Source organism: Numenius arquata, chromosome 24, assembly GCF_964106895.1.
Source record: "Numenius arquata chromosome 24, bNumArq3.hap1.1, whole genome shotgun sequence".
NCBI classification, from domain to species: domain Eukaryota; kingdom Metazoa; phylum Chordata; class Aves; order Charadriiformes; family Scolopacidae; genus Numenius; species Numenius arquata.
In genome coordinates, this window is record NC_133599.1 from 2226040 (window position 1) to 2356276 (window position 130237).

General features: G+C 45.8%; 2 protein-coding genes across 7 annotated transcripts; one reads left to right on the plus strand and one right to left on the minus strand.

Moving 5' to 3' along the window:
- Positions 1–2342: 2342 nt before the first annotated feature.
- On the minus strand, positions 2343–105883 carry SRGAP2 (SLIT-ROBO Rho GTPase activating protein 2). Of its 5 annotated transcripts, none has more exons than XM_074163488.1 (22): positions 105482–105883; positions 71124–71316; positions 61087–61249; positions 48554–48616; positions 45727–45942; positions 44726–44854; positions 39431–39652; positions 37670–37771; positions 36641–36838; positions 31991–32075; positions 29186–29213; positions 27191–27215; positions 25179–25239; positions 23127–23204; positions 21121–21255; positions 19548–19653; positions 18743–18967; positions 15195–15274; positions 10959–11139; positions 10393–10539; positions 7970–8297; positions 2343–5404 (listed from the first exon to the last, which is right to left on the minus strand). In XM_074163488.1, exons 1-22 carry the CDS (start codon positions 105546–105548, stop codon positions 5021–5023), a joined length of 3216 nt encoding a protein of 1071 aa, XP_074019589.1. In that variant the 5' UTR covers positions 105549–105883; the 3' UTR covers positions 2343–5020. The 5 variants fall into 5 exon arrangements, with proteins under 5 accessions (XP_074019589.1, XP_074019587.1, XP_074019588.1 ...); XM_074163486.1 differs by having other exon boundaries at positions 27191–27221; XM_074163487.1 differs by having other exon boundaries at positions 39431–39655.
- A 1733-nt stretch (positions 105884–107616) lies between these two features.
- FAM72A (family with sequence similarity 72 member A) lies at positions 107617–112642 on the plus strand. Of its 2 annotated transcripts, none has more exons than XM_074163379.1 (4): positions 107617–107818; positions 108977–109054; positions 110152–110276; positions 111216–112642. In XM_074163379.1, the coding sequence occupies exons 1-4, from the start codon at positions 107667–107669 to the stop codon at positions 111308–111310; spliced, it is 450 nt and encodes a 149-aa protein (XP_074019480.1). In that variant the 5' UTR covers positions 107617–107666; the 3' UTR covers positions 111311–112642. The 2 variants fall into 2 exon arrangements, with proteins under 2 accessions (XP_074019480.1, XP_074019481.1); XM_074163380.1 differs by having other exon boundaries at positions 107667–107698.
- Positions 112643–130237: the final 17595 nt, after the last annotated feature.

Below are 130237 nucleotides of genomic sequence, written 5' to 3' on the forward strand. Positions count from 1 at the left end.
CTAAATATTTACCCTGTATGAAGCTTGGTTTCTCAAGTATTAGTACAGTAGGGAGCTGCCCTCCCTTTCCGCCTTCACCTCTTTTTGGCCCATCGTTGAAAAACGACGCTCGCGTCTCACACTCCATTCGAGGAAGCCCAAAATAGAACAGGAAAAAAAATAAACAAGCCCAAAACACCTTACGTTTTCCAGGCCTTGAATTGCTGTTTTGGCATCTCTAGATCCACCAAAATAGACTCCTAGAACCAAGTCTGGAAAATAATTCACCTGCCTCTGGTGGGCGGAGGGAGAGGGGTTAAAACCGTCCCCACAGCCCCCGGACCATCCCAGCCCCGTCGGAACCCGGGGGGGGCACAAGGCAGTGGGTCAAGTATATTTTTATTTTTTCAAGTACCAGGTTGTCGGACACACACAGAGCGACAAGGAGAAAGCTGATCCCGAGAAAGGATTATCTCTGGAAGTGATATGTAAGCTCAAACCCCAAAGTTCAGTCCGGAGCACCAGTAAGCGCTCGGTGTTTTCCCAGAGCCGGAGGCTGGGAGCATCCTCAGGGAACGATGTTCATCCAGGAGAGAACATCGCTCCCTTCCACAAAGGCCTCTCGTGCTACCGGTCCCCTAAAGAAACGGCTTTATGTCTGAAACTGCCTTTGCAGGATGTTAGCCAAGGCCAGATAAGCCTACAAAAAGGATATATTTGTGAAAATTAAAAATCTCAAAATAAATAAATCCCGGCCTTGTTAAACTCATTTTCGGTGACGGGAGCGCCCAAATGCTTGTTTTCCTTTCAGTTTGTTGGGTTATTTTTTTTTAAAGTGGTTTCCCTAGTTTGGGGTAACTGTGTTAGTATTTGCAGTGCATCCCTCACCCCAGGGTGACACCGGCTCCGCTCGGAGGGGGACGGGCAGAGGCTGCTCCGGTGCTTCGCCCCCAACAGGGGCCAGAGCTCAGCGTCTCACCCAGTCGATCGAATTGTCTCGATGGATGTTTTTCCATCCTCTCCGTTGCCTCACCAGCCATCTCTGCCCCGCCGAGAGCATCATCTCCTTTAAGAGCTCCCTCCGAGGGCATTTCACCAGGCGACAGCGCGTTCCAGTCCATGGGGTAACACGGGAAGGATCTGAAGTGCTAACTGGAGACATTTATTTCTATTGAAGAACATCTCTCAAAGGCTTAACAAACCCCCAAACCTATACAAGGTTCAACCGAATTTGAGGTTTTGAGACAGAGAAGAGGAGAAATAAGGCAGCAAACTCCATCTGCAACGGCCTCTTTTGTCTTAATATTGCTAGAGCTCTTCCAGGGGCGAGGGAACAGCCGGGCCACGGCTCCCCCCGGACCAAGCGCAAGGTGGGGAACTGCAACAGATGGAATTTCTTGCCAAACTCTGAAGTGTTTTGATTCAGTAAATAAATTTAAAAGAACTCGGTTATCTTAACCTACTTTTGTGCAAGAACAATCTTGCCTTTAAAAAAAAATAAAAACTAAAAAAAAAAAAAAAAAATCAACAAAAAGTCCCAAAAACCCAACACATGAGGTATTCATCACAGGAAACCCAAAGACTCTCTTTGAACAGGTATCAAAATACATACATATATAACAATTATTTTTTTTTTCTGCTGTCACAGTGCACTCTAATTATTTAATCATTTTCATTGCAATAGAATATCCAGTACAGATAAAGTGAGAGAGTTTGCTCGTGTCCCACTGCTTCGACATGAAGAACAAATTTACAATTTATCAAGTGCGAGCCTTTGGATTACCTTAGAGAGGCAGAAATTTCGCGATCGTTAAAGCACACTGCTCAGTTCCCAACTCGGGGAAATAAAACATAAAAGGTTAGAGCTTCGGAAACTATTAAGATTGATCACCTAAAATCGGATTTTATTTTAAAAGTTTTGCTTTGGATTTTTTCAATCCAACACCTGATGAACAAGGATCCTTTGTTCATACAAAGCACTATCAAACAGACAGACGTTATTCCAGTTATCAAACACCTCTTGTCTTTAGATTTGACACAAACATTACATAAAAGTCATGAAAGAGAATTTCCATGGAAGAGCTAATATTTCTTCGGAGTATGAAAATATGAAGTAACACCGATGCCTCCCCAAACCACCGTCGTACTGGTCCGGCTCTGCGTCGCTCTCTCCCACCAGACGCCCACTGGTTTTGCAGGGACCGGTGCCGACGTTTCCAGTTCCTCCTTCCCACCTCCCCTGCAACGACTGGTCCTAAAACCCTTGTGGCAAACGTTCTCTCGGCCTCGTATGTTCACAGAGCGAAGCAGACAAGCTTAACATTTCCTTTTTTTTTGTTTTGTTTTGTTTTTTTATTCTCCCGTGTGTGTGTGCGTGTGAATTCTCTGCCGGCTGGCCAGACCCGGAGCACGCGGAGGAGGAAGGACGACCTTCAGCCTGCCGTATTGCTTGCTGGAAGTGTTAAGTGTCAATCACAGTGCACACCAGAATTCCAGTTGAGTTGCTCCATATACAGGTTAGATCCCGCTCAGATACTCCCTGGGCTGTCCCAGAGCCGGGGATGCTGGAGCTGAGCACAGTAACTCCGATACAGACAGTTGCTGTTACAGTAAACCTGAAAGTCTTTTTTTAGCTCCTAATTTCCATTCATACTTCAGTCCTCGAAGATAGAAAAGAGCATCTCCTCCAAATGTGCTGTGCGTGGCTGGACACTTATTCTTAGAAACGTGAATGCTAGGCATAAAAATATAAAGAAAATAAGGCATTACAAATGAGTCGAAGAAAAGTTACAGAGATCCTGCTCTTGACACAGATTAACTTTGGTCGTTCATGACCAAAAAGAAAACAAAACCAAAAACTCCCTACTTAAAGTAAATGCCAGAAAGTTCTGCCTGAGCAAAAAATTACAAGTTTAATTCTATTTTTCCCCAAAAGAACGAGTGATTCCTTGGTGGTAGGAGTCCATCAGAACCTGAGAGCAAAGGTGGCTGGTCGCACTGCTGGGGATCTCCCCCTGCGAGAGGAGCAGGGGAAGGTCCGGTGACAGTCACACACGTACCGCGGGGCTTCCCGGGGGGAACCGCTGCCTCGGATGGGCTGAGGAACCAGAAATAGCAGTGTTCTCACCGAAATCTTCCCGGCGTTCCCCAGTTTTTGTATGTTCTTAATTTAGGGCACAGAGAAAGTTGGTCTTTTCAAAAAGCATCATGAATACGGATCTAGTCCATCCGTAGGGAGGGGGGTGTGCGTGTGGGGAGGGACGGAGCTGCAGTAAAACCCTCCTCATTTCTCTGAGTAACGTCCTAAACGAAGCAGAAAAGTACATCGAAGAAACTGTTCTTAGAAATGCAAGCTTTGTCTCTTCTTTTTCAATTACTACGAGCCAAGTAAAATGCCACTGCAGTCACAAGGAAGCTAAGTGTGAGAGACCCACGAACTGAAAAGAAACTCAGCTAAACGGGAGAGGAAAATGACTTTTCTTATCTCGTCCTTGCCTGAATTTATTTGATGAAAAAGTAAGATGTGCAGCTTGTTTTTACATCCCAGAAAAGTTTGGGGACGAGGTGAACTGAGGGTCAGCCAGAGCCTCCTCTCCTGCAGGACCATGAGATCTTCTTTACCGTCGTAAGGGGCACATGCCTTCTATTTTTTTTTTTTTAAATTAAATAAATGTGGAAAATTCTCAGTAGAGTACAAAAGAGTTCATGCAGCCTGCGAGCGGCCGAAGCATTCGCTGCCTACCATATAAATACAAATACTAAGAATTTATTCCCGTCTGCGGAGTCCTTCGGAGGCACGCTGGTCTGCCCACGAACAGGGGGGGAAGCCACTCCAGGAGCCACACGCCGTCACGTCCCCGTCCCCAGCAGCGTTTCCCACAGCGCTCTATAAGAGCGGAGATCCCGAAAGCCGCTCACAGCCACCGACCGGAGCGTTCGCAACCAGAAAGAGGGAGAAGATACAAAGCTTGAGAACTTCCAACTGGAGTTTTCTTTTTTTTTTTTTTTTTTTTTTTTTTACAGTGCTTGTAAGGGGGATTTTGGTCAGGATCCATCTTGGCATAGGATGAAAACGTGTGCGTTAGTAAATGGACTCCCATCAGGGTGCGCTTTAGTTTTCAGAAGTTAGCTTGTTTGTACATTCAGTCTCTCGAGACCACACACCACATCGCAGCCCACGGGCTGAAAATTACACTGAAAAACAACAAAGCTGTTTTTAAATATGGGAGAGCAAAGGGGGAAAACAGCTAGATTGTCCATAAGCAACAACTGGGCTCTTTCTTATGCTCCTAAACCTCAGGAACATGTTTGTTTATATTTGCACAGACACATATTACGTATAACTCCACAAAATCTAAGAGCGTTCCAGAGTAAACTATTTTTCATGACAAGTGTCAACTAAAGGACGAGGCTGGACGGCCAAGAGCTTTGGCCCTGGGGGGAAGGACGGGGGGGAGCAAACAAACAAAACCAGAGGATGTGATGGAAGTCGAGACAGACCCTTAACCACCGTGGCACCAGCGGGCGACGTAATAATAATAATAATAATGCACAAGAAACAGGCATGTCCAAGCTCCACGTAACCAGTGGCACCAAAACATGCAATAGACTAAAATCTATCCTATTGTTTCCCTGTGATAAATGAAACACAGAATATATAAGTCACTACACCAGTACTTGAAACAGGACGCCACCGAAGATTTCTTTCGGTGGCCAAACACTTGAAACAAGGCATCGACTAGAAACCGAGATCCAGCTCCTGGCTTGTCGTGTGTGTTCCTCCTCGGCTTCACAGTGACCCGATGCTGGGTTTCCCACGGGCTGTTTTGCCTCACAAACATCCCTGATGCGGGTTCACGGGACGAGGTCGTTACCACTTAGTTTACCGCCAGGAAGTGCTCCAGGCAGCGAGTAGCAGTTCACACCTAACCTTCAGCAGAAGTTCCAAAAAAATGTAGTTAAATAGGGATTTTAACGTCTTTTAACAGAGTCTCTTCATCTGAAACAATACGGTTATAGCCACGGAGCAGCATGGAGTTTATCAGACAGTACAGGACTTGTCAGGAGGCTGCTGAGACGCAGAGGAGGCAACGCCGGGGCTCGTGGCGTTCGTTTTGGGGAAAACTGTGGGCTTGGGCCGAGTTGCCGGAGGTTTGACCTGGGTGGCCATTTTGATGGATTTCACCGGGCGGAAGGTGCAGGGGATGTCGCCGGCTGTGCTGGCGCTGCGCTGGAAAGCGGGCTCAGCGTCCTTGAGGATCTGAGTGTGCAGAGGGCTGGAAGGTTCTGAAGTGGGGGCCACCACTGGAGACGTCTTCAAAGGCTCCAGGGTGTCGAGGACAACATCTGGCGTGTGCTTGACGCTGCTCTGCCTCTCCAGCTCCCGCAGCTCGTTCAGAGCAGAGTTCATAGTAGCTTCGATATCCTGCAAACACAAAAGAGAAACCGAGTGAGTAACAGAACCCAGAACACATAAATAACAGAGATAAAAGTCAGCCTTTGAGAACGACAGATTTGTTTTCAGCCTGTAAACACCAACGCTCAGATCGACCGGCAGGTCAAGGACCTTTAGGTGTCGAAGGGAAACCCACGCCAAACTACATGGCATCACACACTGAAGCCAATGAGTAGTATTTTCCATCCACAGGCAGCAAAATAATCGCCAGCACTTTCTCCATGTTCATCTGGTCCTTTACTGGTCCTGATGCTGCTCGGACTTCAAAGACGAGCACAATCCCAAAATGCAGCAACAAACAAAAACGTGTGATTCGAATTATCAGGATCCATTCTTGTACTTTATTTGGCACCTGAGATCGAGGAGAGTAAATTCCTGAAGAAAAACATTGATGATTTTGACACTGGCTGACGGGGAACACACTGAATGCTGAAATCCTTTCGTTCTTGCTGCCCCACTGGTTTTCCTGCTGTTCCCCCCAGCCCTCCCTTCCCAGGAAGGCATTACACGGGACTCAAAATTGTGATGTTTTAGAAAAACACAGAAGACATCAGAAACATACAGAGAAATTCAAGTTGGCACCTCTCCTTCCACTTATAAGATGTTACACTTATTAGCAAATAAATATAAAGAGAACTTTGAGATAAAAAACGTGGGTTTTTTATCCGCAGCAGGACCTACGTGTTGGCTGCAGCCCGCGCTGCGGAGCCGGGGGGGGGGCACGGAACTCGCCGGGGAGCAGCAGAGCTCAGCCTGTCTGTGACTCACGGCTTGGCTACAGCTTTTGAGCTTCCTCAGAGGTTTTTCGGGGGGTGGGGAAGGTATATCGGTGGAGGAATGGTGGAGAAAACCAGAGACAGAAACCTGACACTTCCCGGGCTATCTCCAGGCCAGGCCGATTTTGCTTGTGAAGTTAGGGAAAATATGTAAAATGCATCCTGATGATTATTAGATGGTGTTTGAAGTGATATTACAGGGCAAAGAAAAATAGTAACTTAACACAGCTTCTCCCCACCCCTTTTTTCTTTTTTTTTTTCTTTCCCCCCCTCCTCTTTTCTTTTTCTCCTGACTCTTCTCCAGTGAAAACAATGGAGTTAACAACACTCTGGCAGGAAGAGGAGACAGAACAACTTCAGTTAGAGCTTAATTGAAAAAGCAAAGAAACTGATTTATGTCAACCAAAGCCTCAGAAGGACAATGAAATATGAAGACAACAAGAACCGTATATTATAATTCCACTGGAATAAATGGGCTAAAGATATTCATAACAGCAAAACACAACTTTCCATGAGACTATGTATCAGATTTTTATTTGGACCTTACTTATTACTTGGTCTTGCTGTTTTAATTTTCACATATCGTCCCCCAGCTCTTTAGAAAACTACAAGCTCCCGGAGTGGGCAGAGAAGTCGGGTCTCCCAGGGCTGGGTTCCCCCAGCCCCAAATGTTCCTGGGCTCTAGACAGACCCACGGCACCAACAGCAGTCGGTGTGGGCACATCCAACAGCTCGGAGTGGAGAAAGGGAAGGTCCTTCATGGAAAGGGGAAATCTGTGACATTTACGTCATTTGCCCCACGAGTAACTGCCACTTGCTCAAATCTAAGCCTGACTTTCTTGTTTTCCGTTCTGCTTGTGGAAGCAGAGATGTGAAGATACAGCTTGGGGTGTTGTTAACGGCAGCGGCTGCTGCGGCAGCTGAGGGTCCCCGACCCCAGGAGGGGACAGAGCCCTGCCCGTAGTGACACAGAGAATGTGCACAAAGACAAACAATCTGTAAAAAACCCATCTGGGGCAAAATTAGTGTAGATGAAGAAAAATCCTAAGAACACCTTTCCCTTTAATCTGCACAGGAGGAATCTGAGCAGCCGGTGTCCTCGTTGCCCAGTGGGTGCGTGGAGCTGGTCCCAAAGTGGAGTCAAAGCAGAGCCACGTCCTCACCCAGAGCCTGCCCCCACTCCCCAGCACTTGTCTAAATAAATAACTAATGAAAACTAGCAGTATTATGTTCAAAGTTGGTTTCTAATCACACACTGCACCCTGTGAGCATATAAAGATGCCACTGTGAGCACTGCACGACCGAGCAGCTTGCTTTTATTTTGACTGTACTACTACATGTGCTTCCAATGCCTAACCACAGGCAAGTCTGCAAAACTGACAGGAGAATGTTAAATTGACACTAAATACTTTACTTTTCTCATGTCTTGAAGTTATGATTGTTTAATTTTTTGCTGACAGCTTCGGAATCTGTGTAACTTTCTGAAATGGACGTTTTTATTGTTGAAACTGAGTTCTGAATAACGAAAGGGGCCAAGTTTTTAGGGAGGAAAGACCTGACTGTTTATCTTTGCTCATGAAAGCAGCCTCAGTGACTTACACAAAGTGGGGCTGAGACTCACTTGGGTTGTGGAGTAAGTTAATATTGCAATGAGAGAAGGGATATGAGATTAAATCAGACTTTGCACTAAAACAACTCATTGTATCCAACCTCCCTTAAGTGTCCAAACCAAATCTTTAAGGCAAACGCTCCAATTTACCTGTGCAATAACTTCAGGGTCCATGGGCCGGTGGTTGTTGAAGCTCTTGGACCTCCCTGCTGTCACAGTTTTCCGGATCTGCGGGCTGTCTATCCTGTTCTTCAGGGACGAGTGTCGGCTGATAGAATTGAGGCTGCCGTGGCCACTGATGGAGCATTTATCTGGAACCTCCTTAGGAAGACTTTGGCTCATAATGGGCTGAGATGAGGGTCTGGAACCGGCTATGGCTCCTGGGGAGGCTGGTTCTGCCATTGAACTACCTAGTCCATGGCTGTCACTTTGACGGAAGGCTCTTCTGATGCTGCCTGACTCTGGTTTCTTTCTTTGCCTTCAGTCACAAAAGCAAAACAAGTCAATACAAGCAGGTACACATAACGGGCTGTAATTTGAAGATATCCCCCCCAAAACAACACAGAGGACAATGGGAAGAGACACAGAGATACCCAGATTACAGGCGTCATCGTGAAACGGTAGAATTATAAATCATTCCAGTTGAACACTTCTAACAAGACTGAGTTCCTGGCAGCTGCACACATTCACAGTGAAAACAGAAAACTTGGATGGAATGTAATTAACTTGGTCAAGAAGAGAAGAATTTATATTTGAACAAAAAAAAAACCCTCCGTGCCATCAACAGGTTTTGATGATGTGTTTTTATTACATTAGAAGAGCAGAGCTACAATTTTTGACTGGAGGACACAGTATAAGTCTACTAAGCTCCTGGCCCAAGGCATCAAGTTGTTATTTTCAGAGATTGGCAAGCAAAGAACCCCACACTTTGGGGTTAACGATCATTTCCAATATTTGCTGGTGGTAATAGATGTTTCTTTTTCATTGCTTTAGCAGGACCATGAGGCGTTATCTGTGTAGGGCTACAGATAAACCAAAAGATGATGTCAAATGGATGAGCTGGTCCAAACTATTTAGTTTCTACCCCAGCACCATGCGGTCTGACAGCACGATTCCACTCAAACCGTATGAATGCAGCAGAATACTTTATGCCATAGGTCTGAAGCTTGGCATCCATTATACAGGGAAGGATCCGTTTATATATAGCACCAGCCCCATGAATAACTGCAAGAAAGTGTTAACTCCAGTAGGATTTTGGCATCCAAATAATAATTCAGTGGGTGGCACAACTGTCATTGCGAAACCATCTGATTTAATTTTGCTCAAGTCTGTTCACACATAGGTCAGAAGATTCATTCCTAAAGAAAAAACAACAAAATGAGTCTTATGCTACTATTGCTAAATATCAGTTTCCCTACTAAAGGGAAAAAAAAGCTGGAGTGGACATTACCCAGGCTTCTCACAAACACTACACACAACAATACCAAAACCGGCAGATGGGGAAGCTCCAACATAGGTCTGTTCATGATACAAATCTCTCCAGAACTGGCAGAATGGCATACTTGAGCGGCTCAGGCAATAAATAGCATAAAAGCAAGCCCAGATCCCAAGCTGCTGCAGGTAACACAGCCCACTGACACCCACGGAGCTCTGCCAGCACCACAAACTAAGGACCAGGCTCTGTGTAGGACATCAGCAGGTCCAAACCTTGAACAAGGATGTATTGCTGTTAATGCCTTTCTAGACTACATTCTGCTAAATTAACTGAAGGTTAAAAATATCCACTCCCATAAAACTGTAATTATCTTATTAATATCTTCACTGCAAAACAGAGAGACCTTGGGCTTTTTATAATATGAAGGAAATAATCAGAAAGATATGGGGGATAAGTCTGCTCCAGAATAATTAAATAACAGATCAAGGAATTTAGTCTGTTACTAGCTTAATTTCCCAGGTTTTTTTATTATGTGGAGTGTTGGCTAAAGTAACCATTTCTGGTTGAGGAGGTAAAGTTAGAGCAACAGGGAGGTGTGTTGTTTCACTGCAAGCATATGGTTAGTAACCTAAGGTGAGAAGTGCTGGAGAAATGAAAGAACGTTACGGGCGATGCCAGATGGTGGGACTTCAGATACGTCATTTAGCACAAGATGTGACACTAGTTTCTGAAGGAACTGTGTCCCCCCCCCCATAAAACAAAACACCTTAAATGTAAACGAGACATAACAAATCACAGAACGTAACAAGGAATGGGAACACACGATTATAAGAACTCACTCCGCTATTCCCCTCCCTTTCTCCGTGTGCTTAGCTTATAAAATAGGACGTATTTGGGAAAACGGGAACAGATGGCACCTTGGGGATAGGGAAGAGAAGCCAGTGCGGTTTTAAATGAGCATCGGCCACACTGGTGACAGAGAGAGGACAGCAAAATGTGAGCAAGTTAGAAGAGGGGGAAGCAGAGAATAATCGTGGCAGTGCTCATTAGTTAACCTTTTTGCAGGGAAGGAAATGTTATACTGGACTCATCACCAAGATCTTTACAGTTAAGTAAAATAATGCAAGGCTGTTCTTACTTGTTGATGTTCGCAAGGTAAATATCTGCGACGTGACCCCCACTTGGGCAACTGGCACCAGCTCTGGCAGTCACTTTTTCTTCCGGTGGCTCAGAATTTATTTCTATTTCAGACTTCGGACTGGATCTTTCAGAGATACCATCCTCACTAGGAAGGAGGAGGGAAGGAAATCACAACCAAACCAGGACCAGCAGCACCGAATTTCCAATACAGCACTGTGTGTGTAAACGTACATACAGGACAACAGCACCGTGCAGCTTTCTCTTAAGAATCATTACGTATCTTTGAAATGAGAGAGCCTGATTTCTGTGAGCAACCTGGAGATCCCAGCTCCGCGTATTTAACAGGCTGGAGCACCAGAACAGTTTTTATATCACACCTCCACACCCATGGACACCTAAGCCTCTGAGGAGCTCTGCTTGTCTCAAGAGGACTCCCTTCTCGCAAGGGAAGGTCCAAGGACGAACTCTCCCCGCCTGGTGTCAACGTCTTGACACAAATGCTCCATTCCACACCTGAGTTTTAAGCAAGCTCATCTCGCAGATGGGCTTAAAAGTGTAACATACGTGTCTTGAACGACGATATACTGATGAGGAATAAGGCCGTCAATTCCATTGTGGCGTCCCTCCCACCAGTCATCTGAGGCCCGCTGATAGAGTAAGAGAGAAGCTCCTTTTTTAAAGGACAGCTCTCGTGCAGTCCTGCCAATGTAGTCGAACTTCGCTATCGCTTCTATGGGCTCACACTCTAGGAGATAGAAGGGAATAAACAATAATTCACTAAACACTTGGGCTCAGGTAAGTATTCAACAGTTTAAACCTACCATAAAACAGCTTATGACGAGAGCGTGGAAGAGGATAAAGTGTTGCTTCTTAATGCAGCAGAGGGTTGAAGCAGTAAAATTCAGGGGGGAACCCCTTTAACATGAGGTTGTTGCAATTTCAGCATTTACCTAATCTCTACGTGGTGGACACCTTCACGTTTTCCAAGTCATAAACCCACCTACAGCAATTCAAGTGTACACAGATGGACGTGGCAATGGCAAAATTAGTAATCTCATGAGAATGAAAAAAAAAATTTCACAGCTGAGTAGCAATCAGACAAAAATCTGCCTACGGTGTGCCTTCCTCAAGGCAGCTAAACCAAACCTCCTGGCCAGGCAGGAGCTGTTATTAGCACTGAGGGAGGGAAACAACCTCTGAGTCCGCGCTGCTTCAGAAATAAAGCATCTATTCAGAAGGAGCTTTCTGCTGCCTGTGAGGTTCACCTGACCCAGGAGACCGGACTCTGGCACGGTGGGAGGCCGTGCCATTCATCGGACTGTCACAGAAGCTAAGGAAAACATTCCGTGCCCCCACCGCTGGGGTTTGGGCAGTGATCGGGAGAGCCAGCGGCTCCCCTGGGCTCTGCAGAGCCGAGAAGAGTGCTCGGAGCTGCACAATGTGCTCCAAATCTGACTGCTCCGACTCAAAACGCTCACACAAGAACTCCAGCCGTGCTGTGTCTGCAACCTGCCACTAATCCCGGTCCCTGTAGGACTCTGATATTATACAGAGGGACAATATGGGCATTTAGACACTCGGGAAAAATCAATATGAAATTAATGTGGATTATTTTTTAAGACTCGGAAAAATCTGCCATTGGTTGAGTCTAAAAATATATTAAGCCAGCTCCCAATTCTAGGCAGACACCAGGGGAATGGAGATGAGCTCAGCCGCATGGCCCCAGCGGACTTCAGCCTCTAATTACTTTAAAGGAGCTTTAACACAGCCAAGCAGTCCACAGAAAATGAGGGTTTTTTCCTGGGGAAAAAGGTTTGCAGTTCCTCTTCCAGGACAAGAAAAGATAAATCATTTCACTCTGAGGTCTCCTCTGCAGCACAGGAAGCTTCTACAGTGCAACAGCCAGCCAAAAAGGACTGGGAGGCCAAACACGAGCCACAGGTTTTTATAATTATTCCTTGTGAGAGCATACACTCAAGAATTAGGTCTCCAAGGCAGGCAAGGGAGTAGTTGGGCTTGAGAAAATCCATAGTGTAGGTCCATCTGAGTGAGCTGATACCGTGGTACCAACCATCGGCTGGTCTGAGAGCAGAAGCATCCCCCAAAGAGCCCCATGAGCAACAGGATCTGCTGGATCGAGTCCCCAACAATTAATTTCTCCATTACTAAACCAGACAGCTCAGAATTCTGTCAAATCACACGTTTTCAGGTAAGCCCACGGTCAGCCTCACACCAGTCCCGTTATCAGCCCGCAGCAAGCAGTGGGATGTTCACAGGGGCCCATGTTTGCAGCCTGGGACGGCCGCTGTGCTCCGGACTCCCCACAGCACAGTTATCTGGGTTTGGCTCCTCCTTTCCCCTTCCTTGTTCTCCTCTGGGGCCAGCTTCTTCATAACACTAAAAACCCGATAATGCTGGGTTTTGGTGCCCCCCCTCCATTTACGAAGGGGATGGGAGTGTGGTTTTGTAAATTCCATCTGTTTCATTAAGAAGTGTTTATTGTTCCAGATGAGTGTGGCACTCAGGTTTCTTATGTTTCCAATTTGCTTTTTAGGACTCTGGCTTTTGTCCAGAGAAGTGATTTTAGACTCTAATTTCCAGTAGCTTTTTCCTACTACGCTTCTGCTCAGAGAAGAAAGCTGTGCGAATAGAAAGAGCAATAAGGCTAAGCCAAACAATCCCCCCTGCCAGTCGGCAGAAGTTTAAAATCTTTCCACTCATACACATAATTTAATGAACACACGAACTGCTTGTCTTTCAGCATTTCTGACCTCTTATGCCTGTCTCAAAGGGGCTGCTCACTCGTACAGCGAGGCTGGCGGTGAAGAGCAGGGATGCTCTGCAAAACACCACCTTTCCTCCCCCCAAAACTGAGTCTGTCCTTCAATGAAGACGAGGGGATGACAACTTCCTAGTGCCAGCCTCCCCGAAGAGCTACTGGAGCAAGTGCTTGGTCACATCTAGAGACTGAAGGAGTGAGAAAAACCTAAGAACATCTGTCCCACTGAGTTGCGGAGCCGTGCGCTGCTCATCTGAGGAGTACCCGAGGTGTGACACTGCTCAACTAGAAGGGTGTGAGACTCCGTAGTGAACCAGACCTTGCTCCTCCCTCAAAGAGATAGAGGCCCAGCTCCCTCCTCTGCTTTGGTGCCAAACGCTCCCTCCCAAAGGCTTCCTATGGAATATTCCGTGTAGGTTGCAGAACTCCATCCAAAACGCCTCCAAATTTTACCTTGCTCAGGGGCCCCACGCAGTCTCGTTCCAGAGGCTGTAAAACAGTGTCCTTCTCTCATCTCTAACTGCTCGTTTTCCCATCATCGTGCCCTCGCAGCTACAATGAGCAATCTAAAAATCCCATACAGAAGCAATGCAAGTACACCCCATGGTGTTTCAGCCTGTAGACTTCAGTCCCAGGCCTTACAGCTGTGGGATGAGTTAGTCTTTCCTTCATTACAGCAATGAAATTGCTCCTTCTTTAGGTACAAACTCAAAAAGAACATGTTTTCAGGCATTTTTAAGAAGCTAACACTTTTCAGAATGAACACCGTTCCGGGCAGACAGAAAACTCATGGCTCGTTCCCAGAAGCGTTGTGTTTCCTCCCAACAACCTTGGTGAGGAGTCGCCGTGACAATGCTTGACCTTGCCGAGGGAGAGCTGATTTTCCAGCGTTTCGAGCAGTGCTCAACGTTGTTTGGTTTGTTATTGGCGTATGAACATCCCGAAGGCAGCAGGAGCACAGCAATGCCATGGGAAAGGTTTGTTAGGGAACTGCTGGGGCAGAGAGAGCAAAAAGTGGCACAGGAGCACATGGCAGGGCCTTTGAGGAAAATACTAAAGACCAGCTCAAAAAGGATGTCATCTCATTTTAAGGGACCGTCACCTTCTCCCCACTTTACAACTGAGGCCACTGCAAGTAAAACCATCACAGAATGAACTCAGACAATTGCAAGGGGCCAGGAATAAAACCATATTCTGCTCTGTTTTGGTCAGTCTGCTTTACGTTCTGGGCAGTATTCTGGGGGTCACTGTTTCACATCAGCCAGGTAATATCTTCCTCCGCTCTGGAGGGCTCACATGAAGCTGTTGCCCGTTGCAGAAAGAGTCTTTGCAAGTATCAACAACAAACACTCCCAGATTGTGGTATCACCTTTTTCTCAGGAAATATTGTGAAATTCTCAGCATTGGCACTCCTTTTTTCACTGATCAGACAAGAAATGTAATAGAGTTTGCCAAAGATGACCCAAAAAAATTAAGAGGCCACCAGGACGGTCTACCCTAAAACATGGCTCGCAGGGGAAGGCAAACAATTTTTGATTTTATTTTGCTTCCTTCCTTAAAGCAGAAGCACTGGGGCTTTAAGGCACTCACAATTCCCTTGCCAAAGGCATGGGAAGGGGAGATGCCTGGCAGAGGCAGAGGGGAGCGGGGGTGCACGCTGAGACATATCCAGCCTTCGGCTCCGTGCTTCCCCCACTACGTCCAACTCTTTAAGATCCTTCTGGGGTACAGATGAGCTCAAACAGTCATGCAAGCGTGGAGTGTGCCCAGGCCTGCTGCTAAGATACGACACCCTTGAAAAAGGGATTTAAAAATAGTCAGGTAACTTCTAAAGATTCCTGTTGATCCCATACGTTTTTACTTTTTGGCATCAAATGCTGTATGTGATGCTTCAAGTGATTATTCTGATTTAAACTCCACTCTGGATCTAACTTTGAACTTCAATCGCAAGGCACTGTGCTCTCTGCGCCCCCCAGAGCGGGTCATACCAGTTAACCAAGGAGTGACCAGACTTTGCCTACCATCATCACTGGTGTGGTGCTCTGCCACAGCATCCTGAACCGAGTCTTCTGTTGAGGCTCTCTCTCCGTGAGGACTTTCGCTACAACAGAAGGAAACAGAGAAGGTGCTTTTACACTGCTAGAAATTGAGTTTCCTCATTTAGAAAAATCAAAGATAACTTAAGTAGGAACATCCATATTGGAAGTCAATACCTAGGTTCTACTGTGACAGACACTTTGCAGATGCATTTGCACATACTGAAGTCAGTGTGACTAAAAATCAAGCTAAGTTCTTATTTGATCAAGCAAACCCAACATCTTCGTTAACCTTCTTGTACGCTATCAGGAAAGTCCAACTTCAGACCTTACAACCCGCACCTCTGGAGATGTTCAGAAGTCAGATAACAGCGGCATGTTGGGTCTAGCTCCTCTCTGCCATGCCAGAATTATTCCCTTAGCTGCATTCTCCATTGCTCTAATTAGCTCATTAGATGACTGATGAGATAGCTGCCACTTCCTGGGGGAAATTATTTCTCAATTCATAATGATGTTTCCAGGTCTGAGTTTGTCATCTCCATCCTTCCCTTTTATCACAATCTTAAATTGTCTCATTCATTTCACCGAATGACTCCCACGGCCAGATCAATCACCTGGAATCTTTATTTACCAAGCACCTGGGCCACCACGAGCGCTGTTTTGAGTGAAGAAAAGCTTTGAAAAGATCAATAGCCAACAAGTGGCAACCAAAGGTTATGTTTTCGTAAGAAGCTACACGAGCGGTTCCCTCGGGCCAGGAGCAGAAAGGAAACTGGCCGAGGACCCGTTGCCTCTCCCAGGCAGCTCCACAGACCTGCTGCCTGCCCCTGCTCCTCATCTTACCAGATGCTGTTCCTAAAGACAAAAGGCGTTTGCTGAACTCACCGTCCTGATTTGAGGATCAGGACAAATCACCTCCCTAAGGGTGATTTTTAATTCTCTGCCCACAGTAATAACTTCATCCCTCATTTTGGCCTTGCAATGGTTAAAGTGATCACGGCCCTAACGTGCTCTCCCTTCAGTAATCTACCTCCTGTGCTCTCTTAAGGGAGAGAAAAAAAGAAAAAGGAGAAGGGGGTTAAAATGTCTGGATAATTCTGGAGTCTCATTATGCTTAATCCACAGGACACAAAGCTTCCCCATCACCTTCTCAGTACCTCAGGAAGCAACCTTTCCCATCCTTTGCAAAGCCTTTATGCTACTTAATAAAGTTTACAGAAGAATTTGAAGCCAAATGGAGGTCCCCAGAGGAACACAGCACTGAGGGCTAAAGTTTTGCGCAGACTGTGAAGTAATGTCACCTACAGCCAAGGCTAAAGATCCAAACACTGCACAGAGACCACGTGCCTTTTCCTGCCCGTGCCTCCAACAGCGCTTTCCACCAAAACCCCTGTCCTTGCTGCAGACTCTGTCTCTGTCACACGAGCCCCGGGATGCCACAGTGGGAAGCGTCAGGCTGCTGGGCTTCACCCTGAGGGCTCCGAAGAGCAGGCAATAGATACCATCAGAGGAATGCAGTGCAAGCTGAGCATCTAGAAGCTATCTTCTTCCCTGCCGTTCCCATGTCTCACTTGCCAGCACGCAGGACTCCTGTCTGTCTCCATGCAGGCTCAGACGGACAGACAGATGCAGCACAGTCCAAGGCTTGACTCGGAGGCGGTATTTCAGAGATCACAGAATCATAGGGTTGGAAGAGACCTTAAAGCCCCCCCAGTGCCACCCCCTGCCCTGGGCAGGGACACCTCCCACCACACCAGGTTGCTCCAAGCCCCCTCCAACCTGGCCTTGAACCCCTCCAGGGATGGGGCAGCCACAGCTTCTCTGGGCAACCTGGGCCAGGCTCTCACCACCCTCACAGCAAAGAATTTCTTCCCCACATCTCATCTCAATCTCCCCTCTTTCAGTTTAATGCCCGCAGCATGGCCCCGAATGTGTCATCAGCTCTGAACCCTGCCTGCCCTGGGCTCCTCGGCAGCCGCTGACTGGGAGGGAGCGTGGGCTGGGAGCCGCAGGGCACACACGAGCCGTGGCACCCAGCCCGGGCAACCTCCACGCCAGAGCCCCGTCTGCCGGTTCCCTGGCACGAAGGCGACTCGGCCCCGCGAAGGGGCACCAGGAGATCACAGACGTTGCAGGCTCCGTTGCCCAGCAGAACGTCGAGGGTTCCCGGCGCCGCCTGCTCGCTTTGCGGCAGGGAGCCCTGTGGGCAATAACTAACAACTACCTAAATACCAGGGCTATGAGAAGGCTTGAATGGGAACCAGATGCTCCTCCTGACGTTCAGCAGTCTGCCCTGCCTGCTTCTGCCCTTCTCTGCTTGACAGGGTCTCAGGTCAGGGTGGTTAGGAAGGGCAATGAAGGAAAAACAAATGCCTTCAGAAAATTGATATCACCTTCCGGGACGTTTTGCCTCCTACACACTCACGGGAAGCATCACCCAAACCAGAGCGTGCTCAACACTTCACAGTTTTATTCCCTTCACCTTAAGGGACAAAACCTCTCCTCTAAGTTAATGGGTTTCTCGAAGGTCATAAAGATTCTTTAATTTTTTTTTTCCTCTACAATTCTTTCACATACATCAGCTAAAAACATCAGAGGGAAGGGTAAAACGAAGAGAGTTTCCAAGAGAGGCTCTGGCAAGTCTCCTGCAGCAGCCGTTCGTAGAGAGGAGCCTCTCCTCGCCGCATGGACACGGAGAGAGCCGAGAGTTAAAGCTACTCTGAAACAAGTTGGGCAAACAAGGCCAGCTCTGTCACCAGAGCGACTTCACTTCTAAAATGTATTTATTTTAGTGTATGAAAATAATCATTTGCATTCCTGGGATACTGGAGGAGGGAAGGAAGGGGGAGAGAGAAGCAGGACACAATTTAACATTCCTTATTTTCAGAGGGAGAGATCAGCTTGGCCAGTAGGAAAGAAAACACCTCCTTTCCTTCCCCCACTCCCCAACCTTCCACCCCAGATGACAGGAGCCGCTCTGGCTGAATTGTTTCCAGATGTGCCTTTCAGACTGAACACGCGGCCGGGCCTCTGGAGCTTTAGGCTGGATGGAAACGGTGATTTCGCATTCCTCCCTCTTCCCTCCCCCACCATCAGCGCTACCCTGAAAATTAAACCATGCCACAGCTCTCTAGGTTCAGTTGCAAGTGACCCCTGCGTCTGAAGCAAAGGCACTCAAGACAAGGAGAAAAAAGGCAAAAGCAGGAAAAAAAAGAAAAAAAAAAAAAAAAAAAGATTGTCTTTGGCAGCTACCACAGCAGAACGTCCACGAAAATCCCCACACAACCTTGGCCTCCAGGAGAAGTGAGCTACATCTGACAACTGAATAGCTACTTTCTACCAGCTTATTTCTTTCGAGCTGATGACTCTCCAGAGACACCAGAACCATCTTCTCTACCATAAAACAGGTTTTTGAAAGGCTGGGCCAGATGCTCAAATCCAGAATTAGACAACGCAGAAGGCATGACTGTCGCACACTAATCCGTAATTAAATATCCACCCATTCATTTTCTCCTCAGCGGTATCCATCATACCAGTAATCCTCCAAGTTTCCACCTCTGCTATAGACGGGACCTTCCAGCTCCCTTGGTCCTGGGAAGATGTTCTCGTGTTGAATGATGATGGTTTTGATCAATTCATTGACATGAGCTTGGCAAGAGACTTGATCATGACCTTCAGGCACAGACATCAGTGTTGGCCCAAAGCAGATGGCTAAATTGTAGGGATCCATCATGTTCTCTTCACTGAACTGAGATAAACTGCAAAAGACAGGAGTGGGGAGGAGGGTTAAGAGCAGGAAACAACATCATCATCATCATAATCTGCTGGAGAACACACAGCTGAGCTAGGAAGGTTTGCTTTGGGCTTTCTGCTGTTCAGAGCTGATGGGCTGGGACACGGATGTTCTGGGTCTGTGTAAAAACATAAGATACTGATGGCATTTATAGAGAAATGAAATAGAAACCCCAAAGGGAGCCTGCAAGCAAGACTACATGTAAAGTCCTGACTTTGCAAGGGTAGGCCTTTACTCTTTAATCTCCATCTTTAATTCTTCTGTATTACTGTTGTTCATAGTCCACTTGCAGCCCAACACTCGATACCAGAGTTATATCAGCGCCCTCTGCCTAAGTGCCTGTGATCAAGCATGCAGAGGGTCCTTTCTCTGAGGCCCAGAAACTTCTCTAGCCCCTTTTTGGGGCCACTTCTTAAGGATTTCCCAGCAAATTGGAACCTTATCATTTCTATACAGTGCCATTTTTCAAAACACAATTTTAGTCTCACTAAATTTCATCCCAAACCTACCACGTAAACCTTTCAGGTGCCCTTGGGGATACTCACTGATTGAGGAAAGCAAAGAGGTATCTCATGACAATCAGAGTGGTCTTCGGCAGGTTCAGAAGCACTTTCCGGATGTGGAGAGCCCTCTCTTGTAAATTATCCATTGCTGAAAGGAAGAAGGAGCCCCAGAGAGTCATCGTCATGGTGTCACCATACCCACACCTCACCACCGAGGCCAAACCCAACCAATATAGTATGATAGTTCCTGTGCAAACTGTCCAAAAGGGCAGCGGGAGGAAGGAATCATAGAATGGTTTGGGTTGGAAAGGATCTTAAAGATCATCAAGTTCCAGCCCCCTGCCCTGGGCAGGGATACCTCCCACCAGACCAGGTTACTCAAAGTCCCATCCAGGAAGGGGCTGCTCATTTCCCGGATCCTCCGGCGCTGCCCGGCACGGGAATGCAAGGGCGGCAGGACCTGCTGGCGAAGCCTTTGACAAAGAAGGTCCTCAAACACGTGAAACTTCACTGCGAGTTCCTTCCTAGCGTGGGAGCACTGGATGTCATCTGTTTCAATAGCTCTGGCACAATAGCTCATTCAAGTTAGCTTTCGAAAGGTGGGTGTTTAAAAAAGAAACTGTATAACACTCAAAGGGAAATTAACATAGCTAAAGGGTGAGGCAAAAAGCTCTGCGTGCAGCAGCCTACTGAGAAATAAGTGGGCAGCATAAATCATCTCAGAAGGGAGAACTTATTTGGAAGCAGATTTTTCTTTTCATATAATGTGAATTCAACTCTGTAAATGCATTTATCAGGAGAAGAAAACCACCAGCCATTTTAGAAGCAGTTATCTTCTGCTTGACTTCAAAGGCTGCCACCGCAAAGGCCATTTCGCTACTTGGACAATAGAATCATTCTTTGATTCTGAGGGACATGGCAATAGCCAGGCCATTTAAAACGAGTTTGCTCATGTCCAAAAAAACACAAACAACCCTCTGCCCACCAGAACCGCTTTGAGAAACCACCAAAAATGTTAACAACTGGACTGTGACCGTCCTTACGGTTGTTATTCTTTAACGGGAGTCAAGAGATGAGCCCTCGTGGTTAAGCTAAAAGGTGGGTGAGCGCCACCTCGGCAGCTAAAGGGATAAAGCAGAAGCACGGCAGGGACACAGAGGCAGTGGGCATCCATCGAGGTGAGGGAAAGCGGGCAGGGCAACAAACCCTGCTGGAGACCCCCCCCTTTCCAGAGGGCATTTCTGACACCTTCTGATGAGAGGTCTGAAAGATTATTTTTCAGAAGTGGAGCTTTCTGGTTTATTCTGTTTTAAAAGAATCCTATTACGAAGCGCTGCCTCAGAAAAATCCATGACACGGCCCTTAAAATCTATTTAATTCTGTCGCCTTGCTCAGTCATTAAAAAATTGCTATCAGAATAAGGATGGCTGTAACCAGGGAAATGTCCAGGCTCTGGCTAATAGAGACTAGGGTACCAGTGCAACCCAAACCCAGCCAAAGTAACCATAAAAGGGCTATTTTGGAGCCAAGATAAAAGGGGGAGGGGAAGAGAGAACAGTGGAAGATGACATTGGAAAAATTAATCCTATTTCTTTTCAGATCCTCATATACTTACTGACACAGGCAATCAGATCATGAAAGATATCCTTGGGGAAGAGAGGATGCTCCAACCCTCGAAAATAGAGCTTCAGAACTCCTGCTATTGAATCCATGTCATGGTCGTTCTGGTCCCCAGCCAATGGATCTTCCCCTTCGTGACAAGCAAAGAAAAACAGGCAAGAAAAAGATCACCATAATGGAGAAAAGAATCAGCCTGGAAGGATGCACCTCAGCTGGAGAAAAGGATTTATCAGCACAAAGTTAATCCCACCCACTGCACTCTAACAGTGTGAGGTGGAGAGAGCTCTCTCCTGCATCGCGGGCGAGAAGGGATGTCTCCGACAGCAACCCCAGGAGATCCGGGACGGCTTTCTGCCCAGCAGCTCCCAGTCTGACACCGGAGCGCCTGGCTCACCCCCAGGGAGGGTGGTGTGGATCCTGGAGTGGTGGTGACACTTCCAGGCTCCCAGCTCCAGATATTTTGGTCGGGTGTGAACTTCGCAGCCCCACCACGGAGGTGAACGTCACACGAGTCCAGGAGCGGGTCTTTATGCGAACTCACAGCTGAGGAGGATTCAGTGGCCACCAAGAGGCCATTGAGCATCGTGCTCCCGGCTCAGCGGGATGCAGGCATCTTACGCTGAACTGGTGGGGAGGCGGGGGGAGAGTATAATCATTTGTCACTGCAGATATGCCACAGTTTGTCTGTATTACAAAAGAAAAGATGCCCACTTAAGGGGTTGTTCCCCAGGGAAAACTCCCTATCAGATATAATTAGATTTAATGATGGGGCAATCCTCAAATTGAAGCTATATATATCCATTATGTGACTGAGATTACCAAAGCTTGCCTATTATCTTAATAACACACAGGATAATAAATGGGCCGCTACAAACCGGAGTATTATCCTTGATATTAACTGCCACCAAGGGTTCTGGATGAAGTAATAAACTGCAGAGACATTATTGTTAACTTCTTAGTTCTGTATATCATATGCTTTACAGAGACAAGTGCGATGAAGGGAAAACCACAACCACTTTTTTATTTCTGCATGGTAGTGCTGGAACAACTGGCTGCTTTCCCAAGATGACTGGTATTTATTTCCTTTATTTAAAAAAGAGGTCTTTCATTCTGGTATCAAGCCCTTACCTACAGCCTAGGACACACATTTCTGTTTCCTCTATTCTTGAGGATTTTAATTCTCAGGTATATGGAGATGAAGACAAGTGAAATTAGACGCCGTGTTTCATACATGTTGTCCATGAAATTCCTCTCTTCCCAAAAGCAAAATAAACTTGCCGTGCCTAAGTGATTCCTGCTCATCTCTTCCAACAGCAAGCGTAGAAACACGCTAACCATGTTCTTTTAGAGTGATGTACTCAGGGAATTAACACGAGCCCTGTTTTCAGTGACCCAAGCACGAGTGGGGCTGCAGGGACTGCCTGAAGAGTCCTCGGAACCTGCTCTGCTGGGGAGACCAGCCCAGCCAGAAGCCAAGGAGTCAGGAGGCTCCCAGCTGTTCTTTGCCTTTGTATGGATTTTTTTTTTCCCCCATAGAAAATCAAATCTATTAAAAGCTACGACAAGTTAGCAGTGTCTCGAAATTTACTCTCTCACTTGCTGATATTTAGAATGAAATATAGCCAAGCTATGCCTCAAGAACATGGAAAACACAGAATTTCATCCACTAACAGCCAATCTATTCACTAAGAGCTGGGGGAAGAGGGTAGGAAAATGCAGTTACACTTGGTAATGAAATTCCCTATATCCTTTAGTGTTAGAAATAATCAATAAACTATCAAGACATGAGAGAAGATTGAATTCAGAATATTTATTGTACAGACACTCTACAAGAAATAAAGCATAAACAACTGCCTATTCAAGGTTAATGAGGACTAGAAAAGTGTTTGGGCAGGACTCGCTTAGGAAACACAAAAACCAAAGGGACAAAATATACCATCCCTTTTCAGAATATTGAAACAAATTAATACATTTGGCAATAATTTCTGAGATCCTCCTTACCTCTCTCAAACGCATTTTTTATGTCATTTACTTCAACTTGTGACCCAGACACTCGGAATATCCCTTCATGCTGCAAACCTGGAAGACAATAAGAAAGACAATAAGATGTTGATAACAGTAAGATAAGATAAGCTGGCACTTTCATCAGCTATCCTATGATAAAGGAAACATAAGCAACACAGGCAAAAGTATGCTGTTTAAAAAGCCATCTTTCCCTTATATGTCCAAACACAGAATATGTAAAAACCAGACCTCGACACCACGGAGAATAAATATTAACCCTTCTCTGCAAACTGATGCAATAACTGGGTTCTAAAAGCCACGCATGTTATCTTTTACCCTGAAGGATCCCCAAAGGATTTTACAACCCAGAGAAAGTCATAAAATAAGGGGATGAGGGAAAATACGGCTAACTACACAATGAAGCAGTTTATTTTGCAAGAGCGATACCGCAAAGGCCCAGAGCAAATCAGCCATTTGAAATGGAAGCATTTAATTACCCCAGCATGACCTGCTGTCGAGGGGGTTTAGGATAGACTTTAAGACATTCTTGCTATAACGTGAGCATTAGCAACGTGATTACATCCAATTATCAAGTAGGCGAGATGTTCCAATACCGTAACAACTTTGTTGGTAGGTGTAAGATGAGCAACAACCGTTACAAAACAACTAATGAACAAAGTATATGCTCCACGTAGGGAAATCCACTCCCGTTCATTCAAGCCTTTTAACTGTAGACTTTCTGAAACAGGGGATGTTGCAAGGTCTTTGCTTTATTTATAATAAGGGCTATAAACTAATAAACCCTCTTGAATGCACCTGGGGCCGCCTCCTCTCCATTTCTCGAGTGTTTTTATCACAAGGCAACGGGAGCTTTGCAGTGCGAGGCTGTAGCTGGTGGCTGCGACACAGCTACCGACAGTGAAAAGAAACAACCCCAAGTGCAGAGAGAAGCAGGAATGAGAATGACATTCATCCCACACCTACGCAGCCCAACGCTTGGAAATGTCAGGCTACCTCCGACAAAACCCGTTCCTGCAGCCTAAGTGCGTCAGGCACAGTTTTATCACTTCTTCTGCCTAAAGTGGATTTGTTGTATAAAAGCACATTCCTCCTAATTACAAACTGTACCTGCAAGGCCACGATTTGACATTCAGAGCACAAATCAGTTGAGTCTGTTGGAAAATCTTTCCGTTGGGGATCTGAGCTAAACCAGGAATATGAGTCTAAAAACCAAAATCTCCTGATGGCCCCGATTTGGTTCTCATTGCAAAGAGGTTTCAATGATTCTTCCAGCAAATGTCCAAGTACGGCCTTAATGAAGGATTATAGCACTCGGTTCTTCCAAGTGATGATGAGAATGGGACTCTAGATTATAGTTTCTAAAATGGTAATTAAACAAGGAAAATTAAATGGGACCTACTATCTGGCTCTGCGTCTTGGTTAATGAAGATAAATTCAACCTCTTTCTACATATGTTAATTAACAGCTGTTTCACATGCTACTAACAAATGATTACTACGATTAAAAATGAAAACAAATGACAATAAACATATAAAATCTTTCACAGCATTCAAGGCTGTGAAGTTACCCTTTGAAACAGGTATAAATCATCTCATTGTGGCAATATGTAAGCAATTAATTCACTACTTGACCACCTACATTCAAATATTTTAAGTATGCCTCCTCCTCCTCTAGGAAGAGCAGGTTATTGTTGGTGAAGGTCACGTCCCAGGGCTCAAAACAAGGTGAGTGGAGGTGAGGCATGAGGGATACCTAAGGATGAGGACCTTATTTTACAAGAAACAAAGGGATACTGTTGGAAGAACATTTGCAAGGGCAGTTATTTGCAATAACAATTTGGAAAAGCAATGACACACACAATACCAACAACAGCCAAAAATTCAGCAATAGTTTCTTGATATTGCACTCTCCGGGACTCCTCTGCGCAAGCACCACATCCTGAGCTACTCTGAACATGTTTCAGAAGGCTTCTATATCGTCCTTCATTTTCTAGAAATATCACAGGATACTTTTTGTCCGTAAACTCACCGTGTCTGCTAATGAACCGTATGCAGCTCTCCACCACCAGGGGAATGGCTTGCGAGGAATCCTGCGCAAAGACATTCAAACAAGGGCAGTCAGAACACGTCATACTCTGCTTCCATGCAGTTCCAGATGTGTTTAGTTTCTGGACCGATTACCAAACATCTCAAATATGAGCAATTTCAGGACTGCATCAAACTCCTCCTATTTTGTCACAAACATTTAAAATAGCTCATTGGTACCCTACGGCCACAAGGCCACCATGCAGGTACCTCTCTGCAAAACACTGTCTTCAGTCCTAACACAGAGAAACCTTCCGGATTGACCAGTTTCCAGTTTAAACAATGTTAATTGAGGCTTTCAGTATGGAAATAAGCCTTTAGACTTCCCGAGGCTCTGCTTCACAGCATCACAGATTACTTTTAAGCCAAGTGAATCTCTGCAGTGTCTGCAGTTATTCCTCCCGTTTTGGGGAACGGCAACCAAGCAAGAGAAGTGCTGCAGGTGGCGTAAGGTCAGATGCTGGTGATTAAAATTACCACATGATTAAAACTTCCAAGTTTCTCTTTATGTACAGCTTCTTCTACAGTAGCTTTGGACAGCGATGCCTCTGATTCGTATCAAAACGCTCACTTGTCAGGATGCTCGAGTATCACACTTCAATCAGTTCAAAAAGATGACAGTCCTCTGCTCAAAAATATATACATATAAAAAAACCCAACAGTTCAACCTTTTTCCTAACTTGTTTAGGTTTAATATTTTTTTGTTTCATTGAAGTGTCATAGAACTCGGTCATACAGTGACAATAATTTCTCTACTAATTAGCCCTAGCCAGTTAGAACTAGTTTCCTTTATGCTGTACAGAACAACACCAAGCAATTAAGAACACTTCAGAGACCATTCTGCCGCTCGGCTGCCCCCAGGACATGCTTTATTAATAATCATCCAAACAGCATTATAACGCCCCGACTTATTTATGAGTTTGACAGTAGGAACTCAGAGAAACACATATTCTGGGTCCCCAGCAGAGATTAAAACTCTCCGAGCAGTTATGTTTTAAACTGCCAGGTCAGAATCAAAAAAACCCTTTAAAACCAGGCACAGGTGATTTCACACAGGTTACTGCCAGCTGGGGATTCAGTGGTTGCAAACACATTCATTTGTCATTTAGGTTTCCAAATCAGAGACTCCATCAGTTCTACTTGAGCCAGAACATGCTTCTGAGACACCTCAAAAAGTACTTGTGAAGATGGCAATCGAGACACATGTATTTAATTTTCAGCAAAGGAAAGGACCATTTTTAGAGCATAAATAAAAGAACAACAATTAAACTCAGAAAATACGAAAGATTTCACTCTGCACACCAAACCAACACCTTGCTCTCTTACTTAATTTCCAATATAAAGAGATTCTAAAAACTACAAAGCAGCCCCCCAAGACAGACTGTATGAAATGAAATTCCAAGCCAAATTTTGTCTTTACAGTATCAACATACAAATATTTTGGTTTTTCCCCCCTATCTCAAAGAAACACATTTTAGCTCATCAGACAGTAAAAAGTAACAGATCATCCTCTGCATCCAGGGAGACGAAGCATCGCTGTTGTAAGTTGTAATTGCAAGGTGGCACCAGCAGTGACCAGTTACTGGTTTAACAGCATCGCACTGGGACACCAGAGAAAATAACAGGAAACGGGAGGAGAAACAACAGCGTGAAACCCATAGACCAGGACTGTCCAGACAGCTCAAGCCTGCTTGGCATTTTTGGTTCCAGATTTGTCAAAACACAGAGTAAAATTACTTTTAAATTTTGCCAAAGAAAAACAGATCAAGGCTGTGGATCCATGTTTTACCGACTGCAGTCGCCAAAGAGCAGGCACCAGTTCCGCTTGAACAAGACTGAAAAGGTCCATGTGAGAGAGAGATGGAGGGGTAAAAGCACTTCCCTGTTTTCCACCTGCCCTCCTCTCCGCAAACACACACCTATCCCTGTTTTGTTACTTAAGGAAATGTTTATTACCTGCTTCCGTATGGTGGAGCTGCGCCTGCCGCTGGGGAGATCAGAACCGCCCATTGGTGCAGGAGGGAAAAACAGAACAGAAAAGTCAAGATAATCCTCTACAATCACCGTCCTCCTTCACTCAATGTTCCAAATCATGCGTATTTTGGAGAAGGGAAGGAGCCAAAAATACAAGTCAATCATAATGACTTAGTCTCATTCAATATACAGGACTGCAGAAAGATTTTAAGTGACTTTAAATCACTAAAAACCTGAACTTGACACGAGGGAGTCCCCTGCTTTGACAAAAGATTACCCTTGACATTTTAATTCCGACCATATGGGGATCTGTCATATCGGGCTCCTGGTTCAAGATGAAGGTTGTTATAAATTCCACATCGCTGTTCTCTGAAAGAGCCACTCCAGAGACAGGAGAAGCGGGTGGGAGCATCCTACTGTGCCGTAACAACGGCCAGCGTGGAGGCTTTAGTATAGTTTTTGATAAGACTTCAAATAAATAACTAACGAAACGCCCTCAAACACCAGCACACGCTGGCCAGGCTAAGCCTCTCCAGTATAAACCCTGATGGTCTCATTTACTTATGCTGGTAGACATTAAATGCAGAAAAATACAAAAAAGCCTGGCTTTGCTGGGATTTTTCCCCCTCAAAATTTATTACTGGGTTTTAAAATTCCTATAGTTTCTTGTAAAAATGAAGCATGATAGATGATAGTAGTGAGGCCCTAATGTATCATTCAAGCCAAGTCCCTGCTAGAGCAGATGGCTGCTGAATTATAAATAAGGTGATTAGAACCGTGATTTTTAAGAAGACTGTACAATGTGGTAATTCAGGGGAAATTCCTTTTATAAAAATCAAAAACACTGAATGAAAAAAAAAAAAATCAGATTCCACAGGCTGTCACAGACAATAAGGTCTATTTTAAACTATTAGCAGTAATGATTCTTTGATATTTAAAATTGTTTCATGATGAATAATATTTTATTATTACAGATGTCAGGCTCTAATTAGGACCTGTCAGCTTTGCTTTGCTGTAAGGAATGTGAAAAGTAGTAATGACTCCGGATCGGCAGTAATCACCTTCCTTTTGTGAACAGGCAGGATGATGCACAGCCCCTGCCCCGGCTCCTCGTGCCCAGCGGAGCCCCCGGAATCCATCAACTTGGAGATGGAGATTTGTTATGTTTTATAAAAACCCCATCAGGAGAAGCTTAGTTATGGTTCTGTGATGGGTCCTAATTATAAATGAAAAGTTTCTTCTCCACGAGCTCCGTACTGCTGCAATCCAGCCCCGCGGCACCGCAGAGCACGTCAATGGGATGAAGAGTTTCCCGATTTACGTCACTCCAGCCCCATATACACCAACCACACGGATAAACCCTGGAGAGCCACGGACCCACCTCCCTCACAGAAATATGAACGGGTTTGTAAAAATCTTAGTTTGAAGAATACTCCTCTGGGTGAGTTTCTCACATCGAAAATCAGCTTCTCGCACCCGCCTGTCCCCTTCCTCATCCAGATTAAATGCCCTGGGGCAAGAAAAAGCGCAAGACCTCCATGTACACTTGTTTGGGTTTTTTTTCTCCTTTGGTTATTTTTAACCCTAATCCATTCCCCAGCCTGTTGGGACAGGCAGCCCTGCCAGCAGGTGTATGGTCACAACTGCAGCAGCAGCGCAGGCAGCAGGAAGGATGGAGAGGAGTTTAAGCAGGGCCAGCATCAAAAGAAATACTCATTCCTCAGCTGGGCAGAGGCTACTAAACATATGTGTAAGCTGCATATGCGTATCTCTATGCATAAGCTATACCTTGCACTGATGGGGGTAACAGAGATGGCGTTTAAAGCCATATTAACTAGCAGGAATTTACTTATATATTAGCTAAATGCGTATCTTTTTCTAACAGATAAGTATCCTGGGCTGGTAACTGGTCTAGAATGGCAGTGACCAATTTGCAACAGATTTGCCTTAAAAAAAGATCCCCTGAGCCGCACCTACCTGGCGAGAGAGCAGTCTGTCCGCTGACCTGTTAAGATGACAAAAAAAATACAGCATTAGGAGAGAGGAACGGCCAAATACTTCTAATGGCTTTGCAAAGCCAGTTTTAGGGGGAGATGGAGCAGAAAAATCCAAGGGAGAGGGAGGGGGCAGCTCTGGGGCACGGGGCAGGGGCTGCACCCCCCCTGGGAGCACCGAAGCCCATCTCCACCGCAGCCGACCAGGAAACCCAGCAAAGAGCTCGGGCTGCCCGAGGACTAGTCCTTCGGAAAGTATTGTTTTTGAAAACGAGTTCCCTGTGCATTCTAATTGTTGATTTCTGCTGCCAAAAAACTGGGCTTGTCAACCCCTCCCTCCCTCCCCCTCCCAGGGGAACTGGTGGGGCCAGAGATTACGCTTTATAAAGCCACTTCGTAAGACTGAAAACATTTCGTGGATTTGTGAGCCCACAGACCGAACGTGCTGGCATTAAGCTATTTTAGGGAGGCAGACGTTTAATGATATTTTCCACAAATGTATTTATAAAAAAAAAAAAAAAAAAAAACATTCCATTAACTTGCACGGAGTTTGCAAGGCAGCGGCCAAGCGAACGACCGCTGCTGGTGCAGGCAGCGCTCTGAAACGGCACAACGAGGAGTAAGAGAGACAAAAAACTACTATGTGCCTCTGGGGATCGTGCAGGCCAAATCCTTTTGCCGGTAGAGATCATCACCAGTGAAACCACACTGATTTCCAACAGCTGAAAATCCACCTTCCCTACAGTTGTCTTCCTGCTCCCGGGGAGAGGGAAGAATGAACGAGGGAACCGTCTAATTGCTGATGGCTGACAATTAGTTGAACACATCTCGATAGCCACTTTCCTCTCCCCACGTAAAGCCAAAACAGTGCGTAATTTACATGAAAATGTTATTCTGAAGCAGAATTTCCAGCCATCTGTCCCATTTTCATCATAGAATATTCATATATATAAATTACACGGCTGTGGCAACATCAAGGGGCTCCTACATTAGGGTGACAAATGTGTACAGTAGGCAGGGACATAATTACTTGTAGATAGGAAGACTCGCTGCTATTTTTATTACTGGAACTTGTCATCTTTAGATTAAGGTAATTTGCAAGAGGACTAATAAATGTCACCTGAGGATGGGGCAAAGAAGAATAAAAATCGTTAACAAAACCATGAATTTCCCAGGGACTGAAGACACGCAGCTGAATGCACATTTTTTCAGTAAAGCTTCTAACCATGCTCCGGGGACTTGTGAAAGGAATTTTATTTGCCCATTTCCCAATTAAGTGACATTTTATGGATAAGTCTAGGCACCGTCCCCAGTTTGTACCATTAACCTGCTAATGTGGTTTTGGAGACGAAATGCACCCCCCCTTTGTCAGCTCCTTTTGATCTCACAGATGACAAAAGTGATTTTTTTTATCCGAAGCTGCTGGAACTCGCCCTGACCCACACTGGGACCCTTCATGGAGAGACTAAGAAAGCTCTGGTTTGCGAAGAAAACAGAAGCAGCCTTTAAATCTACATAGCAATACAGAAATTGCATTTAATTTCCTCTTCTTTCGCCCCTCCCCAGCTGGAGCCGGGCTCAGGGGGCAGGCAGGTTAAGGGGAAATAGGTCTGGGTATGCAGAGGTCAGCGGTGACCCAGGGACGGGATTAGTCACAGGGGCAGCACGGGTGTCACTTGGAGATATTTAGAGGCAGAAGAAAAATACCCTGAGGACACAGATCTTTGCCTCCCCCCAGCCTTTCTGCAGGACAGCTGAAGAGACCAGCAACTTCAAACAATAAAGCACAAAACGACGACGACGACCTTTCCTTACCTTCTAGTGGTTTGGGCCTGATAAACATGAAACTCTTAATTACTGGAGCAATAAGTATTTTATTTTTATAGTGCATTTTTGAACTGAAAGCGAAGCACTTCAAAGACCACACGCTGTTTAAGTTTTCATTCAGAAGATTTGCACACCATAAACTGTGGGGAGCCCAGTTAAGTTACACACCAAACCACGAGCCCTGCTCCAGCGTATAAACCCGGCGACCAGTCGAGCCATTTTTTTTTTTGCCCTGACATTTAGACTGTTAAAACCTTCTCCTCTGCAAATAGGAGGCAGAGAGGTTTCTATGGAAACTTGGATGCATAGTTTAAGCGTATTTGGCCAACAGGATTTGCCCATACCATGAAGGGAAAGAAATCTTCCTTTGTTCTGACACTAATAGCAAATGCATATTCAGCTCTGGCTGCCCCCTGACGAATGCCCTCTGGACAGGCAACATATTTGACATGCTCTGAAATTTGTTTGTTACTCTCCCAATAAAAGCCCGTGCTCACATCTGTGAGCGCTATCCAGACCACAGTGCGGTCTGGATCGGACCCTCGGAGGTGAGAAGAAGCTGAACTACCACATGAAGGAAACTTCTGACCTGCCTAACGAGGCAACACTTCTCAACTCATCAGGAAACCGTAAATCACGAGGTTTGCCCCAATACAGACTATTAAGTGAGAAGCAGAACGTGTGCGTACGGGGAGAGGGCAGGATGAACGCGTGGGCATATGCCTCACTTTAACAAATAAGCAACGCACATTAGTGATTCGTTAAGTATTTTCCGTTCACCATTAATCAAGCAGCCATGTAGGTCGTTTGGCTTCTCCGTCATGCAGATCGGAAAAATAAATTAATAAAACATGAGGGTGTCCACTCTGTATCAGCAATCCCCGACCGTCACACTCAGCTGAGTAATTCAATCAGTGCAACAGCCTGGCTAACAGCAGTGAGGAGCGGGCACCAGACTCACTTTCTCCCAGGGTCTTCTGAAGAAGGTCGTGTTTGGCCTGGAGCTTCGTTATCAGGTTCCTGCCTTCCAGATACTCCTTCATTTTCTGTGAGGGAGGGAAAAACCAAGATCGTGAGCGGACAATTCATTTCTTCGATTGCATCGTTAGGTTACCGGATTCCAAACATAACAGAACAGAACGACACTGAAATTTAGGGTGCAAAGGATGAACCAAGTCCTCCTGGCTTATCTATCCAGGCAAACGCGAAGCTCAGTCCCCACGTATCTGCCGCGCAATTTCCATTGTTTCCCTGTGGAATCAGCTGAATGTTTGGCATCTTTGAAGAGATCTGAGGAGCTGTCATTCCTCTCCTCTCCAGACAGGCTGAGATGGAAATGCACTTCCCTCGCGCGTCACAAGCAAGTGAATGAGCAATCTGTTTTAACAAACTAAAAGGCTGCTTCTGTGCTTATTCTCTCACTTAACCTCTCTCACCCCACTTTACTTGTCAAATAGTGCCTCTGCCTCCACGCTGGATGATGCACAGGCTTGCGGGGGGGCACGGGACAAAACAAATAAAGATATTCTTTCAGTTCAGATTTGTTCTCTCGGTGAAGTATTATACAATCACGCAGTCGGTTTTCCCACTTCTTTCTGATTTTTCACAGCTCCACAAACACTAGTTTTTTACAGCTCTTTCATCTCTTACTTTGCAGTTCAGAGCAGCGTTATTTATCTTCCCCGTGCTGCAGCACAGAGAATACTCTGCTCTAGAGTAGCCAACCACATCATAATTAGGATGTGTTTACACTCAAAAATACATAAATAGCACATAACTCTTTAAATATCTCGTAATTCTAAAGAATGGCCTGTGATATTTTAAAAATTCTGCTAGCAATATGAACACAAAGAAAGTATCCTCATTCAGTAACGAAATATTCCTGTTCTTGTCTCCAGCTTTCCCCAATTCTATCCACTTCTCTCCAGTATTGCCAAACCAGACTGCAACTCCTTAAGGTGAAAAACCAGTATTTTAGCTAAGAGAGTGCCTGGACGCTGCTTGTCCTCTGCAGGTCATGGCAACGGCAGCCTCCGTGCAAGGTGTGAAGAACCAAGCAGCAACATGTACAGCCACGAAGGTAGCACTGGGGGGGAAACCTTCCAGCAGCTGAGGACATTGCCCGGGGGGGGCTCTCCCGCAGTGATGTGCACCCACACACGGCCCAAAATGGCTGAGCTGGGGCTTTAATTAACTGCCAGGGGTCTGGTGTTTTATGTCCCTTTGGTTGACAACATTGGAAGAAAAATTTCACAAGAATTAAGTCCCTTTGGTGAGTCTCAGAACTTCCTGCTTCCTATACAAATACTGCAACTTTTTGTTGTTGTTTCACAAGCCACCGGGAAGCGTGATCACTGCGGCCAAAAAACAAACATATTTTTTAGAATCTCCCTGTAGAGTCTGTTCACCAAGCACCAACTACGTATTTTGCTCAATCAGGTAAATTTTTGCATCAAATTTTGACAGAAGAAAACACGAAGAGTGTAAGATGTGAAAATAAGCAAAGAATTTGAAGTGGGGATTTGAGGATGAATCTGGTTCTGGGAGGTGCTGAGCTCCCGTCTCAAAGTCAGGATGAGGAGAAGAGACAGAAGGACTAGAAGGCTCAAGTGCCTCAAACAGAAGCTTGAAGATCAGTAAATCAACTCGATTTTGAGCGAGTCCAGTTTCCCTTTGAAGCAGATATAAAAACTCCAGCTCAGGTGACCGGTGGCCGTGGCGTGGGACAGGGCACGCTGCTGGCACCCGCACCTCTGCTGGCCTGGAGGTGTTTGCCACCGTCACATCAGGACCACGGTCCCCCCCAGACGGGTACCAGGGACTGTTTTAAAGGGGAAAAAGAGAAGGTTCCCATCCAGCACAGAATGAGGTGCATTCTTTCGATCTCCTCATGCCTAACATTCTGTACCCTGCCTGTTACCAGTATGCTTATGAAAAAATAACTAATTTCAAAATAAAGCTTCAGGCTTCTTTTTTTTTTTTTTTTTTTCCCCCCAATGAATTACAAAGATCCACTAGCATTTGGTTTCTGGCTTAATAAAAACTGTTAAAAAAGAAAAAAAGTCAAACTATGGGAGAACTCCTAAGGACTTCCCTTCTGGCAGAGCACAGCTGGAGTCAGACTCAGCACAATCCCACACAAAGCTTTAGGAACAGCCCCAGGTCACATTATTTCTAGAGCATAAAAATCCAGAGGTGAAGATCCGTTGTCAGCAAGAGAGGGTGAGCATTTTGCACCCAAAACCGTGCAACGTTGACACCTTCACCAAGCCCGTTCCAGTATTTTTCCAGCGAGAACCAGTTTGCAGGTGCCACACACAACAAAGCCCAACGTGAATCAGACCACACCTGCCTGCTTTGTGGGAGAGGAGATTTTATGCTTTTGAGGCTATAAAGAAAAGCACTTTCTGTCGCTGTCCCACATGCCTCCAATCTGCAAAGCTCAGCAGTTTTCCTCCCTCCCTCCCTCCGCCCCCCCAAGAACGACTTCAAACAAGGCACTGGATTGAAGGAGGGGGTGAAGCAGATCCCTGCTCCCCGGCGCCGGGACACGGGAATGACGGCACGTTGACACAACCAGCACAGCGTCTCCAGAGGACTGATTAGCAGGGGAACTTCATATAACACCCATCTCTTAAGGGCTTGCTAATAATAAATTTACATTAATTTTTAAAGCACTTCACAGAATGAGCGCTGTACCAGGTTTTAATCTTTCTAGAGGAAAAAATAACATTTTGACTAAGAGCTAAAATTATCCCGTTTTAGAGGTAAAAAGGCTCAAAGCATTCATTCCCCTTTTTGCTTCTCAGGTGGGGCGGGGTGCCAGCTGTATGACAATTAGCGGTGCGACCTCGGCACTGACAGCATCCTCACGCCAGCTCCGCTGCTGCTGGCTGGGAAGCAGGAGCGTAGCCATGGCAGCGGCGGTACCCAGGCCACATCCCCGCATTCCGGCTCCCTCAACTCGCTCTGCTGCTTCCCCTTGCCTCAGCGACCCGCGGTAGCTCGCTGCGAACTCAATCCTCGGTCCTACGCTTTTCACTGACACGGGGAAGCTTAAGCTTCTATTTTGAATACAAATCTTCCTTCAAAGCCCTAAAAACAGAGCCATCGCGGCACCAGTGCGTAATGATATGCCTCTGGTGGAAATACAGCTTATATCAGCGCAGAGATACTACAGTCGGCGCTCCTTCAATTAAACTCCCATGGTGGCATCGCTGTATTTACCTAAGAGCTCTGCCGAGCTAGCAATGCAGCATGTGGAATTTGCAACTCGAGTTATATAGTAATAGAGAATACTCTTTCAAATTAGTATTTTTCTTTCAGTTCATACCCCTCAGCATTTAGCACGTATAATGTAGGGAGGGATTTAAATCTCTGCTCTGCACTGTATTTTCCCCCTACACAAAGAACGCCTCGCCCATGTTGCTGCACAGCTCTGTCCTCACTCAATACTCATCTGAGCATCTTCTCCTACACTAAAAAACCCTGCTCCTTACAGATTCAAAGCTTGAAATCCTTATAAAGGATATTTATAAGTCTGGTCGATAGCAGATCAATCAAGCATCTGATTAGGCTGGTCAAAGAGGGTCTCTGTGTAACAGCTTGGTTCTGGCGGTAGTTATTTCACCCCTGCTGTGCAGGAGGTGACAGATCGCACCGCGCTGGGACCTCACTGCTCTGCAGCGGGACACCAACACGATGAAACAGAAAAATAGCACATCCAAATAAAGTCCTGGGTCCAGTCTCCTATTTGAACTTATAACAGTCCCTCTCTAGAGAGGGAACGCTTAAGAGTTCAATTAAAAAATCATTTTTCCAGTTTTATAACCCTGGGCAGGGTGGTCAAGCCTTTCTCAATTGAATGGGTTTCTCCACCCGCTTTTCTCAATAGCCAGATTCACCTTCCACAAAGGCTTTTTAATTTTCCTAAGTCAGGGCCTGCCAGAACCCATCCTACCAGCTGGTGTAATTTCCACAGAAACTTCAGACTTTTAATCAGCAACACCATTCTTGGAAGAAGAATGTAAAGGGCAGTATGTATAGCAAAAGATGCCCAAAAGAATGCAAAGTAGCCGGGATAAGAGGTATGCTTTTCGTATGCTATTTTGAAATGTTTTTCAAATGGAAGTGGATTCAACAGCTTAACATAAATCTAATTTAGGAAAAAAACACACAGTCTGGTATGAAATTCAATACAAAAAGCTCTTAGCATCTTGTAAAAATGCATTGACACTATTAAAAGCTTATGTGAGCTGAAATTGCAAGATGATAATACCAAGAAATCAAAGAGCTAAACATTCTCTTAGTCTGCACTATTTTTGAAAATTGATATTTACAAGCTATTAAGTTCCCAGACAATTCCTTTTTAGATGCAGAAGAAATCAGATTTTACACAGTTTATCCACAGACTAAGTTTGCATCAACAAAGGTATCCCAATATATTTGTAAAGAATTCAAAGCACCCATTTTTAAAAGCTAATATGCTTACTCTGCTTGTCCAAAATCAATTACAGAAGCGTTTTTGTAAGACGATAGCCTCATCTTGCATTCTCTTGTGAGCATAATTCTAAATACATTGTATGTGCTTGTACTCAAATTAACTCCTTACTGTGAAATAGAACTGCTCCGTCTCCTGCTGGTTGGCCCGTCTCTTGGCGATGCTGGGTTTGCTCATGAATGTTTCCGAGACGGTGGATTTGACAGACTCCATGGAGTTGCTGTACTGAAAGCAGTCGGAGACATCAAAGTCCTCTATCGTCACTATGTCCTGGATTGTCTGGAGCGTAGCTTCCATAGTCTTCTTAACCTGGCCAGCAAGAATGAGAGTACTTAAAAAATGAAGATAGTATGTTGTAAGTAAAAAACAGCGGTGGTAAGTCCCCTGAAGCATGTTACTAATAAACAGATATTACTGGTTTCACGTCCCATGTTTTGCTCATTACCAGCACAGTCCATGTAAACAAAGGGCTGGCAGCACACGGAACCTGCCAGGGGTGGGAAAACACCTGTAATCTTACAGGCTGGGATGAGGAGATGTAAGGAAATTTACCCTCAAAGCAAAGAGTGCTGGAACAAAGGTCTTATAATTGTCTTCTGTAACTACATCTACTGGGCATCAAAGATAGATATTAAAACCAGGACTTTGTGGCACGGTAAATTTTCACTGAAGGCCAGAATCAACTTCTTCGACATAAAGGAGTTGCAAATTTTGCCCAAGGAGGATTAAGAATGCTTGAACACAGAGATGCAGATTAAGTGTTTTGACCCATTCCCAAACAGATGCCATTGATCTAGTCTTCTCCTCTTAGCTGGCCAATTAAACAAAAATTAGCTCTTACCTTAAGTTATGGAAATTCACTGTCTTCACTTCACAACATTACATTCCCCCTTTTCTATTAGCTATTCAAATATAGCTTTTGCAACATAGCCAGCCCTATCAGCTTAAGGATGGGAAAAGAGACACATGGGGGTATTTTAAGGATGCTCTCTGTGCACCCAGTTGTCATGTGAAATCACACACTAATGCACTGCTGGCCTCAGTTGCCTTATTCTTGAATTTTACCCCAAGTCTTCATAAAAGAGGACCGCAGAAAATAGATGGAAGTAGTAAAAGGGGTTTTGGGGTTGTTTAGCTCACCTCTTCGTTTTCAATCTTAAGCGTCGATAACCTGGACTGCAGCTGCTGGCACCTCTGCACTAACTCGCTCTGGACCGGTTGTTGGGCACAGAGCTGCGACTCCTGGAAGAGAAACAGCACCGTTTTCAGAGGGTTAGAAAACCCCCCACATAACCAAGAACACCGCAAATAGTTCATTGTATCATTACAAACAAACATCCTCCAAAGGGTTTAATTTTAATTCTTTGTAGCCCTGGATTTCAGGCAGTGGAAAAGGCCTGTGTTCTATGAAATTGCAGTTCGCTTCCCGACTGTGCTGAGAAGTGAGCGAGAGAGAGACCATGAACATCAAAGAAGAACTAGAAAAAAGTGGCTACTTTCAGTAACATCAGGTTGTCATGAGTTTTGAAAGTCTGAAGGTCCTCCATCACAGGTATTAGGCTAAATCCCACCCTAAAACCTCAAAGAGAAGCGAGTGTGCTTGTTCACACATCAAGAAGAATTTGGTTCAACGTATTAGCCGGGCACCCAGGGGGTAGGAGTGGCTGCCCCTGCTCAGCTGAACTACCTGTACACGACAGCAACAGGTACGAATCGCTATTTAATGAATGCGGTGAAATAAAAAAAGAACAGGTTTGGGACGTGTCGAACGTGCCAGAACAGTGGGCTTCCCTGCACTGCTACCAACAGGTCTGATTTCACAGCACGAAGCAGCTTTCCTTTTAGTTTGGTATTCTTTTTTTTTTTAAAGGAACACACCGATCTCATTGCTTAAGGCTATCGTTTAAAGACAGAAACTGGAATTGGAGTGTTCTCACGCACACACACCATCATATATTCAACCTGGTATATGCAGGCCCATTGCTACAAGACCAGCAGCCTGCATTCATAAACCCTCACTCGGCCTTGAGAAGGACCAAGATAAATGATTCAGCGAGCGTGAGCTGCGAACTGAATGACAGTCTGCAGGTAATTCTTTTTCTTGCCACGATCTTACAGAACGCTACCAGAGCTCAGAAAAACCGAGAGAGGTCATTTGCAGTCTGAGGGTTTCACTTAAGAGGGAAGAGACAAAGAGAAGCCTTAAGCAGTGCCTGTAAGAAGAGCCTGGCTGCAAAAGACCATCCTTCCAGTCTTTCCTCAGTGTTCAGGGGGAGAATCTAGAAATCCAACCAATTGACCTGAATTACTACACTGTACATGTGTTCCCATTTAGATTTGTGAACCGGTTTTAGCTTGTGTGACTTTAAACAGTTCCCAGATGAGTAACCACATCTTGATAAACCTATAAAGAGAGAGATTTTCACTGCCAAAATCAAAGTCCTCTGACTGCCTCGTCTCACAATGGAGATGCAGAAAGCACCACTATAAACCATTTGTGCCCTAAGATTACACACTCAAATGCCTCAAAAAGCCAGCATTTAAGTCTCTTATCTTCTTGCCCCTTCAAATACCTAACTTCTGAGTCTGTCTCAGGGCACAGAGGTTAACTGTGGCTTAAAGGAGAGATTAAAACAGTGTTCCCTATCTACATTTAGTATTACACCTAATTAAGCGTTTTCATCTTCAGCAGCTTTGATAGTCAAAAAGTGAGAGTCAGTCGTGTTCAGCCATCTGTGCCATGAGCCTCTGCTTAATCTTCAAATCAGCTCCCTTTCCCAGCCTCCCTCCTACCTCCCAAAAATAGAGCCAAACAGGTGGCCTTTTAGTAGCTCTGGCTACCGAAGACGAGGGAAGCAGAACGGCGAAGCTGGGAGAGCCGGAGGAGGAACACAAACTGACCATATCACCCATGTGCGGCTGAAACTCGAACTTCATGGGCGGACAGAAGACATTGTTGTACATCTCCATCAGGCGCTGCTTATCACTGTTGGCATCCAGGTTCTCCACAGCGTTCTCGATGGCGTCCAGCCCCTCGTGCTTCGACTGCTCCAGGTTTAGCTCCGCAGACAGGAACGTCCTGAGGGCTCTGTTGAGGCTGGCGTGGTACCCCAGGTCACAACACTGCTGGAAAAAGACACACAATTCCATATGAATAAGCGAAGAAATTCTGTAATGGAAATTAAAATGTTTCCAAAGCTATGAGTTATGTAAATGGATAACAAGTTGTGAGTATTTTATCACCTTCTGGGTACCAGCGCAGTCTCCATCTCTCACTGATCCCAGAGGCATCTTGACCAGGGCTCCTCAGTTGGCCCCAAACAGAATTCTCAACCTCTAAACCCACACAAACTTCAACATCATGTTATAATTCATCTCCAAGACAAGCACAGCCTAAACTATTAGAACATTTTGGGGAGTTCTCATGAAGTACTAGAGAGTCCATTTTATGCTGTTAAAAAACCAAGAAGTAACAGAAGTGGGTAGGTTCAGTGCATTTCTTTAGATTCTAACCTCACTTTCAGGGGCGCTCATTCCCATGGAAAACATTCCAAAATCCTTAAATGAAATGATTCAAAGTAAAAGGAAAACAAAGCACTAAAATACTACCCAGAGAAATAAGACACAGGATTTGGATCATCTGCAAAGGTTAATCTGCATCTAAATTATTCCACCCAAGATAGAGGAAACTGCTTAATTCAGTGCACTTCTGGAGGCAAGAACATGACCTGAACATCCCAGGGATAAAGAACGGAGTCATCCAAGAAGCGAGCGGCAATCAGTTGGGATGACTTCATTGCTGGGGTGAAAAAGAAGAGCAAAAAAACCTTCAAGCTGAAAATGGTGGTGGTCAAGAATTTCCTGGCTCTCGCTGCCACCAGGGTGATGTCACTGGAAGACAATCAAGCAGCTTCATCCCCACCAGGGCCAGGCAGCCAAGTCTTCGTGTTTCAGAAGGGAGAAAGGCGCTTTTCATTAGCTGATCAGAAACAGCCTGAATTTTTCAGACGTCTACTAAAGTGAGCGAGAAAGGAGCCCACCTTCTTGGAATTAGAAGCAAGATAACACTCGCGAGGAGGATCTCCAGAAAGAAAGAGCCCATCTGGCTCGATTGCTGCGCTGCTCTGTAAGCAAAATTCCCCTCAAATCTCCTCCTCGCCCATCATTTGAGTCTCATCACTGTCATTGTGTGCAAACGCAAAGGAAAAAGAGGGGGGTGGGTGGGCAGGGGAAGAAGGGATGGGGGGAGAGAGAAGAGAGAGCAACTACTGGACCATTCCCCGCTTTCAGAGAATTTCTGTCACCAAGTGCCGCTTAGATGCCAGGCTCCTGTGCCAACAAGCTGTGGCAGGTGGGGAATCTCGTGAAAAAGAGCTGCAGTTGCTGGTTAGGCTGGAGGCAGAGAATTAAAGGACGATACATTCAATCAGGAAGAACAAAAACTAGCCAAAAAAACCCCACAAAAGAGGCTTGATTGAGAATTTGCACGTGTGGAGGCAGCCTTGGATCAGCAGCCGCTCAGAGCTACTGCTCTTCTGTGTGTGCGTGACGATGCCATCCTCCGCAGTTATTTGGGGAAAGAATGTCCAAATTGGGCCAAGAGTCCAAGGATCGGCTCAGATTTGACAGATTTTGACAGGCTGAGAGAGCTGGGGTTGTTCAGCCTGGAGAAGAGAAGGCTCCGGGGAGACCTCATAGCAGCCTCCCAATATCTGAAGGGAGCTACAGGAGAGCCGGAGAGGGACTCTTTGTCAGGAGATGTAGTGACAGGACAAGGGGTAACGGTTTTAAATTGGAAGAGGGGAGATTTAGATTAGATATTAGGAGGAAATTCTTTCCCGTGAGGGTGGTGAGACACTGGAACAGGTTGCCCAGGGAAGCTGTGGATGCCCCATCCCTGGAAGTGTTCAGGGCCAGGCTGGATGGGGCTTTGAGCAACCTGCTCTAGTGGAGGTGTCCCTGCCCAGGGCAGGGGGGTTGGAACTCAATGATCTTTAAGGTCCCTTCCAACTCTAACCATTCTATGATTCGATGATTTAACAGGAGCTCCTTGTCCCCTCCTCCTGTGGCCAGAGGGCTGCAGAGCCACCCAGGGCCACCAGTGTGTCCTCCCTGCACTCACCCTGCTCCAGCACCTGGCCACGGCTGGTGGGACGGGGGAGTCAAACGGGACCCAATTCCTCACACCCCACCTCGCTCAGCAGCAGGAGCACGTTAAGCCAGCGAACTTTTTTAGCTTTATGTTATAGAAGCCAGTGACAGAAAGCATTTTTTCAGCCCGCTCCCCCACTTTATAACATGTTTAAAAGTCCAGCACGCCGTATTTATAAGTGTATCAGTCTTGCCATCCCTTTTCTGGGTTATATAAATGTTTGATGGAATCGTTCTCCAAGGAAATCAATTTTTTATAAGAATTTAATGATAAGTCATTCAAATTCACTTCCCAACATGACAGCTGATTAACCCTTTGCCAGTTAGCAGTCTTCAAAGAGGCCCAAAATAGCAGATTCAAGGAGAAAGAGACCTCTGTTTTAAAATGCAATTTACATTTAGAAGGGAAAGTATGAGATCCTGCAGTAAACACCAATAATATACCTATTTCTGGAAGAGTTAAAGTAAGCTTCAGGACTCACACATACACACGCATTTTATCTTTTTTTAAATTCTGTCCTAGTGACCCTTTCATAAATATGAGTTAATACAAACTTCCCCATTACTGTAATATTTCATTAGCATCAAAGAGCTGCCTCGGTCCCCAAAGTCAGGAAATTCAAAACTACTGGGCTCTGTCAGGAGCAATTTATTGCCCTCAGCTCCCGATGAAGAATTAACTCCCTGTTATCCTTCCATGCACATCGGAGGGGAAACACAATGTGCTGTACAAACATGACAAGTTTAATGCTATTTGGCCCAACACAATCTACTTGTGAGTAACTTTGAAGATTGCTTTTATACTCTATTTCAAAATTCAGTATCATCAAAAGATTAGATCAAGGAAAAGAATTAAGACCTGGCTTAAAAAAAAAAAAAATCACATTTTTATTTAAGTCAGATGCTTCAGATAACCATCACTGGTTATAATTGTTAATTTTCGATCCTTCAGATCAAAGGCATTAGTAAATCTATATTCCCTGCCTCTTAACAATGAGATAACTGAATTCCATCTCCTGCGCTCCCAGGCAAGACCCACATTTTTCCATGCCTTCTGAAAACAGAGCAGATAGTACTTTTCTTTTCAAGATTATGAGAACTTACAAAGGAGTGTTAAATGGAATGCTTCAAGGGGGTTAACGTGGGCATGGACTCACCCGGACTCAGGGTGGCTCCTCTCCAGGAGCAGTGACAAACCCCGGAACTGCAGAAAATTGGCTGCTTCTCCTGCCCCACCACCCCAGTGGCTCAGGGACTCTGAGAGCATCCACTGAGAGAAGCGCATCCCTCCAAGCTGGATAACCTGTGTTTGTCAGCGTATCACTTAAAACATCCCAGGTCTGGGCCTAAAAATTGTTAGGGGTTTATGAAACCCAAAGGGATTCTTTACTGAATATGACTCACGAAACTGCACTAAGAACTGAAGTTCTGTTAGTTCAGAACTGAACCGAGCACATCCGCAGCATCTGGGGGAGGACTTATAGGTAGGATTTAAAAAAAAAATAATATATAATTAAGACAATTGAATTATGCTGATGTCAGTTAATCCCTACCTCATATGTTTCAATATAAAAATAAAGTTACCATTTGTTGAAAAAACAAGGCGGCACAATTCAAGGTGAGCAAACGTTAATAACCAAAAAAGGTCTCCCTAAGAGGCAGCAGGTAGGAACGAACCGTGCCTCTTCAGCACAGCAATTTTATAAAGTGTGACGTTTTGAAATAACAGTATTTTTCAAAACCACCTAGCACTGACAATCCTGACCTCCAAAAGGACAGGTTTAAATAAATACCTAGCAGAAGTGCACTTCATGGGATTTTATGATCAGCTGAATAAATGCATTATATATGCTGTTAGGTATTATAATAGCTGACTAATTAATAGTCATCTGAGTGCTCTTTATTGCCGGTGTCTAGAGACACTTCTGTTCATTACTCCCTGCTCCTACAAAGAAAGTTCCCTTCAGGCTTTGCCGCTGAGTGTCTCTAATTGCGACGGCAGCGGGTTGTCCTTGGCCGGAGGGTGAGACCCAGCACAGCCAGTGACCCCCCCACGAGGCGTTCGGTGCCTTTGGTACCCGAGTTCTGCAGGACGAAGCGGGTAGTTACCCGTTTGTGAAAAATCTCGGGATTCCTGGCTTTTCTGAGCTTTCAAAGAGGAGAGATTTGGGGTTTTTTGTTATGCATCTGAGTGAAAGCAGAACTGATGCCCCCTGAATTCTGGGGGTATCGTTCAGCCCCAGAACAGAGGGATTTTGCAGGGGAACATGCTCCCTCCACCTTCGGCTCCATGCTAAGGAAAGGGGGGGATGGTTTCTGTAACTAGTTTATTTCTTCATCTCTGTGGGCAGACAGCGGGGCAGCAGCAGTGGAACCCCACAACAACAGGTTGTTGACACCCCACTGACACCCTTCAGAACCGCACTGGAAGGGCTCTGCAGTCCCAGTGGCAGAAGCAACGCATCGAGTTGCTGTGGAGCTGGCGGGCCAGGGTATCAGAGAATGGAGGGTCTAAACAGCAGCGAGGCTCACCCCTCTTGTGAAATATGCTAGAGGAAGCATTAACCTTGAAACATACAGAATTTTTCAAAACAGGTTAAAGGCGGCTTTAGAGAATGGTTTTGCCCTCAGCTCTTTTACCAACTGGTCTACTCTTCTAACAGCTAACATTCTTCTCTTTTTTTAAATGTGCTTCTGAGTTATAATCTTGAGGGTTTGCTTAAAATAGTAAATAGAAAATGTCAAGCAACAGTGTGATACCGCTACCGAGTTTCATTTTAACTAAGCAACTCCTCCTTCTGCACGTTTCAATGCCAGGTTTCTTGTGTGAGCTTTTATCTGTGGAACAGACTCCCAATAAACCATCTCAGAAAAGCTCCCGTAACAGCTTAATGACCAATTATCAGGCCTGGTGTTACTCTCTAAGCTGCCCACCCAAGACCATCACTCCAGAGCTGCACAGAGGTGACCAGGTATATGATGTTGAAGAAGGAGAGGGTTAATGGCAGTGACATTCACTGCAGGCACCCAAGCAGCAGCACTTACATCAATGAGATCAGACAGGTCATGAATGTAATACTTGAACACAGACGCGTTGGTGGCTTCCAGAGCCAGCAGATACTCGTTTCTTGCCTTAATAGCCTTCAGTCTGTTTTCTGTGTACTTCGCTTGGCGCTAAAAGAGAAACCAAAACCGGAATACGTTTTAAAAAGAGGTGCAGCAGGAGCATTCCCAGTAACCCCACCATGTACTGGACAAACCTTCCCCTGCTCCCACAGCTCTTCTTCATTGGGATTCCAGCTTTATCAAGACTCAAAGACTTAGAATTTAGATTAATTATTTAGATGTTTCTATGCATTACTATACTAGACAGCTTTGCGTTTAAAGGCTTGTCTGAAAACAGACTGCGGGTTGGGGAAGATTAAGGGAAGAATGAAGGAAGAAGGTGGGTTTCTGAGGTTATGGCCCAGCTCCAGCACTACCGGAGCGGCTGCTCGAAGCCCACGGGTCTGAGGGCTGCCACAGGCACTCCACCTCTTCAAGCAGAAATTAGGCCTAAACTTGGTCCTTTGGTCCAAAAATAATTCTTCACCTTCTACTGGCTTGAATCTTAGCACTGAACTACGTATCTGACCGATTGCTAAGGCAACTGGTTCTGCCCGAGAAGCCAGTCTGGGATCGCGTGTCTCCCCGTAGCACCGGTCAGACCTTAAGCTGACGTGAAATGGTAAACAAAAATCTTGTATTCTGTACAAGAAAAAAAGATGTTAGCCATGACTTCAAAGGAGGCAGTTGTTACTTTCATACTCTACCCTCATTTTAGCTCTCTGTGCCATGTCTGTGTAACCTGGGACAATACAAAATGCAAATCTGCAAAAGAAACCTGGTGTCAGCTTTTGCCTTTCCCAAATCTGAGTACTTACAAATTGTGCAAAAACTGAGACTCGCATTTGAATGTCACAAAGGAGGGACCTCAGTAGCTCCTGTGCTGAACAAAGGTCCCCTCCGAGCACTCTACATGAGCAGAAACAACATCAGAAAAGTACCTTCTCCTTCATTTTCTCTATTTTTTTGACAGAGCTTCGTCGAACGTGTTTTTCTTCAAACTTGACGTTGGACGTTGAGTCGGGGGAGCGTGGCGTCTGCTTGTCCTCTTGCTTCACCGACTTCCCAATCTGCTTTTCTTCCTGCTTCTCTGCCTCCTTCAGTTTGCTCTGAGCACTGATGCTGTCGGCGTTGTACATGTGGTAGGTTTTCATAACCTGCAGAAAACGATACGCAAGGGTCACAGAGCTCCACGGTTTGATTTGATGAGAAAGAAATGGGCTTCCCTCACCAACATACGAGGCATGCAGATGTTCTGCCTTACTTTATCTGCATGACCAAGTCTTGGGGAGAACGGTGACATGTGTCTGGAAAGCTCACAGGATACGAGGGAGGAAAAAATCCTAAGAAATAAGTCACACTCTGTGACACTTTTTTTTCTGATTTGCCCAATGCACTCCCCAAAACTGTAATTTTCTTTAACATAATTATTTCCTAACAGCTGTCCATCATGTTTATATTAAATGCAAGATATCATACTAACCAAGCAAAGGCACTTGGACAGTGACCCGCAAGTCAGACCTGGCTGCGAGTTAGAAATAGCTAAACCAGCAAAAACACTCAGGGAAATTTCTCATCTCAAAAAAGCAGGACAGAAGACGTAGGAATGAAAGTGTGGCTCAAAATGAATCTGAAATCAAAGTAGATTATTTTGCAGCTGCTTCTTTGTTTAACTCTGGCATGCGCCTTCTTGTACAATCCAATAAAGGAGTCATAAAAACCAAAAAAAGACACAGACTAAATCCAGCCTCCTTGCTATTCAAAGAAAATTATATGCCAACGTTGGAAAATGAGGGCTTTTCATCAGCAGGTAAGGTTTCAGAAGGGATGCCTATCAGTCTCTCATCTGGATGAATCAGTCCTTTAAACATCCCAGGTCTCGAGGAACTGTATGCAAATCAACAGTCTGAACACAATGGCTGCACAAGCAGCTCAGGTCTGATTTGTTTAAATCAAATTTGATACGTAAGAAGTACTTCTGTTCACCTTATGTAACAAAAACATTAATAAACACACTGTGGTCCTGTTGCTCAGGGAGACCCGGACCCTGTACTCTATGGACAACTTTTACTGTAGCCCATTTTTTGTAAGTACATATGGATAAATATCCCCTAAAGTCACAAAAAACCCCCGATTTGTTTCACAGGTTATTCATGTCTAGCTTTGTGTTAAGAAAACAGAACCAAAACCCCAAAGGAAATAATATATAAACTAGCTTTTTCAAATCCACAAACGCAAAGCAGCTCATTTCACATACAAAGCAAACATTATTGTGGTACAATTTTGATAGGGGGGCAAAAAAATCCACAGTTGCATAAAGACACCCCAATAGTGTCGTTCCACCATTAATAAACACCCCACTTGCAAACCATTTGATTTATTTTGGATGAAAACCCATTTACACCTATTTCACCTTAGTTCGAACCATAACATAATTTTACCTAAGTAGGACACATGCTCTCTCTTTGTGCCGTGATCAGCAAAGGTTCTCAGATACAAAGAGACGCTGTATTTAAACATGAAAGAGAATGTGAACGCAGCCAGTACTAAAGAGAGACTTTCTGAATAATTTACACACACACTTTCAGCTCCTGCATATGCTTAGACTATAAAGTAGGCATTTATAATAATAGATGCAAAGTAGTTTCTTTTCCTCTATCACTGAAAGTGGAACTGGCAGAAAGCAAGAGAAGCAGAAATAGAAATCACAATTTTAATGGTTTTATCCTGCTGACGGTGCCACATCGGCAGCCACCAGCTCTGCCCACCTCACCTCTGGCCACGGGGTGACTGTTGGCTCAGTTTTCCTACTCCTGAGCTCCTGCTTTTCCTAAAAGATTAGTCTGACTATTTGGCCTCGATGCTCGAATGAAATGATTCCCTTCTATACATTTTGTTGACATGGGAAATTTCAGGGATGCACACCCCCCCCGCAATACTCTAGCATTAATGCTAAATGCCAAATTCCGTCACAGGGTTGATATCCCATGGCTTGGGAAACATCCCTGAATCATCTTTTGAAAGAACAAAGGAAAAGAACATGTACCTCAGTGTAATGACCCAACGTGTCATTAAGGAAGGACAAAAGAAAAGACATTATGAGCAACAAAACTGTGTGTAGGTTCTGCTTTTAAAAGAGAACTGGCTCAGTAACAGCTGCAGAAAGCAAAAATTTAATCAAACAACAGACTTTTCCATTCATCTAAGTGAGAAGAAAAGTCCCCAAGCAGCACATGAACTTTTATGAACACATTCCTTCTCCTTCCCGAGGCAGTGCCTCTTCCTTGGTGTCTCCAGCGGATGAACTGTGAAGCAAAAAGCGCAGATGGAAGAGGATTACTCTAAAGGGAGCTGTTTTGCTGAAAGAGCTGAGGAACAAATAAACGGAGTGTGTCCCCACTGAAGCTGTGCGCTGCCTTTTGTATGCCCAGACCACACAAAACCACGGACTGAAGATTTTTAGCCTATTTGGAAATAATTCTAATATCTCTTACTCTTTTTAAAACCAACACTGGAGCTGGTAGCGGGTGTGCATTAAGGTGAGATCTTTGAGAAGCGGAGCCAGCACTGACAGAGCTGAAGCAATATAGAGTGAAAAAGTGAGATTTATGGTTCTCTACAGACCAGCAAACGCAAGCTGCCTCAGACTGCAAAGACTGCAGACATTTATCGGTCCTGAGGCTCAGTCTGTGCTGGGAGCAGCAGCCTGGGAGAAGGCAAACTTCTTCCTTCTGCCTGAAAGGACGCCAAGAAGTCAGTTTGATTTACCGTGTAGAGTTCATTCAAGACCTTCATCAAGTCTTCCTGGAGCTGCAATCCCACTTCCTTGCTCTGCAACAAAACAGAGAAATGAAAGTTAATTGGGGAAGACAGTAAAAAGGCGGAGGAAGTCAGCACGCTCCCCAGCTACAAATAATTTCGGCTCAATTAAGCAGCGCTATTTATGCTATAAATCCAATAACTGCCCAGCCCAGAGACACTTATGGTCAAACTGCACAAACAGTATTAATAAACCAAAATGTTATATATGCACAGTTGGAAAAGCCTTACAGTACGGAGACAGAGAAAATTTCAGAGAAGGCGAGGTTTTATTAATAAAAGACATGCAGGTGAGTAACTGGAGAAGTCAAAGAAGAGAGCAGATGTCTCGTCTCTCTACACTAACATTTCTATTCACAAAAAAGCAGGCAGGCTTAAACACTCATAATCTAATAACTATATTTTCTCCACATTTTCCCCACTAATTAGAAAACACAAATGCTTCTACTGCTACATGTAACAAGAATAACTTTATTCCGTTTATAGATTTTACTCAGTCACTACCTACTAAGGCGGCATTTGCCTGATTGAACCTTCCTGCTCTGCATGTTAGAAATATATAATATCTACTGGGTCAAGCAAATTTGAAAGGTTCAAGGCTATTTATTCCTACAAAGTTCAGGAAAAGAAAACGATAGGGACAAATCCACTCTTAAACGAGCATTTCTGCCTAAGAAGTCAAAATAGCGTTAAGCCAAGAGGAAAAAAAACGCCAAACCAAAACGTACTGATAAATTAGAAAGCAAAAAGAGAAAGATTATATAATTTAATTGTAAATTATCCTTTTTTTGACTACCATCCAGTTCAGCAGTGCTCAGTTTACCATGTTTCTGAGATGGCACGTGTTTTATTATGGACCGTTTGTCTGCTGTGACCCATTCAGAGCAGTGGTGGCGGCGCAATGGGACGTACAAGCAGAACCGTCCCAGGTCGGGTCCCCGGCATTTCCATACGCTCCAGGCCCATGTTCCCAAACCTGCTCCCCAGGAGGCCAAAGGTGCTACTGGAAAAGCCAGTGTCTGACACAAATGCTGACAAAGTGGAGCATCCTGCTTTTTCTGAGAAAGTCTTTAACTCAAAGGAAGGAAAAAAGTCGGTGGTTCCCAATCTCCAGGAGAGTTTGCAGAAACAAGACCTACGGTTTTTCCATCTCTGGAAGCAGAAGAAAAAGCTGGAGCTGCTGCTCGTCACGGCAGGGAGACGGGTCACAAAGACTTTATGACTGCCTTTTTTCTCAACGCTGGAGATGATAAATGGAAGTGACTGGCTGGGTCTGCTTTAAATGCCCTGAGCACTGAACTTTTCACACAGAAGGAGCTTTTCCGCAACACGCTTCACTGCGCCGCTTAAACTGCCCGGACCAGACCGATCGTCTGCCCTTCACCCGGCTCGTTCCAGCCCATTTGCTTATTTCCTGCATAAAATTGCTCATTTGCTGGACAAACTGCTGAAGCATCAATTATGCGAAATAGATTAAAATGAATATCTTAATGCGTATTCAGGTTGAAGAAGAAAAGGAGAAGCGTAAGCGCCAAATTGTCAAATCACAAAACTCTTTGTGTTTCCAAATGAGCTCTCGAGAAAGAACCCGCCAGATCGCTGGGCTGGAAACACCCTTACGTGGGGATGAAGGTAAGAGAAGTCACAGGTGGCACGAAAACAAGAGCTGTGCAATGAACACTGTTAATTTAATGCTGCTCCCCGTACTGACTCCACCAAAATATAAAGGTTTAGGAGAAAAAAAGCTGAGCTAGTTGACCCTGATAAATGAAAATACCTGGGAGGAAGCAGAACGGTTACCTCGGGAAAGTCAAAAGAACACGCCTTGGACATCAGCAAAGAAGTTGTTGCTCGAGTGCTGTAGAGGGTGGTGGACCTGAGGCACAACGAGAACTTTTCTGAGGTCCCTTGGAATTTAAAGCACATCCAGATTAAAGGCTGCTGATCTTAACCATTGCCATACAGGCATAAGACATTGCAAGATCACACTAGAACGTGGCACGGAATTGTGAATAAAACGCATGCCAAGGCAAAAGAACAACAGTCTCTGCAGCTGGAAACGTCTCCAGGTATCAATTTCCATTTCAAGATCAAATTCTGTATTATGTTTTTCAAAGGCTGACAGAGTTTAGAACGGTTCATTTTGTAAACAATCTCCCAGGAAAAAGCAATAAATAAAAGCAAAAGCAAATCTGATAAGTTTTATTAGTACCTATCCCTGGCTGTACCTGCAACTGCTTAACAAGCCTGAGGAAGGGCTTGCGCAATAAAATCTCATCTAATTGGCTCCGATAATCAACTGCGTTTGCATGTGGGGAGGGGGTGTCGCCACAAACCCTGTCTGCTTCTCATCCCATCAGGGCTGAACGCTCGTCCTCTTGATCTGGGAGATTATCTAGTTTGATACGCACCATTAATGCTCCGGGAAGCCGGGAGAGCGCGGGAGCCACCGCAGGCGGGGGACGGGGAGAGCGGGGCACCGGCACCCCCTCACCCGGGCGGCTGCGAGAAACACAGCCCTCCCTCCCTCTGCAAATCAGGGAAATCAGCAGCACCACCCAAGAGAACAAGAAAGTTGTTCCAGGAGGGTGACACAAGAGTGATTGCCCAGGGGCGCTCGCTTGCAACCTCAATATTTTTCTCGCAAGCTGCCATTTTCAAGCCTTTTCTTCAGCCCAAACCAAGAAAGCAGAAGCTGCCCTAAGTGTGCACACACACACCCCCCCTTTGTGACAAGAGGGTGCACATGCCCCATGTGCGGAGCCGTAGGTTGCTGCCACCCCTCGCTGGAACATAAATTCCCAGCTTCTCAACGGCCTCTTTGTTCCAGCCCTCCTCCCCTCCACCTCCCTCTAATTTAATCAAGATGTTTTTGGGATCTACTGCAGCCCTCGCCGGGCTGTTCCGCATTCCACCAAACATTAACGACTTCAGCTTCAAAATATTTAGGGGGGATAATAAATACGAGAGCGAAGGAATGCTGTCAACATTTTATGCCCCGGATCTCCAGCCTCGGCAACGTGGTTCCAAATCTGATAGAAAGATGGTTCGGCTTCAAAACAAATATAGCGTGAAGTTCAGGAGATGCTTTCTGTATAAACTCACCAACAGCGAGGAAGCACTCGGGAACCCATTGGTGGGTGAACACATAACACACCGAGATAAGAGATTTTATCCAATACGGTGCCTAAAATTATGGCAACCAGTGAGAGGGCTGGAACTGAACCCAAATCTGCTGATTCTGGAAACCGCTCTCTAACAAGACCACTTCTCTACAGCTTTAAAAAGGAATAATTCAACATACAGAGGTGGAAAACAAACATTAAATGGTCTAATGTTTTTTGAACCAACAGTGGGAGCTGGGAGGAGAGGGGAATGAGCTCTTGCTGAGACCAGTGAGGAAATTTGCAGAAGTGCAAGATCCTTTTTATTCCTGTCTAAATAAGGTAAGGTACGGTACGGCATTAGTGAACATCTAACTATGCATCAGTTAACATCTACTTATGAAGTTTGTTAAAGAGAAGACTTGGTAGGTAGAATTTCCAAGATCATACACATACCACTTAAATAGAATTTGCTCATTAAAGTTCAGAATTCTTTATAGGTAGATTCTTGATATCGTTGTTTTTTTTTTTTTTTTAACAGACCTGCCTTTAACTCATTTCCATCCGGTACCAAATATGACTTATCACCTTCATGTTCTCATCTAAACGATCAACCAGCTTTCAACTGTTACGGATAAAGTGCTCGGCCGTTACCACATGGCCCTACAGAATAGGAATTCTGTAAAGACAACGTCTAAAGCTTCAAACTCTCCAGAATTTAAAGAAAAGCCAGGAAAACAGAATCTATGTTATACAATATACACGCATATTTTGGGTGATAGATCATCAGTTCTCCGTTTAATGATCCATTATGCATTGGCCAGTCATATTTAAATTGCAGTTGTATTATCTAGTTTTCTCCACCATTTCGCTAGTGATTTGTTTCACCACTATGTCAGTAATAAGGAATTTTCCTTAGCACAGCGGAATACTGTGCTCTGAAAAGCCATTCCTACACCACACCACGTCACGCCGCTGCCTCCATACTTGGGGCTGAGAGAGCTGCTTCCAAACAACCCCCACTCCCTCGTTCTCCCTTTTTTTTTTGGTTTTGTTTTTTTGTAGATTTTTTTTTTTGTAGAATTTTTTGTAGAATTCTGTGATGATCCTATTGAATCTTGGGCTTCAGGCCCTCAATCCCGAGCAATTTTATGGCTGAGAGCATTCATTCTTGGCAACCCAGCTACCTTTGCTCCCATTGAAGGAGCCCCACGTGAAACGGGCTCCAGAAGGTGGCGAGACCTACCAGCAAGTGGTGGAGTCCTGTAAAATATTGGGAGTCGCGTTCTGCAATTCTGCTCGGAGTTTTAACGCTCTGCAGGACAGCTCTGTGCTACTGGCTTCCTTTTCCAAACCGCTGTGATGTATCTCTAGGAAAAACCAGCTGGAGGGATGGGAGGGACGGAGGGATGGAGGGACGGGAGGGACGAGAGGCAGCCGAATGACCCAGAGCGTGAAAGTGCCCTCACCTTGTTCCTGCCTGCCCCGAATTCATGCTGCAGCAACACAGAGCCGGGTGTGCTGGCGTGGTGAAAGGCAACCTCAGCATACAGGAAACTACAAACAACATGTAGTAACAATGGACTACGCTCACACCTTGAATAGGGCCAAATGCGGTGTTTTCCTTGCCCCATCTATACACAGGAGTGACATTTTTAGCCTGTAACAGAAGCAGTAAAATTGCTCCAGCTGTAGCTTTCGGTACCTCACCCGGAGCAACAGGCTCCGATCCTGTCACTGCATCAGAGCGGGTACCGAGCGTTAGCAGCGTAACAGAAACCATCCCCTCCAGTTACAGGTGGGGGAATCACCCCGTCCCATTTATGTACCGCTAATGCACATAAAAGCACCACACAAAGTATTTCACTCCCTCCCTCTTCCCCCATTCCACTTGTTCTAAAAACAAGCAGGTCGGAAAAACTGGGAGAATTCATTTCCCCAGTGAGAAACCAGAAAGTATCATTTCACAACAGGCCTTTGTGTCCTTTAACTTTTGGGAAAACCTCAAGAACTCAACATTACTATTTCCCAAGGCATCTACAGCAGTGGGAGATGGAAAGGGTAAGGATATAAGGGCGAGAGGATGGAGACAGCACATACCAACACTGCACCTCAGAGACAGTCTTAATTATGGCATTTGTATATTTATGTGTTTACTCTGTTATGGAGAAATATTTTTACAAACACCCAGCCTCTTGGCCAGTGTATTTCTTTCATGTGTGTGGCTTTTCCATGTGTGGTGTATTTTAAGTTTTTTTTTTTTTCATATTCTGGTACCGATGCAGCAATGAGACGTACTGCAGCTGTAAAGTAGGTCATCTTCAGCACGGACCCCTTCAGAGAATTAATAATTCCTCTTCCTTGATTACTGCAAGGCTTTTAACCAACTCATTGTGGATTTTTCATTTCACATCAAACACTGCGCAGTGTACTAGTAGATAAACTGCTTTTTTCCACGATCAAAGGTATTAAACAGGAAGCGAATTCCAAATCCTTGGTTTTGTTTTCTCCATTCCTTCTTATAGGGTTTTCTCCCCATAAATACCGTAACTGAACCTGATACAGTAATAGTGTAAAGGAACACTGTGCTCTTAAAGCGAGATCTTTTGGGCAACCTCCCCTCCCTGTCCCCTCTGCCCGACACGGAGAGGACACGTCCAGCCGAACAACCCCGACAGCAGGGCAGGGCCAGGGCTCCGAGCATCTCCAGGGACCCCCAGTTAACACTGCTGCAAGGAGCCCCGAGGGAAAAACAGAGCAGAAGATGTATGTTATAAACTCAGTGGGACCGTGGCTGCGTGGAAGGCACAGGTCACAGCAAGGCAGGCAGATGCCAAGAAGACACCAGCTCTGGAGAGCAGCCGGGAACCGCCACTGCCTGTCCCGAGGACCCTCTGCACATGGGAGCTTATGTACAGGCAGAATAAATCTGCCTTTCTGCCTATTAATTCACAGTTTTGTTATGTAAAAAACTGTCAAATTGAAAAAAAAAATGTTCAGAAACTACTCAAAGCGAATGAGCTTCCACAGTCCATTCCTTAAAAAAATATATATATTATATATTATATATATCCTTAAAAATATATATATTATTTATCCCTCTACTCTGCGCTCCTGAGACCCCACCTGGAATACTGTGTCCAGCTTTGGAGTCCTCAACACAGGAAGGACACGGACCTGTTGGAACGGGTCCAGCGGAGGGCCACGAAGATGATCAGAGGGATGGAGCACCTCCCCTGTGAAGACAGGCTGAGAGAGCTGGGGTTGTTCAGCCTGGAGAAGAGAAGGCTCCGGGGAGACCTCACAGCAGCCTCCCAATATCTGAAGGGAGCTACAGGAGAGCCGGAGAGGGACTCTTTGTCAGGAGATGTAGTGACAGAACAAGGGGTAATGGTTTTAAATTGGAAGAGGGGAGATTCAGATTAGATATTAGGAGGAAATTCCTTACTGTGAGGGTGGTGAGACACTGGAACAGGTTGCCCAGAGAAGTTGTGGATGCCCCATCCCTGGAAGTGTTTAAGGCCAGGTTGGATGGGGCTTTGAGCAACCTGCTCTAGTGGAGGTGTCCCTGCCCAGGGCAGGGGGGTTGGAACTGGATGATCTTTAAGGTCCCTTCCAACTCTAACCGTTCTGTGATTCTACGATTTTTTTTTTCTTAAATTTGAACACAACTATTGGTCTGCTTCTAGGGAAAGCTCAAAGAGACAACAGAGAAAGAGTGATTAAAGGTACCAAATTAAAGAGACTGCTTCTCAGAAGGCTATACATGTATAAATAATACCAAGGAATGCCACTAAAAAGATACGTCTGTAGGCAAGAAAACCTGATAACCACGCGGGAAACAGGAAGGTTGTACCATGCAGAGAAATCAGGGGCCACGTTGAAACGAAAGGGTGAGGGGGGATGGAGGGAAAAGGGAGAAAAAGGGAAATTGAAATGGGAACCAGCTCAAATGGAAGAAGATTTTAAGTACATACATAAAAATATAATAGAAAAGGGGCATGCTGCAGGAGGATAAGCAGGGAGCAGAGGAGTGCTCTCCACAAAAGCAGATGGAGGAACCAAGAGGAGCTCACAGGAGAACAGGCGATCTTCCAGGAGAAGGAGAAGGGACCAGAACAGCACCGGCGGGTGGCACACGGGCTTTAAACCTCAACCTTGCACGAAACCCAGGGCTAAATCATTAACTGTTGGACAAATAAGAAAATATTACCTCTGTCCCAAGGTGTAACAATTTGTTATTAGGACAATTCCACCAGTTACCCCCCCACACACACCTAGTTTTATTTGCTTGAGAGAGAGGACATTTATTTCACCATTTATCTTCCTTTTCTGTTGTTGTAGCGCAGAATTGTGCCGACGCCGATCCTGGGGCCGGGGCTGAAGCCAGCTCCCCACCGACACCAGCGGGGACTCAACTACGAGACTGGTCCATCAGCGAGGTCCTTAACGACATCTTTTACTGCAATGCAAAAGTGTTTCCTCGGGAGAAACCAAAACAAAGGGCAGGGAAAGAGTCCAGCGTTCAAAGAATACCTACACCTTAGGTCGCAAGTCTCCAATAAAATATATATTTGGTGCCAACAGCCCAGCGCTCAGAAGGGAGAGCTCTTGGAAGAAGTAACCGAGCACGGGAGGCAGGGAGAAGCGGGGCTGCCACACGCTGTACATCCGGCACCACTCCAGCGCTGGCTGCGGCAGAAAAGGCGGCTTCTCTTATCAGCACAGATACCTTTGAAGCGGCTGGCGAGCGCCCAGATAACACCCAAACAAACGGGACCCTCCACATCGTAACGCAGCCCCAGAGTGGGACAGGAACATGAAAACTGCATGAGACGAAGCCACGGATCACGCAGGCTTCCCGTGACGCCGCAAATCCAAACAGCCCAAACACAAACCCTCCGCAGACCCGCGTGCGACACGGGAATTTCAGAAGGGCACCGATCTCAAGACTGACCAATCCAGGCTCCACCGTCACCACGGGATTGTCAGAGCTGGAAGAGACCTCTAGAGATCCTCTAGTCCAACTCCCCTGCTAAAGCAGGGTTGCCCAGAGCACATCACTCAGGACTGTGTTGAAGATCTCCAGAGAAGGGGACTCCACACCCTCCCTGGGCAGCCTGTTCCAGGGCTCTGGCACCCTCACCGGAAAGAAGCTTTTCCTCATATTTGAATGGAACTTCCCACGTTCCAGCTTGTGCCCGTTGCCCCTCGTCCTGTCACTGGGAACCACTGAAAAGAGTCCGGCTCCATCCTCCTTCAACCCACCCTTTAGATATTGTAAGCATTAATAAGGTCTCCCCTCAGCCTTCTCTTCTCCAGGCTAAAGAGTCCCAGCTCCCTCAGCCTTTCCCCATAAGGGAGATGCTCCAATCCCTCCATCATCTTTGTTGCCCTACATTGGACTCTCTCCAGTAGTTCCCTGTCTCTCTTGACCTGGGGAGCCCAGAACTGGACGCAGTATTCCAGTTGTGGCTTCACCAGTGCAGAGTAGAGGGGGAGAATGACCTCCCTGGCCACACTCTTCCCTACGAAGCCCAACCACTGCAGTGCCCTTCAGACAACTGGTCCAAGGGGGCCAAGAGCAAACACAGGAGACTGAGGTGGAGAATCCTCAGGCAGAGACAGCGGCTGGAGAGCCAAACCCCACGTTGCCACCTCCACCGATGCTCTGCCGGACACAGACCCACCTGGTTCGCCCACCTCCGCTGCACGACCAGCTCCCACCGCTCGTCTCCGCATCTCGCCGTGTCTCCTTCCCAGCACAGACCTTATCGCACCTGCCCAGGCCCTCGGCTGCCTTGAGGCTGGATTACAGCTGCGCTTCCATCGCTCTCATCTGGGAAAGCTCACCACTTCAGACAGCGCAAGATACAGCGGCTCCGGAATTCAGCAACAAAAGGCATCTTAAGTACATCCTTTTCACGCTCGCTCTCCTTCCCAGCTCACCTGCTCAGTCCCAGCAGGATACAAAGCACTGATTCGAGAAAGTCCTAAATTATAAATGGCCCAAGAAAAGGATCTCCTGCCTCAGGATTTTATTTCCACTGTCCTCAGCAAACCAGGATCTCTGTATCACTATCCTCCCCATATTTCATAGCGTTATTTACAACCCTGTGAGTAGTTCCTAAATGTAAGTTACTAGAGCACCTGCAAGCAGCCTGACACACGTATAACCTGTTTTAGAAGGCATATTCCAAACTAAAAATGTAAAAAATAATGTTCCTCAGACTTTGAAATAATCAAATGTCCTTGTTTTAAACACAGATTCACCATGTAGCACGAGACAAGGACAGAGAGCTCCCAAACCAGCAGACCGACTGGCAGCACAATTCCAACAGCTACAATTTCCATTGGAAAACAGTAAAAACCAAGCTCCTGTGTTAATTCAAACCCAGGTGCTCTAAGAGCATTGTAGGTCAGGCTCTTCCTCCTGCAGAATCACAGAATGACATGGGGTTGGAAGGAACCTCTGGAGATTATCTAGTCCAACCCCCTGCCAAAGCAGGTCCACCCAGAGCAGGTCCCACAGGAACGTGTCCAGGTGGGTTTGGAATGTTCTCCAGAGATGGAGACTCCACCACCTCTCTGGGCAGCCTCTTCCAGGGCTCTGCCACTCTCAAAGTGAAGAAGTTCCTCCTCATGTTTAGATGGAACTTCTTATGTACAAGTTTGTGCTCATTCCCTCTTGTCCTGGACTGCAGGCTGCGTTACATCAAACTGCAGGGCATTTCAGCGTGGCCACACGGATGCGTTAGAGCAGACAGGAGGGGAACGAGCTGGAATGACCACACGGCACAGGAAGGGCAGGAAACTCCAGTCTCCGAAGCCACACAGCCTGTTATTTCACTGACGAAGCCCGGCTAATTAGACCTGCGGAGAAGCTCCATACATTTGGCGAGCTGTAGCACCGCACTAATCCAGCTCTGCCACCCAGAGCTCATTCACATTTGGTTTCTGATTGGAACCTCCCAATTTGCCTTCCGCAGCTTCACGGGAACTGGAGCAGGGCACAGTAGCATTATTTTCCACGTAGGTCCCGTTTAAAGGCTGCTAAAAAGCACTCAGTTTTCTGAGCTGTCACATACTGTGTTCTCTGTTAAAAAACAGGAAAAGGTTTAAAAAAGGATGGGAGAAGCTGAGGGGAGAGGGAGGAGAATATTCTTCTAGACTTTTCTCCTAATAGGACTAATTTCCCTTTGGGCTAGCATGGTTTTAACTTCTGGTTGGAGGCACAAAAATATAGTCCACTCCTAAATGTCTCCCCGAGTCACCTAATTATTCCCCATCAATACTTAGAGCTACTGATCAGAGGCACCACGGCTGTGCCAGCGCCTTGCTGAGCAGCCCTGGGTAAGTGACTTCATCCACTTGTCCCTGGTTTTTCACCCAGGCGAAGGTACCATTTGTCTGCTTACGGTGCAGAGACATTCTGCAGATTGTTTGTATATTGGGATATACTGAGTATTACACACACGCTACACAGGGCTTTTATAAACGGGTAGCATTTTTTTAAAAATCCCTGGAATGTAAAGCTGATTTGCAGTATTTTAACCACACAGCACATCCGTTTTCAGGCCTACAGCAGCTTTTGAGCCAATTCACGCTGCTTCTTGCAGCTCAGGAAGGTAAGAGATTGCAGTGGAAAAGCACAGGTAGCAGCAGATCCAAATTCAGCCCCATTTCTCTATTTCTCAGCCGCTATCTCATTCAGCTATGTGACACCAGATCAGACAGGATGCAATTTTTGTTTTTAACCACCCAGCACAAGTGGAACCATAATCTAATACCTGACTGGCCTTCAGCCAGATTGGGGTGTCTGGCAAACAGTCAGACAACAGATAGTTGGAATTAAGTAACAAGTGCCTTTTGTTTGCAGAAATTAATATGGAGTTTGCACTTGATTGGTGAGAAAGAACCCAGAGGGTTATTTTGTTATGGTCGGTTATTTGTTTGTTTTTATTCAAGTCCTACTGCCCAAAATAAAGTGAGACAGGGCAAACCCCATGCTTATACAAGGGGCTGAAAATCAAAATGCTCGTTTCCAGCCAAACTGGGATAATATCAATTTCCATGTACTTCTTTGCCGAGGCATTTTCTCAGCCACCTTCTTCAAGCACAGCCCTCGTTGAAATTCAGTGGGGAGATTACTTATCCTTTGGAAGGATTAGAGGAATTGAAGAGTAACTGCCATTCCATAATCCCGTGTAAGTATCTAATCAACCATAATGTAATTACCACAAAGTTTTAAAAGGTCAAAAAGGCCTTCGTGTGACATTACTTGAAAAAGAGAAGGTTCCTTCTCTGCTTGGGCAATGTCTCAAAAAAAGAAGTAGAAGAGAAACAGAGGGTAACACTCGAATATATTTTTCATACTCCATTACTACCCATTAAAAACCTCAAGGAAGTCGCAGAGGACAAGGAACACAAGAGTGAGCTTGCGCTTATTTTCATTCTCCTTCAGGAATCAGTTGCCACCACACACAACTACCTGCCGTAAAAGAGCAAGCGCATCCTGCTCTCCAGGTAACACACAACGAGACACTGCTCCTTCAAGTGCATCTTGACACGAAATATCACACACAATGTTGAGCACTGTTCGTTTTCTAGCCATCTGAGCAGGCTGCATTATACAGACTCTCTTTATCAGTTAAAGCACTATAGAGATGTTAGGAAATATCTGAACACTCTTCCTCAAGACAAGAGTGAAACATCAACGAGGCTTCCACTCACTGCCAACTGTACTTAAACAGATTTTAATTTTAAAGTCACACGCTACTTACATGACTCTTTATTAGGAGCAGATTCCTAATAGGAAAATACCCTCCCACACGGTCCCACCTTTTTTTCCAGGTGGAAATCAAGGAGAGAGAAAGGGGACAAGGCTACAAAAGAGACATCAGCTGCATTTTCTTCCTTTTCCAGAGAAGGACAATACGTCCTTTTATTATCTGGCATAGTAGGAATTCTTCCTATTTTTTCTTTTAACAGTAGTTTCCCCTCTGCAGTGGATATAAATTTGTCTTTGGAGAGTTGTTCATTATTTTCAGAGTTGAAGATTTGGAGGGTTTCTGATTATTTAATAAGTTTCAAAATGCAGACAAAACTGCAAGCAGCTGAAGAGGGAAAAAAAAAACCCATGACCTAAATTTAGACAAATGAATCTCAACTAATCGCTTTCAGGAAAATCCTAAAGTACTAGAACAAGAAAATAACTAGAAAAATCAGAGGTTCAAGCACAGCTATACACAAAGAGGAAAAAAACCCCAGCATGTGTTAGGCAGAGTCAATAATAAATCAACCCACCAGAAGCAATAGTTAAAACTTTGTATTTCAGAAAGGCCAAACAAAAAAAGATGTGTTCTAGCACTCCGTTACCTTCTTGAACAGGCGCCCCGAATCTTCGCTGACCTGGACAAAGCGCGGGATGATGTTGTTGAGATAGATGTCACTGAGGGTGGTGTGGTCCCTGCTCTCCCGCTTCACTTGATTGAGCAGGAGATTCCAGCAATTGACCGGTGATAGCACATTCTGATCCTTCCTATAAAGGACACAAAATAGAAACAAGAATTGGACAGAGCTACCTGAAGCGGACAAAATGATTCTGTTCGTGATGTTCTGTGTCTGTAAATGCTAGAAACCCAGCTACAGTTCGTATGGGCCTGCTGAGGGAGAGAAGAGAGGAGGAAGGCTCTAAAACAGCTATTGCACATACAAAAAATAGACCCTCGATTCCACAGACTGCATCCCCATGGCCATGGGCTTTTGGCCCCCAACAAGCAGATCAGGCAAGTGCAAGTTACAGTATGCCAAACGTAGGCTCTAATTTTTTCTTTTGAATCCAAGAGTTTGAGCATAAATTGCAGTGCCTGAGGGAGAGCGACGGCTCCAGCCTCTGACAGCAGGTTTCACGGTGCTGTCTCAGGCATTTGCGACTCAACCACAATAAAAAGATTTCAAGCATCCAGTGGGCTAACTAGCATCTGCAGAGGAAACAGAATGTTATGTTTCACGTACAAAACCAATTATGTGCAAGCATCTATCTCTGTTCCAAGCAGAAGAGAGAGCAGCATCCACACAATAAGCTTTATTTTCTCATCTTTGAACCTTCTTGAGTTGGACTAGATGATCTTTATGGTCCCTTCCAACTCAAAAAAATTCAGTGAAATTCAGTGAAATTCTCCACCTTATTATGGCTGATTCACTCTGCCCCCTGCAAATAAGCGATACAAAGGGCGAAAGGGGAGATCAGAGGGAACCCCCGTTTCTTCGGATCAACACGTCATCTACTGAAAGGAGTTTAAGTCATTTCTTCGGGCACCATCCCACACCAGATGAAAGGCAGGACATCAGCAGTGATTTCGCATGGTCCTGCGGCAGCCTTTGGAACCGGCAGACCCAGGTGTCCTCTGAACGCCCAACCATTTCCTTCTCTCTCGCTCTGTTTGCCATTTGTTTACAGTACAAAAATATTTATTTAGAAAAGAGAAAGTCAGATCCTTGGCGGAAAGCCAAAGCTCTCGATTATTATATGCCACTGTATCAGATTTCTTCCCTCTTAAAAGAAATGCGGTTTAATTTCCACTGAAAAAGGGGCTATTCTGCACTTAAAAGGCCAGCAATCGCTGCTGCAAGAAAGGCCTGACATTGTGAAAATGTGAAAATTAAGCCATGGCAGACTTTCATTACCCTTCCTGACACCAGCAGTTGGATTTGTAGTGCATTATGGACAATTTTAGATAAAGGAGAATAGTTTCAGAGCAGCTGATCTTGATGCTTTTGTTTCTTTTCCTTAAAAAAATAGAAAAGCTCAGGAAATGACTGCAGCTTGTGATCCGGACTGCTTCGAGGTTTGGATGGAGACAGAGAGAGAAAGAGAGTGTGTGAGTGTGTGAGTGTGTGAGTGTGTGAGTGTGTGAGTGTGTGAGTGTGTGAGTGTGTGAGTGTGTGAGTGTGTGAGTGTGTGAGTGTGTGAGTGTGTGAGTGTGTGAGTGTGTGAGTGTGTGAGTGTGTGAGTGTGTGAGTGTGTGAGTGTGTGAGTGTGTGATGGGAGGGGGTACGAAAAGGATTCTGGGCTTCTCCTCGTGTTTTGAGTGAAAAAAAAAAAAAAAGGAAATAAAGTGTGAGGGGCATAGATTTTATTTAGAGACTTTATTTCCTTCGTCCTCTCGTGTGCTGTATTGCAGATACTGCTGACGTGCAAAACCAGATGGAATGATCAAAATGCAGAACTGCACAAGGTTGAAACTGCCAGATGTTAAGCCAGATAAATCACATAGCTGCCCCCCCGATCTGCACTCAGTGTTTGCTGCACACCGTTTGGTTTGTTAATATGCCAGGGCGCTAATTAGTAACTGCGAGAGCCAGCTAATTGTGAATGCACAGGTACTGACCGGGCTGCAGCCAGCCCTCGGAGGGTGCACGCGCAGAGGAGCCACGTGCTGCTGAAACGAGATAAAAACTGCCACTGCAAAGAAGATAATAGACACGTTAAGGTGTTTTTTTTTTTTTTATTTAGGCAAGACAAGAAATAAGACCCAGCTTTCTTCTGCTAAAGAGAGGGCAGGGGGAGGAAAGGCATCTCCAGAAAGAGCTCCCCCCAAGGAGCAGCGTGGGGTGGAGGTGCGCACCCCATCTCTGCCAACAGACAGGGAGAAGATGGAAGGCAAATTAACTAAGATAGTATTGGGGATGGCTGTAAAGAGAACTTTATGAAGGACGGTATTAAAAGATGCTGAAAGTTGGTTGATTTGCTCCTGTGATATAACAAGCTGATATCCAATGATATAAAAGGACTTTACACGCTGACTTAGTATTTGCCCTCTAAAGCCAGAAGAGCTACAGCAAGTGAAAATGAATCAACTACCATAAAAAGTTTGGGAATGAAACTTAGGAACAAGAAGCTCAGACTCTCCACCAGCTGTTTGAAATCCTGCCTCAAAACCGTGAACAGTCCTGTTGCCGATTCATCTCTTTGCTGCTTCACTCCTCTCCTAGGACCAGTGCGGCTGCAGATCTCCTCCGGGCAGCCAGAAGCAGCCCAGCTACCTCATCTGCACAAACTGCCAGCCCCAAAACACCCAGCTGTTTTGGTCCTTAGTATCTCCCATCGCATTCTCCATCTCATTATGATTTTTTGCTGTCTGCTCCACTAAGAGCACCCGGCTGATCGCGGATGCCCCAGCGAGGTGTCAGTCCAATCCCACCTTGAGCAGGTCCGAAGAGCTGTGATGAAGGACCAAGGGTTAGGACTATAGAGAAGAACACCCGAAAGGGACTGGAGAGCAGCACGGAACGACTGCCCTGCTTTCCAAAGGAAACTGAAGCACCAAATGGGACCCAGAAGAGCTGCAATAGTTAACCGGACAATTCCCAGCTGTCCAGGTTGCCCCACCACAGCACCCGAAGCTATTCTAAGGCAGCACATAGCAGGAATACCAGGAACCCATGAAAAGGATGGTGAGTAAAATTGCTGGTGTCTAATGGCGCCAGATGGGTTGTTGACACACTCCGTGTGGTTAGAGATGAAAGGCCATCCTGCGGGAAAAAATAATCACAACCCCACATGCTTCCAATCCGCTCCCGGGATTGTCACCTTGGGCTCTGGGCAGCCCGCGCCGCACCCCGAGCTCAGCCTCACGCGGCCAGGGCTCCGCACGCTGCCAGATCCTTTCCTTTACATTCCTTTAATTTTCTTGGTGGCTGTTGGTTTCGCTAACCCCTTCGGTACCTTGTTATAAAATCGTCTGTCCTGCTCTCGAACAGGTTCAGCGCTTTCACGGCAAGGTTTTTACAGGAAACGAGGCAAAAACTCTCCTTCGTTATTTTCTAGTGACAATTTTCCTTGCACGGGCAAAAAGCAGATAAAGGCAGGTCTTAAGACAGAAATGAAAGAGAAAAGGAAAGAGGCAGTAACTTGCTTCAAAGCTTCCAAGTAACCTTTAAAACTACACACACATTAACTGTTAAAGCACCTCTGAAAACGCAGCGTTTTCTGGGGTGGAACACGGCAACAGTTTTCACAACACAGAGCAGAAGTTATACAACTGTTTACAACAGACCCTCTTCTACCGTAACCACAAGCAGATGGCAGAGAAGCAAATTGAGATTTTCATTAACCATTTCCATTCTCAAAGGCGCTGGAAAATACACTCTGCTTCCAGTTTCACGTCACCACAGAGGAGGGATGGAAAAGGGGAAGGGAAATAGCAATGGGGACCACTGGGTGTAATCGGGAGTGAGCTCAATTTCCACAGATCCTGCAGAACGACTGGAGTCTCTAATCACCCTTAAGAAGTAAAATCGAAGAGATCAACCCAAAACTTTAGGACCTGGATATGAACTTTCCCAAAGCGCTGGTGATTTCACATTCACAACAGCTCTTTGACTCCAACTTCCCCCACAAGGAGAGGAGAAGGAGGAGGAGGAGGATGCCAAGATCTGGATTTATTTCAAGCACGATTTATACTCACTTAAAGATGGTGTGACGATAGCGAATCTGGAGAGTTTATTTGGGTTAGCCTAAATTACACCAGATCACAGCAATCGAGGGTGTTTGGGAGCAGGAAGAGGAAGTTGTGCACAGATTTTTAAGGAACCACAAAGTATGAAGCTCTGTGGTTTCTCGGGTGTTATCTTGATCGGGTCCTGTGCAACTTCCACTTCAAAGGTTTCAGTCGGTCTCAAAAGATCAGAAGGGAAGATTGAGTCCCAAGTATCTGCAATGTCTTAATTAAATTACTCATTCATACAAGGAACTCTCAGACGACCCAAGATTTATCTGCTTTAAGGCAAGCAGAAGAGAGCGACAAAGGCCGGCGACACTTAGTTTGGGCATTGGATTGAAAACAATACAAAAGGAAAAAAAACAAAACAACCCCACACCCATAAACCAGGAATAGGAATATTGGGTTTCCTTAAGGAGCACAAGATGAAGGAATGAGTCAGATGAGAATGAAAATACTACTAAATAGAGAGAAACATTTCAATTAATAAAGGCACGTCACATCATCCATGTGAACAAAAGACTCCTCTGACCATCCTTCCTTCGGACCGAGGTTTCTAAAGCAAGTCTCCTGGTGCCACATACAAAAACTGAAGTTTCCTGTTCCACCTCCCTGCTCCCCCCAAATATTCGGGATCTGTCTCCTAGAGGCGTGCAACAGCCACTTCCAGACCCTGTGAAAAAGCACTCAGGATCCTGGGAACAGAAACTCTGATTTATTTCCCGCTCCGCAGAGTCCCCTGCACATACCACCATCCCCAAATCAACAGGGACCCGTGGGCTGAGGTCTCTGAGCCCCCCAGGGTGGGCAGCCTTCAGTCCTGCCCTTGTGCCCAGCTCACCTGAACCCCTGCTGAAATTAAGACACAAGGTGAAAAAGTTATTTTCAGTTCTGTGCAACTGTCAAACTATCAGAGCTCGAGCTGGACCAAGTGTTAGAATAGAGACATAACTGTTTCTGTATATACTTTTTAAAACTTATCTGAATTTTTTCCTCTGCAGTGTGCCCTGTAAGAGCAGCTACAATCATACCAACCAACACAGTGCGATACTGGGATCACTGATACGATGAAAAACAGCACAAAGATCCTCCCTGGGGTTTTACATCAATTTTCGCTGGTCATGTATCCCCAGCTCTCCAGGTTCACTGAGGTCTCTGAATAAATGAATGCTTCACGCTTAGAAAAATCTTCCAAATGTTGTTATTTGAAAGACTCGGGGGAAAAAAAAAAAATGTTCAGGACCCAGCTCCAACAAAAGAATCGCAGGTCAAAATAGCCTATGATAATATTTATCAATTAAAATGAAATAACAACAAAAACAACAACAACGTAACTGAAGTCCACGTGACCCAAACGTTTTGCTGATCCCTCCCTCCCAGCCTCTATCATCGCTCCTTTAAAGAAATCATTTCACTTTAAAGAAAACTAAAGTTGAACTTCAGCGTTTGATTTCCCCTTAGACTGTTCCTGACACAGCTCAGCGTTAACTGCAAATTTTGAGAATTACAAGCATGGACATACCCGCTGCTCCCTGCCCTGCTCCTCCAAAAGATTCCAGTTATGAACATCTGTTGTTTACAAGTGCTCAGCCCGGAGGGTGCCAGACTTATTCTGCATCTTCTACTTCAAGGCAAAGGCTGCCAGAAAGCCATCTGAATTTCATGCTGGGATATCCTGGACATTCAGCTCTCCAGCTGACAATTGCTACTCAGTATCCCGCTTCCAAAGATTATTCTGATTTAAAGCATGGCCTTAAAATAGCATTGTTTTCTTTTTTTTTTTTCTTCCTTTTTTTTTTTTTCCTTTCTTTTTTTTCCCAGTTTCTTCCTTGAAAAGAATCACTCAGGTTTGCCATGGTTTTTATATTATTAATAGATTATTTGAACAGGCAAATGCCTTTAGAACAAAATCAGATGACCTAGCAGAGCTGAAGTGTCGCAGGGTGTCGGGGCCATGGGAGAGAGCCTTCCTCCGAGGATGGACGTCAGACCCGCACCCAGCTCTGCTGCCTGCAGGGACCCCCGGGACCCCCACCCCAGACACCTGCTGAGATGGGTGCTGGGATGTAACTGCTGCACAAGAGACCTTGCATGAGGTGGATCTTTAAGGAGAGATGACTCCACCAAACCTGTGACCAACAAGCTCTTGTAACACCAGGAGTTACAACACTTGGGCTGTGAAATGCCCTTTTTTTCCCCCTCCAGTCCTCACATCTTGTGCAGGGATATTTACTAACGGGTACTGAGAAGCCTTACCAAATAGGTACCTTGTTTTATGACTCTTCTCCTTAATAGTCTGTTCTAATTGAAAAACCATTTTTAAAAGAGACTAGGCAAAGAGAGGCCTAACAGCCACGGAGGAGCAGTTAAAAGCAAGTAAAACCTGGGATATATCCAACTGTCATCAACTCCTATGTCACCTTGGCTAAACCAATCTGTTCCCCTTCTTCGAAGGCAGAAAATGAGAATAACATACACCTACCTCCGCAAATCATTTTAAGATGCTCCTGTAAAGCTACCTTCAAACTGGGCAATGTGCAAGCACCCTTTAAGCCCATCCCTGACCGTAGAGTTTGCTGTCGAGACCCAACCACCAACATTTCAAACCCCGTATGGAAAAGGCAGCCACCTGATCCGCTTACCCTCTGGTGCGGCCACATCTAAGAGAAATAAACCCCCTGCAAGGCATTTGTTGGAAACCCAGCAGGAGCCCACACCTCCCGCTGCCCTCTCCTGTAAGCGTCTGCTTTTACCAGCTCGGAGACGGACGGTGGAGGAAGCCACACAATCCAATTCCAAGGGTCAAGACTGAAGCCTCCTGCCCTTGACGGCATTCCCTTAAATGAACACATGGAGAGCAACTTGGCAATGCCATAATAGCTATGGGGTATGAAAGCACATGCAAATTACAGGTTACTGCCTGACTGATTTCCTCCCTGACAGTGTGTTATGAGATCTAAAACCGGCAAGTGACATGGTAAGCACTCGCTGAATGATACGGTACCTCCCGACATAATTATCATGTTATCGGAAGAACATGCTATTACTGTATATTTATAGGGTCACAGCCAGGCAATTACAGAGTGGCCACCCGCCTGTGCGCATCTCGTAGCGTGTAATACCAGGCTCCTCGGGAGAGACCCGATGGTTGGCTTTGATCAAATGGTCTTTCGGGGGCTTCCAAACGGGATTACAGCTTCAGCATCCGCAGAAAAGACAGCAGAGAAGTTCCTCGTCACTCTTCAGACAGAGCGGTGTCGGGAATAGGTAATTATAATTGGAATTGCTTCCTTACTGATCCCTGTGGCATTCTGACACGCTTCTGCCTCTTCCAGCCAGCAGACGGAAAGGACCAAAGGAGGAGTAGCTGGAGCTGCCCGGGACGGACGGCTTTACCCCCGTGTGCTGTGACACACACTGCCCACGCACCCAGCAGCCCCCGAGTTGTTTTTCCCCTTTATTTCTACTCTTGACCAAATTAATAACTTGCACATTTGGGACTCAAACCTTGCAGGGGTAACATATTCCAAGAACAAGATGCTTTTCCACCAGGAGCTCCCTGCTGCTAATGGATGTACAACCAGGAGCCTGAGCAGCGTTATCCCTCTCGGCAAAGCCCAGCAAAACTGGTGCTCAGGAACAGGTTTCGGAATATTCCGGGCAATGCCCTGGACTTGACCAGAAACACAAGGACATTTAATTCAGAAATTCAAGTGAACATTTTATGAGCTTATAAAATCACCGTCCAATTCAGGCTACACTCAATAGCTACAATATTTGAGGTCAATTTTGTCCAGATCCAACTTCATGAAGCTTATCTAAAACACAAACAGCTCAAAAACCAGCGGCAGGGGACAGTGAGGAAAATACATTAGAACAAACAAATAAAAAAAAAAAATGTTAAAAACCCAGCAGTATCACAGCCAGCATATGTAATTCACATGAAGCATGACACCAGGGAGGATTCTGGTGGATTCAACTGTGGTAAAAACTTCCACGTTAAAAATTCACTCTAAGTCTCAAAATAGAACGTAAACTATATACACCTTTCCAACACTGAAAGCTGAGTACAAAAGCGTTTCTGATGTTCCATATCCTGTAACATAAAGGAAATCACCTCAATTTTCACCAGGAATAACAACAAAATAAACTGAAAAAGACCAATCATAATGCAGAAGAAAATTATAGTCCAAGACATCATTTCTTTAGTGCCATCTTAAAGGCGTATGCAGAATATGCGCAGCTTAGAGTTACAAGAACACTTTCACTGTAAAGGAAAAGAAAAAAAAAAATACTTAAGACAATTACAGCTCTATAAATATGCAGAGTAACTCTTCTCCAACCTGTCAAATGGCTGTGCTCGGGAGCTCTGCTTTCCCGACAATGCCGCACAATGTGCGTTTTTAAATGAGAACTAGAAAGTAAGTGACATCAAAGCTGTACAGAAAGGAAACTAAAATGGTGCTGGCTTAATGGCTTTCACAAAAAGAGCTTCTGGTGGAAAGGGAAAGCTGATACATCCCCACATCCCTCCGAACACGGCAACAACAGAAAAACAAAACCACATATAACGGCCAGCCCCAACCGATGCTAAAAGTGACCCTGGGCTTTGGGCGGAGGCAGACCCAGATGGATCCTCTCAGAGGGATCTGTCCAAGGCAGGAATGATTCAGCCCCAAAAGCTGCTCTTGCTCCGTGTTTTCCCCGGCTGCTGCCCTGACAACAAAACCCCACCAGCTCCTGCGCCGCCCGGACCAGCTACAGCAGCCACCTCCTCACCGGGTTGATGTCTCCGTGCCACACGGCCGGCACCAGCCCCTTCTTCACCCCCAGGTCCTCTCCTACACTCCCTTCCCAGGAAAAGCCCCTGTCCCTTCCTCCGGGCAGGAGCAAGAGCAAATCTGAAGACTTTAAATCCATGAAACCACATTAGATATGCATTATTCATAGAAACACAGAATACTTTGGGTTGGAAGGGACCTTAAAGCCCACCCAGTGCCACCCCCTGCCCTGGGCAGGGACACCTCCCACCAGACCAGGTTGCTCCAAGCCCCCTCCAACCTGGCCTTGAACCCCTCCAGGGATGGGGCAGCCACAGCTTCTCTGGGCAACCTGGGCCAGGGTCCCACCACCCTCACAGCAAAGAAGTTCTTCCCCAGATCCCATCTCAATCTCCCCTCTTTCAGTTTAAAACCATTCCCCCTCGTCCTAGTGCTCCATTTTCTGACAAAGTCACCCCAACTCAAACAGCTAAACAGAGATCGACCAAAGCAGTATGGTCAGACCTACCTGTAAATGATGTTTCAAGCAGGTGAGACCATTGTCTATAAGGACATCTTTAAATTTTAATTGAGTCCCACCAGCTTAGTATCTAGGGATTCCCCTTCCCAAACGGCACAGCTCTATTTGGAAGTACCATTGGCCATGTATCTCTACTGTTTAGAAGTGACAGTAGCAGAGATAAAACACTCTTAAATCCTACACTGAGGATGTGTAGGACACTGAAAACAGAGTGCTGCAATGGCAAATCACAGCATACAACAGGTTAGAACAGTTACTCTTAAAAAACAGACCAAAGCCACTGGCACTGAAGGAAATCTTGGCTTTCTCCATCAAATCTGGTGTACAGCTTTGCCCACCTTCCCAAGAAAATTACTCCTTTTACCATTCCATTCCCTACTGCCAACTTATGACCTACCAGGAATTATGGAAATGAAGCCGGCGACCAGGGTACGTTGAGACATGAAATGGGTTCTGTGTTTAGCACAAGCTTGGGAAACATTTGATTCTGACATTCACAACAGCGCTGGTGCCCACATGCACTGTATCGGCTCTCTTTTTGCATTCCTACCCTTGCGACCACGTCTACAGGGGGAAAAAAGGGGCAAAAACAAAAGGCAAATACTCTACTTGAATTGCTGGTCTTTGGTGCTCCTAGTTTTAGCCAGGAATCTCTCAGCCAACTTCTCCAAATTCCTTGAGTAATCCATCTCAATCTCTGCCTTCTTGCGGAAGAAATCCTGCAAGTCCTGCAGTAACTGGACCCGAAGCTCACACTGTTGGTCAAGGCATTTCAGCTGCTCTACCAATTGGGCACGGATCTCTGTAACAAATAAAAGCACTACAGATTAAACAAAATCCCATCAGAGAAAACACCATAAAAATTCGCCAGTAAAATATAGTTAATAATATGTCCCCTCATTAGTCATATGTCAGCAAAGCTCTGTTATGATTAACTGTATCTGCAGACAGAAGACGATTGCGATCGCATTTCGGTTGCACCGGTGGCAGGAAAGGCACCCAATAACCTGCGATTCAGTGCACACATCGACAAGCGAAGCTTTACTGCCCCAGAGAGCATCAATTACAAGTGCATTTTTGGCATCCAGAAGAGGTGGTCACTGCCTAAAAATGTACTGAATCTCAGTCTGGAAAAAGGACCGAATGCTGCAATACCCCACGTCAGCTCCGAAAATCACTTCAGGGAATTTCTATCAAATTCCTTCGCAGACTACTCTTGATGCAGAAACAAGACGTTGCACATACTGGGGCACTCCCCAAAGGCACCAATTTCGGATTATTCAGTCGGTTACTGTGTCTCCACCTGTGCAGCTCATTATAACCCAAGCCATCCAAACAGATAGACACCCCTTTGGAGAGCCAACGTGACAGCACTTCCCATTAGGGAATTAGCTCCAGGAAGACGATTTTTTCTTTTTAAAATACCTGCAAGTAACATATCTATGCCTAAAGGACCCATAAAGCACATAGATATAGGTGTTAATGTTATTATTATGTATAATTATTTCTGAAGAGATCTATTTGTATTAACACGATATTTTACAAACAGTGTTCAAACATTTTGCAAATATGAAGACTTCCCACATTAGCCCTTTAAGCCGGGGTGTTCTTCTCCTTATCTTACTTTGAATTTGAGGGACAGAGCAGAGAAATGACTTGCTCACGGTCAAACATAGCAAGAAAACATAGCAGAAGTGTGTCAGTCTCAGTATAAAAATGCAGAAATACGCAGTGATGCAGATAGTAGAAGTTATTTGGCTTTTACACAGGCAATAAACTCAACATGAAAACAATAAAATATGCACTTTCATCTAAAGGTCTGTGAGCGCTCAGACTTTAGAGGTACTCGCTATTGCTTGACTGCTACTGCTGCTCTTTCTGAAGGTTTTCAGGGATGTAGCTGGTCCAAGCTGAATTCAGAATCACCATAAAATAAGTGACATTCAGGTTTTCAGCACGGGCAGCTTTGTTTGTGTCTATGCATCGCAGCTGTAGGCACCCACAGCATCGGCACCGCAACTGAACATGGGGAAGCATCATTTTCCAAAGGCAATTTTTTAATTGCCACATTTTTAATAATCCACTACTTCATTGCTAATTCCTGAGATACATAATAATAAGAGGGCAGCTTGGCCTCCTCGGTGTGCCTGTCCCTTTGCCCAGAAAAAGCGTAACCATCTGGGCCTGCGGGCGCTTTGCTCTTGCCGCACACCCTGAGCATCGGTTGCCTTGAATTGTGCTGACACCTCCAGGAACAAACAGTTTCCAGGGGTCCAGGATTTGCAATAAAGAAAACATGCATCTTTATTTTGGGGACTCCAAAACCCAGACCCGGGTATACAAATACGGCTCTGAGGTACTCTTGCCAAACAAAAAACAAACAAACAAAAAAAATCGGAAAAAATGTGGGGTTTTCAAGCTTGAGGATGACCGTGACGAGCGCTGTAGTTTGGTGGTACCCTGCTGTGGGACTGTAGCACCCCCCGGGCTTCTGCAGCTCTTGGTGCTCAAGGTGGGATACTTCACACGCCGCTCTCCTGCTGAACAGCGGCAAGGAGGAGTAACCTTTTCCTTTAGTAAGAAATGCGGTATCAGCACTTTTTTCTGTGTGACTCAAGCCAGTGTTTTTGCGGGGCGCAGTGACAGCTGATGGGGCTGTCGGGGGGAACAACACCCTATTCAGCCCCAGCTCACGGGGCCGGTGGCGCTGTGCAGGGGAAGGGGAACCTTGCTCATCTTTCAAATACACACCACACAGTCCTTCGCCGCAAAATAAAATCAAGAATGCAGGAATTTCCTGAGGCTTACTGGGCTTTCTAGAGGATGAAGTGTCTGCTTGTTTTCCCATTGCTTACACAAGCAAAAGATTTTTTTTCCCCGGACTCACTGGGAGAACACACCAGGGCAGAGCCAGGGGCTGGGGGCTCCAACCCACCGGTCACCGTGTTACATGGGACCTTCTCGTGCCTGCAGTCACAACAACCACTTCAGTTTTGCATTCACTGCTTTCTTTTCATTTTCATCTTTTCATTTACACAGGTTATTAGGTTAACAGCCACTTTAAACACCAAAAAGCCTTCCTCCTCCTTTCCCTCTCTAAAGCTTGTAGACCTTGGCGATCCCACCCACTGTGATGGGTCGAGACAAGGAACAGCATCCTGAAAGACTCCGCTCCTGCTGCCAATGCTTCGAGTGCCTGAAGGTGAATAAACAACTTTAGTTCAAGGTCAGGACACCTGTAGAATTAGGATTAAACACCAGGTATTCTTATTCTCCACACTAAGCCTTGCCCTGTATTGCAGAACCCTTTCTATTGTATTTCAGGCTCACGTGGCTGACAACTGCATAACTAAAATGTCCCTGGTAGCAATAGAAAAGTTTTCCATCCATTTATAACAAATAATTTACCAACTTCCATCACCAGATCATGAAGTCCCTTAGGTCACAGAGGGACAGAGCATTGTACAATGCGAGACAGTTGCATAATTTCATTTGTATCCTTTTTGCAACTACCTTTTCAGCCTTCCCTGGAGCACTCGGCAGGCACGTCTAGTTTTTAATGAATTCAAAGGGTAAGGAAGGATCTTCAACCTTCTGTATTTTAGTCACATTTGTCATTGTCAACATTCATAATCTATTTGACTTTTTTTTTTTTTTTCCCCTTTTTAAACTCTGAAGCATATAAAGTATTGAAAGGCACAAACGATACTGCGTTATCATGAAGGTAATTGTCCCTGAATAAAATGCTGGTATTTAAGTGATGGGGCCTCTAATGCTTCCATGGAAAGGTCATCACCACTAGTTTCCAGTAGCAGGTTAAGAGACACGCTACATTTTAAGCTACCTCCACATCTGGTCATATCTTTAAAATATACGGATGATCTTCATGCATTGAGTGTTCCTGCTTGAAAGAGCCCCCAAATTTAAAGTGGAAGAGTGTCCGGATGGCTCGTTACATGACCACTGCGAGGTCCCAAAACACTCCTGCCCTACAATCTTGAGAAGGATCCCCTAAATGAAATTAATAACAGGTTATCCTTTCATTTTAAAATCTGATACTTTCTTTACACTTGAGCAGATTATAAGAACTGTGGTGCGATTATGACCTCTAGTCAACTGTGGGGGCTTCCCAAACTACACCAAGGAGGAGCGGGTTTCTGCAAAGCTCCTGGCAGGGATCTGTGCTATCGTGCAGGCAGACGCGTACGCCGACTGCAACTACACCTGGATCTTCTACAGCACACAATGTTCAGCTTCTGAAAAAGAATTTACCGAAATGATTTTTTTTCAGGCTTAAGCATCCTATAAACTAAAGTTGGAAGTAAGGGAACAAAGGAATTTCTGTACCAACTTGTTCGTTCTTCTGTAGGTCATGTACAGGGCCAGAAGGATGGACTCAGACCCAGGAGACCTCCCTTGCCCAGCATCTCACACACTCTGAGCAGCATTCCTGCTCCGAGCAGGACCGTCTCCCTGGGCAGGGTTTCAGCTCTTGCCAGCAATAAGGGCTTTAACTGCTCCAACTGGATAACGACACGGTGAATCACAGCCTGCACGGCACCGAGCACCAGGAGAAGGTATGAGCAGCCCAAGCTGCTTTCCAGTATCTGGCTGCATCTCCACGGATGTGCTCTGTAGCTTTCCCAAGATGTTCCCACCCCTATCCCAAATGCCACGCTGTGTAAAAAAGATGACAAGCTTGGGAAAGGAGTGGGATGACAACAAAACAGAACCACCAACCCCCAGCTCCCGCCCCAATTAAACAGCAATCCTCTCACCCACACAAATCCGCTCCAACTGCCAGAGAGAACTCCAAAACCGTTCGTGCTCTCGCCTCGGAGTGGTCCCCCATGGCTGAGGACCTCCCGTGTTAACGCCATGGAAGCTCAATAGAAGCAGGAGGCACACCAAAATAAAGCAAAACAGAATCAAACCACGACCGGGAAGGTGGAAGTCAGCAGATTCAAAACCTTCACGTGTAGCTCAGTTGCCCCTGACTTCTCAGGGCCCTCACCCAGTACAGAAGAAGCAATTACGCTGAAGGATTGGAAGCCACCAAGCATTAAATTGCACGCGTGGCTCCAACACAATCTTATCTTTCAAGCTACTAAGCAGCATATGAAAGACAAAGCAGCCCAAAATGAGCAAAATCCCCACTTCATACAGAGGACCGGAGCAGTGATTTCAGACCTGGCGCCTTGCCTGCGATGAGCTCCTTAAATTCCCCTTTCCCGAGAGCTGCCGCGCACTCGGGTCCCCAAGGCCAGGGCAAGGCAGCAGCGGCTCAGCATCCACCCGCCCCTCTTTGCCAAACCCAAGGAGGTTTAGGTTAAGACTACCATTCAGTTTGAAGTTAACACTCCATTCAGCTTCAAAAAATTCAAACCAACCAACACTACGGCTTTGAGTAGAAGTTAAAACCATTTAAATATATAAATAAGCTTGAGAGAATGCTTTGGATTACGTATTTTGACATACTCCCAGCACATTACTAATTGCTCAGAATTGTTCACATTTCCCCTTGCCATCATACATAAGAAAGGCTCTATTCCAAAAGTGAAAGGCTTTGCAGTTTGGTGAAAACAGCCTCAGTATTTTGGTAGGTGATTACAAACAGGGTTGTGACAAATGACAGACAACAGCCCCGTAACCCTGACTGTGGCTGGGAGGCTTCATGGCTTAGAAAAGTGGGGTTTTTTACAGTAACAATGAGAATTTCACAGAACAAAGTGTGCTGCAAGCCGAAAGCTGTCGATCACGGCAGCCTTAAAAATCTCACTGGTAATCTAAAAAGTAGGCTTTGAAGTGAAAATGATATAAGAGGAGGAAATACAGTCTTTTGTTTAAGAGCAGAGCCAGGAGGGAGGTTCAGGTTCAGGTTCATAATGCTGTCAGAAACTGCATGCCCTGGAAAAGGTACATTTTCCTTTAAAAAACAGGATATTCCTTACCCATTTGAGAAATATTAGTATTGAGTAAAACACATTGACGAGAGTCCCTTTAGAGTTACAAAGATATAAACAGAATTGTAGGAGACAGTAGCTGAAATGCTTTCTAATGGAGATTGCTAAAGCCGTTCTGAGGCGTAAGATGAGTGGATGAAGTTTTGCATTAGCGAGGGGAAAGAAGAGGAGGCGAGACGTGCTTAAAAGCAAAAATTAAGGCGAGTCTCAGTGAAGTACTGAGGACTCTCATCTTTCATTTTCATACCTACATCGGGGTGTATTTGCATCACTAATTACTTGGGTCTACCAGCTTTTCTAGGCACAACACAAGTGTCACTTCGGGGAGCGAGGAGCCGGGACTCTGCCTGTGCTGCGGTGGGGTAACGCCTCCCGCTCAACGGGCAGTCTGGGAATCTTAAAACTCTAAGCGCCCTTCAAGTAGAATCCCATTGAAGACAACAAGCCTGTACATTGGTTTTCCAGACCCATACAACAACAAAAAACAACTCATCCGCAATTCACAGACTGGAAACTGATGCAAGGCTTCAGATCTGCGAAGCTTTTAAATAAATGCTCAAAATTACGCAGTTAAACATGTTGACGAAGTTGCCAAGGCATTTAATCCACACAGAATTTAAATTAAATATTTAGATTTTTTTTTTTTTTTGTCTAATGAAATAGCCACAAAAGCCTCCTTTGCTATTATCAAAACACAGTCCGTGCTGTTGACTTTTCAGGGAGGATGTTTAAAAACAGAATCCAGATTAAATTACCCGGTGCGGGGATTCACTGCCCTAGTTCCAAGCGCAGAGCCTGGGTGACTCCTCCGGCGCGCGAGAGCAGGCAAAGTCCTCGTCTCAGTAACTAACCCCCGATAAAGGTAACGTGCCCGAGTCCATCAGGCAATATTATATCTTTACGTTCTACAGCTGTTTGTTCCAAACAAATAAAAGATTATCGATACAGGCAACCCACACGCAAGCAGCGGGAGCGGTACAACTCCTCCTGCCCACGGGAAGTTTCACAGCTCTTTTAGGATTGTCCGTGCTCAGTTGAAGGTTTCCCCCCAGATGACATCAAGCCAAAAAAACCCAAAACCTCAGACAAACCTTTGCTTACGCTTTCCCATTTTCTGAACGGTGGAGAAAATACTATGAGCAAGTACTAAAACTATGTTTTATCACTGGTTTGCAGCGTGGATTTATGCAATAAACAATTTAAAACTCATTTTGACACACGGACTATTAGTGTAATCAAAAGCAACGCACACACGCCCCAGTTCGTATTTTCAGTGCTCAGAAGACAGTTGGAGGTGACGATCTCTCCGTCGCCTCCAATAACGAGCATCCCCAGCGCTCCGGGATGCAGAGATCGCTTTGGGCCCATTAAGCAACCTGAAATAATACCTTCTCCAAACAACTTTTTAATAGTTATTTGACCGGCTTCCTCTCATGCTGGGTGACGAAGCCAACACTTGGCCAAAAATCTGGTGAACATTTTTAACGTAAGGGTTTTTTTCCTGCTGTAAATGCCCTTTCCCCTTCTGGCCCAGGACACACCAAGTCTCCCTGAAGCACCAGACTCTGGTCCTCTTCATCACACTCTCCTACCGACCGCCCAAACCCTCCTCCCAGGAAGAAGAGATTCTTTCCTCAAACCCTGCTGTGTTCATTACAAAAAGAGGCTGTTGGCAGTGCGAGGAGCCGGGACGTGTGCTCCCAGTTATAGGAAGTCAACAACAGATAATAAACACAGTAAGGAATAAAGCTAAGCACATGCTGGGCACATTTTCAATCAAATTCCTCCCGATTTCTCACGAAACCAAGGCTACCACTAAACTGTAATTTTTTAGATCCTTTCTGGGAGCGAGGACAGGAGTGGGGATTTCCACCGGGTATTGCACAAGGCGCTCACGCTCCAGGGAAGAGCAGTTTAACTCCTGCTTCCCCACCAGCCCCCGGGACCCACCCCGTCCTCCCCAACAACCATCCTCCTTTCCCAACGTGGGCCTGGCTGCCCAGCACGCTATTGACCACTACTTAACATTTTAAACACTTCGAGAAAGTATGAATCATAGAATGGTTTGGGTTGGAAGGGACCTTAAAGCCCACCCAGTGCCACCCCCTGCCCTGGGCAGGGACACCTCCCACCAGACCAGGTTGCTCCAAGCCCCCTCCAACCTGGCCTTGAACCCCTCCAGGGATGGGGCAGCCACAGCTTCTCTGGGCAACTTTTTCCCAGAAGGAATGACATACCAAGTCTGAGGAAGGCTCACAAACAGCAATCATCTCGGGCTTCCCTAGGGAGCATCATTGCGAGAATTAATCAGACTGACCAAAAAGTGTGGGAAATGTGCAGAAACACCCTTCAGAACCAGGTTAATTCATTTGCAAGCAACGAGCCGCCGGGGCGTGGGGCGGAGGGAGGGGAGCCAGGGACTCCCGGCTCCTCATTTCAAAACAGGAGGAGATTTGAATGAAGAATGCGGTACCGCAGTGTTTCACGCTGCACAAAGGAAGTTAAATTCCTCTGTGAAGGGAGAGGCTGGCACTTGCTTTCAACAGAAATGTCTATTTATTCTAGACTGGAGATCCATCAGGAGGCGATGGCAGAACAGGTCCCTGAGACAAGAGCTGAGTTAAGATGCTGCCGACCCCGCTGAGCTCCAGTGGCACGGAGGGTTCGGAAACCACCGCACAGGACCAGCTCTATTCATCTCTTGATGCTATCACCAGTGTGCTCCACAGAAAGCAGTTCGGAAGACCACACGTTATTGACAAAATCCAGAAAAAAAAAAGAAAAAAAGAAAACACCTAAGCAGCTAGAACACCTCCTGAAAACCCCGTGAAGCAGGAGATGGAGGGTCATTCTGCATCTCATCCCGTGAAGCAGGAGATGGAGGGTCATTCTGCATCTCATCCCGTGAAGCAGGAGATGGAGGGTCATTCTGCATCTCATCCCGTGAAGCAGGAGATGGAGGGTCATTCTGCATCTCATCCTTCTGCAGTGTCTAGCACTTCTGCTACACACCCCAAACAAAACACCCTGAAAAACTAGATTGTAAAATGTAGAATTATCAGCATTACCTTGGGTTTCAGCCCAGATGCGACAAAAGACAAAGCGGGCTGGTTTTGCCCGGTGGATGAAGAACCAGCCTCAGTCTATGCCATGAGGTACCCGACACCAGAAGGGAAGAGAAATCTCGTGTTCCTGCCTCCTGCAGCCCCGCTGAAGGCTTTCCTGCCCCCACCTTCGCAGGCAGTGTCAGGTACCTGCAGTGTCGCTGCCTCCTTCTATCGTCCAAGTAGGACAACTAATTTCCATTCCAAACACTCCTACTCCTTTACCAAATAATTCAGCCTGTGCCTCACTTTCTCCCTTTATAAAGCTGGGCAGGAGACCTGCCCGAGAGCTCTGGGAACACTCAATAAACCTCAAGCCTAAGCAGCATCCAGCTGCAGAAATGCTTATTTCTCGCTCCCCAAAACACTCCCCTCCAGTGATGGGTAGCTCAAAATTATTTGGTTGTCCTTTTTTTTTTTTCCTGCCCCAAATCTGTCAGTACTCTAAGTCGGAAAGGTGGACTTCAGGAGAAAGAATATATTTTTCTTGCTCTTCTCATTTTGAAAAATAATTCTGACTTATTTCTCCCAAGTGTTTTTCTCGTAGTTTCTGCTGAGCTTTCCTGGCCGATTTTAGAAATAATTTCTCTTTGGAGCCCCCCAGCAGCCCTTCAGGACCACTGTCCCTCCTCCTGAAGCCTGTTTCCCTGCTACACAACCCAGAGGGGCTGTTACCTACCAACAGCTCCAGCCCAAGGCTCTGCATCTGAATCCCTTCTAACCGAGCGTTAAGATTTCCTCTACCAGTGGTGATCAAAACAGAAGTGAAACAACTGCTTCTTTCGCCTTCCAAAATTTTTTTCTTGAAGTGTTTCAGCTGCACTACGTCAAATATTGTGAGGGGTTTATTTTAATGGTGGAACGGTACTAAACTGAATTGAATTATTCATCAGAAATGTGTAATGCGATCATTATTTCTGGCATTTGCCATATGTTCTTACCACCTCAATTCACTTCAGGAATCCCAAATTAAACTCACATACGCTATACATCACCAGACTACAACGTTCATATGCATAACACACAGAGAAGCATCTACAGGTGAGAAAATAGCATCCACACACACAGACACGTGAAATCCTCCATAGCGCTAATAGCTTCCTTGGGAAAACAGTCCAGGGATGGAGCAAATTTCCCAGACCCAAATTCCTCGCCGCCTTTGGTCCTACTGCAAAACCTTCATTAATTTGACATTATAATTTTCCATTTCTCTATCTGTCCAGGGTGCTCCAAAGGTTAAGAGAATGCTTGGAAGTGCTGAAAGATACTGGGATGCAAGAACCCAGAAGCAGTATTAATATGGAAATTATTACTTCTTTCCAGTTCCTCAGACCTGATAGTTACGCTCTTATGCACAAGCATTTCATGCAAAGTAACATCAAGTGTATTTTTCAAATCAATAAAATAGCTAGAACAAAAGAGGCCATTTACGAGTTACAAGTTTTAATCTCTTCAATGAAAGGAAAATCCTTTGGTGAATTATGTCATATATTTAGAGATACAAACAGAATGATTAATGCAGGTGTCTAATTTAATTTCACCTCAGGATTTCTTCTCCTCCCTCTCCTCTTTGGTAACCAACACACATAAACGATGGAGAAATAAATGAAGAGGAACAAAAAAGGGACATGTAAACACTTCTGAAGCACAGCAAACTAAATTTCAAAATAATTTCCAGCAGACCATCAACTTCCATGCTTGGCTTCGGCAGCAGGGGAAAGACAGATAAACGTGGGGCTGGTTTTTCAATTGCATCAATGATTTTCACCCTTGCTTTGTGTTTAAGCTGATATTTTAAAGAATTTCCAACACCAATTTACCTGGAATATTTCTTAAAGATACAAAAAAGGCGAACAGGATGAGGCTTTATTTTAAAAATCTGGTAGCTAAACAACAGCGAAAGATAAACCTTGGGTTAGTACCACTGTTCCAGAGGCATCCTGGAGCTGCCATGGAAACGAACACCGTTCCCTGGTCCCACCAATACATTCCCTTCCTGGTCTCTGGTCTCATGAAGATAAACCAAACACGGACATCAGACCTGAAAGCCCCCCCACCTTCTCGCACGCCCCCCCACCTCCTGCAGCAGAGAGTCCCCAGGACTCGCGAGGCCGGACGAGCTCCTGGGCTGACCCCCCCATCGCCGCAGGGATGGACCCACCTGGTCGGTCACGAATAGCCCAGCGAGCGCCCAAGGCGGCCGCAGGCCAGCAGCCCGGAGACATGGACAAGTGAACCATGGAGGATCTCTGGAGCCCTCCTGCTCGTGCTCTTGCTTCCCTCCCCGCTGGGGCACGGGAAAGGCTCTCAGTCCATGGAGGAGGAAGACGACTGTCCAAAGAAGTCAACAAGGTGAGTCAAATATATTTCCACAGCCCGACGTAGTCATCACTGCCTCCCTGTCAGTCCCGGCAGAGACACTGCCGTGCCTCTTTCTGGGAGGTTTTGAGAACTATTAATTAACCATAAACATTCCAGGAGAGGTGAATAATAAGCATCATTACAGACAATTCACAGATGACTTCAGCAAGATCAAAAAGGTCCGAGTTATTTGCCCGCGGTGCCAGTGGACACTGATGACAGAGCCCATTTCCACCAGAGCCGCCTCTTATTTTCCCCGCTGGAACAACTCACACCCGCCATTAAACCAAAACCATTACATAAAATCAAAGTAACGCCTCTTTAAACTGCCAGGAGAGTTTACGATAAATCAGTCTTAACTGTTTACATAAGAAATCAAATTGGAGCATTGTTTTTAATTCATATATAGCAAACCTTAAAACCAGCAGATACAAGCCTAATTAAAAACCACAAAAATAAACGTTTATGTGAAAATCTCACTCCAGCCTCCCTCTTGCTTTCAGGCTCTGTCTTTGTTCACACTCATGGGAAGTTTACACCAGGAATACCCAGTGAAAGCAAAGGCATCCCAAGCAGGTTTTCCTGTAAAATCATAGGAAACACAGAAGTCATTCCTTTAGAGTTGTAAATATTCAGCTGTATAAGCGGAGGGCTGTTGCCTTTAAAGGGACTTACATTTTACTCTACAGCACCTCTTGTAAAGAGGGAAATTAATGTTTGACAGAGCCTGCAAAGCTTGAATTATGTGAATCATCATTTTTCTATCAGTTCATTGTCAGCCACAGCAACACCCATTCATCAGCGCAGCTTAAACCAGACCGGGAACAAGGAGACATTTCTTTTTCATGTGCATTGTCAGAAAACTGACATTAAAACTCAGGTCCTCCTTTTTACACACACACGTACGTACGCTTTATCACTTCGAAATCATGGCTCCAACTTTTACAAGAAATTACTTGAAAGTTTAATAAAAGCAAACCATACCACATACACTGTTGGGAAGATGTATCAGGTTCTACGTAATTTTTGCACAATAGGTAACTTCTGCAATAAAAATGAAATTAAAATTCTCTCTGCTCCCCGCCAGTCTCCTCTGGGGAAAACCACCTACTTCTCCGAAAAAATCTTTTTCCAGAGGAACACAGATGCAACTCACCACACAAACTGCAGCCATTCACTAAGATGATCATGTAGAAACATGACTAATAGTCAAAAGAAAAAAAAAAATTAATACTTTGAATGAGTTGAAGCAAGAGTATGAGACACAAAACCAAGAACTAATCTGGACTCCCGGCACCGATTAGGCAATAGAATCAACAAAGTGTCCCCTGAACTCAGGATCCCGTAGAGCAGACATCAAGTCCACGTTCACAGAAAAGCAGAATGTTGTCCAGTGTCATTTCCTTCCACTTCTGAGAAGTCAAAAGGCGCTGTTTTATCAAAGGGACGGAAGCGGGGACAGAGGGAAGGAAACAATCCTGCTTTTATGGAGCTTTTGAAAGACTGGGCAAAATCAGAGAAACGCAGTTGTTAGAAATACCTGACTAAAGCTGCACAAAAGTTAAAGCATCTCCGTACGCCTGGAGGGACAAGGAGGGGGAGCTGAAGGAGAGTCTGCAACCGGGAGCTTTACTCCTCAGGTCACGGCGGGTGGATTCTACCTTCTGCTGCCGATACCCAGAGAAATGGAAGAGCAACGTCCGATAAAACTGCAGCTCTGCTTTGAGATCAGTCCCCACGTCTCAGCTGGCAGCTGGGAGATGGGCATGACCCCGAGTCGCAGCGGGGATGGTGCGTTTCACAGAGAGTGGGGGGGGGGGAAAAATCACTAGGATTTCCAAGACTGTTTCTGGGTGCACGTCCTGCTGCCCCCCCCGTCTCCAAGCACAGGAACCTTCCCCGACCTCCCCACCATTGCCATACCTGGCCAAGTGCTCTGCTTCCAGCCCCGAATATCTGACCTCACCGTTTCATCTTCAGGGGTTTGGAACCCCTAAGGATCTGCACTACAACTCATTTTCTCTTCTATTTTGGACTGGACCCCCCAAGGACAACACTGAGTTTAGCCATTATTTATTTTTTCACGCAGACCGATCCCAGCCGTATCCCATCTCCTCCCCACAGCCCCAGCTCTACCTGCGCCCTCATTAGCGGCTCACTTCATTTTTCTCTTGCTTAATGCAATTCCGCAAAAACAATTCAGTCCCTAGAAAACGCCACTAGAAAATATTTAAAAAAAAAAAAAAAAAAGATTTATTAAAGCCATTTGGAGAGGAGGAAGCCAGAGCACACGTAACCCATTCACTGTTGCAATTCAGATACTGGGTGTGACTTATTTACCCCGACTATTTGAAGCTCCAGCCATCGGCCAAAGGAGCCCCTGAACGAGGACCGTGCGGCACCGGCCAAGGTCAACATGGAAACCGGGAGCAAAGCCCTCGGCTTCGGCTCTTCCGCCAGCCTCGCTACAAGGAATGTTTATGTTGGTTCATTTACCAGTGAGTTAAAAACAACACGCCCAAATAAACCAAGCCACCAACCAGCCCAGCACAGAAATATTAGAAATAGCCAGGAGGCTTCCGAGCGCCAACTATTTTATGGGCCAGTCATTCTCGGTTTCAGTGTGAATCCAGGTTCAGGTTATTTCACGGTATCTCTCCATCCTCCCTTTGAAAAAAAAAAAAAAAAAAAAAGCACTTTGAATTAGAGAAAGGAAACGTCGCTCTATAAAAGTCCGCCAGTGGCGTGTGAGTTTATCCAGAGATTTAGGCAGTCCAGGAATATCCATGTTTCTCACTCTCATTAAAATGCCAAAGATGGTGGAGCATTTTGTTTGGTTTGGGGGGATTTTATTTTGGGGTTTTTTTCTGGAAATAGATATACTTAACAAAAGCCTACGTCAGGAAAGGCTACGAATAACACTGTCTGAATATGGAGCAAGAAAATAGATGGTGTAGTAAAATCTCCGTTGATAAAGTTGCATGTGTTACTTTCAATAAAACTTATTTAAATTTGATTTGTATGCTGACAACACCTCAGACAACTTATGAAATCCAGTTATTGACATCCTTGAGTTATGAATTATCAATACGAGACATTTCAATTGCTTTTATTGCTCGTTACGTGTATAAATCATTAAAGCCACAGAGCTGTGACTGACATTTGTAAATTCTCATAGTGGTGGACCATTATTATCAAGAGACATTCCTGCCAAGAGCCAGGCCAGATGGATTTGTTATCACCATTTAAAATCCAACACTTTCACAGGAACATGAGAATAATTTACAGTGGGAAGCGAGCAGTGGAAGCTCAGACGCTCTGGTCCTATTTTTGTTTTCAAGAGAATGAATGGTTATTTCCCATTTACATGAGAGATCTGTCCCTTTAGTGCTACGAAGCCATCAGCTCTCTGAGCAGAACGAGTAACCTTATAAAGCAAGACTCTGTACCTTCCAGTCTGACTCACACCGAGACCATCTGGACAAAACATTCAGACAAGAGCTTTAAAAAAAAAAAAAAAAAAAAAACCAACAAAAAAACCCCAACATCTTGAAACAAATTGCCAGAGAGGATTACACAAAATGATCTGTCGAATGTGTTAGAGATGGCCAGAAAACCTTTGAAAGTAGACAGAGGGTAGGAAATGTGTATCCTTCTGGGATCCGCTTACAACTTAGCTTTTTACATTTCAACATTTGCAGGTATAAAATCCAAGAGCAGGTAACGCACTGGGGGTTAAAGGGAGCCTTTTAATGTCTTAAGAGACATTAAAGGATCAGGTCGTCGTTTGCCTTAAAGAATGGGTCACCTCCCTTAAGTCATTGCCACATAGAAGCAATTCTGGACCCTCCAGCCCATCTCCATCAGCTGCTTTTCCAGTTGCACCAACCACCTCCCAACACCAATTCCTGCCACTGCTCCTTCTTACCAGCCAGAAAGAAGAAATACTCAGCCCCCGGATGTTCTTCCTCGATTCTACCTCTGTTTCCCCTGGCAGCAATCAGCAATGGCTCCAGCTACTAAATAAAACCCCAAATCTTAGACTTGATAATCATCTGGGGTAGCTTTTATCCTTTATCTGCCGAAGCAGATGCACTGACACAGATAAACCACTGAATATACTTCATTTCACATGTGCCTTTCCCATTAATGAGTCCATACGTCATTTGCCAAAGGATATTCAGATAAAGTCACCCGAACTTTCCACTACTCCCCCTGACAGCTTAATTACTGTCTCAGATCTGGAGCAAGCCATGACAACTTCGCATTTGTTTCCATGTCTCATTTTTATGACACTCCAACATCTGCAGAGGATGCTGTAATTAAAAAGGAATAAAATTACGTTCAAAAAAACCCCAACCTGGACGCAATCAGCTTATTTGCCTGAAGAAAACAGATCACGCAGCACGTGAGCAAGCGCGGATGCTCTTCAGCAAGAGCGAGGAGTCAGTCAGCAAACGTCCAAGTCCTCAATTACATACACTGCTGCAAGGCCAAAAAATAAAGCTTGTGAAAAGCAAAGCAGATGCTCTGTCTTGTTCTTTAGTTATTTCATTGTTTTAAGAACCCTGAGCTTTTTTGTTTGATAACTTCCAGCAGTTTGTTGGTAGGTTACTTGTAGGGGGAAGTCAGGGTTGAGCTTAGGGGAAAGCAAAAGGAAGAAAACCAAAAGAGAAAAAGGACAAATCAAAGTGTATTTTTGCTATTAAATGTCCAGCATCACTTCAAAAGGGAAAAAAAAAAAACAGGCACTCAGAAATGCAGTGAAGGGCAAATAGCGACACTGCAGTATCACCGCAAAGGAAGCAAGAACACAAATGTAAAGTGCTGTGAGTACGGACACGATGACATTTCCCTGCAGGACAAGTCCCTACCCCTTCCCTGTCCCGTATTTACGGGGAAACAACCGAGACTCCCGCCCTGACCCTGTGTTCTCCCGTGTCCTTCCTCTGTGTCTGAGACAGGGCAGACTAAAAAGAACTGTAAGAACCCCCTCTGCATTTAACGGCACTGGGTTTGGCAGAGCTGCCGACGTTCCATTTGGCTGGAAGTTTACTCCATGTGGGACTGGGAATGCCATCACGCTAATGAGATAAGCATAAGGCATCAATCGCTGCAGCACTTCTACTTACAAGTAACCTACACCGCAAGCCAGAAGTGCAAAACCTCCTCAAGAACAGGATGTCCAGCTTTTAATCTCCTCCTAAAGTATAGTTAAGGAAGTCAAGCCAATCAATCTGACAACAGCCTGATACATTCCGGCTTTTCCACCTCACCCCACCTGAAAAACTTCATTTTTAGCCACCGTGACACTCAGCAGCGCTGCTGTACGTCCTTGTAGGTGATGTACAGAAGGACTGGGCTGAAACAAACAGCTCCACGTTTGGAGCTTGCATCAGCAGCGCACTCAGCAATGCAAATCATCTTCCTCAAACTGAAGAGCCTGCTGCAGAAGAAGTCAATGTTCTGGTGGCAGCAGCTGCTTCCCCGACAGCCAGGAGCAAGAGCAGGAACACGCCAGCTCCTACAGAAAACCATGCTCTTAAGAAATGAAGTTCTACTTCTCTCTCCTATTCTTTGTAGGGAGGATTTTAGATGACGATCCTCCAAGAGAAGTATTTCAAAGCAGATCCCCACCGCTCCAGATCACTCCAAACAACGCTATGGTTTAACCCCATCACTTCTCTGCTCAATATTTCTTCTTGAAGTTCAGTTCAAAAGCTGCATTTCAGCACAAGTGAAGGGCTGCTGGAGCAAGATCTCCTGATGGATACGCCCTCCTCATCACCACACACTTCACCCTAAGTGTCCATTCTTGCTGCAGCATACACAACTATCTAAATTTTGAGTTTCATATTAGTTTGTACTTTCCTTGATTTCACAATATACTCAAAATAGAACGAACAGAAAATTCTTTCCTCAAGAGGTTTCAGTTCCCTCTTTTCTAAAACTGCATCAATGACTTGACAAAACTGTTCCTTGTCTGACACGGTCACATCTCCAAAAGCCAACACTTGCTAGTTATTCTTTGGGGCTCAACTCACTTTTTCATAGTCGATTATCATTAATTAACCATACAAAACTGCAGACCAAACCTGCAGAAAACAGGATACAATGCTGATGGAGAAACAGACCGAGACTTCACTCTGTAAACAACTCAGGTAAAGAGCTATCAAAATTCTATTCAAATAATAAAATTCTATTCAGTGCTGTGGGACAGTTGGGATTGTTATGTACCAGATATGTCATTTCAACAGACCCAAAATGACCAGAGGCCTTGAACTAGGAGATGTTCCTCCCGATAGCATCATACATGAAAAATGCCTTTATCAACTGTGAAACTGGCAAATTTGTCTTCTAGGACCTTCTCCTAACGCCAGTGATGCTCCATTTGTACAACTGCTGCTTTTTTCCACTAAAGCTTGGGAAGGTAAAGGGAAAAAGGCACACTGAGGAAACCAGACTTGAAAAAGGCACTTCAACCAGCATATTGGGAAAAATAGGATGCAGTTATCTATCTGTGGCTTCAATAAGATTTTTATATTGAAATATAAATATTTAAGAACTTTCTCTTTCCCTGACCCATACGATTGGGAGAAATTGTGTGTCCTTGGACCCGAGGCTCTCTCTTACACGGACACTTCTGTGGATGGTGCGTCTGTGGAGCTGCAGAACTCGAGTAGCCTGCACCAGAGAGATTATGAACGAACAGCAACGAAGTTAATCCCGCTCAGTCAAAAAAACCTGCTCCTTAAAAATTAAGGCTTTGTTACTCCTGAACAGAGCGATGGACTGAGTAAGCAAAGTGCCAAGAAATCCTCTTCATTTCTGACATCAGCCAAGGTCAAAGATGAACTCTGCTCAGCTGCATCGGCTTCCCCCGCAGCCCCGGGAGCTCTCAGCCTTTGAGTAATACACACACGGCTCATCACCTTCCCTTTGCATGCGTGAACCTCCTTTTGTAAACAGAAACATTAACAAAAAGGCATCGAGACAGCCGTATTTTGAACTTACAGTTGACTCATCTCTGCAAAACCTGCCACCTTCCAAGCACTCGATAGGGAAAATGCCCACAGTCCATTAGATAGTCTTAAACATTACCCCCTGCGAGCAGAATTTGTACATCTGCTTTAAAATCAGTCACTTGGCAGTCATTTTCCTTCCTAACCTCCACTGTCCCCAGCAAAGATAAACAGCAAGAGGGCTCCAAGGAGGAGCGCAAGAGAAGGAGATCCTGAAAGACCTCTGACTCTCCGAATTAAAAATATCCCTCGCACACAATGGCCCCAACGCGAAGCAGCGCCGACGGCTTTTCATTCCGGCTATTGTAAGCTAATTATAGCCCCGAGAGCCCCCCCAGCCCCGCGCCGGCCGCATTGTGTGTTCTCACCCTCCACCTCCCCATCAGAGAGAGATTTACAGTGTAAAACAGGCCAAGTTTCTCCCTGAACGTCAGCTCCGAATGGGAAGTCGGAGGCAACGCCGTCTTGGAGATCGCTGGATTTTTTTAAAACTCTACCTTATGAATTAAGGGGTGCAGACTGGATCTCGGATTTAAAAGCAGGAGCTGAGGGAAATTTTGCTCAGAGGAACGCACCAGTGCAGGATTGGAAAGCCACAGACGTGTGTCCATAAACCAGCACCTTCCCCCAGGAGCTGCTGCTGCTGCACCCAGGGGACCGCCGCCTCCAGCCTGGTTATGGTTTTAAGGAGTATCCATGAGAAATTAAGGCAGAGAACTACGGAACAGAGACTGGGCAGTGAATTGCCCTCATATGGTAAATATATCCCAACTACAACCCTGGCAATAAACCAGCAAGTCGGTAATTTTCTACGGAATTATCTGAACAGGTTTGTAAAAGTACTAAAGCCCGTCTCTGGTGTCTGATCCAGCATCATACCTATGCTGACGAAGATGACGGGTACTAAGTAAATCAGGCAAAAAATCATACGGCACATCACTCACAGAAGTTGAAATCAGAAGCCATGGCTGAGCCTCTGCTTTCCAAGAACAAGATGACACTAACTCACCTCCATCATTTGTAAGGAAGTCAAAATAGATCAAAACCAATGGGCACGTACTAGGAACGAACACCATTGCCTAGGGACACTGCAAACATCTCAGCACGTCTTCGTAATTATTTATGAAGTGATACTCCATTCACAAAATAAAGCAATGTACTTGGGTTATCTCTATAAATATTAATTTTTTTTTGATTTGTAATTGACACAGAAACATCCGCCTTTAAAAAGACATGTTACTTAAGCCCCAGGAGCCCCATCGCAGCCTCAGCGCTAATAAGACATCTGCAAAAACCCAAGGCAGAATTTCTCCTATCTGCAGCCCCCCAGAGCCAAAAGCTCCTCCCAGCTCCAGTTTGGGTCCAGGGGAGCAGAGAAGTGATTCATCCTCCCACTCTCCATCCAGGCTCCTGCTCCTCTCGCCAGAGCTGCCAGGAAGAGCCGGAGCCCACCACCTTTGGCAGCGCGGTGCAATCCGTCCCCGGGCCAGGAGCACCTCCCGGCTCCTCCGACAGCGCGAACAGTTGGTGACATTTCAATCGCTACGAGCAGGGAATGAATTGGAATCAGGGACCCAAAAAAAAAAAAAAAAAAGAGAAGGTTGAGTCATCCACGCTGACTTCTCACTCATTAAAATACATCTTACTTATTCCCAATTTGCAGCTTGCTACATACGAGCAGCATATTAAAGAAAACATAATTGAGGATCCCTTTGGCAAGCAGAGAAAAAAAGCCAGCCCCCCAAAAGTGAGCTCACCGATACCCAGCTCCTTCCCACCCACTGCAGTCACTGGAATTCTCACTTTGTCTACAACAACTGTGCCAAGGGGAGAGAACTGAAACTAACCTCTACCCAAATCAAAATGACAGCAGTTAAGTGGTGAACAAGTTGCTCGGCGTGATAAACATGGGTTCAAGCCCTGAGTTTGTAGTATTCACTGGTATTTTTAAGCCTTCCTAGAGAGGAATCACCACTTGCTGTTAAAACTCTCCCAAGGCCCGAGTGGATGGTTACAGAACTGATGGACAAAAAAAAAAAACAAAACAAAAAACCTGCATTTGGCTGAGTAAAAGAATGAAAATTAAACCCCCTCAAAAAAAAACCCATACCAGAAAGTTAATAGTAGGTGTATAAAAATATTAACTTAGGCAATGAAAGAAACACGGTCTGCACTATGAGTTTATTTAGACTAACCACATTATTAACTAATTTGCCATCAGTAATAGCAGACATACCCGCTGTCACCACTCCGCAGAGAGCATCCGTTCTGTACCACACGTTAGGACGAGCAGCACAACCTCAAACCAAGGCACGTGGGAAATGAAATCACCAAGGAACCAGGCACTTGCTAAAATTTCAAGTCCACCCTAATTACTGACAAGGCAAAGCGGATTTTTCTTTGTTCTTGACACGCTCTTCCCCTTCCTCAAACACATCTGATAGCCACGACAAGCGTTTCCTGCCTGCCCTGCCACCAAGAGAAATATTTAATGTTTACAAACTTTCATATATTTAAACTGAAAATTATTCACAAAGTGCTGAAGTTCAGCTTCAGTGGGAACGGTGAAGGTTTGCTTCAACGCTAAGTACTTCTCACAGACGTAGGAAAAGTGTCAACACCGCCAGAGAACAAGAGGCAGCGAAACCAGCATCCCTCTCAGTCTTCTCAACTGGCCTCTCTTCTTGGCAGCTTAAAGATTTAAAAATTCTAAAATATAAATTTGACGTCTAGGACTGGCAGCCTAGTATCTCTGCCGCACTAAAGTTCACATAAGCCTTTAACTCCTAAAAATAAATCTTAAAGAAAACTTTCATTCAAGACTCAATCCCAGTGGACCAAAAAGAACTTTGGAAGAATCATAAAAAAACTGGCAGTTAAAAATAGCAAACCTGTTTATTTGTGTTAGGAAATTTCAGGGCAGTGTTTATTTCCTACTTATTACCCAAAGCATTTCCCGATGGCCAAAGTCAGGGAGGATGAAAAGAGAAGGGAGAAAGGAGTCAAGAGAGGGGATATCTACAGACACGTCCCAGCTACCTGACAATCCAATTCAAGGCTGCACAAACTTTGACTCATTCATGGAACTGTTTTTGACCGTTCTCAGGAAACTCCCCAGAGTTTTACTTGAGTGGTCGGTGAGCTGTGATCCCCCCGCTCCCTGTTTCCACCGAGACCAACAGCCATCTCATCCAAAATAATGCCGGGATTTGTCATTCCATCACCTCAAAAAAACCAAACAAGAACAAAAAATAGAAAAGTAAAAACCCACGTACACAACTATGCAATTATCTCCTCGGTCCAAGTAACTTGTCTTAAAAAAGAAGAGGCACATCCTTTCCAGCCACACAGGCTGCATTGCCAGACATTAAAAAAAAAAAAAAAGAGAGAGAAAAAAGTTCAATGTTCTCTCAACATGTTTCAAGATCTGTAACTGAATCCCATAAATCTCACTGGAGACCTTGATTTAGGTCATTTTGAGTAATTCACTACCCTTTAATCTCTTTACCTACTTTCAGCCTCCCTGGAACACAATGCACTCAGCTGCGCAGGATCTGCCGAAAGACCTCAATCAGGAACCCAAAACCCAGACTCCTCAAACCCACCTGAACCCAGCATCAAAGGCAGGAGGGTGCCTCTGCTCCCCACAGGGAAACAGCATCCACAACCTCTGACACCGCCAGGCCAGTAAAAATCCTAATTTCGACTGGATGTTCTTCCAATGATCATAAAACACAAAGCTATTTGAAAGGAAAATGGATGGAATTTTGAAGAGGAAAGAAAGTAAATTGTTATTACGTGCATGTTATAAATACACAGACAGTTATGCCCACAGTTATACCCAAAAATAATTTACTTTATTTAGCTTCAAAGTAGACAAGGAATAACATCTATAATGCTTAACATATGCTACAGGAAATTTTAGGATAAGAGAATTCTGCGAAAGACAACTCTACCTTTCAGGCAGCTTAATTTATTTTTTTTTTAAATATCAGAGATATGAGAATTCTCAATTATAAATATTACGTATGATGTATTAACATCCTCCCTTTCACTAATTGGCAAGTGGTCATCGCAAAGACTGAAAGTAGGTTTAAGATGTGAAGTGAAACAGGAGTTCAGAAGTGATGTAGCAATAAAGCATGAACCGTAAGAGGCGTAGGATCCAGCTGAACAGCTCTTTAGCACATTGCACAGAACAGACATTTTGTTTGGGCTACTTAAAAACAAACCTCTCCCAAATAAATAAATACTTCATACATTGAAAGATAATAAAAATAAAAGAGCTTTCCACATATCTGATAAAAAACCACTCTATGTAAAAGAAATGAGGGCACCTGTGTTCTAAAAAGTTAATGGTCAACAGATTTTAATATTTTTGCCATAAGCTAAAAGCACATGCTGTGAGGCTTCAGGGGGATCTTTGTTTTGTTAATAAAATAAGCTCTGCAAGAGGCACACGACTAGAAGCAAAAAAGGAAAAAAAAAAAAGAAAAAAAAGGAGGCGCGGAAAGAAAAAGAACCTGTTCTCCTTGTACATCAGAGAGCCCTTAATGCCGAGTGTTGAATTTATTCTTATTATCGCTGTCAAAGATTCAGTAGCTCTGTAAGCACAGCGTAACCTCTCCACAACAAACAGCCCAAGCAAGGCTGCCTGAACACTCATGGCTTTCCCAAAAAAACAATAAAAATCAACTTACTCTTTTCCTATAGGTCCACGCAGGTGTCACCCTCTGCGCGCACCTTTCCACGTCAGGTCTCAAAGCAACCTCCTTCTTGAAAGGAGAGGCAACGATAAATGAACTGATAAATGTGTTTAAAGAGTCAACAAACAAATAACTTCTTACAGCAAGGACAAGAGCAAAGACCCAGAATCCTTAAACTAAAGGTAACAGCAAATTAGCAGCACTTTGATCCCCACCAGAGCAGCTGGGTTTGGTGGAAGGTGGGGCACAAATGAGATCTATTTGCATGAAGCCTAATCATAAACTCGCTGAAACGAGGGAGCCGGGAGAAGCAACAGAGTACAGGGAAAATTAGAGCTGATCTGTCAGCTTACAGCAAGCACCTATTATGGAACTCCACAAACTCCAGAAGCTGCTTTCTGGAGAAACCTCCAGCAGCAGAGAATCCCCATCCTGGTCCATCCCATATGGGTTGGTTGCTCTGGTGATCCCAAGCTGCTTCCCAAAATCCTGACGGAGCCTTCTCCAGCAGCACGGCAATACCCCTGCCACGGGGGCTCCTTACTCAAGCTAGAAACCAACCAGTAACAGTCCAGCACATTTAGAAATCACAGCAAGAATGACCAACTGTTACTGTACGACAGCCAGAAAATAACTTGAAGTTTCAGAACAAAATAAAACAAAAAACAAACCCGAAACACTTTCTCATTTGCCAGCAAGAGCTGCCACTGCTCTCAAGCCATAAAAGGCAACTCAACCTATAGGGATTTTCCAGAGAGGGCAGCGCCAGAGTTTGTTCCCTTGGTTTAAATCTGAAAGGAACCTACTACCTGAATCTCCGGGGGTATGTTTGGGGGGGGCATTTTTACCCACGATTTCTGGGGAGAAAGAGTGAAAAGTGGCAATTAACGGGTGCAAGCAGCCCTTTCTAGCTATCGTCTGTCAAGTTTATTCTGATGGGAAGGGGGGGAAATAATTTGATTGAAAGCCTAAGTAAAGATTAATTCCTTAAGTATGAAGGCAATGCACATGGATGTGTTTGGCATTAGACAACTGGGCTAAATAAAAGGATTTCTCTTACACTTTTGGGTGAAGTAATTTATCATTACAGGCAGAAATTAATCATATAATGGAAGGTAACAACAACATATGGATTTATAAAAGATCAAACCAACCTCAGAGAAAATGCAGACAATCTGGAGGGGATAAGAGCACATGGAGGGAGAAAAGGCAATTTAGCGATCAGTAACGAGACTTCACACCGCACAGGAAATCAAATCAACACTCAAGGGGTCCAAGAGTCGGCTCCAAGGGGTGCTCAGCCCAAGTTCTGAGTTTATCCAACAGCCCTGGTCAGCAGGACTGGCATCGTTGGTAACGTAGTAAGTTCCCTGCTAAGAAACCTTACACGTTTGTTTAGCATAGACAAAACTTTGACTGGCAAACAGTTGTACTAGATTAACCAGAAAGTAATCATGTCAGAGCTCCAACTAACCCAATAGAGATTAGTGTATTTAAGCCTCTCCTACCCTGTGGGTGGGTGCTGTCCGGCCGCTTTTCCATTTTTTTAATTTCTAAAGCACAACTCATGGAAGCTCACAAGAGCCAAAAAAAGAAAAAGAAAAAAAAAAAAAAAGAAACAGAACAAAAAGTATCCAGAGTTTTTAGACAACTTGCTCCAGGGGGAAAACACAAGAGCGCAATTTCATTCATAGCAAGTTAAGTTTCCATCCAAACATCATTACTGTATCCTGTGACCTTTGTAGTGTTGCATTTGTTCCTCCCTCCGTGCAGCACAGAAACCCTGTCCCCCTCCCTCTCCCAGCTGCACACTTTTAACTCGTTTACTGGCAGAGGCTTTTGTTCATATTTCAGCATCTTTCTACAACGCTGGAATCCGCCCCGTGGAGCTGGGACACAGACGGGTACAAGCAGCCACTATGCGGCAGAAATACTGGTGGTTTACCCCCTTTTTTTTTTTAATAAAAAAAGGGTAAATGGGAAGAATCAGGCTTCCTCCTTCAACAGACAGAGAGAACACAGAGAAGTGAGGAAGAGTTACTTTCATTAAAGAGACCAAAGCAAAACCAGGCCCCTTTCCAAAACCACTTCACAGAGATATTAATTTATTAAATTTCTGACTAACTGGTTATCGAACACTGGGGAAAAACCTCCCCAGGCTTGCTCAGAGCTCTGTACTTCTACAGTCCATAAAACACTTCATACGCTACGGTTTGTCATTATCATTCATTAATATATCCACCGCACATATCAACAAAAATAGAAACTTTTTTCTTTTTTTTTTTCCCACAGTAATAATGGCTGCTTCTTATTTACATGTTTTCTGTCCTGAGCTTTCAAAGCACTTCACGTTCATCAGACAAGACTCTTCAAAACACATCTGAGATATACCTGCTTGATGGTCCATAGAACTGAACTGACATCTCCTGATGACAAATAAATAAAATAAACCAAAGAACCCAGTCAGTGGATTTGTCAAATGCTCCGGTCAGGAAAGCCTTTGTGCAGCGACTCCAAACGCTGCTTTAAAGGCACACGATGCCGCTGTGGGTTTCCAAGGAGGTGAAAAAGCATGTTTTCTGGAAAGCTTCATTACTGCTCAGTGATCAACGCTGCCTGGATGGTTATTTGCTGTGCCACCGATACCCTTAGGAGAAGTGAACTCCTCACAGTTGTGATTTCCAAGCAAAACACTTCAGACAGCCCTGCCCGGATGAACTGGGCTGGAGGAAGGAGAATTGTCATTTCCCAGTGAGCGCCCAACAGCCACCATCAGCCCGTGGCTGCCACAGTACAGACCAAGGTGGGCAACTCATCTGGTAGCCAAGTGGAAGTTCCTTGGACCCATAATCCTGTCCCTATGTAAAATTTCTTCATACTTTAATAACAAACACTGCTAATGAAACATGAGAATAACTCCTCTTTTTTTTTTTTTTCCCCTAAAAGCAAGAACATCACATAAACTGTGTTTTGGATACCAGGCTCTCTTGGCAGTGGAATAGCAGAAGCACTGCCCCAGCGTTAACCTGCAGAAAGAAAAGGATTTTGTGGAATTTCCCATAACACCTAACTTCACAAATTAAGTGCTAATGAATAGGAGCATCCTCAAAGACCCAAGAGTAATTTGTCCCACTGTATTTAAACCTCATCCATCAGGCATCTTAAATATTCCCCAAATAAAGGCATAATCATATGCAACGTGTCACGGCCCACAAAGTTCCTTGAAATTGTCCATCAATTTGGTTTCCTCCTGCCCTGCGTGGATCACTCCCTCCCTGCGTGGATCACTCCCTCCCTGCGTGGATCACTCCCTCCCTGCCGAGAAGGGGAATGGGGGGATCAATTAACGCCTAAATATAATGGGTGACACGGCGAAATGACAATCCCTACCTTATTTCCTTCAGCTCACTAAAGCACCAAAGACCAATTGCTGTGAGGGACTTACTACCACAAACCGGGTTTCCCCTGAAGATTTCTCACCACCAAGCCTCCACCAGCAGCAGACAGGATCCTATTTTATCAGTGCAATATCCAGACACACACTGTGAACAAAATTGAATGATTAAAACATGGGCATTCACCACGTTATCTGCAGCACCGTCCTCACTGTTTCTGGAAGTGGTGGAACAGGATGGATGGGAAATTGGGAGGGTGAGAAATGAGAGACAGAATGGCATCCCATCCATCATTACCAACTCTCAAGCTGCAAATGTAAGGGGGGAAAAAAAAACCCACCTCCCGTGTTATTACAACAGCTTAAAGCCCTGGATTCTCCTTTACTGTAGGGATCAATAATGATGTGACCTGCAGCCGAACAAATGCAGCTTCTCAGCCCTCCCTCATGCCATGGGCATGCCCTGCAGAGGCTAAAAACCAAAGACAACAGAAAAATATCTTTCTAAATAATCCCATTTGTACAATAAGCCCTACTTTGTGCTGCTAATCATCCCCTCCCTTTTCAGGTAGCAAATAAAAGCTACAGCAAGAAAAACACGTTCATTACCCGGTACAGTTTGCTTATGAAAACCCGCCAATGAGAGAGAAGTGTTTGATGGACTGAGGTTTAGGATCCTTGGTGAGAAAACAATCGATTCACTTGTTCAGAGTGAGCAGTTTAGCAATTCTGGCAGCTCCGGGTCTGTCGGGAACAGACGCCCCTTCCTCGCGGGACCATCGGAGCGCGTCCCTGCAGTGGGACTGGAGAGCCGGCCAAAGACAGAGCCAGGGACTAATTCCCAGGCAACAACTGATGTTATTTTAAGCAGATTCAATTTGCAAGCACTCCCCATCCATAAATTGCATAGCTCCATGGCTTACTCTCTGCATGAAAACCGTTGTCCAATGACAGCGGTACAAAAACAAATCAAAAAAACCCTTCCCTAATTAAAAGGAGTGAAGCCAAAAGGCTCTTCCTGGAAAGTCTTACAATTAAAAAAAAAAAAAAAAAACAAAAAAAAAAACCACACACACCAAACCCAACTTCAAAATTAGTAGGACTGACCAAATCACCCCGCTGCAGCACTTCATGACTGTAGATTAAAATCCACTCTTGGTTTAGAGTTAATCTGTTTATTTGGCTCCTTCTCAAGAGTCAAAAAGCCGGGAGCTGCTTATGGACCACAGGATGAGGCAGCTCCCCCAGCCTAATTCAGCCCATTTCACAGAAATAAGCGTGAAGCAAAAGTTGTTTCTGCGGCACGCTGAAAACACTTCAGGCCTAAGAATTTTTACACCACATTTAGCAATACCTTGAAAGAAAGTGTCGGAGAAAACAGGCTCATTAAAGGAGAGAGGGGGAACCCTATGAATGCTTTGAGAATTTGCTGCTTGCAGCTTACGCCCCAGATTTACTGCACCCGCCTGTGCCACGCGCTGCGGCGTACAAAAGGGTGCACACCAGATGAAACCGCAGGGCTGTGCCAGGGCTATCAGCTGAGATTTACACTCCGGCACAGCTCACATTTACATTTATCCTTGCTTCCATTTCTGCTGCCTTGCGTGGATAAAGAACAGCAAATGCCGGGCTCGGTTCTGCCGTCAGAGCATCCTCACCACGTCCCTGCCTCATCCCTGGGCTCCCCAGGCCACATGCTGCCATTCCAGCACCGTGTCCAGGCTGCTCCAGCGCCCCAGCAGCGCTCCCAAATAACACCAGCTCCTTTATCATGATTCTTTTACATTCAGAATTGCAGAGGAAGTGATTATGTTTTGTGTTGTGGGTTGTTTTTTTTTTTTAAATTCCCAGCCCCTTACTTTTTTTCCAAGCAATAATTAACTCTCACCATATCAACCGAAAGCAAACTGACTGGGTAAGAAGCTTTAGAATTTAACAACAGTAAATAGTTACTTTGATAGCAAAAAAAAAAAAAAAGATATTTTAAATGGTTCAAATCCGTTTGCAGCATCTACTTGGAAACAAATACCAGCTGAGCTTCCTGGACACAGTTACTCTATATCCACACATCTCTTTGGAATTTAAACACTCACATCAAGAGTTTTGCTGACAACTACCTAGAGATTTCACAAAAAGAAGGTCCTGTTTTGTCTTTTGTAATATGGCTCTTTTGGAAGAAAAGGAGAAAGGGAAAGTAGAAATGAAGAACAGCCCCTAATGAAGGGATTACAGTGAAGTCAAGACCTCGCTTCCCGTTTTCTCCCATACTCTCTTATCCCTCAGCAAATCAAACCATAACTCTGCATCTGCTTCCACTGCCTACGAAACGTTGCCAACTCCCATGATGTTGTAGAAATTCTCAAAAAGAAAGCATGAAATCTGCAAAAGTCATACAAAAATGAACTAAATAAAGTCGTAAGTAATGAATATCAACTGTGCATGGCATAGCGAAAGCTATTCAAAAGAACATGTGTTTAAACATACTTTCCATCTCAACAAAGGTTTAGATTTTTCACTCTTCATAAAGACAGCTGTAAAAGTTGACCAGGCAAATTGGTTCTTCCAAGTAAATTCCCAAAATGGGCAAAAATTAGTAAGCATTAAAAACAAACAAAAAAAAAGTCAAACCTTTCAACTAACAGAAAAAGGAAGATAGTAATGCGTACTCTTACCCCGAAAGGAAATCACTAAGAGCTAAGGGAAAACGCCATGGGACTCCCTTAGCCGGGAGTCAGGGAAAACTGGACATCACCAGGAAACTTTTTATAGAAACCCTACTGGAGTTACACTGGCAATTCCTGCTGCTTTTGGCAGAAACTACAACACTTAAGTGGACGGAGGTCTCTTGGTCAGCTTTGGTCTCTGGCCTGGCGATTCCTGATGACTCTGCAACAGGGGGATTTTGGAGATGGAGAGGAAAGAAGGAAGACTCTGCATTCTTTCACCTCTTCCCGTCCTCGTTAATAATCCATTAGTAGGAACTGCACACGGGACAAAAAGAAATACAAACTATTGCTGTAACATCAAACCAGCCTCCCAACAGCCCCTTCCCCCTTTCTGGCAGAGGCTGCTTCGTTGGCCCAATCCAGCTCCAAAACTCCAGGGATTAACACCATCAAGAACTGCAGAAAACCAGATGATCCTCCAGCAATTCCATCGCCGGAGTTTGGAGCAAGTCATTGTTGCAAACAAATGGAATCACTTACACGCACGGAGTAATGATTAACTGTAAAAACCCCTTAAAAGGTAGTTTTACATTTTCAATGTAAATCGTAATCCAATGTATACAAACTCAAATCTCACAATTCAAAACTATTCCTCTCCACCACATCAGGGTGCGCGGCCGAAAAGTCTGTTTACGTGGTGTATTAAATAGGTGCTGCCAAAGAAATGGCCAAGAGCTGAGCGGTGACTCCCCAAAGCCCCCCCAGTCCATGGGGCTGGGGTCTGCAAACAGAGCAGTACCGTGCAGGGACCAACGTGGGGAGCGAACAGAGACACACACTGAAGAGAAACCATCACACATACATAATGTCAACGGTAGTGAAAATCCCCAGGTGCACAGATTTAGCAAAGTATATCACAGCTACTTCAATTCATTGATGTAAAAATCGATAGTTCTACAACTTCCTGCTTTCCAGGCAAGCGCTGCAGGTACAGCGTTAACACGGAAACTTTCAACAGTTGAGAGAAATCCCAGTTTTGTTTCAAATCGCCACCAAAACCATCACACTCCCTATCCCCAAAATTGCGGCTGCTGCCCCAGCCACAGTGACTTTTGCAGTCTTTCTCCCAGAAAGGTCTGTACCACTCCTGAGAGGTTATCAGCATTAAAAACTGCCGACCATCACTCGAGGTGCTCGGATGTAGCACGCAATTAAATTCATACTTGGATTTAAGGCATTTTTAGCAGCATTTAAGGCAAAAAGATCACAATCAGATCAAATTAACTATCAGCCGTTCAACCCAGAGGAGAAAAATGGACTTGTATGGAATTTATCAGCAATTTTGGGGAGATTAAAAAGCAACTTTTAGCCATTATAGTAGCCTGAACCCTAAAGTTCTTCTCATCAGGCATCTTCTCTTAGTTCAAGACACACTCAGCTAAATAACCACGCAGCCACCTCTGTGCTGTGCTCGCTCCTGCTATAAACTACCTCATCTATTTTTCATATTCCTGGCGCTTTTTGGACTGTGCTGCAAAATCTGCAAGAGATGCATTTTAACCTTTGCAAGACTACTCAAGGGCAGGAGTGGCTTATGAACCCTCACTGCGTAAAAAATTTCCGTATTAAGTTTCTGCAGCCCAAACCATGAAGCTATTTACTGAAGCTTTATAGAAACTAATTAAATATAAGGCTCTCGTGGGACTTGAGGAGAAAGAAAATAAGAATTAAGAGATAAATCACTGGCTTTTCTTTCCTCAGCAAATGTACACTCCAATTTAATACATTAAACCAAAAAACAGTCTGACAGTCCTTGGTCGGGCACAGATAGGCAGCATCCAAATCTCACATGGAACACACTGCACAGCATAAATTAATTATCTCTGCTTTACCGCAACTTGCACAAAGGAATTGGGAGAGACAATCCAGACAAGGGGATGAGCTTGAGATATCAAAGGCTCCATATGGAGACCACAGAATCGCACTTTCCAGCTTCACAGAACTCATAATCTTTGTGAGCACATGGTACAGAAACGTATCAAAGCAGCGCTTCCCTCCCCTGCTGACCCCATGTCATCTTGGCAGGAGAATTCCCACCGCAGGACACGCAGCCGGTTCCGAGTTTCCTCGGAGAGAGGAGCACTCTCACCAAGTCTCGCAAGAAGAGGCCACCAGCGCTGGCGCTCTCTCTGCTCCTCGCCAACAGCATGGAGCACTCAAGTCCAGACGGCACAGCCAAACACAACCAAACCAATGCAGACCGTGCCCACCTCATCTAAAGGCAGAAGGCTTAAGGTCAAGGCAGTTGTTGGGGAAAGTCACCCTGCCTGGACACCTCGGCAGGTTAATTCGCCTCTGCAGAAGATGGAGTTTGTAACTGAACCTCCAGATAGCAAAGATCATGGGATCATTGAACAATTCAGGTTGGGAGGGAGCTCAGGAGGTCACCCAGCCCAGCCTCCAGTGGTCACCCATAAAGTCAGACCAAGTAACTCCAGGCTGTCCCCAGTTTGGTTCCAGCAGCCTCCCAGGATGGATGCACTGCACTAGCACCTACAGCCTCCAAACCACGTCCTCAGCCACGCTGCACAAGCAATTAAGGCAGAAACACATCATCCCCTCCATGTCCCCTGACCACTGCAGAGTAAGTTTGATGTTTAAGAGGTAGGTAGTCTTCATCAATTCATTCCATCCTCTCGTTGATCTCCTCCACCATCAGCTGCGTGCACAAACCATGGGAAGAGCTAACTCCAACCCAAGAGAAGCAAAGAACCAGCTCTTGGAAGAAGACAACAAATACCGACACCCTGTCGCCCCTACACACCTTTTACAAGAAAAATTAGCATTCGTTCAGCAACAGCAAACCAAAACTTTTGCATAACAATGATCTATTAACCACAACCAAACTATTCTTTAAATAGTTTTTTGATTAACAACTTAAGACTATTAAATTTTTAAACAAAGCTCAATCATTCTATTACTAATAATTTAAAGTGCTTAAGCACATATTTGCGGATTAGTGGTTTTAAATGAAGCCTCTAAACACAGTTTCCAACGCACAGCCAGAATGGAGTGCAGAAAAAGACACAGAAGGTTTCTAAATGCTAGTAAAAAAAAAAAAAAAAAAAAAAATCTGTTTTCTTATCTGAGAAACAGATAGTACCTTACAATTTCTGTAGCGCACCAACACCTGATTCATCTCACTCCCACAGCGACTGCTTCACAGCATCACTTCACAACACAAGAGAAGAGAGACCCAATACTCCAGAATCAGAGTTAACCCCACTTCTATGCCGTTCCCACAGCTAAAGTCAGAATTTGATCAGGACGCCAACATTTTTATGTAATGGTACGTTTAATGACTACAGCAGCACCACGCCTTTGGATTTAAGTGTGTCTTCAGCATCATCTCATCTTCCCACCGTGGAAGAGAGAGCAGCACATCTCTGGAATTCGAGAGGTAAGAGGTCTCACCGCTCCGGAGATTTCCTACGGAGCCAAATCACTATCCAGCTCAGAACCAAGGGATCTAGGAGATGTACAGCAAGTTTGCAAAATTTTAAGAAGAGCTTATAACTTCAAGGTCTCCCCCCAAACTTGATACCTAAAAGCAGGATGATGATCCCCCATTGCCAAAGCAGCTCATGAAAGGTTGAAGTCAGGTGGAGACGGGAAGCTCCCCGTGTGCTTTGAAACAAATGAGGTGATGGGGGAGAGGATCGTTACCGTTCTGTCACAGGTATTTTTGAACTGTTTGTCCCATCTACACCTCCCTCTCCAGGGAAGAGCAAGGGATGGATCACCACCTTCCATTAGCCACATCTGGAGTCCCCGGCGCAGGGAGAGTGGAGCTGTGAGGGATGAGCATCTCGAGACAAACTCATAGCTGCCCTCGCCACTAATTCAGGAAGGAAACCCCCTTCTCCCAGCTCCTCATGATCCATTTACAGAGTTCCGCTCTTCTTAACCTCACATATTTAAGAGAGGAACATTTTATAAGGCCAAGAGCAAAAAAAAAAAAAAAAAAAAAAAATCTATACGCCACGACAACCCTTCACCTTTGGGACCACATTTCCCGGCTGAACTGACAGGTCTCTGCAGAAGCACCTTCAGGGGGGAGCTGAGTTTTGGCAGCAACGGTCTCTGCACACAGGGACGGCTCCTTCCCCTTCTCCCCATCCTTATTGCTCTGGTTTTTGAAACGAAAGGGAAAGATTTCTTTTCTTTTCTACTGCGTGAAAGAACCAAGCGGTGAGAAGATGCTCTGTACTAATTCTAAAGCTTTGTTTCTTGTTATCGCTCCCAATTCACAAATATTGTGACTACAAACTTGTATCCATCGCACATATCTTGACGGGGTAAATAATGAAAGAAGATATAAGCCTCTAATTTTACACTGACTTCAATTCCCATTTCCAACAAAGGCAGCTAGAAAACAGGAATAGAAACTAAACTAGTAAAAAAGAAACATGCTCTTCTCCATTTCTAACTTTAAGAACCCAAAATTAAAAAAAAATAAATAAAAAACCTCCCACCCAGCTTTATATCTGCTCAGATAAACATTCTTAACATAAATGTCAAAACTCCTTCTAGTAGGGTCAGTGTAGGACATGCTTCTTGTAGGACAACACATTGTGATGATTTGCATCCAGGGAGCAGCCCCCCCAATAGGAAAAATAACTAAGTACATAATTGCAAACCAATATTTTAATTGTCAGTTTTAATCTGGGTTTCCTACTCAGATTTAAATCACATTTTTTAAATCGCATTGATTTAACTCAATCAACCCTGCCCGAAGGCCATCTTTCCTGCACGCTAGGAGCATACCAAGCAAGTTTTAACCAATTAGATAAATCACTAAATCTCATAACTTCCTAACAGCGATACATCAAGCCATACACGAGCCATCATTATTTTTTTAAATAAGCATTATCTTGAAAACTTTACAAAAATAAGAAGCTAAGTAGACATTTCACCACCACCACCCCTTTTTTTTTTTACCTAAGGCACATGATAGCCTGAAACTCAGCCAACTGAATTCTGCAGAAGCCTTGCACGATCATTGCAAATATGCCCGTGACTCTTTATTGCCTTCCTCACGGTGATGGGAATAACACTGATGCATTAATTCTATTCATTTATATATGTAAACATTTATATATATATATGTATGTGTATATACACACACATACACACTCTGCAACCTTAAGGTGTTATACCCAAGAGCACAGTAAGAAAAACCAGGCAGTAATATCACGGACTCACCAAGAGCAAAATCCTGAATAATGGAACTTTCTAGCACAAACAGCTTTCCAGGGACCCTCAGCACGGTCCCCGGTACTACCAGTGGAAATATGCTCTTCTGACATTACACAGATTTTTAAAAGATTCCCCTGATAGGAGGGGGATTAAAAAGCAATTAACTGGCTCTCGTATTTCAAATGCAAAGCCATATTTTAGAACAGCAGACACAAAAATATGGATCTCTCAGAACTCGAAGATTTGTTATATTCCATAAAAAAGCCCTTCCCGTGATACCTTAGAACAGCAATACCGTAGTGGGAACCTACCCCACGGGAGCGAGAAAAGCATTGCAAACCCGATCCAGCATTGTATTATGAAAAAGCCCTGCAAATTCCAAGCAATCTGCAAATGATTTCCCCCTTCCCCACCCAAACATCCACTGCAAACTCCTACAATTGCAAGTCAGGACTGCAGCAGCGAAAGGGAGGAAAATAAAACCATTCCTACCTTTAACTTGAGTGTCATATTCAGCTATGATCTCCTTATCCTTTTTGAATTTTGCTGGCGACGTCATGTTTTCTTTTCCAAAAAGATTAACCTCAAAACAGATCCCCCAGAACACAAGACAGAAATGCAATTTCGCTCCTCTCGATGCGATGCCTTGATTTTCTGCTTGTCCTCCCCCCCCCCCAGCAAAAAGGGGGGAAAAAAATGTAAAAAAAAAAAAAATAAAAAAATAATCAGTCCATGGAGAGAGGGTGTGAGCTCGGAGCACAGCAGCAGCAAAATGCAGATGTTAAGAGATCAGTGGATGGAAGAGGCAGCAGTTTTGTCTCCCTGCACCAAAACCTTTAGCAGCAGCATCAGACTAGCGAGATCCTGCAGCCCCCAAAGGCTCTTCCTGATTGCTAACGTTAATAGCACAGCCAGGGAGTGGAAGTCCTTCCGCACAACATGTTTTGTGGGGGTTTGGTTTGCCTTTTCTTTTTTTTTTTTTTTTTTTTTTTTTTTTTAAATGGGCTCAGAGATGATGCAAATCAAATCCCAAAACGAGAGCTGAAACGGGAGGGCAAGAAGCCGTTTTCTTTGGTTTGCCTGCCTGCAAATGCAAAAAAAAAAAAAAAAAAAAAAAAAAGAAAAAAAGGAGAAATACATATATATTTAGAAAATTACAGCTTGCAGCCAGCAGTCACAAGATGCGCAGCCAAAATTTGGGACTGAAAGAAAAGCTGCCCTGACATTGCAAATCGTCCTTTAAGCAGCAGCATGAGGCCAGAACCGCAGAGCGGGCAGGTAACCCGGGGAAAACGCCTACAGGGCGGGCAGCCCGAGGGGAAGGGGGGGGGGGACAGAGGGGGCTCACTCGGGAAGCGGGGTCCCCGGGGGGCGGGAGGGGACCGGCGGCGGTGGGGGGGACACACGCAGCCGGAGCCCGCCCGGGGCTGCAGCATCTCCCGCTGGAAACCCGCACCCCAGCGCTCAGCGGCACCGGGGGGGGGACGACACGAGCCCGGGGGCTGCCCTGCCCGGCCCGGCACAGCCCCCCCCGCCCCGCCCCAGCCGCAGCTTCTTCCTTCGGCAGCTCCCGGGGTTTTGGGGGTTTTGAGGGTTATTGGGTTTTTTTGGGGGGTTATTTGTGGTTTTCCCGGCGCGGGGCAGGGGTCGGAGCCAGCCCCGCAGCCCGCCGTGTGCGAGGGGGACGGCGCCACACAACTTTTCTCCCGTTTTTTATTATTAATAATTCTCCCCCCCCCCCTTTTTTTTTTTTTCGGGGGAGGGAGGGGGCGAGGCTGCAGCTCCCCCCCCCCCCCCCCCCCGGGGGAAGATGCGCGTACGGGAGGAAGAAATAAATAAACACGGCACCCGCCGGATCCGCATCCCGCCCGGGAAGAACAATGAGGGCGGCGGGGAGAGGAAGCGGGTGGGGGGGTCCCCGGGGGGGGGCCGTGGCTGAGGGACGCGGCCCCGCGCCCCGCCTCAGGGCCGCGCTGAGGGGAGGCGGCGGGGCCGGACGGCGGGGGCAGCCCCGTGGCCCCCCGGTGGGCTGACGGAGGAGGGGAGGGGGCCCAACCGGCCGGGCGGGGCGATTACCTGGGCGCTGCGGAGCCGCCTCCCCGCCTCCCGCAGCCGGGCGTCCTCCGGCCGCTGGCGCCCGCCACCCGGTTCCCCCTCACCGGCCCGCCGCCGCCCCGCCCCGCCGCGCGGCTCGCCCAATCGGCGCAGAGCGAGGGGCTGGAGCGACGGGCGCCCCAGCCAATTAGAGAGCTCCATCTCTGAGCTGGACCCACCCCCCTTCCCGCCGCTTGGCACTCGTAGCACCGCCCCTCCAGGACAGAGTGGGCGGGGCCCAGGGGAGAGCTGTAGCCTCCGCCCCAAGGACTGCGCAGGGGCGGGGCGTATCATGCAAAGAGGCTGCCGGCGGGGCCAATGGGAGCAAGGCAGGGCGCGCCCCTCCACCAATAAGCAGGCGGAAGGGGTGGTGCCACTCGTCTCCTCCAACGGCCTGCAAGCAGAGGGTGGGCCCCGCCGCCGATCTCCACTAATCAGAGAGGGGGGGCGGGTCCTCCCGCGCCCAATGGGAGACTGAGGTCGGGAATTCAAACTGACAGGAGGGAGCGTGGCCGTTGGCGGCGGCCGGGACCGGAGGGGACGGGAGCGGCGGCGGGGCCCGGCCCGGCGGAGGCCGCCCGTTATGTCGGCCAGCAGCTGCACCTTCGAAGACCGGTGCGTGGCCGTGCTGTGCTGCCGCTTCTGCCAGCAGGTGCTGAGCTGGCGGGGGATGAAGGCCGCGCTGCTGGCGGACACCGACACCGACCTGTACTCCACCGACATCCCGCCCTCGGGGTAAGCGCCGGGCCGCGGGGATGTGGGGGCGGCGGGGTCCCTCCGAATTGGCACGGTGACAGCCCCGAGGCCCCATACGGCCGCCGGCTGTCAGCCCCGGGGCCGCGGCCTGCCCGCCAGGGCTGTCAAGGCCGCACCGGCCGGCCCGGGGCCTAAAGGCCGCTCTCAAAACCTGCTTTTACCAAGAAAACGGCCACAAAGCGCACGATTCAACCCGTTCCTCCATTCTTTCCATCCCTGGAAGGGTTCAAGGCCAGGTTGGACGGGGCTCCGAGCAACTGGTCTGGTGGGAGGTGTCCCTGCCCAGGGCAAGGGGTGGGACTTTAAGGATCTTTACCTTTAAGAAATCTTTAAGGTCCCTCCCAACCCAAACCATTCTGTGATTCTATGATTTCCAGTTCCCCCCGGCCCCCCTTCAGCCCTGGGGAAGCCAGTGTGGGAGCAAGGCTGGTCCTCATCTGGCAAATCTAATTTCACCCGTTGGTGGGGAAGCCGTAGGCTCAGGGACCCACGGGGAGCTCCTCCAGCAGAGCTTGGAATTTGAGGTGAATCTCTGTGAACAGAACAAACCTGATCTTGCACTGGTTCCAGAACGACTCTCCTCCGAGTCAGTGGCGTGTTTCTTTCCCATAACAATATTTGAATACTAAGGAAATAAGATTGCAAAACAAGATGTTAATAAGAAAGTACGGGTTAATAAGAAGATAAGAAATCAAAGGCTTGGTTTTAAATGTCCTAGCCTTTAAGCTAGTGTTCTGAAGTCCTAGCTGAGATTTGCCAGGAACCAGGGCGACGTCTATAATCAGGTTTCTGACTGACAGAGCCAGGCAGCCAGCAGCAGGGCTGAGCCTGCGAGCGTCAGTGAGCACTGAGAGCAGCACTGCTTTCTGGTCTAATTTGAGAGGAGTTATGATATATTAATGCAATGTCTCATGGGCATCTTTTTGTTTCCATATGAGTACAGCTGGTAGCTGACAGCAAAAAGGAAATGCACGCTCTTGGGAAAGCTTAAAAAAAAAAAGACCAAAACCAGAAAACCACAGAAGACTGTAACGGTGACATCGCTTAGTTCTGACTTTAAACCTCTATTATCAAAACATTACAGGTGTAATCGCAGCCACGTCTAAACTTCTGTATTTTCACTTTCTTCCCACCTAGTACTGTGGACTTCATCGGAAGCTGCTATTTCACCGAGATCTGCAAATGCAAACTGAAGAACATTGCGTGTTTAAAGTGGTAAGAATGCCATTCAGCGGCACTCACACCTCCCCGAGCACTGTTTAACCTTCTCGCTGTAGCCTACTGCAGTGCAAGAGTTAAGGGATGAATGAACAGATTGCATACTCGATTTCAAATTTAATTCTGCTTGATAGAAACTCAGCCCACTTCTTCTGGGCATGGCTGCCAGTCTATTTCTGTGCAAGTCCCAAGTGGAAATGTGACAACCTTGTCAGTAGTCTGAGTATATGGGAACGCTTGCATGCCACCTGCCTGATTAAATGTCTGCTTCAACACTGAGATAATTGTGTGAATAAGGCCGCGGTAAGAAGTAGTTACTCATATTCTAATTAATAGAACATCCTCTTGGCAGATCGAGTTGTTGCTAGCAGATGGAACATGCTGTCACTGAAGTTCTTGGAGTTCTTTTATCCTCTTTATTAATGCCTGATATTTAAAAGTAAAAACAACAACTCTCAAATAGCTCACAGTTATTTGAGACGATCCTTTCAGCTTCATCATCGAGACTTTTACCTTCTTCAGATTTAAATGGTGGGGGGTTGTGATAGAAATATGGTATTTTATTTTTAAGACAGAAGTAGAGAAGCAGAAATATCTCACCAGAGCGTGTGACTGAGAAAGCAGGGAAATGATTGTTCTAGGTTTCAGCTGAGGAGAGTAGATAAGGCTTCGATATTCCCGGTCTCGTCACTCCTACTGCTGATACTCTCCCGTGCGTAGGGCTTCTGCGCAGATGGATTTTATGTGTGTGATGAACTTCTACATTGATTCCAATGGAATCACTGGTCTTCCAAAAAAAAAAAAAAATACACTACCATTTGTTGGTACGTAAACTAATCTGGATTACACAATTTAGGTTACTAAATGGTTCTCTATGCCAAAGATCTAAAACTTAGATATTCTGTAACTCCTGACAGATGTTGCCTAAATATTTAAGATGCTTGTTTAACTATGTTGCCTTAACTTTATCAAAATAGCATTCCGTAATGGTCTGGTACTGTGACTATTTAACATTAGTTTGGGCGGGAAAAGCCAACAACATTTATCTTTTCATCAGGCATTTGTGTTGTTCATTATTTCACTTGTCTTTCCAGCGGTAACGTTGTCGGTTATCATGTGATTTCTCCCTGCAAACCTTGCCTGCTCTCCTGTAACAACGGCCACTTCTGGATGTTTCATAGCCAAGCCGTCTTTGGCATCAACAGACTAGACCCTTCTGGTAAGGAACACATATGTTTCCTTCTCTTCCTTAAAATCTTGAATTCTAAGTCTTCCTTCTAATGAGGCGTCTCAGTCTAGTTAAAGCATATGGAGGGAGTGTAACATACGGAGGCGTAAGGCGAGCGTTACTGTATTGCTAATCCAGCAAACTGCTTTGGGGGTGGCAGTTGTAGCTCCTTTGTAAATGAAATTTTCCAAGTGGAGATTTATCTTCATCAGAAAACTTAACCTACCCCTTTTGTGGGCAGAAGTCAGGATATGCTGAAGCTATATCTTAACTAGTATAAACACAGCCACCAGCTGCTATTTATAGCAGTACGTATAGCTTTACTGTGCTACCAGGCAGCTGTCCAACGGGCACCCTTTTGGGGTGAGTCATGTTGTCACTTTGACCCTCTATAACTGAGTCCTCATTAGCTCAGGCTGAAGTTACAGCTCACTCGAGCTCGGTTTCAGCCAGGTGTGTTTGGATGCCAAGTGTCTGGCATAATTTGCCTTGAGTCCTCAGGAATGCAGAGCGTTCCGACAAATCATCTCTCCGCCTTGCAGATGGGAGTAACTTATTGTCAAAACCTTTCAGTGTCACCTGTGTTTCAGATCAACGCATTTAAAAATAAATCAGCCATGAGGGGATTATTGATAGCTACATGAGTTAGCTATATAAATACAACTGTGGGCAGGGAATTATTCTTTGAATTATGCTGTAAACAGCAACGCTTACAAGATCACTTTGGAAGAAAAATAGGAAATAGTCTAGATATATTTATCATAAACATGACTTACCAGGTTTTGCAATGATTGGAGTAGTTATTTGCTCTGAAAATAGACAGTTGTGCAATTTAAAAATAAGGTCACAATCCAGAAATACTTTTTTTTCCTCTTTTTTTATTTTTTTTTTTTCTTTAATTCCTTTGTCTTCTTACCTCCTTCCCACCAGGTGTGAATGTGTTGCTCTGGGGCAACTTGCCAGATTTGGAGGAAAGCACAGATGAAGATATGTCCTGCACCTCTGAGGAGGAGTACATCAGATAAACGTTATCTACAACGTACCACAGGATCTTCTCTAGATTAGTTTCATTGCTGTTTGGTTTGGATTTTTTTTTTTTCCTGCTGGTCCATCAGAGCTTAAACAATACAGGAAACCAGGAAATCTGGAAAACAATCCTAAAAAAGGAAGGTATCAATTTCCTCTTTCACCGTAGCCTTCCTTAGACTCGTCAATCTGCCTCGTGTGTATCTTCTGACTGTTCTGACATGCCTTGGTTAGATCTGGAAATGCAGATGGAAGGTGCATTTACTGAGATCTAGGTTGCTCTTGCTTTTACATTTAAGTCTCAACGGCTGATAATCCTTCTTAACTGTATTTTTTCTTCTTTTCTAAAACAATATTCTTTCAGTTGCTGTAAGTACAGCTTAAAAATCTTAAGAAAGAGTCAGTCTGGTTGACAAAGTTCTGTCAGAGCTCTGCTTTTGTGGTCACACGGGCCATTGCCCAGAGCTTCTGTTCAGAGTATACGGAGTTGCTGAATAAGTGGCTTAAAGTATTGGAGCTTTGGCTCTATGATCTGGCTCCTGCTTTTAGCAGCTTGTTATCCGGGCACCTGAGTCCTGCTGGGATGCTCCTGACTGGGCAGGTATCGTACAGAGTCTTCCCAGCTTCATCTCACAGTACTTTTAGCATCTTGTTTCTGTAGAGATCAAGTTCATTTTTTCCCTCCCACTAAAACCTAAATACTGCAGTTACTTAATGTCTAATAGAACTGCAAGGCGACACTGCAGTTTTTCTTAAGGTCAACAATAAAATCCATCCAGTTTTACGTGGGTGGTTTGGTTTTTCCCCTTAGAGGGTAGGCATCCCTCCAAAGCAGGACTCGGTCACCTGATTGGGTCTTTGTAGAGAAAGAAAAAAAGAGATCAGGTTAACTATTTGGTGTTCGTGCCTAACCCTACATCCCGAAGCGTACAGTCCTGTAAGAAGTGACGGATCCAAAACTCATTATCTGAGTTGTTACAGCCACAGTATTTTAATTTATGAACTAAATACTGTCCCCTTCAGCTAGTCACCTGAAGGATCACCCTTGGAAAATTCAAGGTACAATCACATAGGTGAACAGAGTACACTTTTAAGTTTGGATTGATGCTGAATAAATCATTCTATAGCCTCTTGTGGTACCTGGAAGAGGTGTAATGAAGGCACATCTGAATTGTCTTAGTATTTTTACTGCGTGTTATGTATTTCTTAAATAACAGTACTACCTCTTCTGCATTGTTTAAATGTATATTGGTATATATATGTACGTGTGTGTGTGTCTTGTTTTGTCTTCCTGTGTTATGTCTGCTCATTAAATAAAAGTTTTGGACTACATGGTCTTCTGGGCTGTAATAAATATGGATGTATAATGATATCAGATAATCAAAACAATGAATAGCACCTTGCACTTGTATTAAACTAGTTGAATAATTAGGTTCTTACTACTATGGTTTTGTTTTAAAGAACCCCAAAAGAATCACTTTCTTTTAGGCTGACAAACCTGACAGTTTCTCGGTCTTAAAAGCTTTTAGTCAGTTAACTCTTCTGTAACACGACATCCCATTTTTTTGCCACTTTTCTGTGCTACGTGAATTTTATCACATTGTGACTGCAGCATTAAGCTGGCAAGGTGACATTTCACACAAAGATTTTTTTTTTTTCCAACAGAATTCATGAGCTAAAAATACATCTGATTGTTTTTGTCTAAGTAAGTAGCACAATAGTTCAAATAGAAGTTCCATAATATAATTCTGTTTTGTTGCAAGTTCAATGCTTGCCATTTATAACCTCCACAGTCCCGAGGCTGCTCTGTGTCGGGGCTGACTGTAGGGCTCTTCTCCCACCCACAAGCAGAGGACTCTAATTTCTTCACGTCAGGTCAATAATGCTGTTTTTGCTCCCTATCTGTTTGTACACATGGAACTGGAAGTTCTACTCTGAACTCCTTTAATTACACAGGCCTGTTTGAGCTGGTTCATCTCACCCAGGCATCGGCTTGAAATAAAAATGAGCCAACTTTTAAGTAAGTTCAATCCTTTTTTTTTTTTTTTTTGGACAATGAAGTTGTAGATATTATATACAAAGAAAACAACCATCATTTATTGCCCCAGCTGTCCTGAATGGTACCAAACAAAATAATCCTGTCTAAGGATTCTTTCTATCTGAAATTAAAAGAACTGACTAAGCAGACTATGGTAAAGCCACTGCTCCTTATTCTCAGGGCCCTTGTCCTTTGGGTTAAGTTTCCAAGGATCACCCCATGTAGGGAAATACTTTCCAGGTCAATAGATATATCTAACACCGGACAGCTGGCACAAAACCAGATCAATATTTCTAGGAGCACTCCCGAGTAATTCACCCCACCCAAAGCTTTGTTTGGAATAAAACAACTCGGGTCTCTCTGGCTTTTTGTTTTCTCTGCGCTTTTGGGCGTACGAGGTACCTGAGTTGTAGCACAGCCCTGGCGTCCTGTGAATCATTTGGAAGGTGACGGTTGCGAGGCATTAGGTATCGTAACGCCGAACATTAAGACAGATAACTTCCGGAATGAATATCTCAGCAGGATTCAACCTCCCGATAGGTCTGTAGGTCTGATCCAGAACAGCCAGGGTTGTCTTTGGTGAGGGTTCTACCGGGAAATTTCACGTGATCTTTGCTGTGCAGCCCAAAGCAGAACACAAAGCTGAAAAACAAGAACAGAGTCCTAAGGCTCTTCTGCTCCTCAAGGTACACAAGGCAATTTAATTACTAATTAAATAACTTTAGTGTCTCTAATCAGATCTGGCTTTATCCAGAAGGGACCGAACACCAGGCAAAGGGTCTTAAATTTTAGACTCGAAGTCAGTGCTTCCTCAAGAGTCCCAGAGTCTCCTGGCACTGAGAGCGGAGCCGAAATCCAGGCAGCCAGTCCCGGTGCCCGTGTCCTGCCTCTGCCATGGGCTGTCGCCGGTCACACCATGTACCGGGCCCCTTCCCAACAGCTCCGCAGCTATAAGACATTGTGAAATGCAGACTTGGAGGTTCAGGGTCACAGACTTGTTTGGATGAAAACGTTGGAAAGTGGAATTCCAAAAGCCACTGAGGATAAATAGCTTTGATTTAGTTTTTGAATCGCAAGGAGCTGTGTAATCACGCTGCCATCAATGGTCAAACCCATTTTCTTCTAACCTGCACTGCACAATACAAGCTGGAAGAGTCGGAGAAAATCATAGCAAGACAGCGATAAATTGATTCCCCTTCCTATTAAATAAAGCTCACTAGAAAAAGCACATTTAAATATTCTTCCTTATTCCAGTACAGATTAATGCCTAATCATCATCATCTTACATTTATGTAACCCCGTTCATCCCAAAGTGCTTTACAACGACAAACAGCTAAGAATTCTTTTACCACTGAACTGCAGCCAACTGGAGGATGCGGAGCAGCTGCCAAGCAGACAGCACACAGCGAGGGCTGCGGTGAGCATCCCTCCGTAATGAAATTCCGTATATGATCCCTATCGGTACAAACCCATGCGTTGATTATCGAGGGGAGGTTCAACTTGAAAGACTCTCTCTTCTTGCACAGCATGGAATGCAGCTCCTCCACTTCCAGCCGGATGACAGATGGGTCACCTCTCTTAGGACAGAACCTGGAGTCCCAGGGTTTGAATCCAAGAGAGAGAGTCCTATGATAAGAGACAGGAATTACTGAGATATCTTCTATATTTTGCTATTCTCTCTGGCACGCAAGAGCTGCCATGCTTGTGAAAGTCAAGTGAAACGGTCATTTATTATAAATCACCCAACTGCTTTGTCGTGAGAGGTCGTTGTTACATATTTGTGATTACGTTTAGCAGCCTGTGTGGTTTCTGAAAGCACACCCCAAGGAGCAGTGCCTGTCCCAAGTAAACAGCCTTTGTGTGCTATTATTTGGATTAAGGGAGTGTCTACGGGCCACTATAGTATAACTACGGGTGCCTATTGTGCAAGAAGCTGTACGAGCCCAGCGACTTGTAGACTCCGAGAACTTGCACTGTAAACAGAGCACCCAGGGGACACGGCAAGGGAACGGCACGTTGGCTCCATCGGGGACCAGAGGTAAAGCCCAAACTGGGCAAAGCCTGGAGAGGAGACTCCTGAGTAGAGCAGAGACCGGAGCCGTGCCTGCTCCTGCAGCAATGGATCACTTATCTGCTCCAACAGGCGTTCCCAGGGCTGTGAATAGATTCAGCTGTTCCAGTACGCATACTCCACCACCTCCTAATTTAAGCAAGGATGCCTCCCTACGCCAGTATTTCTGGATTTCTGCGGCATTATTAGGTCTTTCTCTTGCTCTAGCACACAAAGTGGATGTAGCCTCTAGCCAAGTACCCATGAAAGCCTACAGAGAGAACAGGTTATTCCAAACCCGTGCCGATGCAGCATCCATAGAACAGAGAGATGTGCCCTTCAATTCATGCAGCACACCGGAACGACAAGAGAGAAGAGCAGGATGCCTGCCTCGAGCAGCTCCAGTGAAATTAGCTCCAAGTTGTCGATGTGCCACCCAAAATTCCCCCCTCTCGTCGGGAAATATCAACTGTGCTACGCTTGGAAAAAGCATCAGCATTTCCAAGCAGCTCTTAGCCGGGGGGAGCATTTTAGCTGCTTTGCTGTCTGCGGTGTCTCCTGTCATCTCGCACGCGTGACACAAGCCTAACAAAGTGAGTCTGCACTCTATTGATTTCTCATTAGAGAGCACGCCTCACGTTTTGGACAGCAGTGAGGGGGGAAAATAAATAAATAAATAAATAAATAAATAAATAAATAAATAAATTAAAAACCTAGGGAACAAAGCTGGTCAAATAGAAGCCAAACAAAAATCTCTGGTGTTTCACTTCTTGTGTCACCCGAACGCTGACAGCTTGATGTCTCTGGGTACTGCCACACAAGGGAAATTAGCACCATCGCACTCTTCGGCGCTGCCATCTGCATGTCAACGTACGCAGAGATCTGTGCAGGCAGTTAGGAAGCCAGGCTTGATGAAAAAGACTTGGTCTTTTTTGCGTCGCTCTGACTACGCTTATTTCCTGGAGGAAAGTGCTAATTAAAAATAACCCGGTATCGCTCCAACGTAACTGCAGCCACACTCGGATTCTTCCCTGCTGTGCCACGGCAGAAGCTTATTAGTTCATCCCACTCCAGCATATGGCCCGGTTTGGGATAGGAAATTTCCACTAACGGAGGAGACAATGCTGGAAATACAGGTGGTTTGGGGCTCTCATCCCGCCTTGTTTGGGAACATAAAACCAAAGAGAAACTGGTTCTGTGTCTACTCGGCACATCTGACGGTTCCAGACACAAAGCGAGCTCATTAGAATTAAATTTAGAACAAAAAAATTCGTCTGATTTTGCCTCTTCCTATCGCCTGTCTGCCTGTCAGAGCCAATGCCACGCTCCAGCAACAGACTGCCCAGATAAACAAGGTGGTTTGGGGACAAAAGGACACTGAGAAAACTGGGAACACAAAGCTCACACGCCCTTTGTCTGCACTTTTTGGAGGGTTTTTTGCCAGTAGCTGTTCTTTTCTTACCAATTTCTTTTTATTCGTTTTTAAAAAGTGTAAGTTTATATTTAATTCTGAGACTAGCAAAGCTTCGGCGAGAATGAATCTGGTCTGTTATTTCTGCGGTGCTTGTGGAACATCCCCAGAAAGGGTTTTCAGCAGAGACTGGCGATGGCAGAGCTGCTCTGGACGTGGAGAGAGCCAGCCCTCGCTGCCAGCGCTGCGAGCAGACCTTGGCCTAGATTAAAAACACAGCGTGTGAAGCTAGGGACCCAAAAACATTTGAAGACAGCAAGGACAGGATCTATCCCCAAAACAGGGCTAAGAACGCACCTCCAAAACCCATATATTCAAGCAAAACGATGTGTTAGGCTGCTGTGCTGGACACAACACCTAAGCCCTTTCAATTACAGAATTTTTAAACCATTTTAGAGCCACTTGCTTTGACCAAGTCACTTATTCTCTTGATTCATCACTGTGTACGTGGACACAGAGAAGCAGATGGGTTTAGGCCACCAAAGTTGCGATAGTCCCCTCGCGGGGTGGTCAACGGAGCCAACACAATCCGAGAATTATTCGGTTAAAAATGCAGATGAAATAACACAGGGTCACATTTGAGGGAAAATTGTGAAAGCTGCTGCAGATTCACCCCAGCATCCACTCAGATGTTAACGAGCGCCTAAAATATTTGGAAAAAATTAAGCAATCCCCTCTTGTGCAAAGGGCCATCACAAGACTTTCCACAAGGTCGCTCTGCTTATGTCTGGACCCTGGGTTGGAAATGAATTTTACTCTGCTTCAAATTTTACCCAAAGTCCAAATTACTTTCTTTGTAGCTTAGAATTTAAAATTCAGATAAATACATTTTTGCATCTCACCTGCTACCAGAAGGCAGCGTTCGTAAGTGTCAGGAAGTAAATATTCAGCAGAATATGTCCATTATTTTATTCCAGTCCTTGTGGGAAATCAAAATTCAAAAACTGCTTCAAAGCACCTGGCACTGGCCACTGTAAGAAACCTTTTACCTTATTAAGTGGATCCCGCTCTGATTTGATACAAACACGCCAGCGATGCATGAAGTTGAATTGCTCCTTACCTTTGTGCCACTCCGGTGGAAGGTTCTCAGCAAATTGAGTAGCACTTGCTGTAAGCCAACCACAAAAATCACAGCACTTAATAACAAGCAGGTTTTGGCTGGTGGCTGGCGCTTTGATAACAACCTGCCCCTCTCCCTGCATCACTTGAGCCTCTTCTTGCTCCTGCCAGGGGGTTCAGAGCGTGGGCACCGATGGCTTTGGCATTAATTGCAGTGTACCTCGCCAGACCCGACGGCAAAGCAGCAGCACGTCCCCCCCCTCCCAGTGCCTCGCTGGTGCGGTTAAAGCAGCCACATCTCGTCCTACGCTATCATGGCCAGCGAGAGGTGCCAGGTGGACCCGAGCCTGCCCGTTTTCCAAAGCCCAGGGGAGAGCAGGGCAGTTATCCCCACGCTCTGTCCCTAATAATGTTTGATTTTACAGGCTGTGTATTCTCCCAAGCCTCCCAGCGGAGATCAAAGACAGCGATGTTTGGGTGTGTGCGTGCACATACATGCAGGGAGAAGACACATTAATTATGGTCTGAAAACTTCTCTGCTAGAAAAAGAACTGGTTCCCTCTTTGTCACTTACCTCTCCCCCACAAAAGCTCACACTGGCCCAATTTACTCCTTGAAAACAACCTTGGATTGCAAATGACCCAGGGAGAGGAGGCATCAACCCAGTATATCTTGGCTGGAAAACATGCGCTTTGAAGAGCAGAAACTCAACACCAACCCAGGGTTTGATGCCACAGCACAGAGCCAGTCACTTCTTCCTTGAGCTTCACCTTCCCTGTTGAGCGAGCGGTCAGATCAGCAGCCGTGGTCATGGCTAAATTACTACTTCATTGTGTTGCTAATTTCACAGACGCTGCTACGATTGGAGAAAAATCAGGAAACTGTCCTTTTCCTTGTGCTGACTTGGCTACAAGAAGGGAACAGTGCTGGGAACTCACAAATGATGCCACAGGACTTTCAGCTTGGCTTGTAAGTCTAAGACTCTGCCTAATAAGAGTTAGGGAGAAGCATCCCTTCGGGCAAAAACTGCTCAGAGTTTTGACATCATCTTCTGGTCACTGCTAGAAAGGGAAAAGACACCCTCCTGGAGGGATCACAGCCTGACCCAGTGCTTTACGTATCAGAGGAGAGTCAGTGGGGCTAATGGTGGCCACCGACAGACAAAGCTGGTCCCGGACATCCCCTGTGATGCTGTATTTCACAGCGCAGGCACCACGCCAGCCTGGCATCTCCCTCACGGGCTGCCACACCACGCAGTCGGGCTGGTGGTCAGGACACAGCCCAACGTCAAGAAGCATCTTGTTTCTTTTGCTGCTGCAAGGGAGGCTGCTGTGTGCCAGACCTGGCCTCCCAGAGGGTGTAACGCAGCAGTGGGAGGGAAGGTATAAAGTACAGGTTGAGTCGGGCGAATCCATCAAGCCTGCGAGGTCTGTGCACACCTTCGCAAATTGACCCCAGGTGCTGAACCAGCTGGAATGTGCTCAGGGGAAAAAGGTGTATGAAGGGTTGACAAGACTCACCCTCCTCTCGCTGGCGAGGTGGGGAGGCTGGCTTTGCAGCAAGGGATGTCTGGGCCTGCCAGGCTGAGCAAGAAAGCACATTTGTGCCACTCAGAAGGTGGGTCTGCTGCTGTGCTCGAGCAAACTGCCGGTCCCTCTAACTCACACCCATCCCTTTGCCTTGGCCAAGGCTTCAAGAGACAACTGTCTCCGTTCTCACAGTGCATGAACACCCCGGTGTCTCTGCAGAAGGAGGTTGAAGCACAGAAATCAGCAGGGCTGGGGGTGGTACAGCAAATGCATGCGCGTGCACGTTCCATGGTGATCTGGGGGTCTTCCAGCTCAGGGTCTCAGCGTGATAGCTGTCACCAGGCCATGGAATAAAAGACGCTGGTGTTACGCTCAACATATTTGCATTAAGAGCGATAACAGAAAATCCAACTGAATTTATAACTTCAGCCAATTGTAAAGAGAGAAAGGTTCCTCAACACAACACGAAGTATTTAATTCTCTGATAACAGAGTGAAATAAAGATAGCAGGGAAAAAGCAGGAGCTCACTATCAATGGAAACAGAGAAAGGGACACTGATATTTTAAGGCATTCACCTTTAGGTTATAAGCCGCTTATCTCAGGCTGCTATGTATGTGGTCTCCTTGGGAACCGAGTCAGACAATAAATCAGATGTGCCAACATTTATCAGAAGCTCCAACTAGCCAAAAACATCAGCTCTCCTAAGGATGCCAAATCGGTTTTGCAAGACGCAGGGCCAAGCCTGGAGTCACTCTCGAGGCATGCAGCAGGGGGCAAGAACCGCCACTATTAAACTCAAAAGAAACGCTCCTTATATCCCTGTTCCTCATCGCCGTGTCCTCCCGGAGCCACGGGCTGTGTCAGAAGCTTCAGAGGAAGGCGAAAAGAGAAAAAAGAAAAATCAGCCTGGCATTGTGTAGGGATGGTTAATGCACACATCAAGACAACGTCTGCGTATCGCCTGCCCAGTCAGCCACAAAAACCACCCTGCCCAGTCCCCTCACAGTCTGAAGCAGTAAGAGATTATCCTTGTCTCAGTCTGAACAGGGGGAAAAAAAAAAAAAATAAAAGCAATATGTGGATAGAGTAGCAGTAGGAATAAAAACAGCTTGAGGAAAGTCAGCAAGATCAGCGTATGAATATTCTCTAACTGCAACTCTCCTGCCAGACACAGGGAAAAAAAACCAGACATTTCACATGTGCAAAACCAAACAAGACAATCTCAACCAAATCTCTCTTTTAAAAACTGGTGAAAATTTCCCATCCAGTTCCAAAATGTTTTGCTGCTTATGTGTAACCAAAAGAATGTCATGGCGGGCGTTCCCGGGGCAGAGACCTCTGTCTCATTTACGAGGAGGGATTGGGCCAGGAATTAACTGGTGGGAAAGCCATGGCAGCAGCGTTGCTTGGAGAGTCTTATTTACCCAGAAATCCTGACCCCGGTGGCATCAGACATACTTTGGTGGGCGTGTGGTAACCGACCCATGGACTGGGAGCAAATGTCTTCCCCATCAGGGGAGCCGGGTGAAAATAATGCCAACGTCTGCCCAGGGCACAGCTTTACACGTGGCCCAGAAGAGGAAAAAGAATTCACCCTCTCCCTTGAACGTTGTGAAGTGACTTAAACAATATACATCTTTTTAAAAAAAAAGATGAGTGAAACAACTTGCACCTGGTCTGGCCACATGCTGGCAACTGTACGGGACAGTGACAACCGCTGTCCTTGGACATCCAAGCACATCAGACATCCCTGCTACCAGCCCCCCGGCTCTCACGGAGCCCCACGGGCAACACACTTTGGAGCCCACCTGAGCGCAACCGCAGCCAGACGAGGTGGAATGGAATGGTTTGGCCAGTTGAATGGCAGCCCCCAAACGTGTCCCAGCCAAGCCGCAGTGCTCCTCGGGGAGAAAGCAGCACCGCAGCCCCCTCCCTCATCCCAGCGCTTCCAGAGACTGCAGAAACCATCTCCAGCATCTGCCGGCAGCCAGACCAGGAAAGGGAGCAGCAGACCCAGGGGAGACTCCCTGGCACTTGAGAGCAGAGAGGAGCTGGAGAGGTTTTTTCCCTGCCCAGGAGCCACCCGGCCAGGATGCTTCAGCCCCATTGACATCCCATCCATAGCGACAGACCCCGGGCTTCCCCAGTTGATGCACAGCCAGGCCCTCCAGCAGTACCGTCCTGCCTGACCCCCCCAGCACTGCCCATGTGCCCCCAAGCACTGCCTGACCCCCCAACACTGCTCCTGAGCCCCCCAGGCACTGCCTGACCCCCCCCAACGCTGCCCAAACCCCACTCCAGGCACCGCCTGACCCCCCAACACTGCTCCTGACCCCCCCAGGCACCGCCTGACCCCCCAACACTGCTCCTGAGCCCCCCACACTGCTCCTGAGCCCCCCAGACACTGCCCAAACCCCACTCCAGGCACTGCCTGACCCCCCAACACTTCCTGTACCCCACCCCAAGCACTGCCTGACCCCCCAACACTGCTCCTGACCCTCCCAGACACAGCCGGACCCCCTAACGCTGCCTGGACCCCCCCAGGTGCTCTCCCCCCACGCTCCCCCCCCTCCCCCGCGGCACCACAGCGCCACCTGCCGGGGGGCCCTGGATAGACACTTGTTATAATGACCTTTTTTAAAATTATTTCTTTTTTTTAAAACCACGATCGCCGGGCAGAAATCCGGCCGGATGGGGCCAGCGTGGAACGCAGCCCCGGCAGCAGAGAGCGGCGGGGGGGGCAAGGGGGGGGGAGCGTTGATCCCCAGAAAATTAACAGTCCCCACCGGGCAGGGAATCTAATTCCCGACACCCATGTCCCTCTTCCCGCGGGAGCTGCAGCTGAACCTCACCGAGGCCATTCTCCAACAGCAAAATAAGAAAGGAGGAGAAAAGTAAAGTCTGAAGAGTCTCAGAAATGGTTCATTGAAAGTCTTTGCTGAACTTTTCTTCTGCTCAGTCTTTTAATTTAACTTTACAAGCCCTTTTGCAGCTGTGTTTTGACTTTTGGTGAAGGGCAGATTTTCCATAGCCACAAACAGCTTCAAAATAGCGTAACTGCCGTTACCTCCTCTTCTCCAGCCAAACCAAGATAATCCCCGGAGAATGATGACTGGGACTTGGCTTCCCCTTGGCAAACCTCTTCTCTCGGAATTTGTGCTGAAGTTCAGCACATACTTACTGGCCTGCTTTCCCTCAGAAGTGCCATCAAGTGAATAATAGGTAGTGGAGAGCCATTTAAAACCAATTAAGTAACTTCTTACCTATTCCAGACTATCAAAAAAGAAGGAAAAAGGCCATTTGAGAGGTCATCCAGAGAGAGGGCCTTTAGCTGGGGTAATCATAGGTGTCAGGATTTAAGAACATCCAATAAAAGGTGCTCACAATTTAACTAGCTTTGATTTAAGCTTCCAACCGCTCTGCAGCACTGAGCTTTTCAGGGAACGAGCAATCCTCATGGATGGACCCTGTGGGAACAAAAATGGTCTTTCCCCGTGGGAATTCTACTCCCTTTCTCCTGTCCCCTTCTCTCCCTCGGTCACACCGTGGATGTGAAAGGAGAAACAGGCAATTACCCAGGATGTCAGAAAGGTTGTGCTGTTTTACTGCGTGTCAGGGTGGATGCTTGAGCTTCTCTTAAATTTCCCAGATGGGACTGGTGATTGCTGCTGCTTGGCAGAAAGGTTACAAGCGGTTCCCAGTATGACCCTGCCCTGGCAAATACCCATTGACTGGTCAGGACTTGCTTTCCCCTTGCTCCACAGAAGAGCTCATCAGTGCCTCAGCCCTTCCCCTTGAACAAGGGCTCTCCAGAGACCCCAACTGCGCAGATCGCGAGAACCTCGAGGGGTGAAATCAGGACCCCCGTCCCTGGAAGTGCCGGTGGGGGACCAGCTGAGACCTCTCAACACCCCCTGACCCCCCAAGCACCCTCGGCCGGGCAGCTCGGGGCTGGGCAGCACCCCACACTTCCGTCAGCCCCACAAAAGCAGAATTGTTGAGCTGATTCACTCTGATTTCCTCCATTAACCCCCAGCCGGCCTGAAGTGAAGCAAAACCAAGCAAATGAGGTGCAGAATGAGGTTTTCAGAGGAGGCAGCGCCAGGTCCCGATCATTAACACTCAGGGAGTTTTTAAGCATTTCCCAACGCTGCCATTGTGTTTCTGTGTCTCCGGTGACAGACTCTGCTGCTGCTTCGCTTCTCTCTATGATGAAGTCCAAGACAAAACAACAATAAAATTCTACGTTTAATCTAACAGTAGTAATCCCAGCAGTACACACTTTGTTGGAACTTATTAACCAGCTCCCAGCTTGTTCCCTGCATAATCAGTTTGTACTTCAAAGCCTTCCCCAGCAGACGCAGCTAAATGCTGGTGTTAAATTCACTCATGTATAAAATTAATTAGTTTTGGGGCAGGACAGTGGATATTGGTTGTCAGAAGTTGGGATATTATTGAATGGGGTTGCCCAGGGCTCTGGGGACCTTTGTCACTTCCCAAGCAATTCCTCGTGCTCTTCTGTCCTGAGCGTGGTCTTTCCAGTGGGACGGAGGAGAAGAACTGGTGGCTCCCTGCAGGGAAGTGTTCGAGAGTAGGAGAATTATCCTTGAGTGGAGCAAAAGCCTGTGCCTGCTCCCATTAAAGGCAGAGGGGCTGCTACTGGTCCCACACTTGGTGTAAACGCACACTTGCAAGGTCAAGATGTTTTAAGCCAGATCCCAATTGCGGCTGCAGAAATCCCCCAGCTTTATAGTTCCCCTCAAAACCTTTGCACTGTCAGAGCTGCTCTGCTCTCCACCCAGGGGTGGATGAGACCTCTCAAGGCCAGGTTTCCCAGGAGGTTGTTGGTCGAGTGTAGTTTGCCGGCGGCTGGGACTGGCAGGGGATTCTGTTCCGCACGAACCACCAGGAGGGAAAACAGCATCTGGCTCCTCACCGGCTGAAGCGATGGGCACAGGTCACACCAGGGAGCTGTCCTTTTCCCCTGCATCTCTGGTTTCCTTCGAGGATAATCCTCTCTCAATTAGCTTTTGAGGACTTAGACATTAATTTAATTATTTTTAAGTCTCACCATCGAAGCTAACAAATCAAAGAGACCCTGGACGCGGGAGGCATCAGGGGCAGATTGGAGCCTCCTCGCCTGGCTTGGCTGAATACAGGGGGTTTAGCAGCGATTTTCACATTTCATCTTAATCCAACAGTTAGCTGTAAATCCACCCCCCTCATTGAGGCTGTGCTCGCTCTCACCTCGGTGTGACGGGCGCGATGCTTCGTTAAGCCCCGGGGTGGGATTTGATGCCCTGAATTGATACGAGCCATCTGCGAGGAGAGCCAGCAGCTCTCTGGGTCTCAGCCCCAGCACATCCCAGCCCCAAAATCCTGCCAGGCTCGGTGGAGATAGCCCTTTGGTGCTCGAGAGTAAGGCAAAAGCTCTTTAGATGTCACCAGGCACAGTCTATCTACTAAACATGACCAAATACAGGGCTCTGAAAGGCAGAACCATGATCTAATTTGTCAACACCAGGACTATGGTCAGAGCATGCTCCCTCTCGTTTGTTTTTTTTTGTTTGTTTTGCCAAACAAAACTCCATAAAACCTCAAACAACCAACTCATGAGAAAACAAGCGTCTGTCCCTCCCACCCCCTGCCTTACCCAGGCTCTGCGACCCCCCCACTTCTGCAGCCCACCCAGCCCTGAGCCCCCCCGAAGACGGGACGCAGAACAAATGTAATTATTTTCTTGCTGCTACAGCAACACCCACATTCTCCTGCCCGTACAGGAACCCTAAAGAAAAATCACCCGTTGATGCTTGACCCGCATGTTAATTTGGCTCATTTTCTAAATGACAGCAGCTCGGTGAGACAGGGAAATAATGTAAAGGCTGCTGAAGAAATCCATCGATTTCAGTCTGTGGTTTCCCTACCAGCAGGCTCTCGCTGCAGACTGTGATTTGCTCGTGTGACGAAGTGATAATCCATTACAGCCAAAAATACTGGCCCACAGATCATCAGAATTGTAAGTGATAAAACTATGCATTTGGCAGGTTCCAAAATGTCATTATTCTGAAACAGGGGGCAACATTTCCCATTTGCAGCAGCGCTAAGTACGTCCTCACGGCCTTTCAAATCTGTTGTGCAAACGCATATGAAAATAGCTTTTAAGAGATGCCTTGGCAATTAGCGCCGGACACACAGGGAAGAGTCAGAGACAAAGCCATTGTCTGGTTGTGTTAAACGGTGTTCTTTGGGGGCACACACACCAGACTGCCACCGACTAATCCAACCTTTGACTAGAAATAATCCTTTCAATCTATGATCTGCCTGAAAAATAAGAGTTATGCTCCTGTCACGGTTTTTACCCTTGTTTGCCATCACCAGGCACTTGGAGGCACCAAATCAGATACTTCTTAAGATCAATTTCTGAGGAGGGGGCAGAATCATTTCCATTCTGTGCTGCTTTATTGGACAATCCCTATGAAGTGAAACAAGTTGCTTTTACAAGAGCTCTAGATTGTTGCCTTTACCATCAAAGCAACCAGCCACCCTTAACCACAAACAGCGTCTCCCCAGAGAAGCCCTGGTCTGCGCGGAGCTCTTCAAAAATAGAGGGACAATCTTCCTACTTCGTGGACCAAAAATAACAGTTTCTGCCAGTTCTTCCCAAGAGCCCAAAAGGAATCAGAGGTTGTACTTCAGGTTCAAAAAAATAAATAAATAAAAATTGAGATGCAGAGGAGTATTGAGATGTTTACCTATGGATCCCTGGGGGGGTTATACCTGATTTCCCATTGAGGTGAATAATCCCCTGAGCACTGGAGCGTGCACCTGAGACAGATGATGAACACCCCCACTTCTAACACTAGCGGCTGTGGGCATAATCCTAAATCCTCACTGCAACAGTTGAGGTTCCCCAATATCCCAGATGCTGGGGAACGGTGTCCGTGGGGTCTTCAAACCCAGAACACAGGGACAGCACGACCCTGCGTGGTGCAGAACACACTCCATCACTGGCCCTTCGGCCTCGGCGGTGCCGGTGACAGCCTGGGCTGCCCGGTCTGACCCCAGCCCTCCGCCTCCCCCCGGCCGGTACATTGTGTGCAGCCGCTGTCCTTTATCACCTCCTCCTCAGACACCCCGCATCGGGAGAGGATTAAAGAGCATTAACTGCCTTCCCGAGGGCTCCCATCCCACGGCTCTGCCTCCCGGGGAGCCCAGACGAGAGCAGTTTGAGGATTAACTATTGTCCTAACTGAAGGATAAAGTGGTGGTGGGTGGGTGGGTGTTGATGAAGCTGCCGGGGAAGGGCTCACCACGCTTATGCAAGCCCTCAGAGCTGGTCCCTGTTTCCAAAGAAGCCCTGGCAGTGGGGACAGCTGTGCCAGGGCAGAGCAGGTTGGTAGGAAGGGGAAGGACTCCCCAGTGGGTGTCACCTCCCACCAAACCCACTGCTGTTGTCCCAAGGGCTGAAGCTGCATCTCCAGCTCACACCGGGAGAGTCTGGTCCCCAGGGTGACAGTCAGAACAGATGCGGGCAGCATCTCCTTTGGTGTGCAGGGCTGAAGGAGACGTTCTCCAGATATGCTCCCCATGGCTGGGACCTCCACCCTGGCAATTCCCACGACAGCAGGGACCGTCAGAGCACAGTAACGAACCACGCATGCCCGAGGCTCAAGAGCTACAGCAAGAAGCTGCCAAACAAAGCCAGCATCCCGGTGTTACAACTCCATCAACGCTACAAGGATCTTCTGCCCACAGCCATTTAATTAGGAGAAGCAGGAGGCATATTTAGAGCACAGCTTTCTGCTTGGTTTGCAGGAACCGCAGCGCAGGGAGGAGGCAGAGCATTAGAGCTGTGTTTCCTAGGAGATTTTCACACACTGAGATGGGGGGGGGGGGAGAAAAAAAGACCTACACTTCATGAAAGCTGAAGGTAGTAATTTCACTAGCACTTCTGATCTGTTACACTGAGCTAAACTACTAGTGAAGCTCCAATAACATGCTTTAATTGGGTTTGTTTTGTCCCGTTCTCCACATGCACAAAAAGGTAGCAAGAAAAGGAAAGAGGTTGCTCAAACAGCTGAAGAGAAGCAGCACGTCTGATAGTGGTACTTCTGGTGGCCAAGTCTGGACACTGTGAACTTCTCTCTCAGCATCTTAAAGTCCCTTAACTTGACAGTCCAAGAGCATTTGGGGTAATTATGTCAGGGCAGGTAAGAAATACCCAGTGTTTTAACTGAACGAGTGACCTCAGCGCTGGTCGCTGGGTGGGAAGCAGTCTCACCGACACAGCTTCACAATCCCAGACACATTTCCCTGTATTTGGGCACAACCGGGGCCTGACTATCAAATAGGCGAGAACAACCTTTAATCACGAAGCCTTGAACTTTGCTTTAGCAGGGAGGGTACAGATCGCTGCAGACATTTTCCCTATGATTCATCAGTTTCTAATATATTGTCCTGAAGCAGCTGCTCCTCTCCTTTCATAATCCTGATTGATGCCTCTCTTACCTGGGAGGCCACGGGTTCTGAATAACCACAGTATTTCCATCAGGGAAGGAGGGGAACAGTAGACAAAGCAGATCGGAGGTCATGGAAAGGTTCTTGTCCGCTTCCCCCCTTTACTGAGATTTTCAATTAAACTTCTCTTAAATCCTGTGCTCTCCTTTGTCTGCACCGAAGGGGAAGGAGGGGGGTGAGGGCAGCGGTTCCCCTCCCTCTCCAGAGCGTGGGAGCCTCCAGCATCCCTGTGCCTGGAGACACTATTCAGCCCTGATTTCAGCTGCAGGTACTGGAAAGAGACGTGGGCTAAAGCGGCTGTCGGGGCTGATGCCAAAGCAGCCCAGGCGCCCACCTGGCTGTGAGCTTCCTACAGAGCCAGCTCGGCCAGCCCCACGCAAGCCCAGCCCCACACAAGCCCAACTCCACCGGAGCCTGGGAGTCACCCGTGCGACCAGTGCAAGTTTCCTAACAAGGGGTTTATTAAAAATAACACAAAATACCTCGTCTCTGTAGGCTGCAGGGCATGAAAACCCCATGCACAGATCAGACCTCCACTGTATAAAGCAAAATTCAGAACCTAAAGCACGTACAACCCTGTGAGTGCTGCCCTGGTGGGACTCTTGGCCAGGGCAGCTTCTCCTGCCAGGTAGCTGTTGCCCGCCTTGTCTGTCTGTCCACACCAGAGCCAACAGACATAGATTTCCCCCACAGCAGCCTGTCGAGAGAGGACAAGAAAAAGCCATTTGTTTCCAGCCTTGAAATGTAATTTTGGGGTTTTTATTATTGATTTTAAGGCTGTAAATGCTCTGGCTGTGTCTGGTTTTTAAATGCTAATGATGATAACAGCAAAAGGAGATGCGGGAGTGGGGAAGGAAATTGAAGCATTTCACAGCTTCCAAAGTCTTTAAACATCCCTGGCTATACATGGAAACCAACAGGGAGAATGTAAGGATGATAAACAAGTAATTCACCATCTCGAAGATGCCTGTAGCTTCAATTTTTCCTCTGGCAGTCGCCTCTACTTATGCAGACTGTTTCCACGCACATGAGTCAAATGAAAAGACACAGCAAAACAACAAGGAAAAAGTAAACTGTAATAGAGTTATCAGCTGCAATAACACCCCAGGACTGGATTTATTTTATCCCCTGGTGCTCCCCACCATCCTGCCAGGCATTTCAGCCTCACCTTGCAGACCATGACAGGGAGAGAAGGCTGGTCCAACCCCCCCCCCCCCCGCCCCCAGGGCAGGCTGGCTCATGTCTGTGGGGTTTGGGGGGGGCACCAGTTCTTCTGGACATGGTTTGGGGAGACTCAGGGAGTTTTGGAGGTCAGGTCTGTCCCCTGAGTCACCGGGAGCAGCGAGGAGGACGAAGGGAGCGATGCTCTGAGATAAAGCCACAGCCCCTGCAGGGACAGCAGCTCAGCCCCCCAAGTTCATGTTCAAGGCGATGTTTTCAAGCACTGATACTTTAAAGTTTAGTTCTTTCATGCAACACTGTCAGCTTTTGTTATTCCGCTTGCCAGTTTTTACAGCTTCACATGGATTTTCCATTAAAATCAAAACCGCTTGTTCTGCCTGGCAGTGTCCCTAACAGGCACCACTTTGGGGCATTTGCCATGTGTTCAGCATATTTATTTATGCACCCAGACATGCTCTCTAATATTAAGCAGGATCAGAGGTTTTAATTAAATGGAAAAAACAAATCTGAATGAGGGAAAGAGGGGGAGGCAAAGGGGAGACCGACTGACACATCTGGCTTATAATTACCTTAAAATGATAGAAGCTCCTGCCTTCAGAGCCGTATGACAGATAACGTGCCCAATTATACCACAGTTTTCTCCCTGCGGAGGGCGACGGGAGTCAGAGTGCGAGTGTTGAACCGGTGTCCATTTAGAGACAGTTTAATATTTGGGGGCATTTCACATGGTTTCAGGATGGACCCGGGGCTGTGCTAAATCCTTCAGCGCTCCCAGTAACGGGTGCAATTGCATCCTCTGCTCAATGACCACACTGCAGAGACATTTGTTTCCCTAGCAAGCCAGACACCACAAGGTTGTTTTTCTGAGAACTCTTCACAAACATCGCAAGCAGCAAAAAAAAAAAAAAAAAAAAAAAAAAAAAAAATCAAATTATATGCAGTTTTCTGCTTTCAAACTCCCCAAGTCTCAAAAAAAAATGAAGGGCAGTCCTACACGGAGATAGGTCAATGGTAAGAGCGAGCTCAGCTTTTAAAGGTCCTGAACTGGTCTTTAAGGTCTTTAAGAACTGGAAAGTCTC

What these genes read in the sequence shown, in the direction of transcription:
- SRGAP2 (XM_074163484.1), bottom strand. Translation starts at nt 81,821, where the DNA reads ATGGTTCACTTGTCCATGTCTCCGGGCTGCTGGCCTGCGGCCGCCTTG. An exon ending in ACAGACTGCTCTCTCGCCAG is followed by an intron (nt 27,222 to 29,185) that starts GTAGGTGCGGCT and finishes TGATCTCCCCAG; the next exon opens with CGGCAGGCGCAGCTCCACCA. An exon ending in CTCTTTGCTTTCCTCAATCA is followed by an intron (nt 18,968 to 19,547) that starts GTGAGTATCCCC and finishes TGTCTTTTGCAG; the next exon opens with TTTATCTCAGTTCAGTGAAG.
- FAM72A (XM_074163379.1), top strand. Translation starts at nt 107,667, where the DNA reads ATGTCGGCCAGCAGCTGCACCTTCGAAGACCGGTGCGTGGCCGTGCTG. An exon ending in ACCGACATCCCGCCCTCGGG is followed by an intron (nt 107,819 to 108,976) that starts GTAAGCGCCGGG and finishes CTTCCCACCTAG; the next exon opens with TACTGTGGACTTCATCGGAA. An exon ending in AACATTGCGTGTTTAAAGTG is followed by an intron (nt 109,055 to 110,151) that starts GTAAGAATGCCA and finishes TTGTCTTTCCAG; the next exon opens with CGGTAACGTTGTCGGTTATC.